Source organism: Engraulis encrasicolus, chromosome 18 (assembly GCF_034702125.1).
Source record: "Engraulis encrasicolus isolate BLACKSEA-1 chromosome 18, IST_EnEncr_1.0, whole genome shotgun sequence".
Classification (NCBI taxonomy): domain Eukaryota; kingdom Metazoa; phylum Chordata; class Actinopteri; order Clupeiformes; family Engraulidae; genus Engraulis; species Engraulis encrasicolus.
The window spans coordinates 38,092,779-38,234,782 of record NC_085874.1 but is presented as its reverse complement, the minus strand read 5'-3'; the positions used below and the strand labels follow the sequence as shown (position 1 = coordinate 38,234,782).

General features: G+C 43.6%; 3 protein-coding genes and 2 long non-coding RNA genes across 6 annotated transcripts; 3 read left to right on the top strand and 2 right to left on the bottom strand.

Annotated features, from left to right (window-relative positions):
- Positions 1–11,972: 11,972 nt before the first annotated feature.
- On the top strand, positions 11,973–19,087 carry nme6 (NME/NM23 nucleoside diphosphate kinase 6). Of its 2 annotated transcripts, XM_063222503.1 has the most exons (7): positions 11,973–12,010; positions 12,131–12,242; positions 12,463–12,571; positions 12,892–12,994; positions 13,490–13,529; positions 16,346–16,506; positions 18,317–19,087. In XM_063222503.1, exons 3-7 carry the CDS (start codon positions 12,476–12,478, stop codon positions 18,472–18,474), a joined length of 558 nt encoding a protein of 185 aa, XP_063078573.1. In that variant the 5' UTR covers positions 11,973–12,010; positions 12,131–12,242; positions 12,463–12,475; the 3' UTR covers positions 18,475–19,087. The 2 variants fall into 2 exon arrangements, with proteins under 2 accessions (XP_063078573.1, XP_063078572.1); XM_063222502.1 differs by having other exon boundaries at positions 11,980–12,242; positions 12,467–12,571.
- Positions 19,088–21,239: 2,152 nt separating this feature from the next.
- Positions 21,240–30,008, bottom strand: baalcb (BAALC binder of MAP3K1 and KLF4 b). The gene is made up of 3 exons (XM_063222501.1): positions 29,719–30,008; positions 25,983–26,206; positions 21,240–21,636 (listed from the first exon to the last, which is right to left on the bottom strand). Exons 1-3 carry the CDS (start codon positions 29,909–29,911, stop codon positions 21,463–21,465), a joined length of 591 nt encoding a protein of 196 aa, XP_063078571.1. The 5' UTR covers positions 29,912–30,008; the 3' UTR covers positions 21,240–21,462.
- A 31,470-nt stretch (positions 30,009–61,478) lies between these two features.
- Positions 61,479–64,977, top strand: LOC134468604 (uncharacterized). Its single transcript, XR_010038860.1, has 5 exons — positions 61,479–62,060; positions 62,247–62,291; positions 62,621–62,675; positions 64,008–64,030; positions 64,580–64,977. It is a non-coding gene; the product is annotated as an uncharacterized LOC134468604 (long non-coding RNA).
- Positions 64,978–75,059: 10,082 nt separating this feature from the next.
- On the top strand, positions 75,060–77,566 carry LOC134469377 (uncharacterized). Its single transcript, XR_010038975.1, has 4 exons — positions 75,060–75,161; positions 75,302–75,403; positions 76,241–76,313; positions 76,709–77,566. It is a non-coding gene; the product is annotated as an uncharacterized LOC134469377 (long non-coding RNA).
- A 13,831-nt stretch (positions 77,567–91,397) lies between these two features.
- On the bottom strand, positions 91,398–93,275 carry LOC134469365 (uncharacterized). The gene is made up of 5 exons (XM_063223584.1): positions 93,187–93,275; positions 92,690–92,742; positions 92,043–92,585; positions 91,540–91,790; positions 91,398–91,451 (listed from the first exon to the last, which is right to left on the bottom strand). Exons 1-4 carry the CDS (start codon positions 93,207–93,209, stop codon positions 91,540–91,542), a joined length of 870 nt encoding a protein of 289 aa, XP_063079654.1. The 5' UTR covers positions 93,210–93,275; the 3' UTR covers positions 91,398–91,451.
- Between the last annotated feature and the right edge of the window lie 48,729 nt (positions 93,276–142,004).

Sequence of the window (142,004 nt, the reverse complement as noted above, 5' to 3'; positions counted from 1 at the left end):
CAACAAACAAAACTATAGTCTCAGACACTGTACATGAAGCAAAATGGCTTTTAAGTCCTTTTAAAATGTGACTATACTTTCCTTTTTACTTACTGAAGCATTTTACAACCTGTTTACACTCTTTGCCAGGCTTATCCATGTACTGAGGGTTTTTTTTGTAGCCTCTTACTGCAGATGGGGTTGCCGGTGGGCCCATTCACTATTTGCTGAAAATACTGAACTACAGTATAACAACATGGCTATGATAGCAGCGAGAGCAGCACTATGGCTCTCTGTAATGTCACAGCAATGTTGTTATGATGTACAAAGTAGTACAAAGCATTTTCAGCAAGTGAATAGGGTCGCCGGCGACCAATGCTGCAGTAAGAGGTAAAAGATTAAGACATAACCATTACAATTTTGGTGACAGCAAGGTTAAAACATAGGCTCTGTGCTGAGGGGTTAAATGAGCCGCAGTGAATGAACATCAGCCACATCACATGTCTCCGCCTGGGTTGCCGGCGCCGTTTTCAGTCACAGAGCAGTAGCTGGTTGAAGGGGACCAAACCTCACAGAAACACCTGACTTGGTTCCGTTTGACCAGCCACAGCAAAGCGTGGAGCATCCCGAGCAAAGGGAGACAGAGAGGAGGAGGAGACAGGACAGAGAGGGGAAAGGGCTGCCTGCCAAACAAGAGCAGTTGGGGGGGTTGGGGAGGAAGATGGAATGTAATGGGTGGTGTGGTTGTTTCCTTTTTCTCAACATTCTGGCGGTCTTACCTGGAAAAGATTCAAAAAGGAATACAGATAAAAATAAGTAACAATAACAGAACAGAATTAAGTTATACCTATAAACAAGCAAAGTTCACCCAATGCCACACAACGACGATCCGTCCTTAGATAGGCTATGAAGTAAAATGCCAAGGGGAAAGGCTATCCTGTTCCCCATTGCTTTTTAGACAGGCAGCAGTGGGACAGCTGTGACCTGTCAATCTAGTCAGGCGCTACGGCACACAAGTGGAGGTCACTTAAACAGCATGGGGGACATGTGCCCGAGGCACGGCACTGCACTCAGCATAAACAACAGCATTATCACCTGTCTTTTCTGTGTGTGTGTGTGTGTGTGTGTGTGTGTGTGTGTGTGTGTGTGTGTGTGTGTGTGTGTGTGTGTGTGTGTGTGTGTGTGTGTGTGTGTGTGTGTGTCTGTTTGTGTGTGTGTGTGTTGGCCATATGTCCTTACAAGAGACAGTTGTGATGAGACATTAAGAGCAAACACTAAAAAGTAAAAAAACAAACAAAACAAAAAACATTTGTAAGACATCACAAATGCCATTTCTTTAATGTGAATGTGAACACACACACACACACACACACACACACACACACGCGTGCACACACACACACACACACACACACACACGCACGCACGCACACAGACACACACACACACGCACACATTCATTACGGTTGGGTGGGGGTGGGGGGCTGAGGGAGGGAGACAGGCGACAGGCGCGTGTGGATGGATGCAGTCACAGTCAGTGGCAGTGCTCATGTCCCCCTGAAACCACACACTTCCTTACATTCCATAACCAGAGAATTCATATGGCGATATAAGGAAGCATGTCTTCACAAGGGGCAACAACTGGATTGGGGGCTGCCACAGCTCAGCTCGGACGGACAATGTGGCCGTTCAGTTGGGACAACAATTGTGTCTGACAGTGATTCAACAGCAGTTTCGGGAGGTGGGGAGGGAGGGAGAGAGGGGTGGGGAGGGAGGTAGACATTTGAAAAAGACACATGGGAATCCGTCCAATAACATTCTCAGTCACAAGGAGGAAAACATAACCTTGAAGGAACACAATCAAATGGCCAATTTTGTGACCAACTATGCTAAAAGGGCTTCGAAAGGAATGTATACCCACAGGCTTGCAGTAATACATGCAATATCTTGTCTTGACACATTGCTCCATTCAACTGGTAGGAGCCCCCACATTGCATCAAATCTTTAATGTTGTATTCGTAATTCAACAAAAAATGTAGAAAAAACATACCTTAGCATCAGTCCAGAGTTGCATCTGTCACGATGGCCAGCTTTAGGGGTGTTTTTTCCCTCCAGGGAGAAGGGGAGAAGAAGGTGAGAAGATTCAACGAAAGCCCAGTTGGCCCTAGGCCCATCACATCACTGCAGGATCTCAAGGTGTGTGCGCAAGTCCTCCAGAACTCAAGTTTCCTCTCTGACATTGCCTCCTTCTCTGCCCTGTACGTAAAGCCTTGGTCTGAGACTGAAAAATTGGCCAAGGACCTATATGACCGACCACCATGGTTTACCACTGGAACTGTGGCCTTTTTCCCCCAACTGCACCCAACCAACGTGCCAGAGGTGTTTGTTCGTAAAAGAGGCCACTGAATCTTACAGTAGGATCAAAGACAGGTTGTCACACCTGATGTGAGAAATCACACACACACAGCCACCCACCACACACACACGCGCGCACACACACACACACGTCCTGTCACACACTTTGACATTTCCTTAGAGGCCCATAAATCTGTGAGTGTCAGATCCTGCTCTATTGTGCTTGTAAAATGGTAATCGAGTGTCAGCTTCCAGTATACCTGCTTTGCAATGGACAAATCTCCCCTGAACAAAATGCACAGGCTCTGCTCATAAAAACGCATCGTTTTGAACTACAGGTGTGCAATCTAAGTGAAAACTAGTCAAACAAATTCAATTCTTACCCTTTGTCATGACTCCTCCATGAGTCTGCACATGGCCTTCCAAGCTAACATGTCAACCTAGCAAACAACGTGAGGATCCACTGGAGTAAAACACACACTTTCCACATCTAAACGTATTTTCCTCCCGCTCCCGGCATCGAAAACCTTCCTAAAGACTTCCTTTGCGAGTTTCTCCTACGCTTCCGTTTCGTCTTCCCTGTGTTCTGTCTCTCTCTCTCTCTCTCTCTCTCTCTCTCTCTCTCTCTCTCTCTCTCTCGTCTCTCCTCATGCCCAGGCTAGGCTGCATGTCCCGTTTCTCCCTCCTCCTCTTCCCCTTCACCCGCTCCATAGTGGCTCCTTCCTTCCTCCGTGCTCCATGCTGCGTGCCGGCTAGTGAACTGTGCCCAGACGAGGGCCTCCACTCCTGGCCTTTTCTACTCCCTGGGGCTCCCCCCTTGCTGCTGGCAGCCACTCACCTGTCAGTGTCCCTCAGAAACCCCGGCCTGTCCTATTGCCTGCTGTCCGGCCCAATCAGAGGAGTGACAGGGGCCTGGTGTGGGGGGCCGGGGGGGCCAGGGGGCTGTTGGGCGAACAGCCTGTGCTGTGGTGGTGTTGGTGGTGGTGTTGGTGTTGGTGGTGTTGGTGTGAGGGGTGGGCCATAATGTCGGTGAAGGTAGGTGGCTGGTGTGTGGGAGTGGGTGCTTTTTTTTTCTTTTTTTTAGGAGGGACGTGGAGTGCGGTGTGTGTGTGTGTGTGTGTGTGTGTGTGTGTGTGTGTGTGTGTGTGTGTGTGTGTGTGTGTGTGTGTGCGTGCGTGCGTGGAGCATGGACAGGGGCTAAGGGGCTAAGGGGGAAAGGGAGCCTGTGAAATCACACTTCTCAGCTGTTCGCACTCGCCTCGAGACACCCTACACCCCCCTGGTCCCCTTTTTTTTACGCCGAATGTCAATGGCTCCTTTTGAAAGAAAAAAAAGAAAGGCAGAAAGCCATATAGGCCGGGGAAACAACTGTAAGCATTTTTATGTTTTAGTACAGTGTAGAGCAGGAGGAGGGGGGCGGGGAGTGGAGAGACAGAGAGAGAGAGAGAGAAAGAGAGAGAGAGAGAGAGAGACAGAGAGAGAGAGAGAGAGAGAGATCAGTAGTCTAGCAGTCTAATGGTATGTTGTTTGAGCCACTGATCTGTAATCACATATTTCCTCTGATTTCGGTCTTGTTAGCATCTGCCAACCTTCTGACTGCAGAGTTGCCTCACATCCATTTTATTCCTACAGACAAGAACTGCTCATATTTGGCTGAATCAGTTTTCAGATTTTAATTCAGAAAAGAAAAAAAATTAACATGCAACATCTATTCATGTTATACTCTTACCATTTGTACTAACAACAAAATGATTTGTAAAATCAAAGTTCCGGCACTGCCGTGGCCGACACTCGCCTACCATGCGGCTGACCCGGGTTTGATTCCCGGCCCGGGTCCTTTGCCGACCCGTCCCCGACTCTCTCCCAATTCGCTTCCTGTCCACCTCTCACGCTGTCCTATCAAAAATAAAGTAAAAAGACACACACACAAAAAAAATTCCACAGCTACAGTATCAGACACCTCAGAACTTTGCTTTAGTTCAAACAGTTGTTTGAACTGTTGTATGTCCGGGGACCACTGGCGGCCTGCGAGAGATCTCAACATCATTGTAAGGCTGTACATGTCTAAACATGTTATTTCACTACAGACAGCCCAGTTTTTTTTTCAAGACAGCCCAGTAGTAAAAAGCAATCTGCAAAATTCCCACACCAAAAATATGTTGCATAAATGACCCTATCTATTCGGTTGACAAAATTCACACAGAAAGCGCTCTAATTGGTGCCTGTTTGTGTGTGTGTGTGTGTGTGTGTGTGTGTGTGTGTGTGTGTGTGTGTGTGTGTGTGCATGTGTGCACTCGCGTGCCTGCGTTCGCGTGCGTGTGTGCGTGTGTGTGTGTGTGTGAGCGAGAGCAAGCATGCGCGCACTTTCAATCTAAAGTAATCTAGTAATCTCAAGTAATCTAAGCAATCCCCCCCATACACACCACCACCAATACATACAATGTAATGAAGTCAATCAGCTCCCCTGGGCCCGGGACAACGGACCCCTTTTTCCCCACTGTCTCTGCAGTACACAATGCTTTAACCTACTTTCTGACAGCATGCCGGGCCCCTTTGCAGCAAACATGGCCGCCGTGTCACCCACCACCCTCTCCCTCCATTGCCCCCCCCACCCCCCACCCTCAGGTCAACACCTGTGATCTAAAATCAGCCCGTGTGGGCAACAGGAGCTCGGTGCTCCATTCACAGAGAACTGGGGGGCTCCAGGAATGGCTTAGGACGAAACCCAATGCTCGGCAGGCTATTTTAGCTTAACACTCAATCCACAAATAGCAGCCCTTAGTTCCATCACATCCGTAGCCTCATTTCTCCTTGGCAATGGGGCTAGGCTAGCACTGTGCTTATCATTCATTCATTCATTCATTCATTCAGTAATTGTTATATTTTGTTATTGTTGTCATTCGTTTAGCAAAAGTTAACTCTGTGTAAACCTGATATACCATGATTGTGATTGATATTTATTACTCCACCACTTATTGTTACTGTGGTTATCACTGGTCCATCACTGTCACTCGCCAATGTTAAATGCCCAGTATTATTTATTACTTCAGTATTTTACTTCATTACATCACTTTACTGGTATTGGACAATCACAGTGACTTGTCCTGTCTTGCACTTTGATGTCAGTCTGTAAATGTCAGTCCTGTGTATGTCTATGTCCTTTTATAGAGAGAATTTCATTTTCCTTGTATGACCTGTGCATATGAAGAAACTGACAATAAAGGCTGACTTGACTTGACTTGATTATTTGTTGGAGTTGCCATCGGCAGGATGGGGAGTTGTGAAGCTAGTGAAACTCAGCAACATGTCTTGTCTCCATAAGTAGGGCAATACAGTATATACATAAAATATCCCTCTGAAACATGTCACAAGCACCTACAAAAGAAGTTGGATTGTACAGAGTACTTACTGTATGTAGTGCATACAGGGGCAGTCGTGGCCTAATGGTTTGGGAGGTGGTCTTAACCCCTTAGCACAGAGCATATGTTATAATCTGACTGTCACCAAAATTGTAATGACAATGTCTTAGTCTGTTACTTAAGGCTCTCTGTAGTACTGGCATAGCAATGTTGTTATGATGCAGTTGAACAAATAGCGAATAGGCCCGCCGGCGACCCCATCTGCAGTAAGAGGCGACGACCAGAGGGTTGCAAATGCGAATCCCACCCTTACCTCTCCCTACTACACCCACACCAACAGCTTAAGTGCCATTGAGCAAGGCAGCTAAACCTACAGCACTCCAAGGACTGTAACCAATACCCTGTGAATAATTGTAAGTCACTTTGGATAAATCGTTGTTCCTGACTACTGTGACTACAGGGGCTCTTGGCTGCTAGCAATAATGATTTCATGTTAAAGTTTTAAATGCATTCTCATGCAGTGCCATTGGCAGTTAACATTGACCTGAAGCTTTTTATAGGACCCCCCTGGCTTTAACAAGGCCTGTTGAAACCTATGCCAGGCCTATGTGTGGCGAACGTAAACTGTACAATGGACCAGGGCCGCTGACAGCTTTTGCTGGCCCGGGACAAAGTCTTCTGGAAGGCCCCCCTACCCAATACATTCAATGTAATGGGGACCAAATTCTGGGCAACCTATCTCCCTGGGCCCGGAACAACATATCTCTTTGTCCCCACCCGTCGGTGGGCCTGCAATGGACCACCATCCTGGTTTAAAGCATGAAAGGAAAACAAAACACAACACGTGAAAAAAAACACACACACATACACACACACACACACACACACACAAAGGTCTCTGATGACTGGCATGCCAGTTCCGATCTGTGTGAGGAGGAAGAGTTATTTTAAACCACCGGGGCCCTGAAATGGGGCACCGCCATGCTGATAATGTTGTCCGCCTCTGTCATGTTGATTTGTCACTTCATCACAGACGGCCAGATTCATTCGGCGTGTGATCTATTGTTTGTTTGTTTGTTTATTGTTGGTGATGAAGAATAATTACAACTGCCTATAGGGATGTGACATAGTTTTCCCCTGAGACAGCTAAACAGGGAATGTTGCCTCCATGTGGAGAATAGCAGGGGGGAGGGGGGGCAGCTTTGGCCCCGTGACAGCTGTCACAGTTAGAGAACTCCACAACCTGTCAGATCGAATGGTTTCCCTTCTTTAGAGAGAGAGAGAGAGAGAGAGAGAGAGAGAGAGAGAGAGAGAGAGAGAGAGAGAGAGAGAGAGAGAGAGAGAAAGAGTTAGTTCACTTTGCTTGGGGATGACAATTCCACTTCAGTTGTTCAACTTATTGTATTGATTTACGTATTTATCCTGTGTCAATCAGGGGAGACACATTGAGAAAGCGGTCTGTTCTGGCACATCCCTTTTATCGGTCTGCCAACCAGGACATTGCCTACAGCAGGGGTTCCCAACCTTTTTCAACTTGGGGTCCACTTGAAATGATCACAAATGTTCGGGGCCCACATCTGACCCAATTAAGAATAAAACTCAAATAAATCAACAGCAACACACACCAAAATATGATTATAATTTTTAGAAAAAGATTTCAAGGCCCACTTGGAATACCTTCACGGCCCACCAGTGGCCACCAGTGGCCCGGCCCATAGGTTGAAAATCACTGGCCTACAGCAAAAGGTTGGAGCAAGCTTTACCCAACAAGTTTTTCTTCCTTTTAGAGTGCTGACCAAAATATTGTAAAGCTGAAAAGTGAGAAAAGGTTGCACCAAGCATAGATTTTTGTATTATTATTACACAGACACGTTTCTGCGTTCTGAGGAAGGCAGAACACCGAAACGTGTTTGTGTAATAATAACAAAAAAAAATCTATGCAGGTGCGACCTACAGTAAAAACTTGCTGTGGTGAGGCTCTGGACTCCTGAAAGCAACCAACATACCAGGTGTCCGGTTCAGTAAAGTCTGCATTGAACTCAGGAAGAACTCAGATGCTTCAAAAGTAAAACTTTTTTTGGACAAGAAATGCCTCAATGCGGAGTCAGCACCAAAAAAGGCTTGGGTCAAAGTGACTACTTAGGCAGTTACGTACGCAGGCAGTGGGGGAGAGAGCATGCACCAGGTGACAGGCGTTAGGGACTAAACGCAACCAAGACTATTGGTATTCTCCTCAAGGCACAGACAGCACAGCACCAGCTACAGCTGACTCATACAGGCCTATACGACAGCGTCTTCACAGCAGGTGCACCACTCCCTATTTTTTTTATGTGATATTGGAGTGGTTAGTCATGCAAAAAATCCACTCTCGTTTGCATTTGTTGATAGTGAGGCAACAGGGGATGAGAGGAAGAGTGCACATGTGATGAACAACATGTGTTGGTTCTAAGGTTGCACTACGTGGGAACACATGCATGCCATTTGAACAGTCATAAGTCTCATAGGTAACTAACACCCAAAAGGAAATTATTACTAATAGGCTAGTATAATTTATAAAAAGCCATATGATTACTCAGTTTTGAATTGTGTTGTGCTTTATTACACAGCACTTTGACACTAACTTACATTGTGCGTGTGTGTGTGTGTGTGTGTGTATGCACGCACGCGCGTGTGTACGTTCGTGTGTGTGTGTGTGTGTGTGTGTGTGTGTGTGTGTGTGTGTGTGTGTGTGTGTGTGTGTGTGTGTGTGCACAGGCGCATGTGTGAACGTTCACGTGAGCGCGCGCGCGCGCGTGTGTGTGTGTGTGTGCGTGCTTATGTGTGCATGTGCATGTGCGTGTGCGTGTGCGTGTGCGTGTGCGTGTGCGTGTGCGTGTGCGTGTGCGTGTGCGTGTGCGTGTGCGTGTGCGTGCACTCATTAAATGCTGTGGGACTTGGAGGTGATGTCCTTCAAGTGGGGCACCAGTTGCTCCTGCCCGAGGTTGATACAGCTGTCCGCTGCAACCCACTCCCACGTTGAGAGAGGGACGCAAGGGGAAAGGTCAAAGGGCATCTGTGTTTAAGCTAAAAGTTCAAAACAGGTGGGAATCCCGTGGAAGATTGGGACGAAACAGTGTGCTCCTCACATGCGTCCGAGGACCATAATGAGAGGATGCAAAGGATACAAGCATGGCCGTAACTACCATTGAGGACACAGAAGTCATGTCCTCAGTATTATTTTTTTGCAGAAATGTCAAATTTATCTATGATGAAAATCGATCTATGGTCAACAATGATAAATTCAATCTGTATACGCCACTCCCATTTATCCTCAAGACAGTGACTAATGAAAACAAACTTAAGAGTTTGACTGAAGAGTTTGAAGCATTCTAAATGTACAGCATGCAGTACAGCGCGCAATATTTGACCTCAGTATTTGAAAATGTCTCGTTACGGATACAAGGAGTTCTATTTATGACAAGTATAGAAATACTATTGTAGCAGGGAGCAGGCTTCCCTAAGAGTTCCCGAATTACTTTGAGGGTGCTGGCCCAACTAAAAACGTCAAATTAAACAGAAAAGACCGCACCTGGTGCAAACGATAGAAATTAGAAACCATTTTTCGACAAGTAATTTAATCGACACATTTTGAATTTCCCAAATAAATGTTGAGAGTATATCCCTTTTACCTTAATTTGTAAAAAATATTATGGTTTCTTTTTTTAAACTTTTTTTGTGGCTAAAATGTATGGGACATTTTGGGGTTTGAGGTTTCGTGCACTGTGATACCAAATGGTCACCGCAGAGGAGAGGAAGTGCCCATCTGACCCCACCATCCACATTACTTTAGCAACACGACACATGAAACAAGCTGGGTGTCAAATTGGGATGACGTGTGCTCGCTTAATTGGTGTCAGCCAGTTGTAAAGGTTGTTCTGAGCTCTGAGGCGGCCAAGGGGGCAAGGGAGGGTGAGTGTGTGTGTGTGTGTGTGTGTGTGGGGGGGGGGTGTGGGGGTTGAGCTGATGTCTGACACCGCCAGGAGATACCTCCCCGAGTTCTGAGTTCACAGGGTCACCAGGGGGTACGTTTGCCATTCATGACAGTAGCTAGCAAGCGCTTGCAAAAACAGTTTAACAGCAACTTGATGTGAAACATTCTCACCTCATGTACAAATAGAGTTAACGTGATAGATATCGTAAAAACAACAACAAAGGGGTAAAACAAGATGAATGCACCCCCTTGTATGTTGTACTTAAACTGCTTGGGGAAACCAAGAGTGAAATATAATGACATGAAATGTCATTAGCAAAAAATATTGTAAATGTACTGTAAGGTATTCTGTGTGTGTGTGTGTGTGTGTGTGTGTGTGTGTGTGTGTGTGTGTGTGTGTGTGTGTGTGTGTGTGTGTGTGTGTGTGTGTGTGTGTGTGCGTGTGCGTGCGTGCATGCGTGTGCGTGTGCTGTGTCGTGTGGATAGGCTACTAGAATGTGTTCCTCATCAAAGGTTTAAAGTATTAAAATCCTCACAGCCGACATAGTGTGCATTTATTGTGTTGTTAAATCAAGCCATTTTTCAAATTCAACTTTCAAATTTCTTTATAAGAGGATAGCGTCTTGAGATTAAATCTCCTTTTCGAGAGGGTCCATTTATATCTGACACCATGGTATTGGTGAGCGGTTTCATGCTTTCCCTGCAGATAGTTTCCTACCTCTCATACATGCTGCATCCCTCCAGAAGTCATTTGAGGTCACTCGCTGAAGGTCACATGGTGGAAGCAGGTGGTAAGGTCATTCCCTATCTTAATGCCCTCTTTCTGTCACACAAACACACACACACGCGCGCGCCTGCACGCGCATTCGCTCGCTCGCACACACACACACACACACACACACACACACACACACACACACACACACACACACACACACACACACACACACACACACACACACACACACACACACACACACACACACAGTAAAAGACACAATACAAAGCTATCTTGAGACTCATCCCAACGAACATAATAATACAGTGCAAAATATGAATCTGATCTAATCAAAGCATAGACTATTCATCTATTCATTCAGCTTCAAAAATGTAAAGTGTGTAGATGTATCACTGCATCACAAAATCACATTTATAAAAAATTGTAAATACAATTAAAGTAGGCCCATAAATATTTGAGCACCAGACATTTTTTTAACCCATTTGGCTCTATAGGCTACCCCATCAATGGATATGAGATGGAAAGGATTTGCCACTAAAACTTTGATTTATAATTGTAAATTTGTCCAATTCAGACACCCCAACATACAAAAAAATATTTCAGGGAGGTGTTGTGGAGCGGGGAAGGCAACCCCCTGAAAAACAATTTGATAACACGAATGCTTGGACGATTTTACGTCCTGCATTATGAATTAACTCTGATCACAACAGATCTGCTGAGTAAAACCATCACTTGTAGGCCTACTATGTGCGATGCATAGGCCTACTAGCGTGCTTCATTCGATGTGAATCTTGCACGCTTGCACGCATAAGCATACTTTTGCTCGCACGGTCAACATTCAGGGAGATTTGATCCACTACTATCAATTTAGGGAGACTGCCGATTTAGGGATGTCTGCCATTAATTTAGGGTCCCTTTGAAATTGTGAGGTACAGTAGAATCTGATGTAGGCCTAGGCCTACAGTTCTGATAGGCGTAGGGCCAAGGCCTCAACCTCATTTTAAAGGGACACTGTGCAGGAAATGGTCAAAAAAGGTACTGCAACTATGCTGCTCATTGAAACTGGGCTGCCTATTGCCAAATTTGATCTTTACATGAAAGTTTACAAAGTAATAAACAAATATTTTCTAGTATGGTCCAAGTACAGTCATTTTTGCAGCTAAATTCAAAATGGCGGACCATGGAGAAGATCCCCCTTTTCATGTATGAAAAATGCATTTTTTTCAGTCATAATGAATACTTAGAATTTGATGGTGGTGGTAAGTATTCATGAAAAAGGTAACATTAGTGAATGGGCAGCATGAATTCTGAAAATAAACAACTAAAAATCTCACACAGTGTCCCTTTAAAGCTGAACGTCTGCAGTTAATATAATACACATTGTTTGTCTCATTTCCAATACATTGGGGTGGTAACACGAAAAAGGTGAAAATTGTGCTGATGTCCTAACTGCAGGCCTATTTATATGTGCAAGTAGGCCTACGTTTCACATTATATTCGTGCAGAAAATAAACATGGAACTAAAGTCGTAGTGGTTTTTGAAGGGGACACTAAATATCGACGGACCACAATTGACTGTTCATTTGAACTGTTACGTTCGTTTAACAGGTTATTACATTAATGTTTTAAGAAATTTAGACTTAACAAATACACTATACGACGAGTCTGTTTACGCCTTCAAATGACAGTTAATGACATAACACATGACAGTTTCTTACACTTTGTCAGCGGTGTGTACACAGGTTAGCTTAAAGAAGAAGTATCTGCATAGGTCTATCATACAATTCTGCGTAATAACGCAAACGCCATCTGAATGTAACTTCTGAAATCGGCTGAATTGGTAAGCTCATTCCTGCCCATCACCTTTTGCTGCTATCAATGCAATTCATTGATTTAATGCTGACCTTTCCGTGAAATAAAGTTTGTAGATCTGACGATGTTCAGTAGCACTTCCATGCATTGGCTATGGTCTGCTTAAAATGTGAACAAGATGAGTGTTTACTCAGTCTACTCTAGTTCTATTTCCTATCGTGTCTCAATTAATACCGTACATTGCAAAGACAGGGACGAAGCATGGGCTCGGTAGGACCTCTGCGATGTGCCAAAGCTCTTCAGCTCACCCTTGCGGTAATCAAACCAGATGCTGCGGCCCATCCTTTGATTGTGGAGGTGAGAACGCATCAAAGGATCCCTAAGGATGACATGTCTTTGTTTCCACTGTTTGCACTGACATGTCTTTGTTTCCACTGTCCAGTGCAATTAACATATTGGCGCGCCATCATCCCATGGTCTGCCTTTTACATGTATTTTCAAATGTATTCTATTCAAATGTATTATAAGAGTGTAGCAAATAATGTAGCATATTGTCTCATTTTGCACAATGTTGGAAGACCTAATAATAATTCAAGAAAGAGAGAATCATGGCTTTAGCTTAGATCACAATTAGGCTAAAGCCATTCTTTATTTACCTTGTGTTTTTCTATTTTCAGGCCCTCCATCAGAAAATATTGGACCACAAATTCATCATTGTAAAGTCGAGAGACCTAGTGTGGCGAAGACAAGATTCTGAGAAGTTTTATGCAGAGCATAAAGGTAGGATCTACTTCAGACCTACATATTGTATTATAACTCGTCTCATTTACTTATTATACATTACCGTAATTGTCATATGACTCATGGTGCATTCTGAAACAACTAGAACTCAACTGTGCAAAATCCGAAGAGAAGTAGGCTATGCCTTCATGATACAGGAAAATACTGTATATTCAGTATGCTATGACATGGACCTAGTGTTTTATGGCACATTCATCTTTGAAAAGAGCAAAATAAATGTTTCGAAGCTTGTAGTTCAAAAATCTCAGGCAAGTACTAATTTTTTTAGCCCAATTGGTGAACTCCAACTCCCATTGTCATTGTGACACAGCACACCACAGCACACAAGAAACAAAATTGCATTTATGCCTCACTCGTGCAAGAGGGCAGCCCCCAATGGCGCCCCAAGGGAGCAGTGCGGCGGGATGGTACCATGCTCAGGATACCTCAGTCATGTACTTTGTTTCAGATGATTACGTTTTCTCTCGTCTTCAGAGCGATTCTTCTATCAAAGGCTTGTGGAGTTCATGTCGAGGTAGGCTTTGCTTTTATTATATTTGCTTGTTTAAGTGTCAGCTTTATATGGTTAATATGTGTAAGGATGTGTGTAATGTCTAGTGTGTTATGTTCTCTGTATCTATGTGTGTATGTATGCTACTGGACACCTTACACTGTGTGCAGAATTATTAAGCAAACATGTTTTTTGACCATATTGTCTTTTTTATGCATATTTTCCAACAGGAATCTATATGAACATGAAAGCCTATTGGATATAAGCATTCCAGGCCATACATATTTGTATAAGAAGATGGTGGTGTGGTCGAAGGTGCCCAACACCTTATATCAGGTGTGCATAATTATTAGGCAACTTTGTATTCTTCTGGTAAAATAGGCCACAAAATAGATCTAACAAACTCTGAAAAGTCTATAAACAATTTTGAAGTCTTCTAGAGGGATGTGGCTGTCTTAAAATTGACAAGACGTTGGTCATGTTTGCACAGAACTATCAAATGCACCGTTACAATGTTATCAGTCTTATAAGAAATGTCACTGCCAAACATTGAGAAGAATTTAAAGTGAAACTACAAAAAAGTATTACCCAGCAATCCTATCATATTCCAGAACAGAAACCTACACCAAGTGTCCAGATGAACAGGGTATTGAGCACTCAGATACATGATCAAGGTAAGAAGGGATGACACCAGACAACCATTTAACAAGTTAATTAAGTCAAGACTCGGTCAAAAACACCTGGGGAAAGAGTTTTCAAAGGTATTATGGACTTGGGAAAGTGACTCTTGACAGACAGGGTGGATGAGCCCATGCTTGGATCTTTGAGAGGAAGAAATTAGCATCTTTTAAGAAGACAATGGTTTTTATGCAGTACTTTGTTGTCATTTGAGTGGAACTCAGGAACTCATCTGAGTGTGCACATTACTGATCTAGCCATAGGCTCATCTATCTGGCCCATTAACAGTCACTTTCACTAGTTCATAAAACCATTGAAAAAACGGTCTAAAGACATTTATTGACCCAGTCTTGACTTAAGTTTCTTGTTGAGCGGTCTTCAGTTTTCAGCCTGTTTTACCTTGGCCATGTCTCTGAGTGCTGAATACAATGTTCCTGTGGACACTCGATGTAGCTTTCAGTTCTGGAATATAACAGCACTGCAGGGTAATAGTTTTGTGGTAGTTTCATCTTCAATTCTTCTCAGTCTGGCAGGACTTTGTGGGCACATGTCATGTGACACTGATGGCTTTGTAACGATGCATTAGATGGATGTGACCAATATTTCAAGACAGCCACACCCCTCTGGAAGACTTCAACATTGTTTATAGTCTTTTCAGAGTTTGTTAGATCTCTTTTGTGGCCTATTTTCCCATAGGAAAGCAAAGTTGCCTAATAATTATGCACATTAATTATGGCCTGATATAGGGTATTGGGCTCCTCCGATCACACCATCTCTTATTATACAAATATGAATGACCTGGAATGCTTAAATACAATACATGTTCATGTCCATAAAGGGTGGTGGCTGACAATATGCGTAAAATGGACGATATGGTCAAAAAACTTGTTTGCGTAATAATTCTGCACACAGTGTAATTTCCGCCTGAGATTAATAAATTATACTCTACTCTACTCTACTCTACAGGTTTACTATCTCACTTTTTATTGAAGGCAAAAGTGAAAGCCCACCTGGGCAACTCCGACTCCCATTGTCTTTGACATAGCATTCCATGACAGCACACAAATGCACGCTGCACACAACGAAATTGCATTCATGTCTCAAATGCGATTCATTAGAATTTGTGTTATGTACTGTATGTAACAGAGGCGATTCTACGCTAGTTCACCTCTCAGGGTTTGAACCCGACACGTACTTATCAATTCTCCAGTTGGGTCATGGGAGGCACAGTACGATACCGCTGAGCTAAAGATCCAGACCAATAGCTCAACGCTACCGATACTGTATGAGGCTTCGGGAGGGAGGGAGGTTTTAATAACATTCTATGCCGATCTCTGCCAGTTGGCATCCTTTACATGTACAGTAAGGATAGACCGATATATATATCGGTATCGGTATCAGGCCGATATTTGCATATTTTAAGTGTATCGGTATCGGCCGATATGCGTGTGGTTTTGGCCGATACGCAATATTTATTATTTTATGTCATTCTGGGTTTTTTAAAAGCACCAAGACACTTCATTTTTTTATTACTTGATTGTTAGACATTACTTGATTGTTAGAGTGGATGTTACAAGTTCTACCTCAATTTGATAATGTTAAAGGAATGTTTATTTTTAACTTGAGACCTGGAATATTTGTCATTTTTTTACCTTTTTTTTTTTTTTAACCCATATCGGCCCTAAATATCGGGTATCGGAAATCGGGTATCGGCCAAGAGTGATGGAAAAAAAAAATCGGTATCGCATCGGCCATTAAAAAACCTGTATCGGTCGACCCCTAATGTACAGTACGTTGTCTACTTGAGGAATAAAGAGAGTTGTTGCGGGTCTATGAAAAAAGATTAAGAAGCTCTGCAAAAAAAAAAAAAAAACATGGAAATGTCGAACTGCATCCTTCATTCATCTCCCTAGGTGATGTGGTTACCATAGCACCCTGTCCTCAGGCTGCTGCCTGGTGCCTCATTGGTAAGGCTCTCTGTTTAAAAGGAGCCATGGCCACTTCGTCTTTGTTGTCCATGTTCTATGCTCTGCTGTTTTCAACTCTGTAGTTCCTGTATTTTGTAGTTAATTATATACATCAACAGCAAGTCCTGCAGATCACCATTATGAAATGGGGCTGATTTGGAAAACTTCACCTCATTTTTTTATTGTTATTTTCAGTGGGCCAATGAGAGCGTACATACTGGCCAGGGAGGACGGCATTGGCTACTGGCGTGAACTAATGGGTCCAACCAAAGTGTATCGGGCTCGATACTCCTCTCCAAGCACCATTCGAGCCCAGTATGGACTCACAGACACCAGAAACACCACTCACGGCTCAGGTGGGATGTGCTCTTGTAACCCATTGATGCCTATGAAAAAAAAATGTCTGCACACTTAAATCATTTGTTCCCGCTTTTTTAATGGCCAAGCTTTGGCTCTATGACCTACGTCCGGACTCAGTTGACCCATCGATGCCTAAAACACATTCAAACAATGCCCTTTGAATGCCTAAGCCATTTTTGGGGAGGGGCACTGTCAGTCAACCTATAAAATCCTAAATATCTCAGCCTCTGAAAAACATGAAAGGGCCCTCATCTTGCATTATCACACGTTCATTCAGCTTCAAACATATTTAATAAGACAGAAGATAATTTAATGAGCCTAAAGGGGCGTCATGCAGCTGGTGCTGTGGTCAATGTTGTGCTGTGCAGCATTCGGCATCAATGGCTTGAAGACAAGACCGTAAGTGAATGAAAGTCTATTATGCGGCACTGAGCAGTTTTGCCAACATCAAAATATTTCCAAAGGTTCTTCAATGGTTCATCAACATTGTTGAAAGGCATTTCTTTCAATTTCACATAAACCTTCTTGTCCATGTTTTTGAAAGAGAGACGAATTCTACTTCTGATCTGTGAGGTAACATCAGTAGAAAACTGCTTGTTTAGTGCAGTATTTATGTGTGAGCACACCCATGCCTCACAGATGCTTTGTGCACGTAGAACGTTGAAGTTGGCATCCTTTACTGACAGCTGCGGTCTTGACTAGCTTCAGACCAGAGAGGAATTGGCAAAGTGCACAAAATGTATACACTCAACACATTTGTTTCATGCCTTTTGAGAACTCAATCTGTTAGGGGAAAATTACATGTGTTTTTCACCGTGTGTGTTGTTGTCCAGCTATTTTCCCTCTTCCTTTGTTGGTAGGTAAACTGGGAATGGATTTGATTCATGCTGTGGATGTACATACATAATGTTTAACGGTGACTCATGTCAAGTACAAGGAGTGCTTTGTTCATGCAGGATAGACACATGCATTGCATGATTTGTAGTCAGCATGCAGGTGATTCATACTGTTTTTTTCTCTTAACCAAATCACACAGAAGGAGTAGCAGTTGCATCTACTATGAGTCAGAGAATCTGACTTTTCTCTCCCACACTTGTGCAAACTGCTGTTATGGTTTGCAATAGCTGGCCCTCTCCTACACAGTACATGTTGTAGCGTGAATTCAACATAACACCTTCTAGAGTGTATTTGGTCTCAGGAGTACTCTTTAAGTGTTGAATTAACCCATTTTAGCCTGATGACTTGTATATGTTGTCTGACCTTTGGTGCCTGGAGCGTACTGTAGGTGTGTTCAAAACAGGTCGAACCTCATTGGAGAATTCACGTGGCTTTTTTAAAATCATACTACTTCAACCAGTGACATGTATATACCCCGCCCCACGATTTTGATTGGACAGGCTGTGAAATATCTGATTCTGTTCGGGCTCGTCTAAGATTTGCCGACCCTCATGCAAGCTCACGAAGTTTAACGAAGATGCACAAAGCACAAAGGGTCTGCATGAGAGCCAGGCTAGCCTGGAGTGACATATCCGCTGCATTCAGGCTCTTGAGACTTTAGCTTTTTTAATAAAAATGTAAGTATGTTACAGCTGATTGAACACATTCTAACGCAAGATGAGTGTCTTAGGGTTTAAATGCCAAACTTATGTCATGTTTTTATGTGCTTCAGAGGCTGATATATTTAGGTTTTTATAGGCTGAGGGCAACTTCCCCAACAAGGGCTTAGGCATTCAGCAGGCATTTTTAAGTGCTTTAGGCATCAATGGGTTAACACTATATTTCCACCCTGTGTATCTCTACTTACAGACTCTGTAGAATCTGCACAAAGAGAGATCACATTCTTCTTCCCGGAATTCCGCATTCAAGAGTGGATGGAGAGGCTGGAGCCATCCTTCAGGGCTGGGCAGATGGCCTACGACCAGGAGAGGAAGATTCACACCTTGCAACAACAACTTCAAAGTTGACCACAGGCAGTAAAGCTGCCAAGGGGTGGGGCCGGTCAGAGGTGCATCTTGTCACAGGCAGACAGTTGATTGGGGCCCACAAGCCCCTAGATCAGGGGTGGGGAACCTTTTTCATTCAAGGGGCGACTTCAAATTCATCCGAGGGCCGCAAAAGTCCTCCGAGGGCCGTTCTATGAACACAAAACAGGATTTTCCCCTGAACTTTAGGCCTATATTGAGGGTAGCCACCTTTAAAACAGACTCCATCGACTCTATGTCCCCTGAATATAAGTTAATTGTCAAGGGGTGGGGGTGGGGGGTGGTGAGGAGGATACAAAGGGGTCAGTTGTCCTGGGCCCAGGGAGAGAGAGAGAGAGGGGGGGGGGTCCTGGATTAGGCCTTCGTTATTACATTGTATACTGGGTGGAGGGACAGACTTTTCTGATGACTGCCCAGAGCTAGCCAAAGTTGTCAGTGTGTCTGACCACAGGCCCTCATAAGTAATTGCTGCAGAGCTGAACTTACCATAATGGATTCTACTGCGCTGGAACTGCTGAACTGACTCTCATAAACTCTCATATTGAATACATTGTACTGCAACCTCAGAGATCTAAATACACCATGTGTTCATATATGGACTGCTACAGTTTCTCCATTAATTAGCTGACATTTTTTTCCCTAAATGACTGAGTTATTTTGTACAGTGTATTGGTTACTGTCCTGGAGCAGTGTGGGGTTAGGTGCCTTGCTGAAGGACACCTCAGCCATGCAGTGACCAAATCCCATTTCTAATTCCTACCCATACGCCTTCCCTTTGCCCCTCGTCCCTTCAAACGAAGCAGTAAAGCGTAGGGTTTGAAACGCAACCCCTACGAATAGAGACACCCCTTCAACAATCACGGCATGACATTCATAGCATTCATGACCTTTTTGTTTATGTTTGGTACTTTTTAATTGAGTGTGGTTGGTATGATCCGTTAAAAAGAATAAATAAAATACCATAGTGCTACCATAACAAACACAGAAGCTGGCAAGATTGTTGCTTTTTTTGATGCAGTTTTATAAAAGCGTTTCACTGAAAATGAAGTTTACGAGGTATGCCACTTCAGTGTGCTGCACACTGCAGTTCATTTGTGCAGGTAAACAAACTGAGACAGACATACAGACAAATCACTGTTTACCATGTTGGGTGGCACACCGCAAACACAACACAAAGAGGCAAAGGAATTAAAAGTAATCACTTCTTGCGAAGTTTAAACACAGTGGTGTACCGTAATTCAACGCACATAACTAATAATAAAATCTATAAAACAAACATTTGAACCTATCAGTTTCAGCTAATCTGTTCAGTTAAACATCTAAGACACATGTTGTGATAAAAAAAAATACTATTTCAGAGACTATAATGTGCTTCATTGTTAGGGACGTACACATTTTTTTTAACCTGGTCAACCTAATCATCCCTGGTCAACCTAATCATCCCATTCTTGACTAAAGGCATTTAAAGGCTCACTTATGTACACAACTGTCATCAACTGATTGTCGTTCTTCAAACATCAAGATTCTCAATGTCTCACAGATGTACAGATTTGTGTTAGTTTTCGCAGCATTCAGAGTACCTCTGCCATCAAGGTAAAACTCAACCAACAACAGTGGTGATGAAACAACAAAGTCTTTGGGAGGAAAGAAGATCACCAGAGCATCGTTGAGGTTATGTTGAAACATTAGTTTGGCACTGCTTTAACCCATTTTAGCCTGATGACTCAAATATGTTGTTTGACCTTTGGTGCCTTGAGACACATACGCTGCATTCAGGTTCTTGAGATTTTAGCTTTTTTAAATAAAAATGTGGGTATTTCAGCTGAATGAACACATTCTAATGCAAGATGAGGGTTGGAAATGCAAGTTATTCCATGTTTTTATGTGCATCAGAGGCTGAGATATTTAGGTTTTTTAGACTGAGGGCAACTTTCCCAACAAGGGCTTAGGCATTCAGCAGGTGTTTTTTGCAGGTGCTTCAGACATCAATGGGTTAAATAGAAGCAGAAAATAATCTTGCTAATCTGAGATGATCCGGTGATCATCTTTCCTCCATTGAACTCAGCCCTTGCCCCTGACGCACCAGATTCTGAGGAGCAGGAGCGCGGAGAAAACATTAAATTTCTACCTGACAACAAAGTCTTTCTCTTAAAAATGAAACGTCTCTTTGAACTGTCTCTTTCCACAGTGAACCAGTGCTTTAGAGAACCAAAAGAAACAAGGCCAGAATCCCCTTTGATAATTTACAGAGACATGAAAGAAAATACTAAGCATGGTTTTCATCCGTAAGCTAGCTTTGTTTTGGTCTTTGATACAGGGCTCTAAATTAACACCAGCGATCCGGCCAAATGCTAGTGAAAAATCAGTTTGGCTGGTAGAGAAGACCAGCTTACTAGCCCCTTAACAAGCATGTGTTTTGCTGGTAGGATAAACATATTCTAGCCATTTTGCCCGGTCATGGAAAAAGTTCATTTAGGGACCTGCTTGGCTACATTTTGGCATTTTTTAGTAGAAGATAAAGTGGTGGTGCAAGCACAGCTAATACCATAATTGTATTGAATAACATACATTTAAATAAATACACAAATAAATAAACACACGATGAATATGCTTTTCAGATAATTCAATTGAACTTATATGGCAGTGGCATTACCTGTGGTTGCACCACCGAAGTACAAACAGGCTAAGGACTAGGATTCATCAAAAAAAAAAAAATAATCATAACCTCTTCGACAGTGACTGACTTTCAATCATTGTTATCAATACCGATACATTTTTTGAAAACTTTTTCTTCACATCCACTGCATTCAACCATGTGTGTTAATGCACTTTTTCTTAAAAGAATGTGATATTTGTCATACGATTCTGTCCAGTCCAGTCCAGTCCTAATCCAGTCCATCATGAATCAACCTCAGACAGCCAACATGGAAAAAGATTGATGCATTGTGCTTTCTTAGCTGTGTTTGGGACTTATTTGACTGTGGAGTTTGCCATGCCGTCCTTGAGCCTTTCCACAGGGGTCATGACCTCGTAGGTGGTGTGGGACTTCTCCTTGATCTTCCCGCTCTTGTCCACCTGCCGGATGCTCTGGGTCACAGTGATGGTCACCTGCTTGGTAGACATCTTGTTGTCCTGCCATTTTGTCTGTGAAAAGAAGGGGAAACATGTTCTCAACTATATATATATATATATATATATATATATATTCAATTGAACTTATATAATATATATATATTAGTGGTGGGCCGTTATCGGCGTTAACGTGCTGCGACAATGTGAGACTCTTATCGCGCGATAAAGAAAATATCGCACGTTAATCTATACTCAAAATATGGGTTTGGAGTTTGGGTATGCACGTCACCATAGCGCTTGATTGACCGACGCTTTCAGACTGCGCTCCAGTCGCTTCTCCTCTCCACCTGTTGCTATCAGCAGACCTAAATATGAACAGGGTTTGCATGCTGAAAACATTAATCACTCTGCCGTGGTAGGTGTTGTTTGAGTGTTTTTTCATAAATGGTAGACTAAAGAGACGTTATTGTTTGAGGTGAAGCACACATTGTGTGAGTAGCCTACCAGCCCGACATAGCCTACATTTCCTCACGCATTGCATGGAACACATAAACATTGCATGGACCACATGAACAACTTCCAGAAATCTTGCCTGTGCCATAATTGCAAAACATTCCGTGTGATATGCATTTTGAAGATTGTCAAACTGAAACTGTCAATATCTACTCTCGCTGAATGTTTGTGTAATTGTGTAGCGATCACGCATTTGCGACTATTGAGATACAACAGACGGTAATAATAAACCTCGCGGTTGCCGCGCTTGAGTTTTTTTTTTTTTTTTGCAAACTGAATTCATTTCAAGTTGTTACTCCTCGAGAATTCTAACTCTGAGAACAACTATTGGGTCCCCAAAGGCCAGTGCTGTAGGTTCTAGAAATCCAGCCTGGAGCTGTGGGCTGCTGTGCGCAGAGCTCCTCCCTCTCTTAAAGGAGCGGCTGCTCTTTTTAACAGTCAGTGGCAGATTTTTTTTCTCTCTCTCTCTCTCTCTCTCTCTCTCTCTCTCTCTCTCTCTCTCTCTCTCTCTCTCTGCCCATTAGAAATGCTGAATTGTTGAGGTAATTTTGTTTAAATAGCCTAATTGTTTGATAGATTTATCTGTAGGGTCTATTCGCCTATACAACTTATAGCGCTGTTCATTCTGAAATTTCAGTATCTTATAACTGTAAATGCTTCCTAACATATTTGACACACTTTACAAATATTGCAGTGATTTGTTTCATCACCAAGTATCAACATGACCATTTTTTCAAGATGAGATGCATTTTGGAAAAAAGAGATGAGCTCTGATCTAATGTGCCATCTTTCTTAAGAAGCCCCAAGGTTTTTTTTCCGGCATTATTTCGCTAGCGTGCCTATTCTGAATGAGCCATTTTTATATAGATTAATCTAGATTAATCTAGATTAATTTCATAATTACAGTGAGATTAATCTAGATTAAAAAAATTAATCTATGCCCACCCCTAATATATATATATATATATATATATCTTCCCGGAAATCTCAAGAAGGAACAATCAGAGTCTGCTTTAACTAATTCCACACAAACATTTACATGTTATCATATTTTTATTGGCCATAAAACTATAACATTCACAGGACAGCAAGGCATAAGTAAGTACACCCTTGCATTAAATAGGTTTTAACCCTCAGTTAGTTGCAATATCCTCAACCAGACTTGTCCTGTAGTTGCAGATCAGATGTATCTTGTCTCCCTCTTCTTTAGAGAACTGCTTCTCGTCAGCAAGGTTTCTGGGATGTCTGGAGTGCATAGCTTTATTGACTTCATGCCATATAATCTCAATTGCTTTTAGTCAGGGCTTTGACTGGACTATTCCAGAATGTGTATTTCATTGTTATGAAGCCATTCTAATGTCGATTTGCTTCTAAAGTATGGATTGTTGTCACATTTCAGCACCCATCCTCTTATGTGCTTCAACTGTGTGACAGACTTCCTCACGTTTTTTTCTGTAAAATATCACAATAAACTTGAGTTCATTGCTCCACTGATAATAGCAAACTTTCAAAGGCCTGAGGCAGCAAGGTAGCCGCATATAATGATGCTCCCGCCACCATACTCAGAGGTGGAGATGTAACCAAGAATAACTAAAAATGGGGTTCATTCTGCCAATCTAAAATTAATGGGGTTTCTGTCCAAAAAAATATTGCTGCACCTTTGAGGTTTGCGAAAAAGCATGTATATGCTTCATAAAATTAGTGCTAAATATTCTGTAGACCAACGTTGAAACCAAAGTTGAATTTTTCAGGGGAACACAGTGTCATGTTTGGAGGAGAACTGGAGAACCACACCTTCACCAAAACATCATCTCCACATTTGAGTATGGTGGCGGGAGCATCATTATATGCGGCTACCTTGGTGCCTCAGGCCCTTGTCAGTTTGCTATTATCAGTGGAACAATGAACTCAGAAGTTTATTGAGATATTTTACAGAAAAAATGTGAGGTAGTCTGTCACACAGTTGAGGCACACAAGAGGATGGGTGCTGAAATGGGACAACAACCCATATTTTATAGGCAATTGACTTTTGAATTGCTTCATAACAATGAAATACACATTTTGGAATAGCCCAGTCAAAGCTCTGACAAAAAACATTTGAGATGATATGGCATGAAGTCAAGAAAGCTATTCACTCCAGATATCCCAGAAACCTTGCTGAAGAAGGGCAGTTTTCTAAAGAAGAGGGAGTCAAGATACATCCAGATTGTTTTGTTAATCTGATCTGCAACTACAGGAAACATCTGGTTGAGGTTATTGTGACAAACTTAGGGTTAAAACCTATTGAATGCAAGGGTGTACTTACTTATGCATTTCTGTCCTGTGAATGTTTACATCTTATGGCCAATGAAAATATGTAAACTTGTAAATGTTTGGGTTGAATTAGTTAAAGCAGACTCTGGTTGTTCCTTCTTGTGATTTCCGGGAAGATCAGACCATGCTTTATGACCAATTTTGACAGAAATGTAAGAAATTTCAAAAGGTGTACAAACTTTTTCCTGGGACTGTATATATTGCCACCTCATCAAATGGCATCCGAAAATTATGCCAGTGGTATGAGACGGCGCTGACCATACAGATACAGTATTCAGTTCTGAAGTAGAAGTTGAGCTACACTACACTAACGTACATTAATTATGGTTTCCAAAACCTAAATGTTTACTTTAACCCGTTAAAACGGGGCGTTATAAATTTGCTGTTACCAGAATGGCAATGACCGAGACGTAGTGCATTACTAAAAGCGCTGTGTTATTATGTCATAGTGTTGTAGTACTATGGCAACTTTTCAGTGACTATTACAGCATGCCACTGGATGTATGGCGTGCATTAAGGGGTTAAAGTTTTACTGGAGGCCTAAAGCAACAAAGAAAAGAAAAGTTACGAAAGTAAAGGGGACTTGGTCGTGGCTCAAACAGCAAAGGCGCCATACATTTAAGTAGGCCTCCACAGGGGACTTGGGTGCCATTCCCGATCTTACCCCATTTCTCTCTCCCAACCATTTCCTGTCCACTTCTTCAACTGTCCTGTCATAATGAAGGCCAAACGCCCAAAAGAGTCTTCAAAAAAGAAAAGTTCTTCTTAAAAAAAAAAAAGAATGTAAAAAAAGCTGTGCCACTCATTATTTCCTCTGTTCTTAAGACACCTGAGCAACACAGATGCAATTCCTTCGGGCTCTGATGAAGATGGTAGCCTAGGCCCTACATCCATCGAGACGCTATTCCCTATGTTGTGCACTTGATTAAAAGAGGGAAAGAATTGTGAAGCATGTGCGTTGCTCCGGTGTCTTCTCTCCAGTTAAAATTTCCTGTCCGTCTCCTGTCGATACACCAGATGAGAAAACAGAAGCCGTAGAAATTAGCCTGATTATCATCGACTTTCAAATCTTTTCGAGACTAGGCCAAGAGCATAACAATTAAAGGGGTATGCCACTATTTTGGGGCTTAATACAGTTAAAATCGTTGGCCAGGGTTTATAAAGGTGGTTAAGTGTCTTATTTTTCATGTAAGCCGTTGTCTTGCTTTAAGACAAGTTAAAAGTGGGAGCATGTCGCTAAGCTATGCTACACGGATCCATTGACTTTCACTAGCTTAGCTACATACTCCCTCTTTTAACTTGTCTTAAAGCAAGACAACGCTTAACATAAAAAATAAGACACTTTATCACCTTTATAAACCCCGGCCAACGATTTTAACTGTATTAAGCCCCAAAATAGTGGCATACCCCTTTAACATTTCCCAAACAGCATGGTTGACCCGCCTCCCTTGGTTTGCTACTGGTTGACTGGTTTCCGACAAAGTGGGAGGAGTTCCCGATTTTTCCGGAGCTCAGAAACAATATTTGTATTGCTCCTGGCCTGACTAGAAGCAACGCTGAAGGTGTAGAAATACCCCTTTGTTGGCACTCACTATTTCCTCTGTTCGTAAGACGCTCCTCTTCTCAACGGTGGTGGTGCCAGGGGAGGCAGCGGGGTCCTGAGGGCTAGGGGGATTGGGAGGGGGAATCGTGCCACCACCACCCCCCAGCTTGGCCTCTGCTTTGGGGTCGCCGCGGCTCAGAGCCACCTCAGACATGGAGGAGCACACCTTCAGGTATGCCTGGGCAGGGGCAGGGAGGCAGTCATCGAATAAATCTGGGGGAAAACAAGAATAGATGAGTTTTTTTCCGTTTATCAACACGGTTGTGAGGAGGTGCAAGACACTGGCAGCCAACAACGTGAGTTAATTTTTTGACCGACAGCGGTTTCCACCAATCAGAGGTTGAGTTGTGTGCAAGTAGTTTCCCGCAGTCAGGAAAAAACAAAAATGTAGAACCTATGTACAGCTCCAGGCCTTTTTATTAGAATACCATGAAAAAGTTGATTTATTTCCATAATTCCATCAATAATGTTAAACTGTCATGGATTGTAGATTCATGGCCCAGTTTTTTAACTATTCCAATCATTATTTTTTTTCTTTTTATATACGTTGGCCTTCCAGCTCAAAAAACCCATGAATTGGGGAATTCGCATTATTAGAATATTGTTATAAAATCACATTTTTCTTCATCAAAATTCGGGTCACATTAAATCAGTTGAAATTTGGTACTTTCTACATAACATGCAATGGTCAATACTTGGTTAGGACATTCTCTGTCTTCATAATGACCATGATGCGTTTAACATTGAAGTCAATGGCAAAAACAGTGCATGGGAGTTATGGAAGCCCAGATATCCTTGATGCTTTGCTGTCAGCTGTTCTTGTTTGTTGACCTGGTGCCCCACACTTCCCTCTTCAATATACCCGAAGATTTCCATGCCACGTTTTGGTGTTAACTCACCAGTTTAATTCTAACTCAACAGAAATTAAACCCCATTCATTTTCAATGGGGTTTCATTTCTGGTTATTTAGAATTAAACTGGTGAGTTAACACCAAAACGTGGCATGGAAATCTTCGGGTATATTGAAGAGGGAAGTGTGGGGCACCAGGTCAACAAACAAGAACAGCTGACAGCAAAGCATCAAGGATATCTGGGCTTCCATAACTCCCATGCACTGTTTTTGCCATTGACTTCAATGTTAAACGCATCATGGCCATTATGAAGACAGAGAATGTCCTAACCAAGTATTGACCATTGCATGTTATGTAGAAAGTACCAAATTTCAACTGATTTAATGTGACCCGAATTTTGATGAAGAAAAATGTGATTTTATAACAATATTCTAATAATGCGAATTCCCCAATTCATGGGTTTTTTGAGCTGGAAGGCCAGCGTATATAAAAAGAAAAAAAATAATGATTGGAATAGTTAAAAAACTGGGCCATGAATCTACAATCCATGACAGTTTAACATTATTGATGGAATTATGGACATAAATCAACTTTTTCATGGTATTCTAATAAAAAGGCCTGGAGCTGTATAAGAGATGGGCAACCAACTATACACTAGATGTAGAGCCCAGGTATAAGAGATGGGCAACCGACTATAGATGCAGAAGCTGTAATCCAGTGCCACATAGTATTCCAAATGGCCTGGTTTTACCTGTGAATTCAACAACCAGGTGATCGTCTATTTGGACAGGTAAAACCAGGTCATTTGGAATATCCGAGTCGCTGGATTGTAAATTCTGAATCCAGGTTGCCCAAAATCACTGATAAAGTTACCTTAATTTGCTCAGTATATAACACAGTTTATAGATTATCACCCCAGTTGTAGTGCAATTTGTGCTCTCTCACTATGTGTCATTATGTTGTCATAACACTGTTGTAATGCAGTAGCATACAAATATTCGAAGATTGGAATAACAACTCACAGGCCACCGACCACAACCTGTTAGCATCTGGTGTGATGGAGATGCACTGTTTTGACAGATGAAATGTGAATTTTTCAGCCCACACTACGTTTGAATGAATGCCAGTATACGTAATTCTTCCAAGTCTACTTGCAAAGCAATGTGTTGCCTAGAATGTTTACCGTTGATCTTTAAGCTGTTAAGACACAGCAGTATACCGTACATTTGCTATGACCAGAATTACCAAGTCGTAGTGCATTACTAAAGGTCCTGGGTTGCCAATGTGTAGTGTAATGCTATGGTAGTTAACTTTCCAATGACTATTACAGTGTGCCACTGGAGGTATGGTGTGCATTACGAGGTTAAGGTGTTTTTGGTATACCTTGTCCATAACCACAACCAAGATTATTGCAATCAGACATGAGGAATTGCTCCAGCCATTTAAAAAAAAAAAATCCAGCATTGGGCAGTGAATGAGTCTGTGCTCCATCCCTTAAAATCCTGTCTCAACATCTAGCAACTCAAACAATTGTGTGACAAAATAATGAAAAAATGAATAGACAGAATGATTCATCTAAAAAGCTGTCAGCTCCACATCTCAAAGCCCAGGGAGATGTCAAACTAATAGTAGTAGCTATAGTAGCCTTTATTGTCCCAAAGGGGAAATTCGTCAACACCACACAGGGTGCAGTCGCCAGAGAGCAGCACATATAAGAATGCCTATATAATTGCCTGGAAGAGCGCCTATAACTTAATTGCCTGTTAAATCAGCACACACAATGTATGTAACAAAAGAAATGGAGGATGCCCTTGCTGGCTCTTTATACTCTTTAAAAAAAAAAAAATACTATGCCGTTTTTGTCTCCTTTAGCAGGATAATGACAGTGCTGTTGAGTGACATGGTACATTCATAATCTAACCACCGTACAAGGGATATGCCTAATGATTATGGTCACTCTTTATTGGAGAGTACAGTGATTGCTACATACTGTTGCTACCAATCTCAAAGCAGACACTGACAAGAGGGGAAATCAGAAAAGCGAAAATCTGCTCTGTGTTCAGACATCTACAGTAACTTGTTTCTCATTGGATTTGGCCTTTGGTTTGGTTTTTGGTTTGGTTTCTCATTGATTTGGCCCGCCGCCTCACTTGCTCTACATAATTTTGCCCTTGGAGAAAAATAATTGGAGACCACTCCTATAGGCTATGTAGGCTACTCATTGAAGTGCATATAGCCTTGTGAAGGAGCACATATATGTATATTGAGGAGTATGTAGCCTATTGAAGAACATGTAATGAAGTGCATAGGGCCAAAAATCTGTAGGAGCTATTGTGTTTCAGTTCAATCAGGATTGGTTCTCATTTTCTCCTCGGTGACAGTCAGGACAGCATCCATGCTGGGTGGCTTCAGTCATCACCATGGCAACTGCAAGTCTACTGCGTGCGGTGCGCTTGTTCACCATGGGAGTCTGTTGGCTACTCTCAGCCCCCTTGCCTTGTATTTCTCTAACTTAGGACTCTTGATGTTCATGTGTGACATTTATTTTCGCAGCGCATCTCTAGAAGTTGGTGCCCATTCACAAATGTAATCTTTCTCATGACTACTAACACCCTCAGCTTCTAACTATTGATATTGATATGTAAGTGGGCAAGTGTGCTCACCATTATGGGCTCAGGGTTTGATTCTAGCCTGAGGCTGATACACGATCCTTGCCATTTCTCTCTATCTCTCTCTATCTATATCTCTGTGTCTCTCTCCCCACTCATTTCCTGTCTTTCTCACTGTCACCTGTGTGAATAAATGGGTGAACAAACAACAAACGCCCCCCCCCCCCCACACACACACACACAAAAGAGCAGTGTGGTCTCTCACCAATATTAGCTGTTTTGTCCGAGATGAACCCCATGTCTGAGGAGGAGCTTTCCGAGGGGATGCTCTGAATAGAGGAGAGGGGTACATCAGTGTCCGTGCTGGCCAGCCAAGTGGACTCAGTTTCTTTGGTCCAACTCTCCAGGTTGCGATTGCGAGGCTCCAGTGCATCCGTTCTGCTCCCTCCGCAACCCATTGCCCTCTCTGGGCTTGGCGCAGGGGGAGGGGGGCGAGGGTCCCCAATGCAGAACCAAGCCTCCTTGGGCCCTGGTTTTGCACACCACTGTGTGGTGTGATAAGTATAGCAAGGTAGGTGGATTGCCCTCAGGGATGGGGTGGGGTAGGGTTAGCCTGATTATCATCAACGGTCAGATCTCATCGAGACTTGGTCTTGGTCCAAGAGCATAACAATTAACATTTCCCAAACAGCATGGTTGACCCGCCTCCCTTGGTTTGCTTATGGTTGTTTGCTTACCGACAAAGTGGGAGGAGTTCCCGTATTTTGGGCAGTTCAGAAAGTACTTGCATTGCTCTTGACCTGACTAGTTGCAACGGTGAAAGTGTTGCGTCACTAGGAGGGCACAGCCTGGCTAGGGTGGGGTGGCTGGCAGGTGGTGTCTGTCTACCCAACCCACCACCCCTACTCTGTAGTGAGGCAGGTTGCTTAGAGTGTTGTCAGATTGGGCTGCTTGGGATGTCTGTCTGTGGGGAAAAAATGGAATTTATAGAAAATGTTTGGCCATAGAAATTAATAGAATTGGGCGGGATTTGGTGCTTTCAGGCGGGTTTTGAGCATTTTTTGGGCTGGAAATCATCCACCTCATCTGGCAACCCTGGTCGCTTACTCACACATCTGGCATGACTCCAGCAGGCCAACGGTCAGTATGAGATCAGTTCTTCTCTCCTTTGTGTGGCTCTGGTTTTCTCGGGTGCTTTTTGCTGAGTCTACATCCCTCCAGGCGTCCAGACGGAGATGTGTCCTCAATGTACAGTAAGTTAGTCTGTCATTGCTGATTGGTTGGAAATGGACACACAACCTGACACTGCTGGATAAAGCCTGCACATCCAACAAGTTGTGTCCTGAGAACAAAAGTGGCATACACACAAAAAGGAAAAAAGTATGAAATGTCAAGGTAAATAATAGTAATTATTCACAATCATACCATCAGGGAAGAGGTAAAGTAAGCCTTGTATTCCATGATATGCAGTACATCACGTTTTAGACATAGTTCAGTTACTTGATCATGCACCAACACTTGGTTACCTACTAATACAGCTAGCTTGGCCAATTTGTTCACAGTGTAAAACGCGTCAGAGATAGGCCAGCTGACTGTGAACAAATTGGCCAAGCTAGCTGTATTCTTGTCAAACCAATGCATTGAAAAATGTATTTGTTGCCATTTCTTGTTATGTATTGTAGGCCTATTGTTGTTGAGTTATATGGCAGCACCAGGCACGTGCACTCCAATACGGCAGGGGAGGCATGGCCTCACCAGCCCCAGATGATTATGATGAGATGCAGTAAATATGAATAATAGTTACAATAACAGCTATTGTTTTCGAGCATCTGCACCATAACTGCCATTTAAGCAGTGTTTAAACTGTTTCACTCGTTTTCAATCATTTTTGTGGCCAAAATCGTAATATTTGCCCATTTCATGTCAAATTCCTCCGAATACGCTGAATTTGGGGCAACTCTGAACTTGCCTCACCCCCGGATTGCGCAATCCCTCGTTAACAGGCTTGAGCGCATGCGCCATTTTGCTCGTTCTGTGAATGCAACCTGGTAATATTGTATTAAACGTTTTTATACATTTAATAGAAGTATGTATGGTGTGCCCTCATTTCCTGATAATTTTTTTTACTATTTTCTACGTGTGATTATCATTTCTTTACTCTGAACGCCCACTGAAATATACAGTGGTGAGGCCAGCTGTAGCCTGGCCGCAGACTCCTTCTGGCATTGAGTCTTGCTGGCCAGTTACGTCATAGCGAATCTGAAGTTCACAATACAGTCAGTCGGTGTTGTTGGCTAGCTTGTTCACTTTGACTGCTACAAGTGGATTTCATAACGAAACTAAGACCATTCTCAAAGTTGGATTTCCAAGGGGAAAGTATGTGATAAAGAATGGAGGACCGACAGAGCTGAAGGGTTTGCTGCAGGTGACCGGTCAACTACCCGATCATTTCAAAGTGAGCGGTACAACAGAAACTATTTTTTTTGTTTCCCCTGTGTCTTGTTTGCAACCGGCGAGAATGTGTGGAAGAACATTCGCATGGGATTTCACGACTTAACAATTTACTAAGGACTAAGGAGCCTCACGAAACAAATCCTCGCGGCTACTCATATTCATATTCAATGCCAAATTGCTTTGGACGTTTGGGGCGTCTCGAATAGATGTGGCTTTGGATGAACAGCGCCGGCTAAAGTAACGTTAGCGCAACGCCAAAAGTGAAGGAAAAGAGCGGCGCCTGGACCTGATGTACCAGTTAAAGGTAAGATCAGTGTTTCCTATGTGTGTGAAGCCTGTGTTTGTGAGACCCGTGGGGAGATAAAGAATCCGCCGTGATTCTCTCTGGTGTGGTGGTAGCTTTTGTGATCTGAACAGGATTCTCATGTGCCCTGTAACTGTTTGTAAAGTTGAGTAGCCTAATACAGGGCGTTGAGGTAAATCAAATATACCCGTGTAGCTTAACTACAAGACTCTGATCTAATTCCAAAGTGTAGGCATAACATAAATGACAGTCCCAAAATATTTGGTGACCATATCGAAGCTTGTGTAGTAATCTCTGTTTAAATGTTGACATTCGCTTCCTGCCACACCTTTGTCCCACATCATTTGCCGTAGCCTCGTACACGTAGATGTAGGCCTACATTTGCACGAGAATCCGGTGCTTATCACAAACGCTATCACACCAGTTTGTTCGCCGTGGTGCTCAGCGGTCTAGCCTATATGACACCATGTTTTGAATCCTGTGTGTGTGTGTGTGTGTGTCTTTCATTGAGCATCCGCCCTGATGTGGTTTATGTGAGACCACTGTTTGAATCCTGTGTGTGTGAGAGCAGTGGGCTGTGAAGGAGCTACACTCTTCACTACTCTCCCCTCCTCCTCTCCTCTCCTCTCCTCTCCTTTCCTTCCCTTTCCTTTCCTTTCCTCTCCTCTCCTCTCCTCTCCTCTCTTTTCCCATCTCCTCTCCTCTCCTCTCCTCTCCTCTCCTCTCTTTTCCCATCTCCTCTCCTCTCCTCTCCTCTCCTCTCCTCTCCTCTCCCCTCTCCTCCTCTCTCCTCTCCTCTCCTCTCCTCTCCTCTCCTTCCCTTTCCTCTCCTCTCCTCTCCTATCCTCTCCTCTCTTTTCCCATCTCCTCTCCTCTCCTCTCCTCTCTTCTCCTCTCTTCTCCTCTCTTTTCCCATCTCCTCTCCTCTCCTCTCCTCTCCTCTCCTCTCCTCTCCTCTCCTCTCTTTTCCCATCTCCTCTCCTCTCCTCTCCTCTTCTCTCTTCTCCTCTCTTCTCCTCTCCTCTCCTCTCCTCTCTTCTCCTCTCCTCTCCTCTCTTTTCCCATCTCCTCTCCTCTCCTCTCCTCTCCCCTCTCCTCCTCTCTCCTCTCCTCTCCTCTCCTCTCCTCTCCTCTCCTCTCCTCTCCACTACTCTCCTCTCCTCTCCTCTCCTCTCCTCTCCACTCCACTACTCTCCTCTCCTCTGCTCTGCTATCCAGCTCTCTCTGCCGTGATGCTTTTGTTTGTCCACATTGCTGCTGTGTGGTTTATGTGAGACCACTGTTTGAATCCTGTGTGTGTGTGTGTGTGTGTGTGTGTGTGTGTGTGTGTGTGGGTGTGTGTGTGTGTGTGTGTGTGTGTGAGAGAGAGAGAGTGAGAGATCTAATAACATTTTCTCTACGGAAATGCAGCATGTTTTATTTTGTAGGCCTACCTTATGTTAAGAAAGCTATGACATACGTATGAAACTTATCAGTAGGCCTATTTGGTAAATTTACTAAAATGTACTTATACTGTTGCTGTAGTATTATATATTTGAAAATCTGATATTGGAAAAGTCAGTGCCTCAACAGCCATAAAGTTGACCGCACGTTACTGGGCAGCACATGAATCAGGATGGCTGCAATAATATAAACTTGAATCTTAATGATTAGGCTAAATATTTTGGAATAACACACCGCGAACAGTTGTAGGCTTACTCTCAGTTGACAAATAGGCTTATAATTAATCACATGTTCAATATTATAAATAGTTGAAAGACGGGTGATATAAGGGGTGCCGAAGTGCCACCCTTTTAAAAAATAAAACAAGCCTAATTGAACATCAGACAGAAGCGGTGAACAAAATTGTTCATCAAACCAGCAGCGATGACTGTGATGTTCTCTTTGATATTTCCGTGGTCCTTTCTTTCAACACAAATAGGTTTGGTGTTTTTCTTTTAATGAGAAACAAATATCGTAGCCTACCGTTTTTCTAATAGGCCTACATGTTATCCTGTCCTGCCATGACAAGGTTGTAGCCTATGTCCTTGTGTTTATCTTCAGCGTAGCCAATGGGCTACTGAACGGAAACTACTATCATGTTTACGCACACCTATTCCAGACATGGAAGACAGGTAAGTTACACTGGAGAATATTAAGAGTATATTAAGGTTCTTCCTGGACCAAATGTCAATGTCATCTATTAATTAAGATATGGCTCAAACACATCCGTTTACCATTACACATGGTAGCCTATGCACAGCGCGTGCACGTAAATTGGTGACATTCTAAAATGCATGCCGCTGCTGCTTATTGCAGATGTTGATGAAAAATACGGTGGTGTCATGAAGGAGTACGATTCACCCTCTTTGCTTTACGAAGACAATAGAATAGGCATATTAGACAACGGACTCATCCTCGAAGAATGACTGAAACCCGATCAGCCTTCAATGTTTTAGGGCTACATCAAGCAATTAGGCTACCCGTTCGTAAAACTGGAGAAACCCCGACTACATCGCCGTCGAATCAAGCTTTGTTAAATCGATTCATGAAATAAGGTTTTACTTACTCGTCACATGTTGGCTATTCCCTTGTCTTCATAGCCAGATGTTGTGGAAAAGCTCAGCATTTGATTTTCGACTGACACCCTCGTTACCAAATACAGACACTCCCCCTCGCTTTCATTTCTTTAAGGATTGTGTTTTGGTTTGACAGATCAATAAAATGGGTGTGCCAAAAGAGGCTGCTTTCCCAGCGTGTCTCCCCCTGATTGACAGGATAAATGAGTAGATCAATAAAATAAGTTGAACTGAGGCGGAATTGTCATCACCAAGCACAGTGAACACACACGCGCGCGCGCAAACACACACACACCCTCTCTCTCTCTCTCTCTCTCTCTCTCTCTCTCTCTCTCTCTCTCTGCAAGTTTAGCAATGCACTATTTGGGGGCTGCCTCCTTGCACGGGTGAGGTACAAATGCAATTTCGTTGTGAGCACTGAGTGCTGTGGAGTGCTGTCACCATGGCCGCTGACTGCTTTGGCTGGGCCCAGGACAAAGTCATCTGAAAGGGCCCCCCACCCAATACACAATGTAATGAGAACCCAATTCTGGGCCCCCTCTGTTCCTGGGCCCGGGACAACTGTCCCCTTTGCGGCCAGCCAGATTGTTAAATCTGGCCCCAAACTTGTAGACGAAAAATAAACCAAGTATGTCAAAACTTACTGAAGGAATCTGAGAGTTCATGTTTCCAACACTTGAGAACAAATTTGTTTTATTTATTTTTTTTGCTCGCCATTTAGCCTACTATCAATGCCCCTGATATACTCACTGTCATCCACCTCAAACTCATCGAAGGTTATGATATACCAGGGGAGGGTGGAGCATAGGGCATGCAGCAGGCTAAAGACTGATGTTGAGGAGGAGGACAAAAAAAGAAGAAAAGAAGAAATGATGATGAGGGGTGGTGATTTTCATGACGATGATGGTCATGATGAGGATGATGATGACAATGGTGGTGGAGGAGGAGGATGATGAGGACAAAGACAATAATAATGATTATGATGGTGAGGAAGAGGAGGACAATGAGGGTGATGTCATGATGATGATGGTGATTGTGAAGAGGAGGAGGAAGAGGAGGAGGACGAGGGTGAGGATGAGTATGAGGATTGTAATGATGAGGATAATTATGATGAGGTAGTGGAGGGGTAGGATGATGATGATGATGATGATGATGATGATGATGATGATGATGATGATGAGGTAGTGGAGGGGTAGGAGGAAGAGGATGATGAGGATGAGGATGATGATGAGGTACTGGAGGGGTAGGAGGAAGAGGATGATGATGATGAGGTAGTGGAGGGGTAGGAGGAAGAGGAGGATGATGATGTGGAGGACGATGGTGATGACTGTGGCCATTATGATGATAATGATGCTAATGAATATGAGTAAGAGGAGGATGGTGATGATGATGATGAGGAAGATGATAAGGAAGAGGAGGAGAATGGTGATGAGGAGGAAGATGATAAGGAAGAGGAGGGTGAGAAAGGAAAGCAGCAAGAGGAGGAGGAAGATGATGAGGAAGAGGAGGATGATGATGAGGAGGAGAATGGTGATGATGAGGAGGAGGAAAATAATGATGATTAGTATGAGGAAGAGGATGACTGTGATGATGAAGAGAAGGAAGATGACCAGTGTGATGATGATGATGGCAGTGGTGAGGATGAGGAGGACGAGGGTGATGAAGAGGGTGATGATGAAGAAGTGGAACAGGAAGAAGAGGATGACTGTGATCATGAGGGCCATGATTATGGTCATGATAAGGATGATGATGAGGAAGAGGAGGAAGATAATGATGATGATGATGACAGAAATGCTTTTGATGAGGAAGAGGACGATGAGTTGACTAAAAACATTTTTTTTTTCATTGAACGGCGGCATCAAAGGGCCTCCTTCCACTTCCATGCTTGAGTGGTGTTATGTACGTATGAGGGAAGAGAATGAGGATGAGGGAGGCTAAGAATGCTAATTCAGTTTATATATTTACCAGCCCTACAAGAATACAAAGCTCAGTGATTTTGTTTAAGGCAGTGGCAGCCATTGATTGCAGCCATTGATTTTAATCAATATGTCGTCCTGACCTTCGCATAATGCTTTAAATGACTTTAGTGTTTAACTTTATATTTGCTACGTTTACATGACGGTCTGAATTAATAACTCAGAATTAAATAGTTCTCTTGAATTTACTTTCATTTTTCATTTAATTCCAAATTGTTTACATCTTGTTTTCAACGCAGAAATAAGCTTTATTCAGAATTAAAGTGAGTTAATTTTTTATTTTATTTTTTATTTTATTTTATTTATTTATTTTATTTTATTTTATTTTATTTTATATTTGCTACGTTTACATGACGGTCTGAATTAATAACTCAGAATTAAATAGTTCTCTTGAATTTACTTTCATTTTTCATTTAATTCCAAATTGTTTACATCTTGTTTTCAACGCAGAAATAAGCTTTATTCAGAATTAAAGTGAGTTAATTCTGAATTAAATGTCTCATGTAAACGTAGCAGATGTGATACTCTGCCCATTCTGATAACCTTACAGCATTTTTTAAATATGTATTTTTGGGGGCATTTTTGGCCTTTATTGCGATAGTGCAGTGAAGAGTTGGACAGGAAGTGAGTGGGGAGAGAGACAGGGAAGGGTCGGCAAAGGACCCGGTCCGGAATTGAACCCGGGTCAATCCCATAGAAGGCGAGTAGCCTACTGTTAGTGCCACGGTAGGGCCACCATTCAGCATTTTTAAATGCATAGATAGCACCCAGGGCTCCATTGTGAAATCTAAATGTGTCATTCAAACGGAATGACTCAGTGGAAAGAAATCCATGCCTCTCGATGATTTCCTCCACCATGTAGGCCTACTCTGCTGATTGCTTGTTAAACTGTGCTGTTGTGACCTCACCGAGAGAGAGGTGTCGCTTCTTCTTTAGAGATGTATATTTTTTGATAAGATGGTGAGGAGGTGAAAAACTGATGGAAATGTGACATATATATAAAAAAAACAACTCAAGGGTAAATTCACAACGACTTAATGCCAGTAACTGCTTTTACGGCTTTACTGCTTTATTGGGCCGTCATGGGTAAGGGCGTCAGACTTGTAGCACAAAGGTTGCCGGTTCAACTCCCAACCTGCCTGGTTGGTGGGGGCAGCAATTAACCGGTGCTCTCCCCCATCCACCTCCATTACTAAGGTACCCTGAGCATGGTACCGCCCTGCCACACTGCTCCCTTGGGGCGCCATTGGGGGCTGCCCCGTTGCACGGATGAGGCATAAATGCAATTTTGTTGTGTGCAGTGAACACTTGTGTGATGTGGAGTCCTGTGTCACAATGACAATGACAATGGAAGTGGGGATATTCCCATTTGGGCTTTCACTTTACAGTATTAACCTTTAAGAGTGTACCGTCACACCGGTGTGACGGGAATGTTCGGGCAGTGAAAGTTCTATAGAATTCTGGGCGTCATTCATTACAATTTGGAATTTTAGAATCTTGCATTGTTATAGAACACATTCTTTTTATAGAATGTTCAAAAACCCACAGTTAATCAGACAGAACAGGGAGAGAGACAGGAAGTGGGTGGGGAGAAGGATTCGGGACACGGCCTCGGGTCATGTCAGGTCAGAATCAAACCTCGGTCCCCCCGGTGTAATGGCACGGTGCCGAGCTCTAGCCTACTCATCCACACTGCCCCCTCCCCTTAATATTTGATATTGATTAATAGCCTGAGTGCATTCAGGTGAATTGGTGAATATTTCATATTTCATGAATGGTCATATTTCTGTAAAAACACATGCCATTTTTGTAGTTTTTAAAAGCAACGTTTAATCATATAGTAATTGAAGAAATAGGTTATCAAAATATGATTTTGTGTTTTTTTTAGTTCTATAGGCCTTAAAGGGTCAAAGCATTTTTGCCATCAAATCTGTCTTTGTGTTGTCACATCTTCAGCCTCTAGAGGGTGCTCCATGACTTCTGTAAATGGTACATGACTTTTGTGATGGCTGTGATGTGATGGCTGTACAGCAGTGGTCTCCAATAATTGTTGAAAGAAGAAGAATCGCACCGATGAAGGAGCCTTTGTGCTCTCATGCACCCTTGGCCTCTCGTTCATGTCAACAGAGTTTTAGAATGCCCATTTCAAAACTCTGGTTTTAAAAATATCCAATTCAGGGGCCTAAATCGCATTGGTGGAGTTTTTATTTTTATCCACATGTTGTGTTCATACATAAACAGATAAAAACATATTCACATTTATACACTTCAAAACACGTCTAACGAGCACTTCATTGTTGAACCATCTGGCCTAACCTTCAGCATGATCCGTGTACAGGAACGAGTCTGTCCTTTCTAACTGAGATGGGTGTACTGAATGGCTGGCCTTAAAGGGACACTGCGTGTGAGATTTTTAGATGTTTATTTCCAGAATTCATGCTGCCCATTCACTAATGTTACCTTTTTCATGAATACTTACCACCAGCATCAAATTCTAAGTATTCATTATGACTGGAAAAATCACACTTTTCATACATAAAAGGGGGATCTTCTCCATGGTCCTCCATTTTGAATTTCCAGAAATAGCCATTTTTAGCTGCAAAAAGGCCTGTACTTGGACCATACTAGGAAATATTTGTTAATTACTTAGTAAACTTTCATGTAAAGATCAAATTTGGCAATAGGCAGCCCAGTTTCAATGAGCAGCATAGTTGCAGTACCTTTTTTGGCCATTTCTGGCACAGTGTCCCTTTAAATCAGACTTAAGCAGAGGAAAAGATCCAGGGAGGCACATTCACAGTGTTTCAATGGAAGCCTCTCAAAGGGGCCGCAGCCCTGATCGACTAATCATTAGTCTATGGAGGACACATCCAATAGGAAACGTGTTGCTCCAAAGCTCAGACTTGCTCACAGATAATTGCTGAGGTCAAATAGACAAGACAGCGAAGAGGGATGGAGCTCAACAGGTTTTTCTCCATCAATAATACATTTTCAACAAAAAGTGTGTGTGTGTGTATGTGTGTGTGTGTGTGTGTGTGTGTGTGTGTGTGTGTGTGTGTGTGTGTGTGTGTGTGTGTCTGTGTCTGTGTCTGTGTCTGTGTGTGCATATGTAGGCCTAAGTGTGTGTGGAGACAGAGATTTGGAGACGAAAATGTCATATCTATCCATAGAGACTACTGGAATCTGCAATCTGCAGAATATATCCAATAGTGGATGGATCTGTAATCCTTTCCTGTGTGATGATCCAAATAAAAGTACTAAACTCTGTCTACTGTATGTGTGCTTCGATGTGTGTGAGAGAGAGACAGATAGACAGGGAGAGAGAGAGAGAGAGAGAGAGAGAGAGAGAGAGAGAGAGAGAGAGAGAGAGAGAGAGAGAGAGAGAGAGAGAGAGAATGCACGCGCGTGTGTGCGTGTGTGTTACTGTGCATGTGTGTGAGACAGAGGCAGCATAAGGTTATATGAAACCTGCATGATTCCTGACAGGGATGACACGGTATAGTAGCTATCTCCCCCCGTGATGCAGGCACCCCTGACAGTAGTAGCAAGGAAAGAGGGGGCAGAGTAGAGAGAGAGGAAGAGAGAGAGAGAGAGAGAGAGAGAGAGAGAGAGAGAGAGAGAGAGAGAGAGAGAGAGAGAGAGAGAGAGAGAGAAAGAGAGAGAGAGACGGGACTACACCACTGCACAATGAGTAAGTGAGAAAGTACAGCATGAGGAATGGGAAGGGAAGGGATGGTGGGGGGGGGGGGTGTAGTATGATGTGGGCAGAACAAGAGGAAAGACAGATAGGGAGAGGAAAAGAATACGGGGGAGGGGAGGGGAGGGGGGGATCCAAAGAAGAGAGAGTGATAGATGGAGTAATGGAAATGGACTGCAGAGAATAGATGGGGGGGGGGAGGCTAAGAGGTGGGGAGAACAAGATCAAAGAAAGATAGGGAAAGGAAAAGAAAGAGAAGGAGAGAGAGAGAGAGAGAGAGAGAGAGAGAGAGAGAGAGGTGCATGAAGATATAAGCATAGGGAAGGGACAGAGGATTTGTTAGCAGTGTGGTTGTCAGGCAGGGCCGGAATAAGATGGCTCGGGGCCCTAGGCCACAGATTGCTGTAGGCCCCTCCAGAGGGCAAATTTCGCAACAAATTCACATAGACAGTGTCATAATTACGAACCAAGAACTAAGGGACTGTTCGTAATTTACCGGGGGGGGGGGAGGGCTGGTGCGTAGGGGGGGGGATGGGCCATGATGAAAAAAAATGAGGTGGAGGGGAGGGCCATGGCAAAAAAAATCGGAGTTAGGGGGAGGGCCATGGGAAAAAACGAATTTATTTTATTTTATTTTTATTTTATTTTTTTAAACAATTATAAAACATGCTCTGAAACTTTGCGATGCAAGGTCCCGGTGCATAGCACTGAAGCGTGTATCTGTAGTCAAAAAACTATCAGGTGCAGCTACTGTAGATTGCCCGCGCTGACTCTCTTTCACTGTAGGATTGCTAGTGCTACGGAGGAACATTGAGCATCATAGGAAATGCCCGTGAGCAAATATCAAACTAGCTGAGGTGAACTATAACAGTTTGGGAAGTTTTGACAACGAATTGGATGGGCATTTCCAGAGGAATTTTGGAGAGGTGTTGTAGTCAACTGGTGGTCACAGCCTCTGGTAAGTCATGATTTTATTTATTGGCACCGCCGTGTGCTTTACATTTGTGTTCAAAGAACTTTTAGACCCCAACCAGACTGGAAAGAACAGTACCTAGGCCTAGACGTACTTTGGTAGAACGGCGCAGTGACGCGAGCTTGTTTTGTTTAGCTTGTGGTGTCAATGTAGTAATAAAAGTGGTATTAACCGCGATGTGTTGGCCATGCATCATAAGGTCTTGAAACCATTGGAGGAGCTAACTTGTTGTGAAGAGAAGTCACTTTGGTGAACAAAAACGGACCAACTAAGCAAGGAATTATGTAGGCTACATTTAAAGCGTGACGGGAGAAGGGAATGTCACCAAAGTTGTGCATCGTGTCAGGTAAGAAGTGACTTTTGTTTCTTGCTGTGGAGATTGGATTCGTAGAAGCGTGTGTTGGTATGCTAGGTCTTGCCTGTTGCTGGTGAAGTAGTCTAGCTTAGCCTCGGAGTTGGCTATGGGGTGAATCTGAAGGAGAGCACAGCCGATGGTGTGCCTGGCTTGTCTATCATCACAGTTGTCAAAGTTGAATTGCCGCGGTGTGTAATGGCTGTGCTATTGTTGGATGTTTTGGAATGTTGTACTGGTTCTGTTTTGGCAATTTGTTCCTTTTTGCCTCTTGCTGCTGATTTGACCACCATAGCACCACCTATTAATGCGTCTTAAATATGGCCTACGTTAAATGCAAACTAAAGGTGGCTTTCTCACTCTCCCTGTATCAATAGCCAGCAATGGCTCGAGCTGCTTTGGCGCTTAGCCTACTTCTTGCTCCGATCACATCCCGAACTCTTTGGCCGTCGGGAAGGTAGAGCTATGCCTGTGTGTGTGCGTGCGTGCTTTTATGCGCGGTCTGGGAGACGGGACAGGGGTCCTGATCGAGATGCACCTGATCCACAGTCGCAATTGCAAGAAAATCTAAATTATTTGAAAGCCCGGTCACCTCTCACGAGTGCATCGCATAGCCTAGTCAAAGCATTTCTTCTAATTTCACACATTGCACACTGCCCATGCTGAAGAGACAAACTGTCAAGGCAGCGCGATTTGCTCTTGAACACGCCCTCACCTCCACATCAGGTGCGCGTTTCACTTCCGCAAGAAGAACTTAATAATGTCAAAGTGAGATGTTAAAGAAAAAAAAAAAGTTAAATCTAGCCATCCTTGTTTAGGCTACATAAAACATGAGGAAGTTATTCAGATGTGATTCGCCATTCCTCACCCTAAAATTGATTAGAACGCAGGAAATTGCATCTAAAAAACAGATTTTTTTTCACAGCACCCCCTGGTCAAAACCAGTTCCTGCGTCCCAGGCTTCGCTACTGTACTTTGTGAAAGGCGCTGCTTGTCGAGCAGGGAAATATTGAAGCTGCGGTGGGGAAACTCTCTCCACTTTGTAGTTTACAGTAGTAACAACTCGGACATTGGTATTGAAATTGAAGTTTTTATTATCATTATTATTATTATTATTATTATTATTATTATTATTATTATTATTATTATTATTTTTACTTAACACCTAAAAAAATAGTGAAGGCAATTTGTCTTGGTGACAGTGGAGTTAAAAGGCATCCCATTCGGCCGCAGAGGTAGATTCTAGCGGCTTCTCATAGGTATCTACTGATATCGATAGCACATAATAGTGCAGACAACCGCCCTTGATGTAGGCTACTCTGACTGTTCTCATGATGGTTGTTCATCTACCAATTTTACATATTATTTTTTTTACCTGTAGGGGGAGGGCCATGGGAAAACAAAATTGAAGTGGGGGGAGGGCCATGGGTAAAAAAATTGAGGTGGAGGGGGGGGCCATGATTTTTTTTTTTGACCGGACTTCCAGCGCACCAGCCCTCCCCCCCCGGTAAATAACGTACAGTCCCTAAAGGTAACATCTCTGCCACCTGTACTCAACATGACGGATGAATTTTTCAATATTGCGTCTTGCCACAATTCTGCAATTTCCCACTTTTTGGCAGGTGGGGGCCCCTATCTGCAGCAATATATAGCCTGTGGTGGGGGGCCCTAGGCTGCAGCCATATCTAGCCTGTGTGTTAATCCGGCCCTGTTGGCAGGTGATGTCATGGGGGGCGGGGGACATATCTGCAGAGGCTCAAGTTTTTTTAGTGGTCAGCAGCCGTTCTTATTAAACTCCGCATGAACGATTGCACACCCCTGTCAGTGAAATAAATAAAGCAATTGTTAAACAGTCCTACGTGGACCATGGCCTGTTGAAATGTATTACACCGAAAATCAAGGTAGCTAATTTAGATGAGGCAGCGCAAATCGATAGAACTCCACTATCGAGTAAGGCTACCGGTCGCTCATCTCGACGAGGCAACTCATCTCGACAGAACACTGGCATGGGGAGACATAGGGGTCAGTTATCCTGTCCAGAATTCCGGGGGGTGGGAGATGGATTTCAGATGGTTTTGTCCCAGACCCAGCCAAAGCTGTCAGCAGCCTGGATGCATGTAACTTCTTTATATGCTGAAAAGCCTGATTCTCATTCTGGGGCAGCCGTGTCCTAATGTTTAGGGAGGTGGTCTTAATATCAGAAGGGTTGCAGATTTGAATCCCAGCCTTACCTCTCCCTACACCTCTCCATTCATGGCTGAAGTGCCCCTGAGAAATGCACCTGACCCCACATTGCTCGAGGGACTGTAACCAATATCCTGTAAATACAACTTTAAATCCCTTTGTATAAAAGCTTCAGCTAAGTGTAATGTAGTATAATATAATGAATCTGAAAGCCTACTAGTGGCCACACTTAAAACGCAGGATTTGAACACTAGCAACAAAACACAGACAGACCACTATGCCAAATCTTTTCTTTTATTACTTTTTTGTGTGACCCGTGTGTGTGTGTGTGTAGGTCAAGGTGAGGATGGAAGGTGGGCTGTTTGTGGGAGGGCGGCTGAATGGGGGAGTCAGGCCCTCCCTCCGCACATCAGTTACGACAGCTGTGCTCTGCACTTTGTCGGAGCCGGTGTGCCGAGCAAAGAAACTCAAGAGAAAGAACAATCTCTTGGCGGGGAATGCATTGGCCACGGTGTAGTACGGGGGCGTTGCCTGAGGACACGAGTGGATGGAAAATTAACTCCCTTGCGCATGGTCATTGGTCAGTGGGTGCGATGGATGCCATTTTCGTACTCCCTTGCACATGGTCAGTGGGGGCGACACCATGATGGATAATTTGTGGCCAAGTAACGGCAGCTGTTGGTCAGCAGTAATTGCTGGGGTTAATGAAGGACAGCTGACAGACATTCACGCTGTCCTATGACCTGTTCCACGGTGAATAACATTTCCGTACTCCCCTCGCCATCATTTCCTACTACGCTGTTATGACGTGAGTAAGCCCTCTTGTCTCAAGCCTCTTTGGTGCGGAGGCCCTTAGCCAGGGGTCCCCAGGTGGTATTTCAAATTGAAAAACATGTGAAGTATTCACTTCTTTTGCAAATCACTTGTAATGATGAACTATTTTGTGCTAGAAAATATGGCTATAATATCAGTCAGTGGCTTAGTATACAGCCCACATGATTGATCCCGGCCCCCTATCACAGTCAGGAACGATAATGTGGCCCCCAGAGAAAAAAGTTTGGGGACCCCTGCCCTTAGCCGTCGATTGGGGACGTGGCAGCATCATCTGGAGTCACTCACCTTAGTGTCATCACACGCAGCAGCATTGTTGTTGGGCCGTCGTTGTCATCGTAGGGCTGCCGCTACCAGGCTGCAGTGACAACCTGGTGTCCTCTCCAGGGACAGTAGAGATAGAATGGCTCACTTACGTCTTCAGAGCGTAGTATGGCATGGCCGCCAGGGGAGTCACTTGCTTCTTCTACGGTCAGCACTGGAGGCATGGAGTGCGTTACAATATGCGACCTTGCCTCCTCCACTTGTGCTTGTCTCCTCGCCCCACCTCCTGGCCCCTCCTCCCTGTAGAAACCGATAAAGTTTCCCAGCTGTCAGCCTAGCCACAACAACTTTTGAGGGACTGTTTTTCATTCACCATCCCAATTGCAAATGAGAAGAAAGCTTTACAATTGAGCTTTTGCAAGATATTGAAATATAATGCAGTGATGTCATCATGACATATTACTTCCTGGTACGAGGAGACAAGCACAAATGGAGGAGGCAAGGTTGCATATTGTAACGCACTCATGGTAAAGTGCTATGCCACTACTGCCAGGGTTGGAGTGTGGAACAGGTCATAGGACACCGTGAATTTTTGTCAGCTGTCCTTAATTATCCCTTGCGGGGGATCCATGTGACATCAGGTGAACGCCCCTTTCGGAGACCAGTGGAGGTTGAGAATAAATTGGATTTCCCTTAGTCCAGATGCCAGTAGCGTACATCTTATGCAAGCCGCCACCAAATGCCACAGAAAGAGATGACAAGGAGGGGACAACTACCCTTTAGGGGACCTAACTTGAGCACACGCCTTTGCATTGGGTGGTCATGGTTTGAATGAATTATTTTAATGTGTATGTACATGGGTACAATTTTGAGTTGTGGGGGGCATTGCTTCTCAAAGAGGGGGCTTTGAGAAAATAAGGTTGGGAACCACTGTCATACAGCATTCCAAAACAGAGAGTTGATTGTGTGACAGTATACACAGGACCATAGCAACGTTGAAAGTATCAGTATTCAAAGTTTGTGTTGTCTAAGTTATAATGCTACTTCAACCATGTCTCGAATGCAAGACAGATTTTGCTGGCAGCCACTATTTGCTCATGCATATAATTGATGAAATTGAATTGGATATGACTCAGCCATATGCTCAGGTTTTTAATTGAAAGTTTGTCATGGCCTAACATTTCCTTAAGGTGCAATGCATGTCGTGAAACATAGCCTACATACACTACTGTCTTTCTCTGTTCTTATAGTAAAATAATTTAAGACTACAGCAGCATGTTGCTCCTTATTCTCTGGTGTTGAAAAGATATATGATCTATGTTGAAAATGATCTACATTGCAGCATAAGTAGCTTAGTATGGAGTAAAAGTTAGACCCCACGCACACACCTTTAACACACACAAAAAAGTATTATTTCACATTGTTATTAATAAAATAAAAAGGCTCTATCTCACAAAACAGCTGGGATGTAAAAACTTTGATGCTCAATATCTCAGAACTACCCTAAACGGAGATAGAACCTTATAATTCTAAGCTCGCGATATGTTTATCTATGTTGAAAATTATGGCATATGTAGCTTAGTATGGAGTAAAAGTTATACCCCACGCAAACACCTTTAATATTGGATGTGGAGGATGTCAGAGATGTACTTCAGCTTTTGCCTATATTCATCCACAAAAGTCAGGTCAACACTGTTTTTGAATAATGTATTCACATTAAATGTGTGGTAGGTATCTCTGCCTGACACTGCAGTTACAGTATTTCTCAATTGGTTTTGTACATTTCTCGAATCTCTCTCGCAATTTGCAAAACATAATATTCATTCTCAAAACAGCTTTAACAAATGGCAAAACACGGTGGATAACCTGCAAAACCGAGTCTCTTGCTCAAAACCCTTATTTGTCTTTCAAAAACCAAGTTTTTGTTTCAATGAACGTATCAGCGCCAGCAGAATGGTTAGTCATTGTGTCATAGTGTATGGACAAGCTAGTCAAATCATTTTCTCGTGTTGTCAATTTAGTAGTACACTCTTGAGGATCTTTTCTGAAGTGAAATGTTGTTTAGATTGGATGGGAAATGTTGTAAATTCAGTTTTATATTACATTGATCAGATAAGATTGAGATAGTTTCATGCATTCAGTGACAAAGCTTTTTGAGTGATATGACAAAAGTAATTGATGATGTATGAAATCACTGAGAATTGAACAGAGCCATGGCATGGTGGACGAGAGCATTTGCTATATGCCGAAAACAATGAGAAACTGATTTGACCATGTGCACAGGTAACACCAGGAAGTCACAATTGAACAAAGACTTTTGAGAATCATTATTCTGTTGTGAGAAATGTACAAAACCAATTGAGAAAAACTGTAACAGGTGACCTCATAAAAACAGTGCAAAGCGATACAAAGTAGGTCTTAGCAGACTCTCACAGACGGCACACACCTTTTCCCCCTCAACATTTATGTCTGTTGTGTGTCTGTGTGCCTTGCAATGTTCATTATGCTGTATAATGTGTAAGCTGCTACTTGAGACCTTAACTTCCCCCTGGGGCACAATAAAGTAAGGCAACTAACTGCTCCTCTCTCCTTTACTTCAGCAGCTGGGTGGTGTTAGAGATGCTGCCACCAGGGGGCAATATAAGCATTGGTTTGCCCAGTGCCTTTGGCTGCTTGGCTGTTGATTACCTCCGCCAAGGAGGTTATGTTATCGGATGCGTTTGTCTGTCTGTCTGACTGCTTGTCAGCAGTGTAACTCAAAAGGTTATGAATGGCTTTTTATGACAATTTGAAGTTGTTGGAAATGACAAAAGGAACAAGCGATTACATTTTGGTGGTCATCCGAATCACGATCCAGATCCAGGAATTTCTTCACAATTTTTTCCAAGATTCTTCACCATTGCCGGGTAGGGTGAATTTTCTTGAAAAAACTTGAAAAAAAAGAGAAAGATCTAACATAGTAAAATGTTCTATCAAACAGCTTCCTTGGCGGAGGTCTGCGCTCTCTGAGTGCATTTCTAGTTCAGTTAACTGGATTGATATGCGCAAGAAGAATGTGTGACAATGGCATGATCTCCCTTTGAAGACCAGAAACATCTCATTCAGAGCAGAGCAGTCATTATTTGACGCTGATTTGTTTCACATATCATTAACACACAGGAGCCGCTCAGCAAGCCTTTTCTTCTAAAAAGGGACATTTTGCTACAGTGTTCAAAAGTGGCCATTATCTTTTCATATACATAGAACCAAAAGCCATTTGCTTTTTTCCCCTCTCTACAGTCCCTTCTGATAATAGTTTAATCATTTTCCTTTGTATCACTAATAGACTCAATTTTGTGTCATTTTATGTGCCATTGAATTTTATGGAAAAAAAAATATACACTGTATATCTTCCAGTCCATTCCACTTCCACCTGGGAAAAACCCATTGTCATTGTGACATAGTATTCCACAGTATTTACTGCACACAAAATCCTCACTTGTGCAAGGGGACATCCTAAAATGTCGCCCCAAGGGAACAGCGCGGCAGGACAGTACAGTGTTCAGGGAACCCTGAGGGATGAGGGAGAGCACTGCCCACCAACCTGGCAGGTCGGGAGTTTAACTTTTGGGCTACAAGCCTGACACCCAAACTGCTTGACTGCCCGTACCATGTGTTGTACCATGTTGCTAGTTTCCCATAAAACCGTTGAGGCCAAATGAGAACACATATGCATACCTGTAGTTATGCATTGATTCCCAGATGGATGCTCTCTGTCACACTTGTGATGAGCTTTCCTGGTACACAGCAGATATTCTGGTGTTAATTCAAAACTCACAGAGTCAAATATAACACCCATGGTGTTGATCTTACTCTCTAAGTGTTAAATTAACACTGCCAAATTCGCTGTAGGCCAACGATCAGGGTTGATGACTTCCCGTCCTCCATCTCACTGGTTCCGAGAATCTTTTGGCTGTGAGCCTTGTCGTGGGAGTCAGGAGATTGTCATTTACGGCTGTGGTGGTGAGGCCAGCCAACAGACAACGGGGTCAGTTGTCCTGGGCCCGGGAATGGGGGGGGGGATTACGAATCCATTGCATTGTATGCAGGGCTGCTGACAGCTTTGGCTGGGCCCAGGACAAAGCTGTCAGAGAGCCCCCCCACCCCCCCACCCAACTCAATACATTCAATGCAATGAAGACCTAATTCTGGGCCCCATTTCTCACTGGGCCCGGGACAATTGACCCCTTTGTTCCCCCCCTGTCAGTTTCCCTGATTGTATGTATTGAGAGGGAGGCCTGTTCAGATTATTCTGTCTCAGTCCTGGTCAAAGCTGTCAGCACAGCAGCCCTGGTGGTGATGGTGATGGTGATGGTGGTGTCTTGCCAATATGGACTCCTGTGCAGCCACGAGCAAGTGAGTGGCTCTTGTGGATGTCTGTTAGGTTGTGTTGTGTGTAGCCTTCGGGGCCTGTTTCCATCTCATCAATCATCCCAAAGGACTGACCTGATACCCTCTCTCTCCCCCCCCCCCTCCTCTCCTCTCCTCTTCTCTTCTCTTCTCTTCTCTTCTCTTCTCTTCTCTTCTCTCTTCATCTCTTCGATCCCTCTCTCTTCTCTTTTTTTGTTTACGAGGGAGATCAGATGTGGGCACAAACGCAGCAATAATTACAATCTCTCTCTCTCTCTCTCTCTCTCTCTCTCTCTCTCTCTCTCTCTCTCTCTCTCTCTCTCACACACACACACACACACAAATACGCACACACAAGAACACACACTTACAAGCGCTTATACAGAAAAAAGCACATATGAAACACACACCTTACACACAAAAGATAAACAGGGACTCATTAGGAAAAGGCAAACAAACACTCAAGCAGAAATGCACATGTACTGTATATAGGGTCACTGACAGCTTCAACCAGGCCTGAATGAGGACCCAATTCTGGGGCTCCCTCTCGCCCTGGGCCTGTGACAACTGACCCCTTTGTCCTCCTGTTGGCTTCCCCGCTCGTTTGCAAGCACACGTTTGCACAGAAATACGTATGTAAACACATACAGCTCAGGCAGAAAAGCTGAAAACTTTTTGTATCCCAAAGGAAAACAAACTCCACACATATGTACTACTAGCAACAACAAATACTGTAAATGGACACACACACACACACACACACACACACACACACACACACACACACACACACACACACACACACACACACACACACACACACACACACACACACACACACACACACACACACTACACTACACTGTGCGTCTAAAACAAAAATAGCAACACCTGTGCAGAGAGATAAGGCTGCAGACGAAGTTTCCTGTGCAGAGTCGAGCTGCCTCAGGGTTATTGTAACGCAGGAAACTAAAACTAAAAATCCCCACAGCTACACTCGACACTAAAAACATCTCCTTAAGAACAGGGGACGACTGTATTTACAGCAAAAACAAAAGAGTGGGGAAGCAGCTTCCAAGTGACGTCAAGCTTTGGAATCAACTTCAAGTTGATATACTCCCACTTGACAGATTTGATTTTTGATCCAGACTTATTACAAAGCGTTCCTCAGAAGCCTTTTTTAAATTATTAAATTATATTTATTGTAATTTGATTTTGATTTTAACTTCTGAAACGTTCACTCACTGTGGTTTCAAGTGTAATGAGTTTTCTTTTTTATGTTTATTGTTTTTCTCTAGTGTTATTCTTATATTATAAACTTGACTTGACTTGACTACCAGACCCAATCAAGAGAATGTGTCAGCCACAACAATAATTCGCAAATGTCAGGATATCAACCCATTGGCGTAACTCAAGTACCTCAGGCCCCACTGCAAGCTACCAAGAATGGGCCCCCTAACGAAAAAAGAGGGCCCAATATCATGTGGAGGGGGCCTGTTTCTTCAATCAAGGGCCCATGTGGGCCCCCCGCCTCGTATGGGCCCCCATGCCTCCCGGGGGCTGCGAGGGTATACTTTACGCCCCTGTATTAACCTTATAATAGTCACTGTCTTAACCAAAGAGAATTTTAAAAAATGAGCTGCCTGCGCCCTTTCCACAAGTCCTGTGATTCTGGCGTGGTAGTCAAGTAAAGCTTAGACTAATGTCAACAGGGACTCGCAGACAAAGTAACAAACGTGGGGAAAAAAACCCAGTTTGAGTTTGTTACTCTGTGTGCAAGGCAGTTCTGCCAATAGTCTTAACCAAAAGTGACCAAAGTTGAAGTCAGCATGTGGTTACCAAAGAACCTTCGGCTCTGGATTTAAGCTCTGGTTATTAACTCGTGACATTTAAATGTTTGATCATAGAGTGGCTGTAGTTTATCAACCTACGGCATTGGCAAATGTGTACGCTACTGTTTCTCAACAGGGGCTCTACAGGCCCTCCTCAGGGGGTGTTGACGAGGGGACTTATGATGAGGTCAAGGGGGCATTGGAAGGCTTGTTATTAACTCGTCAGGTGATATTTAAATGTTTGATCACAGAGGAGCTGTAGCTTATCAACCTACGAATTACCCATGAAGATAACCGAATATTAACTCTCAATGTGCTTCGCTGGTGGCGTATTTGTTGTGGTTACCCAATTCACGCATTCTCTATAGAGAAGTAATAACGTTTGTCGCACTGGTTGCTGTGGTCTGAGCACATCATTTGCACAGAAAAGGCACATATTGAAAGCAGCAGTGGTAGTTAACAGTCCAGCCCTTGCCATTCAAAGTGCAAGGAGAAAGAAAGACTTTCTTTTCATAATTTGGGTTTAGGGATCAATAAGATACCATTATATCCAGATGGAGCTGCTTTATGCAAGGCCCCAGATTCCTTTTTATTGCTGTATATTAAATGTGAAATCGGAGAGAGAGGAGATGAGAGCTGCCTGCCTCTATGGAAAGTGCTGACCCCATCGCTGACTAAGGATTTGGAGAGAATGAGAGAGAGTTGCCAGGGCTTTAAAAGTCCCACTTGACCAGAAGAGCTAATTCATATTATCAAGATAAAAGCAGCCACTCTTGACAGATTTATGTCAATTCCTTTTTTCTCTCGGTTTGTTAAGACGATTAAGCACCCTGGACAGACATCTTATTAGACTGTCTCTCCTGATTGACCTTTTTCTACATTTGTGCTTTTCAGTGTCTGTTTTTTTTGTTTTTTCTCTTTTCTATCTCATTTTTGTTTGTTTCTTGTGTATTCTTTTCCAAAGCATTCGAGCCCCATGAAAAATCCGCTTTTACAGTTTGTCTTTTTTCCCCCTCCCTGCTGTCTGCCTGCCTGCTTGGCTACTGCTCCATTCCTCCGTTGTGCGTTGTGTTTGCACTCACACTCACTCCCACAAACAAAGTAATCCTTTTTTCTCCAAAGCTGGTGCGGAGAAAGTTCCAAAAGGGGCATTAGTGACGGTTTATTGAACAGGCACGCAAGGGGGTGTACAGAGTTATAAGGAATTAGCATTCACACAAACCCCGTCTGGACGCCGGGTGCCAAGTTTGCTCGGGACACTCTTGGGTGAACAAACACATACATCATGCTGCTAACTTCCTGCGCAGCTGGCCTAAGTCTGTATGGATAATCAAGTCAATTCAAGTTGGCTTTATTGGCAGTTTCTTCGTAGGCCTATGCACAGCACAGGAGTCGGGACATACAAGGGAATTGAAATGGTGTTTCTCACTATCCTATTCAAAAACATAGTACATAGATTGAAGTGCAAGATAGGACCAATAACAGATTGTAACAAGTAAAATCATATCAAGCAACATTTTGAAACATTTAACATTTGAAACCTTTAACATTTAGAAACACTATCTAGGCTGAAAACAACAACAAGACCAGTGTATATGTTAGGCTCAAAGCTGAATACCCATGTAGGCCTATGTGGCACGGGTGCTCTGCACGGTCCCCCTCCATCACCTTCTTGTGTTGTGAATGACTCTCTGTTTGTCGGTGAACAGGTGAATTAGTGTGAGACAACTGATGTTTACTTACTACACGTGTGACATTTAAAGGGACACTGTGCAGGAAATGGTCAAAAAGGGTACAGCAACTATGCTGCTCATTGAAACTAGGCTCCATATTGCCAAATTTGATATTTACATGAAAGTTTACTAAGTAATAAACAAATATTTTCTAGTATGGTCCAAGTACAGTCATTTTTGCAGCTAAAAATGGCTATTTTTGGAAATTCAAAATGGCAGACCATGGAGAAGATCCCCCTTTTCATATATGAAAAGTGCAATTTTTCCAGTCATAATGAATACTTAGAATTGTATGGTGGTGGTAAGTATACATGAAAAAGGTAACATTAGTGAATGGGCAGCATGAATTCTGAAAATAAACAGCTAAAAATCTCACACAGTGTCCCATTAACATATTTTAAATTCATTGTGGACACACTATGCCTTTAAATAAATGGAACACTTGTACATGACACTTTGCGACTCACAGTTACTGTATTTACAGGGTATGGGTTTCAATCCCTGTAGCAGTGGGTTGTTAGGTGCCTGGCTCAAGGGCACTTCAGCCATGCGTGCAGGATGGGATGGGATGAAGCGTGGGATTTGAATGGTATAGGGTTGGTGCCGTGCACATTGCTGACTGTTCCCACTTCCGAAGACAAGACAGGTCGGGATGAACTCATCACAGGTCAGACAAGAACATACTTAATTGTTGAAAGACGATGGACTCTTCCTTTAAGACCCCCTCCTAACCATTACGCCACGGCTGCCCTATTTTACATTGCAACCACATAGCCTATCACCATGGAACACAAATTCCATAATATATGGTTACAGTATTTTGTGATCACACATATAGGCATATATGTGAGTGAATGTCGCAACATCCAATGTGTTACTGAATGAGGGCCTGTGTCAAATGTTGCTATAAAGTCAGTCTAGTCATCCATTTTCAGATGTTCCTTGTTGTCTGTTAGGGAAACAATGAAGAAGAAAACATCACGATTTTCAGGGACATTGATTATACAATTGGTTGTATGTCTGTAGTAGGTATTTGTCAAGGTATTTTTTTTTATCCTGTGTCTTAGAACGTTCCATCTATGGGATATTTGCCACATCAAGCTATGAATTTGGTGCAACATTCAGGCTAAGTATTGGCTACTTGAATTGCATGTAGTTTAACTCCAGCTGAACAATTAAAAAATGTGTCTGGTGCAATCTATTGTTTCTTTTTGTTCCTTTAATAGAATGAAAATATTGTAGTTTTTTAAATATAAAACAGTGAAAAGAAAAGTGATGAAACACATCCAAACACTTTGATAGACACGCTGACATGAATGTTTTACATGAGGCAAATCCAGAAGGAAACATGTAGTCCGGGTTTGGTGTTTTGAAATCAGCGGTACGGTAGCTTGTCCATCCTGCAATGTAAATGATGCCTGTGATGGCTGTGAGAGTGTATGAACTTGTCTCCTGCGCATTACTTAAAAGGGTACATCGACAGACACCAGCACAGCACCCTGTCTATTTGATGTGCAAGTCTGAACGGAACGATGTACAGGTACCTTTCTATGGGGATCAAGGTGAAACTCTTTCAAAGCAAGTCACCCCCACCCCCCTTCTTGCTTCTTAGAGTGGCGTCAGTGATTTCTGAGGGAAAGTTAGTTGGTTTTCTTGGTGCCGCGGCTCCCAAACTTTTTACACCTAATAACAGACAGCCATAACCCCCCCCCCACACACACACACCTCCTATATCGCACAAATGTGTAATGTTACTAACAATGTATGGAATGATTTTATTATATGAAAGCATATTCAAGGTTTTATGCCAACAGTCCCTTCTCTCTACAACGCCCCACTTGCCCCACTTAGGGGTCCAGACCCCCCAGTTTGGGAACCGCTGCCTTAGTTTTTATTTTCTTTTTTTTCCTCTTGGGTATTCCACCTAACACACAGTTTACACCAGGGCTATTCAATTGGCAGCCCAAGGGCCACATGCGGCACAGATGCAGTCCATATGCGGCCCAGACATGGCACTCAACTGTAGCAGTAGTCCTAACATTTCAGTTTTGATACTGCAGTACAATACATACTTTTCTTGTGAATCTACAGCTTCTTTTGTATATTCACATTAAATGTGGTTAAGCATGTTAAATAACGTGCAAATAGCACAATTAACCCGTGTGCCAAAAATCTCTCCTTTCTAAATTACAACAGGTCAGGCATTAATAATGGCATCCATTCACTGTCTCATTAGCCAGGACGGGAGAAAAAGGAAAACACAAGACTAATAGCTATCTACCAAGACGCTGTTTGCCTTTGTCTGAAAACTCATTTTTCCTTTTTAAACATGCATTGACTAAAAGGCCAATGATGCACGATTGCCATGAGTCTACTGTCTTGGTCTAAGTGGCAATTAGAGCCAACAATACTTTCATATGGATCCCATGATTAAACTTCTTGTGGGGGAAAGACACTGTTCTACAGTATAATGGACACATTCAAATGCACTGCATGGTGTTCTAGTATGCACACACTGAAACATCTTTTGTTTACCCTGTCCCACCTATTAAATCCATTGTTGTTTTTAATGGTTTTAATTTAATTTCTGTTTATTATTTGTCATGCTTCTCTTTTGCAACTTGGTCATGCTGGCAATGCATGGCAATAGTGGTTGTGTCCAGAAGTGCATCTTGTCACCAGGCAAGGCAGGCAGTCGCTTGGGGCCTCCAAGCCCCTAGATGGTGAATAACAGCTGACGCTAGTAGTGGCGATTTTGTCTCAAATGTTCATTCCTCTGTATTTTCGCATGGGGGAGCTGGCCATAGAATCGCCTCTGGTTGTGTCTTAACGGTAGGGACACATAGACGCGAATTTCGCCAAGCGAAGCCAACTCCGCCATTCATTATACGAGAGAGGCGAAGGCAGGCGAAGGCAAGCGAAAGCAAGCGAACAGGAGCGAAGCGAAATTATAAAAGAAAGTTTAATGTTATGCAAATGAGGAGCGAATTCGCCTGCCGCGGCCCAATCAAATCAACAACATAACTTTTCCATTCCATTTGATTCGCTGCAACGACCTGATGAGGTTGAATTTCGCCTCTCTTCGCTTCGCCCACTTCGCCTCCTATGTGTCCCTACCGTAAGGGGTTTTAAAATATACTGTACTGACTGGAGGCATGCATTGCAGATTGATGCTATATGTGCAATATGTCCACAGAACCCCAACGGGAGTACATCTCTCAACATTGATATTTCTGAAGGCTTGGCAGAATATGCTTGCTTAGTGAAGGCCCCCCCGTGCAGTTTAACAGTATGTGTGTATTAGAGAGAGAGAGAGAGCGAGAAGGCTATGCAATTATATGAAAGTGAGGGTCCCCCGTCCTGCATGTGCTAACAGCATGTGTATTTGACGGAACGTGACAAGGAGCCTCCCAGGTGCTGGGAGAGAGAGAGAGAGAGAGAGAGAGAGAGAGAGAGAGAGAGAGAGAGAGAGAGAGAGAGAGAGAGAGAGAGAGAAAAGCAAGTGAGAGAAAAGCAAGTGAGAGAGAGAGAGAGAGAGAGAGAGAGAGAAAAGCAAGTGAGAGAAAAGCAAGTGAGAGAGAGAGAGAGAGAGAGAGAGGACATACGAAGATGAAAACGCTGAGAGAAGAGAAGGAGGATTAGAGACACAGCATGCGCGGAGAGAGTGAGAGAGAGAGAGAGAGAGAGAGAGAGAGAGAGTGTGTGAGAGAGAGAGAGAGAGAGAGGGAGGAAGGGAGAGAGAGAAAGACAATGTCATGATTGGCATGTTCTTGCCTCCACTGTTGCGATGGTCCTTACCACTGCTGTGGGGAGAACCGCAGGAACAGCTTTTAGCAGCAGGTGTCTGGAGAGCTCATCTCTCCCCCAGCACACACCATCTTGCCAGCCAACACACACACACACACACACACACCACACACCACACACCACACACACACACACACACACACACACACACACACACACACACACACACAGGAATGCTGAGGCTTCTTGATGTTGTAGACCCTAGTCTCCTCCCAATTCATCAGTAAGCCTAAGGACGGCGCCTCGAGTCAATCTAAACCGAAAAATTATGTTGTCATCGTTATAATCCTCCGGTGGGTTATTCCAGTCCCTGAAAACTCTTTTCCGACTCACTGCTCTCTCCATCAATACAGCAAATCACACCTTTTGTGCCATCTCTCCCTTGTTGCTATTTTGGCATCTGTGGTACGCATACAAAAAATGGCTTGTGATTGGCTATTTAGCCATGTGAAGGATCCTGGCCTTGCTAGGACGAGTAATGCCCATTTTTACGTCATCGCGACTGGCCAAGTACTGTTCCAAAATGAAGCATGCTTCAAAACCTACCAAGTGCCACACTCTTGATTCGTAACATTTCCAAGGCTACAATCAGAGATTCTTTAAGTATATAACTAATATAATATATATATATATCTACTCTCTCTGCTACAATTGATGCATCCTTGCCCTGACAAAATGCCCAGAATGCCATCACATCTCCAAGCTCGTGCTAGGCTTTTTCTATTACAGGTGTGGAAAAGCCATGCATGTTTAAGCACAATATAGGCTATGGTATGTTTCCGGCATGTGAATAGCTTCAAATCACTCAACACAACTTGGTCATTGTTGTGCCCATTGCGTTTGTGTTTCACAGCTTTTGGCTACGGACAATTTGTGCACTGTTAGGAATTACTTCGTTTTGTTGTGCTTTTCAAAATAGACACAACAGAAATACAGCCAACCGATCAGGTTTATAGTTTAAAATCAGTTGAAGTGTTTAGTGGTCTAAATGGAACTGCTATGACGTTCACTTCCACACGTGTTCCATTCATAATCGTTTGAGAGGCTTTGAGCCTAGTCTTGTGAGTGTGCATCTTCAGGGCTTAAGGACTACCAAGGCAAGCACACACACATTGATAAACAGTGACTGTCTGGTTCTGTAAAATGGTAATATAGCTTACCCAGCTAGCTTAAAACAGCGAGTGATCAAATGGTAATGTTGAGTGACCCATTTGTGTCAGACGTTTATGGTGCATTTTTACAGATTCTGCATTTCTAGATGTTTTGGCTATGCAAGTGTCTGCCAAATGCAATATGCTTTTCCAAACAGCTGGGGGTGGAATTTCAACTGTTTCCCCACTTTGCAAGGCCCTACACACATTCTGAAGGGTTTGTCGATGCAACTTTTCAGATTACAGAGGAAATTGCAGAGTTTCTTTAAGGTTTGACCAATTTATTTATGGCTTGCTGACATTTTTTGGCACTAGAGCTTCAGAGGTTTCTGCCGGATTAAGGCGCCCCGTAAACTAGGAACTTTCAGTGTCGCAACATATTGTATACCAACCTGCATTCAATTGTGGTTGGCCCTGCAATTAGGCTAGTGACAATAGAGCCAAAAGGGCCTTAGTTTTCGAGATACCCCAACCGGAGGTAGAACCAGACCTAACAATGTTTTTCCTCATCTCAAAGGTCTCCCATACATGAAATGGATTCTTAGCCAAAATTATTTTACTGCTAAGCCTAAAAAATGTACACATTTTCATAAGCACCTCCAAACCAAAAAAGCACCAAAAATGTGACCTCTCCGTATGGGAGTAATGACATAAAACCCCATGTAGAAAATGAACAGAAAGTCTGAGAGCTTTGAAATTAGGTATGCGTGTCCCCAAGGGCCAGATGTATCTGGTAGAAGTGGTTGGATGTGGATATCTTGAAAAATGAAGTAGATATAGGCCTCTAATCACACACCTGAAATAGGCGGAAATTAGAAAAAAAAATATATCTATACAGAATGTAATAATTTACTTTGTAATTGCTTTGTCAGACAATGTCATATGCACACATATTATAGCTTGTTGGAAAGGGGAGATTGTACTGAATCTAGCAATACCAAATATGTATATATATTGTGAATATTGAAGATGGTATATCGCTCAATGTATGAGGTGTCCACAATGAAAGACATCTAAATGGAGATAGAGACCCTATTTCAATGCATTTTAGTGATGAGAGGAATGCTCACAACATCTTCAACAGTATATTACTTCAAATAAACTTATAATTGGTATGTGGTGCTCTAGATTATATTTCATGAATAATCAGATTAGGGTGAAAATATACACATATTTATCAAAATCTCTTGTATTGCTTGCACATCTGTAGGCTATTGTAAAGCTGGAAAATGCAGTGATGCCACCTAGTTCTAATGCCATGCAGCTAGCTCATCAGACTTACATCACTCGAAAACTCTGCATTTTAGGTAGAGAATATAGATTTAAGTAAACTTTATAGAATAAACACTATGCAGAGGGGTCACTTCGGATAGCTCTTGGGTGAAGTGATTTTCATTTCCAATATCCTATAATGGTGTTATCGAGTGGGTGTTCTTCAGTTTATTAAGAGATCTTTTATCTGCTTTTCTCACCAGCCAAAGTCCCCTAGCACCGACTACATTGTGTCCCCTCCCCAGCACACCACTGCACAGAAAAGGACATACACTGGCTTCCACAGTCTGATAGTTTGTTGCAGACATTGAAGGACCACAGCCTTCTAACTTCTTTTGTACACTATACACACAAAAAAATACTGGGTTATTTTTTTTACCCAAATACTGGTTTATGACAATTTTACTACTTATTGGGTTTTTTATACCCACACTGGGTAATTTGATAGAAACGTGCTGGGTTATATGTTTACCCAATTATTGGTGTGTGGTCGTTTGACCATATACTGGGTTATGCTAACCATTGATGAGTTATTATACCCAATCACTGGGTTTATCATAACATTTGAAATCAGAGCCAGCCAACGGACTTTTTCCTGGAAGTCAACTGAACTGAGGAAACCAACAAGGAAAGGTTTGTAATGAATTAAACTAATATGTGTGCTGTCTAAGTAGCCTAGTAAACTTGATATAAGGGTAAAAATGGACAAGGCGCCACCATTTAGACAGTGTTTCTCATTATCACAAGATTTTAACCACCACGGTCTCGAAGTGATTAGCACGTTCAAACACGCTACGTTGACCTAATAGGTAGCGTCAGATATTATTCGATTACTTCCTATCCTAGTTACATGTAGCCTAATTGCAGTAAACATCTGACTTCTCTTTTTCATTTATAAAACACGGTGGAAACGGTGGCCGAGCTGTGGGCGAGGCTAGCAGCAGCTTTCAAGCTTACAAAAAACTAGCTAGAATACAGTATCAGCAAGCTAGCTCTAGATATGAGTCTAGCTAGCATGCTCTAACTGTAGCAATTGAAGCAGAAAGTGAAGTATTTTATTCTTAACATCCCCTGCCGTTGTGTTGTACTTGTTAGATTTGTTTGCAGCCCGTGTCTGAATGAGAGACAACTAGGGGTGTCGGGTGATGGGACATTAATACTAGTAGCTATAACTAAACCGAAGCCTTTCATTTTGACGTTCGTAATAACATTCTGCTGCAACTTGACATTGTTTAGCGATTACGTGCAGCTGGCTGTCAGTTAGTTGCAGATAGCTTGGTTTAGTGCTGGTAGGAAACGCCAAACTTAGTGAGCTCACGGGGAGAGTGCCTCCGCAGTAAATTCTACAACTTGTCAAGGCACTTTGTAAAATGATTTCCCCTCGCGGCTTGTCTGCTCCTCTAGTCCGGCGACGTCTAGTGGGCTACCTCTAGCCGGTGAGTGGCACTGGCTAATCGTTTGTGGCTAGAGCGTAGGCAATTATTTTATCAAGGGCATCCTGATGTATGCTCTGCTCACTGGAGCTTTACGGATGTTTTCTTGTTGCTGCGCTGCCGCTGCTCTGTCACCCGCTGTGCGTCTGGGGTCGAGTTTGGGATGGGATATGTGACGTCGGTCTGGACCATCCCAGCATAGCCTACTGAGGCTATCCCTCTGAATATGTGTGTCTCGTTATTGCTTGTGCATGCTTTACTATGCTTTATGCTTCACCCGAACAGTTTTGAGTATGCACTAACTGTATTATTAATCACCAGGTTAACCAGAGACCGCACTGGCGTCCGGATCCTTTGTAAGCTGATCACGTTATGTCCGTCTGTGCTAAGGTATGTGCAAACATTGTATATTGTAGCATTATTCACCAGACGCTTCAGAGGATGCCATAATGCAATTGTTTTGAATTAGGCCTCTTTTAAAGCCACGTCAGTCACTCACTAACAGTTCCAGCACGAGACTTTCTGCATTATGTTTAATAGGGGAATAACTGTCCACATTGTCAGAAGCCCGAACAAATTAACTGCAGATAACTAGTTCTAATGCAGATATGCAATGGTCACCTCTCCACATCAACACTGACACTTTCAACTGGCTAAAGATATTTGTTTCTGTGTGATTTGATATATAGATGCTGCCAAACCAAGGCATTGCTTGGAAAGAAATTATTTCTTATGTGTTGCCTTTTTTGTCCTAGACTGGAAGTGACTGAAAGACAACACAGATGCATTCTTTAGGCAAGGTTAGTATTGCTGCTTCTCAATATGTGTAGCCTGCCATTATTGTAGCCATACCCCATAAAGCCAAAACAATGATCACATGCATGCATTTATTATGATTGTAGATTGGAACTTAACACCTCAATCTCTAGCTTCTTGCTATACATGGGTTCTGAGTGTTTATCAATATGATGTTATGAAGAGGGGCAAGACACTGGCAGCCAACCACGTGAGCTAAGTTTTTGACCGACAGCGCTTTCCAACAATCAGAGGTTGAGTTGTGCACAGTTAGCTTTGCGCAGTCAGGTTATAAACACATTTTAGAACCCATGTATAAAGAAGAGATTAAAGCACCAGCACAGTTGGGATACTGTATGATATTGATAAAGCATTTGCTTAGCCTTCAGACCCATGTAATTAATGCCTGTTTCCTTTATAGAACAGGAAGTAACATTCAGTAATACCTTGAGCAGCATTTGCTAACTCTCTCTCTCTCTCTCTCTCTCTCTCTCTCTCTCTCTCTCTCTCTCTCTCTCTCTCTCTCTCTCATGTACTTATTTCTAAGGTGACCAAAATCTGTTTCACTCTGCAGCACTTGTCCTGGAGGTTTTGTAGACAGAGTGAGTATCTGGATACTTCAATATACAGCCATGGAAAAAGACAATATTTTCTTTAGAAATTTGGAGAAAATGTATTTGCCAGTTTATAGAATGAAATAGCAATGTTTGTTTTACTCAAACACACACCTATCTATGACGAGGTGCTGCTTGGAAATTATTTCTAATGTGTTGCCTTTTTTGTCCTAGACTGGAAGTGACTGAAAGAAAACGGAGACTCATTCTTTCAGCAAGGTTAGTATTGCTGCTTCTCAATATGTGTTGCCTGCCATTAATGTAGCCATACCCCATAAAGCCAAAATAATGATCACATGCATGTATTTATTAGGAATGTAGATTGGAACTTAACAGAACACCTCCATCTCTAACTTCTTGCTATTAAGAAAATATTAAAGCACCAGCACAGTTGGGATACTGCATGATATTGATAAAGCATTTGCTTAGCCTTCAGGCCCATGTAATTAATGTCCGTTTCCTTTATAGAGCAGAAAGTAACATTCAGCAATACCTTGAGCAACACTCGCTAACTCTCTCTCTCTCTCTCATATTTCCTTATTTCTAAGGTGACCAAAATCTGTTTCGCTCTGCAGCACTTGTCCCGGAGGCTTTGTAGACAGAGTGAGTATCTGGATACTTCAATATACAGCCGTGGAAAAAATGACAATATTTTCTTTAGAAATTTGGAGAAAATGTATTTGCCAGTTCATAGAATGAAATAGCAATGTTTGTTTTACTCAAACACACACCTATCTATGACCGAGGTGTTCCTGCACGGTTCACTTTCCTCAGGCCGCGAACCGGCCACCTCATCAACGCATCTGGTTTGGCAATGGGAGGCACAATACAAGACTGCTGAGCTAAAGGACCGGTCAGCTACCCCACAGTTACCGCACTGTATTGAGGCTTTGGGAGAGAGGTTTTTACTAACGTTCCTGTAACGGAGGCTAACTAGCACAGAGTTGGCGTGGAACGTTGGTAAACCTCCCTCCGATAGCCTCATACAGTCTCGTGCCGTTGGGCCGAGAGACTAGTCTCTTGGCCCAGCGGTATCGTACTGTGTCTCCCATTGCCGAACCGTTGTAGTTGACTAGGATGCAGGTTCGATCCCCGAGGGGGGTGAACAGGTGCAAGATGACCTCCGTCACAGTGGTGCCGTGACCCGGATGGGAGTGAGGTTTAAGGGGGAGAGTGTAACGGAGGCTAACTAGCACAGAGTTGGCGTGGAGCATTGGTAAATCTCCCTCTGATAGCCTCATACAGTCTCGTGCCGTTGGGCCGAGAGACTAGTCTCTTGGCCCAGCGGTATCGTACTGTGTCTCCCACTGCCGAACCGTTGTAGTTGACGAGGGTGCAGGTTCGATCCCCGAGGGGGGTGAACAGGTGCAAGATGACCTCCGTCACATTCCACCTCACACTTTGATAGTTGGCCTCCTTTACATATACATAGTAAAATCAGAAAAACTGAACATTTTCAAGTGGTCTCAGATTTTTTCCACATATGTGTATACTATTTATTTACATGACTATGAATTAGTCATATTCTTTTAACATACAAGTATAGGGTCAGGGAAAAAGGTTTATTTCGTTCAGTGATAATCTCCCACATATGTTCATGAAAGGTTAATTTTTAGTTCATTAACTTGAATTGAAAACACAGTTCAGGGACACCAATAATCTCCATGTTTCTGGCAGTCATGGGTAAGTAATGGGGGGGATGAATAACAGCTATACTCCTCCATCTGCCTCCTGCCCGAACATGGTCCAAAAAAGAGGGTGTGCTTGGACATCTCAAGTTCATGTGCTGGATCAAAAACTTCAAAATTAACATAAATAACAAAGGTCTGAGCAGTGACGGACACTTGCATGTCAACAAGCATCTTTTATGAAAGATTCATCTAATGTATTTCAACATGAGTAATTTGTTTTTCTTACTTTTTTCTATGGTTGTAGGTGACTGAACGAAAACCTAAATGGTAAGCCTCTGTTTCTCTTTTGAATATGTGTACCATTCATGTTTCCTTAAAAAGCCAAAAGACAGTAGGTCTACAAGTTACTATATATTTTGTACAAAGGAAAAAGAATCTGGTGCCACACGGATGTCTATTTTCTGTTATTTATATTTTCAGTGCAGTAAGACTAACGTCTCGCCATGTGTCTTCAGAGGACGAAGACGCATGTCGAAACGTTAGTCTTACTGCACTGAAAAAATAAATAACAGAAAATAGAAATCCGTGTGGCACCAGATTCTTTTTCCTTTGTACTTATTATTTAGTCCTGCTCTGGTTGCACCGGAGTGTTAATTTAGAAGCACAGAGTGCGTATCTCCTTTGTTTTTACTACATATTTTGTCAGATTGGGTTGAACTGGAAACGTCATTTACATGTTTGTATTTTACACATTGCATGAATATTGGATTCACAACTCTTTTGAGTTTTATAGCTACCTGTGTCCTGCAATGTCTTCAGATTATAGCTTTTAATGTGTAACTGAATGCTACGTTGCCTGTCTTTCTTTTCATTCAGAGAAATAGGAACAACATGTTTAGAAGATGAAGTGTGGAAGCCTCGGCAGCTTCAGTATGCTGTGTACCTCATCTTGAACTCTTTCACATGGTGATTCCTACACATAATTGCACACTGTATGTGTTTAGCTATCCTGTCTTACAAAGACTTATGCCAGCACTGTATCTGCCTTTCCTCAATACAATGTAAAAAGTGCTGCATAGACCATTAGAGAAGCAATGTCTCGTGACTTTTACTGTATGTTTATTTTTGAGCAAGTGTCATTTGTTTTGTAAAATATCTTTGCAGATTTTCTTTTCATGCCTGGACACTTTTTTTTATTTCAAATATTGCTTTGAATTGATGCAAATTGAAGAACGTGAATCCCTGGTAATAAAGGAAGGTTGACCAGAAAATCATTTCTCTCTCCATTGATTCATTATGCTTTGATGTGTTTTCGTATAATGTCATTGAATTATCACATATGTTAACATGTATACAATAATGTATACAAATTATTTAAAACATTAATAGTGATCAGATTGGTTCTATTTGAGCAATGGTCAGCAGTGAGTATTTAAAATGGTCAAATGTGTTGCATATTGTTAAAGTGATATGTAACCATTTCTGGAAATAGGCAGATTTTTACACATCCCCTTGAGTAATTGAGCCTTACTTTTCTCCTGTTCTTTCAGCCATTTCCTGAGTTTGGCAATGCAACTTCTACCTCCAAGCAGGCAATTATCATTGACCAGTGGCATTCACTAGCTGCTGGCTGGTCCCATAAGATTCAATGATAGTTGCTTGCTTGGAACTCGACGATTGCCAATCAAAGGAAACAACTGAAAGAATTGGAGAAAAGTAAAAGGCAATTCCCAAATAACCCAGTTTCCACCCATGTTTAACCCAGTATTAAACCAGTTACTGAGTAACTATTGCACAGCACACATACTGGGTTATTTTTACCCATTGGATTGGGTTAGTATTTTAACCCAGTGAAATGGGTTAACTCAGCAACCCAGTGCAGGGTATTTCTGACCCTATGGCTGGGTTAATTTTACCCATTACTGGGCATGTTGTATTGACCCAATGCTGGGTTAAAAATACTAACCCAATCCACTGGGTAAAAATAACCCAATATGTGTGCTGTTCAATAGTTACTCAGTGACTGGGTATTAGAATACCCAATTTGGGTTATTTTTAACCCAGTATTTTTTAGTGTGCATCTGTGTTGGCTGACCAGTCCAATTTATTGTCTTGGTATATTCCAAAATACTTACAGTACATGTTCTTACAATTTCCACTTCATCACCCTCAATGGAGACTGTTTGTAGAGCTTACTAGAACCTCAAAAATTCCACCACCATCTCCTTGGCCTTAGAAGTGTTGAGTTGCAGGTGGTTGAGTTTACACCAATGCACAAAGCCACAAGACTCCTACACCCTTAAAAGAGATTGGTTAAAAAAACGACTAATCTTGTTGGTTGAGGCAATATTGGTCAAATTAACTGTGACATTGGTAACTATTAAACAAACAAATTGGTTATCTAACAACTAATATCATTGGTTAAGAACAAATTGGTTGATTTAACAAAGATATTGGTTAACTTTAATAACAGATTGGTTGAAAAATGACTAATATCATTGGTTAAGCAAATGTTAACCAAGAGATTGGTAACTGACGCCGGTCTGACGCTCAACGTCAAGTACGTAACTCTGCTTCTCAATTTTCTGACAAAGCCGCCATCTTGGTGCTGCAGGAAAGCCGTTTGAGATATTGATGAAATTCAAACACTTTGTGAGGTAAGTTCGTTTATTTTCAATGTTTCGTTAATAATTTCAAGACAATGCCAAATATACAGTGAATAACGAAACAGTTTCTTGTTCAGGATGGTAATTTGCAATGAATTTGTCTTCAGACCATACCTCCGCTAACAGGCCACTATTATAACGGGTACACCCCGCCATTCCGACGCACCGCCATTCCGACATTGAAGTCTTATTGTCGTAGTGGCGATGCGTTTGATCTTTATCAAAGGCACTGCCATGCCGACACATTTTTAAGCAGATTCGGATGAACAGCCTTCAGGGTACTTTTCAGCATTAGCCTATTCCACTGCATATTGCAGTGGAACATTCAATCGACTTCATAAAAAAAGTTTTGTCAGCTTTGTCAAAGTGCGTTCATTGTTATTAATAGCCTAATAATCAGCACATATATAGGCTCCACCAAACATGCACAGAACACCACGTCTAGGCATAGCCTAGTAGGCTATAACTAAATGCAAGTGGTAATGAGACGTGCTACATATTAATGTTTGTTTTTTTACTGTAAGTTGAATATTTGTCTTAAAAAAAGAATGGATTACCGAGGTCGGGACCATTGCGGCCAGTCTGGACACTCGAGTCCTTAGCCTAAATAAATAGCACACGCAGTGTAGTTGTCTTCCAATAATTCTGGTTTTATGTTAAGGCTATTCAATCCCTAAATTACTTTTTGGTGGATTACTGAAGTATACCTTGACAGATTCCCACCTCTTCCTGCGCGGCCGCCTGGAACAGACCTCTCCTCTCGATGGGAGGGACAGAGGAGACGCGTGACAAAGACAAACACACAAACAAGCAAAACAAACTAAGCACTTGTTGTCACTAAGTAGGGCCTAGTCTAAAGCGGCGGGACATCTCCAAGAAAAAAAGCATAAACATTTCCATCTAAGTCGGCAAGTTGGAGAGTGCATTTCTCATGCGCCATGCGCGTAGGGATACTCATTGCAATGCATGTAACGCTTTAAAAAGAAAGCATCACCTCTGATATTAGTGTTTGTGCGCTTATTTGGTTGCCTTCTCGTTGCCTTGGTCGAGCTATCTCGAAAATTATGAGGCCCGGACCTCATATAGCCAGTCAGTAGGCGCACGTCATCTGCTGAAGTGTCTTTCATGTTTGCTTTTATTAGTCTTATTCATAACCCACAGTGCAGTCGCGGACATGCCTTTTTACAGCCGTTAGGATCAGAATTCGACACGAATTGAATATCGTGAGCTGTTGGATGGATTTTGTGATTCCTGTCCTCGAGCAATGTGCCTGTTCCTGCTTTAAACTGCGCACTGGTTAAAGTGATCAAGGACTGGCCGCAGATCACTGTTAAGGGGGGTTTAGAGTCGCGCGTTCGCGGGGGTTCTGCACAGAGAATGAGCCACAGCGCCCCCCTGTGCAGCGACAAAACGACCCCTGGCTGCAGTACACGCATGTTTCTCCCAGGCTGAAATGTCCGTGAGCTGAGCTATGCTTGAAGACGGTGATTGGTCAATGCGCTTACGGCAGTCCGGGGGGAACTCAGCCCTGATAGGTCAGTTGTGTTCTATTCTTCTACCCTACCGCGGAGGTTTGAAGGAAAACGAAAAACACGATGCAGATGACTTGGCAGGAAATCACTGGAGTTTACTTGACAGGGAGAAGAGAAACTGTTTTTTATTTCAGTAGTACAACTTCCAAAAAATCAATTAGAAATATCCATAAAAGGCCATCATGGAAATGATATGTTTGAGGTGTGGTAGTAGCAAAGAAGCCTCTTTGTTCTTTTGTAGTGTGGCAGCTAGCTCATTAAAAAAGGGTTCGCTAATGTCCTGTAGAGTTTGAATGGGTTTGGCTGACAGTTGCTAAGCTAGCTGTTAATTAGATAGGCTATCTATTGTATTTAAAAATGGCTTTTGTTTCATTTAACCACCTCAACTGTAAAACATGAATAAAGAGAGACTCTTGTATGCTATCATCCATGTCGAATTACGCCACAACTTTTTAAATTAATAGCAAGAAGCCTCTTTGTTGATACAGTATATAGTACAAGTAGTGTGGCTAGCTAGCTTCTAAAACAGGGTTCGCTAATGTCCTGTAGAGTTTGAATGGGTTTGGCTGACAGTTGCTAAGCTAGCTGTTAATATGGCCATTAGATGTATTGTATTTAAAACGGCTTTTGTTTGGCATTTTAACCACCTGAACTGTAAAACATGAATAAAGAGAGAATCTTGTATGCTATCATTCATGTCTAATTACGCCACAACTTTTTAAATTAATAGCAAGAAGCCTCTTTGTTAGTGGTAGAATTACGTTTCAGGTGGCTAGTCAACTAGCTTTGAGTTTGTAATGACTGATTTAGCTGGCTAGCTACTACTAGGCCCCAGGTGTGAATGGCCATTCATGCTGTCTATTGTCTTTTAAAATGGCGTTTGTCTTGCATTTAATCTCATGTAGTACTTGACCAAAAATAAACTGATGTTGTACCATCTAATTATGCCCCAACTTTTAGAAGTAGGCTACTAGTGGAATATTACGTTTTACATAGCCAGCTGATTAGCTTTGTGATTCATTCTAGGGACTGGGCTCAACTGAATGAGTTAGTTCGCCCCCTGTTGTCACGGAGGTGAATTGACGTCATTAAATCTCCTCCTCCCTCCCCCCTTGCCCCACTCTTGAATTTTCGGCGGGAAAAAAAACACCACGCCCTTTCGCACGCATTCGCATGTAGGTCGACTATGAGGCAATACCCCCCGCTGACAGTACGTCTATGCTTTACCCCGCAATCGGCACCGCGTGACTATGCATCAGCCTTTAGTGTAGAACCGCTGGAGAACTTGCATCAGTACGTTTTTTTTTTTTCAAATGCCTGCAGCTATAACCGTGATGAACATCAGGTAATTATCTAGTTTTCTAATATCGAATTCCCAATATGGGGCAACGTGAAATAAGCATCCGATATATAAGGGACCAGATAGTCTGATAAAGCAGGGAAAAGGGACAAATTAAGGCCATTTGCACCGTGACAAAATGATACACTGATCGTAACTGTGCTGTCACTCTCTCTCCACTACTTTCCGCTCGTGTCTCAACATTGTTGCAAATGTCATTGGCATTAGAATGCTGTTCACGCGCCTAAGCACTTGCAACAATGTTTTAAATGATAGGAAGAGTGGTGTTTTTAAACAGAGCTCTCTATTAATTGTGGGCTTAGAGTCTGAAAAAAAACACTGGCTGCGAAGGACAAGGCAGAAAAAGAGCAGGGACATCAGAGGCTCGGAATGACATTAAAAAAAAAAATGTCGGAATGGCGGTGTGTCGGAATGGCGGTGTGTCGAAGTGGCGTTGTGTCGGAATGGCGATTGCCCCCCATTATAACTACCGGTATGCTAACTTAGCCCCTAGGTTGTTTTCACAACTTTGTTGGAAAGTTTGTGTTTTGTTAGAAACAAACTCTACGAAATTTACAATATAGATTTGCTCCGAAAGAGCTATAAAACTTGTCCAGTGGTGCCAAAACACCCATGTCAGAGTTAAGACCTAGCTAAATGTCCGCTAGCAACATAGCTATCAGTTGTTTCTGGAGGAGGGCCGAAGGGAGTGCTTCCCCGCCGGCCAGAGATTGTTTGCGCCGGCCTCTTCACCTGAAAGAGCTAGCGCTGCATGATGAGGTGGTTCGCTAGCAACAATTAGCTATAGTCTAACGGTTAAATCATGTTGCCTTTGTTGAGGGATGTTTGAAATAGCCCGATGTATTCATAACTGAATATTGGTTTCTTGTTAGAAACGAACACATTTTGAATATAATGTTGTTCTGAAGTTACAACATGCCAAGTTAGTGTTGTAAGCCTGTTGGCGCCAAAGTTAAGAACTAGCTAAATGTCCGCTAGCAACATTAGAGCTAGCCAAACTGAATAATGAATCTCTTGTCCGCTAGCAACATTAGCTAGCTAAAGTCTTTTTTTGTTAGAAACGAACTCCCTTTGAGTATAATTATGCTCTAAAGATATCCTGTTAATGTACTTGAGTCAAAGTAAAACACAAATACCAGAGAGAAGAGCTAGCTAGAAGTTTGTTAGCAACATCAGCTTATCTTTTAGCTGACTCAGAAGCTTGAAGTAGCCACAACTTATGCCTGATTTTTATTGTTAGAAACGAACTCATTTTGACTATACACTTGCTCTGAAGTATGTTTTAAGACATGTGCCTTTCCCTGTTCGTTGTGTAAAGGAAGTGAGTAAGTAAACTGATTCTGAACTTGTTATTGTGCACACAGTGTGCTGTTTTGTCCCATTCTGTTACTGCCAACTCTGTGGGCAGTTCTCTCTGTTCAGGGAGAAACCACTGTCAGCCATCAGATCGTGTTCTTTTCAATAAATAGGCATTACCTATTTGACAGATTTCTCCTGAAATAATGAGCCCAGAAACACCCAGATGTGTAGGGTGCTTAATTTTTGGCTTGATCAAAGATGCTTAATTTGTATGGTTACTGCAATAAATATTTAGATTTCTTTGCCCATCCTTTTTGGATCTACTAGTAGGCCTAGTGATTTTAGTCAAGTCAAGTCAAGTCAAGTCAAGTTTATTGTCAATTTCTTTACATGCACTGGTCATACAAAGAATTTGAAATTGCGTTTCTTGCTCTCCCATGCAGACATAGACTAATCTAGGTAAGGACATAGACAGTATAGACATAGACAGTACTCATACATGGACATAGACAGTATGGACGTAGACATTGCTCATACAGACATTTAAAGTGCAAGACTGGACAACAGAAGACTTGTAGAGAACATACATTAAGAGGAGGTATTTTGTTGTTCTTTTTTCTAAAAGTCCTTTATAGCGTTCTGACATAGTAATAGTAGCATTTGAAGAAATAAATAATTAAAAAAAGGTTTTTATTAAATACACCAGCAGCAGTATGTGTGTGTGTGTGTTTGTATGTGTTTTGTGTGCGTGTGTGCGTGTGTGTGTGTGTGTGTGTGTGTGTGTGTGTGTGTGTGTGTGTGTGTGTGTGTGTGTGTGTGTGTGTTTAGTGCAGGTAGAAAGTGCGGTGTGCGTCTGTGTGTGTGTACCTGTGTATGTGTGTGTGTGTGTGTGTGTGTGTGTGTGTGTATGTGTGTGAGTATGAGTTGTGTGTCAGTGTGTGTATGTTTGGGTTTAGTGCAGAAAGTGCAGTGTGCTTGTGTGTGTGTGTGTGTGTGTGTGTGTGTGTGTGTGTGTGTGTGTGTGTGTGTGTGTGTGTGTGTGTGTGTGTATGTTTTGAGTTAGTGCAGGTTGAAAGTTCAGTCACAGATGTAGTAGTGCAGGTGGAATGTTCAGTCGCAGATATGGTGGTGGGGATGAGGGGGGGGAGCGTTGTCAGTGGCCTGGCTGGCTAGAGGCTGACAGTGAAGGGAGAGTGGGTTGAGTGTTCAGTATCTTGATTGCTTGATGCATCGTGCTGCTTGCAAGCCTGGTGGTACGGGAACGGAGGCGCCTGTACCTCTTTCCAGAGGGCAGGAGGCTGAACAGTTTGTGTGCAGGGTGGCTTGTGTCTTTGATGATCATCAGTGCTTTTCGGGTGAGGCGTGCGGTGTAAATGTCCTGCAGGGAGGGGAGTGGTACTCCAATGATCTTCTTCGCTGTGTTCACAACACGCTGGAGTGTCTTCCTGTTTTTCTCCGTGCAGCTTCCTCCCCACACTGTGATGCAGCTGGACACGACGCTCTCTATGGTTCCTCTGTAGAATGTTGTCATGATGGAGGGTGTAGCACTTGCCTTCTTTAGTTTGCGCAAGAAGTAGAGACGCTGATGGGCCTTCTTCGCCAGTGATGTAGTGTTGGTGGTCCAAGAGAGGTCGTCGCTGATGTGCACTCCAAGGAACTTGGTGCTGCTCACTCTCTCCACAGCATCACCGTCGATGGTCAGTGGTGGCAGTTGTTTTTGGACCCTCTGAAAGTTGACAACAATCTCCTTGGTCTTGTTGACATTCAGCAGGAGGTTGTTGTCTTTGCACCATCTGGCCAGCAGGTTTACTTCTTCTCTGTAGTGGGTCTCATCGCCCTTAGTGATGAGGCCCACCAGTGTTGTATCATCCGCAAACTTCACTAGATGGTTAGTGCTGTGGGTCGTTGTGCAGTCATGTGTCAGCAGCGTGAACAGCAGGGGGCTGAGAACACAACCTTGCGGAGCCCCCGTGCTCAGGGTCAGGGTGCTTGAGGTGTTATTCCCTACCCGTACTGCTTGTGGTCTCTGCATCAGGAAGTCCAGCAGCCAGTTGCAGAGGGAGGTGCTGAAACCTAGTTTGTCCAGTTTTCTGATGAGTTGTTGTGGTATTATGGTATTGAATGCTGAGCTGAAGTCAATGAACAGCATTCTCACATATGAGTCTTTATTGTCCAAGTGGGTGAGGGCTGGATGGAGGGCAGAGCAGATTGCATCCTCCGTGGATCGCTTGGCTCGGTATGCGAACTGGTAGGGGTCCAGGGTGGGGGGTAGGGTGGCTTTGATGTGTGACAGGACTAGCCGTTCGAAGCACTTCATGATTATGGGCGTCAGTGCTACAGGACGGTAGTCATTGAAGCATGATGGTGATGATTTCTTCGGCACGGGTATGATGGTAGCAGCTTTGAAAAGTGATGGGATGACTGCTTGCTCCAGAGAGATGTTAAAGATGTCTGTGAAGACATCCTTCAGCTCTTCTGCACAATCCTTCAACACTCGGCCAGGTATGTTGTCTGGGCCAGCTGCTTTGCGTGGGTTGATGGTGGCCAGTGTCCTCTTCACACTGGCAGAGGACAGGTACAGGGGTTGATCATGGGGGGGAGGGGGAGTTTTCTGTGGATGAGTGTCATTTTGTGCTTCAAAACGGGCCAAAGAAACTGTTCAGGTCGTTTAGCAGAGAGGTGTTGTTGTCACAGCTTCGTGGTGCGGGCTTATAGTCCGTGATGGCCTGTATGCCCTGCCACAGGCTCTGTGCATCTCTGCTGTCTTTGAAGTGTGTTGTTATTTTGTCCGAGTATTCCTTTTTTGCTTTCCTGATGCCCTGGGACAGGTTTGCTCTTGCTGCTTTTAGGCCAGCTACGTCTCCTGCTCTGAAGGCTTTGTCTCTGGCCCTCAGCAGTCTGTGAACGTCTCCTGTGAACCATGGCTTCTGGTTGGCTCTGGTGGTGATGCGTTTTATTTCTGTAACATCATCAATGCATTTTGTGATGTAGGAGGTCACAGTGTCTGTGTACTCCTCAATGTCAATGTGGTTGCTGTGGGTGGCAGCTGTTTTGAACATGTCCCAATCTGTGGTTTCAAAGCAGTCTTGTAGTCGTGACACGGATCCCTCTGGCCATTTTCTCACCTCCTTCAGAGCTGGTTTGGTGAGTTTTACCTTTTGTCTGTAGGCTGGCAGTAGCAGAATCGTTAGGTGGTCTGATAGGCCGATGTGGGGGATGGGCTTTGCCTTGTATGCTCCTTGTTTTGGGGTATAAACAAAGTCCAGGGTGTTTTTGTCCTCTTGTTGGAAAGTTAACATGTTGGTGAAATTTTGGAAGAACTGTTTTGAGATTTCCGTGGTTGAAATCTCCCATGACCACTGTGAAGGCATCTGGGTGTGCATCTTGTTGTTCACTGATTCCCCGATGCAGCTCGTTCAGTGCCTCGCTTCTGGCGCTGGTGGTATTGCTAGGAGCGAGGTAAACTGCGACCAGTAGAATGGCGGATATTTCTCTTGGTAGATAGAAGGGTCGGCACTTGATGATCATGAACTCCACTAGTGGAGAGCAGTGTCTCTGTACCACCGTAGCATTTTTGCACCAAGCATCATGTGTGTAAACACATATTCCTCCCCCTCGTTTTTTCTCTGCAAGGGCTCTGTCCGCTCGGTGGCACGTAAGTTGCTCCAGTTGTAAAGCCGAGTCCGGTATGCCGTCGTTCAGCCATGATTCTGTAAACACGGTTACACAGCAGTTCCTCACAGTTTTGTTCGCTGATCTTAGTAGCCGTATGTCATCCATCTTATTGTCCATAGATCTTACGTTTGCCAAGAGAATTGATGGTATTGCTGGACGAGTTGGGTTGGCTGCAAGCCGTGTTTCGACGCCACCTCGTTTGCCTCTCTTCCTAATTCTGGAGCACCTCTTTCGCCGTCGCCATGTAGGCGAAGCAGACGGGTCCGATGTATGCCGCCGTAGTATCCCAAGTTCTTCCAGTGTCTCTATTGGTATATCCAATACATCGCTTGAGTTGTCCATTCTTATCTGCAACAGCTGTTGCCGACTGTACATGCGTTCCGACATAGTTTCCGACGATAGACATTTCGAATGACACATTATAACACAAATAAACACTGCGAGTTGGGAGAGTAAGGAGTCGCTGCAGCTACGTGCGCCACATCCGGGCATCCGGGGATTTTAGAGGTCTTAACAAGTGGGCTATGCATCACATTTCATTTCAAGTGATGAGTAAAATATCCAGAAAGATATATAATCTGTTCTTTTTGCCCTCTAGCTTAGCACACTGAATTCTTTGAGCCATCTGGTGTCAATCCGTGTGGGAAAATGATCAATGAAAACAATTTAAGGAATGCATCTTATAGATGTTTCATATTGTAGGTCTATTCAGCCTATTTTGTCATGGTGGTGTTATCATTTTTCAAACTTTATTTTTGTGTAATAATTAGGCATATTGATACATAATCATGTTCATGTTTTGTGCTGTCCTGCTTTGCAGATGACTGAGAATATTACTGAAGGATCCTACATGGAAGCTGTCTGATTACACTGAGTGATTCCTCTGGTGTGGTGTACCTCAGAGAAAATAAACACTGTTGCAAGAGGTGAGTTTAAGTTCATGAATTCACACAAAATCAATCCATGTATTTTATAAAAGTCAAAGTGCTAAACATGCTATGTATTTCATGCTGTCAATATGAGATGCAAATTAATGTTGTGTGTTGTGTGTTAATGTTGTGTGCAGCTGAGAAGATATCCTTATTGCTGGATGGTTGCTCTCTGGTCGTACTTGAGCCCCCTGGACCATGTCTGCAAATGCTTCTGAACATTGACAGAATTTCTAAAGGTTAGCAACCATTCACAAATGTACACCACATGTATGTGTGTTTCAAATGTCTTAACAGTTTGAACCACACACTGTTAATCAGAGATGCATCCTGTTCATCTTGTGTGTTATTTTGAGAGGATAGGTCGCCAGCGACCCTATTCACTTGCTGAAAATGCTTAAATACATCATAACAACATTGCTATGACATTACATAGAGCCATAACGCTGCACTACAGGGTTAAGGATGGCAGCTGCCTGGTTACAGTACATTGATCCCCTTTGTAGCACCATGTCTAAAAATACTGGAAAAAAAACCAGTTTCTAAATGTACCAGTAAGCAAATTTTAATAAATCTGCACCAAATGTGTGTTTCAAATGTCTACTATCTAACAGTCTGAATAACACACTAGTACACAGTGGTGGACAAAGTAAAAGTACTTTGGTGGTGTAATTACAACAGTAGCACATGATATTACATAGCTGTTACACCGTTTGTTCCAGTATACCTACCTATTGAGATGGACTTTGTTATTACTGAAAAACAAAATAAACCCTCCACAAATTCAATCCAACCTGTGCAGAATCAATCAGCTTACCGTAAGACAAGTACATTGGTCTGCTTTTTACTCAGATAAGTTACCTGTGTTGGAAAGAAACTGTTTAAAAAAAAAAAAAAAACCTTCTACTTTTACTTTGTCCACCACTGCTCAGACATTACCAATTGTTGTGTGCTCAGAGCGGCAGTTTACAAACGCACCCTTGGTGCCTTCTGCTGTTAGGCCTATGACGCTGAGCCCACCGTTTCATTGATTGGAGTATTTGGGTTACATTTTCTCAATTTGTTGTATTTTTCAGGATCGCTGAGGACTCCCCCTCCATGCGTGACCTCTTTGAGAAATTTCCACGCTTTCTGGAGATGCCAAGTTTGGTACGTCTGCCAGACATTTTTTTAACCTTTATTTTAGAAAGAACAAGTCACAATATAGTTGTGTGCATTGTTGATTTTGGCTATACTTGGTGTTAATTAAGCTTCCTGATACTGCATGATTTATACCGTTCACTCAGTAGAGTAAAGCTTTCTATATAACCTGTTAAAACAGGGCGTTATAAATTTTGTGGTTACCAGAATGGCAATTACTGAGTCGCAGTGCATTACTAAAGGCCCTATGTTATGTCATAGTAGAGTAGTACTGGCAATTAACCTTTCAATGACTATTACAGCATGTTTCAGATGGTATGGCGTGCATTATGGGGCTAAGCACCATTGATGTATCTCTCTCTCTCTCTTTCTCTCTCTCTCTCAAATCTTAAAAATTCTTTCAGACTGGAACCAACTTTGCATCCCTCGGCACTAACACTGAGAAGGTTTCAAGGACCCCACTACTAGGAAGCGAGAGTTTGGCACGGCAGTGTCATCACTGCCATGGATGACAACGTAACCATTCCTGTTGCTGATTGCCTGACTTGCGCAGTGACAAGCTTTTCATGCTCTACCGGGTGTGTAACTTGGCATATCCACCACAGTTTAACTCTGTTTTTGCCTCTTTTGAATATGTGTACGATATAACCATCTCAACCAACAAGTGGGCCAAGGTACTGGAACATTTCTCACTTCAAGTTGCTCTGTAGTCACTGGACATTTTTTTAAACATCTACGCAGACACCACCACTCCACACCATGTGTATTTTAATTACTTCTGATTCCACTGACATGCAGACTACATCCTATGCAAATTCAGGTAATTTACCTGGTACTGGAGAAACAGCATTGTATGCCATTCTAAGTGATACTTGCCTCCTTGTTTTGCAAAAATGTACTGTTCTTTGAATATAACTTAAAGTAAGATCATGTTGACTCTGGGGTTTTCTCCGGTTGTCAAGCACAACCTTAACATTTTGTAAGTAAGTAATAGTCACAGGATATGCATGCATTTGTAATTTGAATTTTCGTTGAAAACGGCTCACCAAGCATAAAATGTTACCTCTGCTTTTGATTTTTCTTTTTTTTTAAATGTCCCTTAATACCAGCCTGTCTTTTTGTTGTGTCCACACAACTTTACCATCATCAGTGTTGGGAAGGAACAGATTGCTGTAAGTTACTGTATCCCCATCCTTTCAGATCAGTGCTTTAAAGCCTTTTGAAATTAAATTGTTAATAAACTTTGTGAAAACAAACTCAAATCTTGGTTATTGGTTATGATTGATATAGCTTTGAAACTGTTAATTTGGAGTGAAGTAATTGCAGTGTCCATCTAACCAAGCAAATCGGTTAAAATTTTAACCAATATCTGTGTCGGACACATATTAATCGAACAAATTGGTCAAAACAACCATTGGGGGATTGGTACATTTTTGACTTATAAAGATTGGTTAAACATGACCAATCTATTGGTCAAAACAACCGATTTGGAATTGGTTAGTTTTTTAACCGATCTAGATTGGTTGAAATTTTAACTAAAGTCTAATCGGTTATTTTGACTAATATTTTTCTCGGACACATATTAATCGAACAGATCGGTTAAAAACTACTAATTTTTTGTTTATTTTAACCAATCTTTTTTAAGAGTGTATACTTCCCCTCCTGCCCCTCCTTAATACAGCCTACAACCTTTGTCTCCAAACAAAGGCCTGCGGGCCAAATCCAGCCCGGGCATGGCAAACATTTGGCCCGCCTTGGAGTCAGAACAAATGAAAACATATATGTGTGTGATTTTCGATCACTAAAACTTCAGTGAGTCATATCTCTCCAAAGCATTCACAGAAAATTAGATTTTATGCTAACAGTCTCATAACAGACATTGACAAGAAGGGAAAAGTTGAAAGCGCTGGAAAAGTCAAGGACCATGACTCTACATGTCCTGTGCAGCACGTCTGTGATGGCATCATCCACTCCAATCTTCTCTTGGTATGCAAACTGTACTAGGTCCAGTGCATGGCTTACCTGGGGTCTGAGTGTATGTACGGAAGCAACATTCTCTTCATTATGTGTGAAGTGAGGGCTTTTTTTGATGTGGCATTTTGGGAACATGCATGATGTTTTCCATAGTTGGTGCCTTATAAGATGTACACTCAGGTTCAATACATTTTCCAGTAGCTCATCCAATTCAGTACATGTCTTTGGTGATGTCATCCGCTTAATGGGTTTTAGTCCTGCTCTAACCTGGTCTGCTGTAATTATAGAGGGCACGATATGTGTTTGCATATTTGATATGTGATTGTGTCTGACTGTAGCAAGCAAAAGCTTTTCAAATATAGTGTAGCTTCAGGATTTTATGTCATGAGCCAACTGTAATAAACAGGGATGAGGAATAGCAAACATATCGAATGAATGGCTTCATAGTTTTACTGACCCACTTTCTGCCATTAAATGTTAGTAAAGTTATACATATATATAGCCTACTGGTGAGATTCCACCTAATGACTAATGCCTATGGCTGTACTGTATTGACCAAGAACTAGGATGTCTCACGGTTTCCTTCATCTGGTCTCAGATAACACTTTTTTTTTTTTTTTAAGAATACAATTTTGGCAAGTCATTATTGGTAAATTGGATGAGAGGTATGGATATGGCCTGTTCATGAAAATAAGGGACTTACAACAAATGACACTGTCAAATACATTATTGTCCTTATGAATTGATGGTGAACTACATTTCAACAGTCACTAAGCCTGCCTCTGCCTCCACTCAATTTAACTCCAATTCAATCCAGCTGCTACATCATGTACTGCAGCTAAACAAAGAGTTTGGCTGGACCAGGGAGAAACAGGTGAACCACATGAAGATAGAAAATGTCAGATTTCCATCACTCTTCTTTTTATCTTGGTCTCTGGTTTAGCAATTACATATGTGCGGAGGTCGTCTTGCACAGTCCGTCCCCCTTGGGGACGCGAACCTGTCACCTCGTCAACTACAACGGCTCGGAAATGGTAGGCACAGTAGGGTAACGCTGGACTAAAGGACCGGTCCCCCAGCCCAACGGCATCAACACTGTGATGAGGCTATTGGGAGGGAGGTTTACTAACGTTCCACGCCAACTCTGCTACTTAGCCTCTGTTACACATACATGACAGATTATGTTCTCTCTAGTGCATTGCTTTCAATAAAACCATTTGCTAAATGTACAATTTATTGTGAATAAGGCTTATGAGAGCAAAAGGGACAGGCCACCTAACTCTGCATTTACTCTACTCTACTTCAATACAGTTAGTCAAAGCACACTCCATACTAAACTCTTAAACATGGGCATCAGGTGCAGACCGCTGTAAGTTAAAATCCTTCAACACTGGGCATTCCTTTAGTATGATAACTGTCCTCAACTCAAATCCCCTCGGGGGTGTCAAGATATTCTGTGCAGGTCCCTCCTCTCTTTGCCATTTATACTGTATATTATCTCACTGGGTGATGTTATACTCCCCTTGCTTCTCGTATGCCTGCTATGCAGACAATAAACAGTTGTCTTGACCTGTTCACATGGATGGAGCAGAGCCGGTTCTGACCTCCATGGGGCCCTAGGCAAAAATATGCCAAGGGGCCCCCATAGAGCGCACCCCCCCCCCCCCCAACCACCACCACAACGAGAACCACAGACACAAAATGTGACTCAAATCAAGCTTAATTAAAAAGTCTCCCTTTCTGCGCTCTTGAGACAAAAACATCAATAATGTCATAACAGATTGTGAACAGGTAGACAATGGTGGCTGTACTGAACATGCGACTACCTCATCAGCTGCAGGTGTACCTGGCTCATCTGTGTACTACCTGAACATTGTGCTGGCCCTCCACTGGCTGACTGACTGGAGTCTGATTTGGTCAGAAACTTAAGCATAGCGCCTGTAAAATATAACTAAGGCTTCAATTAATTTAGCTCCATCAAATTGTTTGCATTTAAAATTACCATATTTTATAGCCTGCCCCCTAGTAGCTTGCCTTTAGTAATCTGGTCTAAAACGTTTTTTTTTTTTTTAAATAAATGAATAGGCCTATGATAAGAAACTCATATGTAAAATAAATTATTTAGCTATATAACATGTGTTATTATGAATGTTATCACACATTATTGTGAATAATGTTGTGTTCACTATTTATTGGGATTCACCTTCGTCACAAGTTTCAGTCATTCACCAAAGGTCTGGATTTATTAGTCTATCCAAGCAAGCCGCGCCCCCTTGCTGTTATCACACACACACACACACACACACACACACACACACACACACACGGCATTCCTTCTCTCACTCACTCCCTCCTCCTCCGTTGCTTAGACTGCACGGACGTCTTATCAAAAATCTTAACCGCCTGTCAAAACCAAAACCAATGTCTGTGTATGTTGATATTTGTTTCTAAATGATCAAGAGACAGCCACTCATACAACAGCGCGCCCGCAAACTCACACACACACACCAGACACACACACCACACACACACAGAAAGGGCACCGCTTCTCTTTCACATTCCCTCCTTCGTTGCTTCGACTGCACTGACGTTCTTTTTCTAACTTCGCTCGGTGTTTCACTATGGGATACGCTTCGGGCGTGACCATCTACGGAAGCTCCAATGACAATACGTCTGTCAAAGACAGACAGGTCGACGCGGTCGGGCTCCGCCCCTCAGGGTGTATACCCCGGCGACCTCCTGTGATCCATCATTCTCGCTTTCTTCCTGACTAAGAAGAGCGGAGCTCCCGAACAAACCAGCACTAGGTAAGGCTGTTCTCGCTTAACCGTTCGCCGACGGACCGCCAAGGACCCCGCCACCGAACGCGAATTCGGCCCGATAGTGCTATATTGTGTGCCTTCGCCTAAAAGTGCACAGAGAGTTGGCAGTTCACCCTGCTTACTTTCAAATTCTGCTAAAGTTCCGTGTCGTGACGAACTTGACCAGGGTAGCGTGGTCGGCTACTCGCCCACCTAGCTAACCTAGCTGCAGCATTAACTTGTTTCAGCTTACTCCCCACCGGCCACCAGCCGACGGGAAATTTGTACGGTAACCAAACCGTTTAATACAGTGAGTCGCCTAAACTTGCGTGTATTTTTAAATTTAATTAGACTTGCTTACCGGACCTCACCCCGCTGGGCGGTAAGGGTGCTAGCAAGCAAGTGCAGTTAGCAGCACGTGTTGGCTAATCTGCTAGCAGGTGTTAGCTAGAACCACGCACGTGTCGCGACGAGTGGTTCCACTAACATTTTCCCCTCTGATATTTTCTCAGGAATATGTCAACTACCTCCTCCCCCACCAAGGGGTCAGAAGGGAAAGGGCTGAACCAACAGCCTCCTTCCCGCCCATGCCCGGCCAAGTGTGGATCCTCCATCTCCGGCAGAGATCGTCACATCATGTGCGTCTTCTGCACCGGCGTGGAGCATGCGCGGCTGGCGGTATCCAACCCCCAAGTATGCCCCCACTGCGCAGAGATGCCTCAGAAACTCCTGGACCGACGCCTGACCAGGGCCACCGGCAACAACAGGGGTCCCAACCAGGGAGTCAGCCCGAAACCCTTCTGGGCCGATGAAGTGGAGAGCGAGTATCCACTTGAAGACGAGCCCAGCGTCGACTACCCCCGTTCCCAGGGAACAGAGGAGGACCAGGGCGCTATGGAGTGCGACGACCTGTACCTAACGGGCGACACCGACGAGGAGGGTGACCAAACCCTCCTCCTACACTCCAGACCCCCCAGCTCCAGCGACCGCACTGGACCTGCGGACACTAACTTCTTTGAGGTCTGCAAGAGGGCAGCCGCCAGCCTGTCCCTGCAGTGGCCCGCCGCCCAGGACGCCGTGGGACAGGAGAGGGACCTCTACGACGGCCGTCGTCTCCCCCCCCAGACTGCGCACACCAGGCAGCTACTCCCTGCAGTACCTGACTGTATGAAGGAGGTCAGGAAGCACTGGGACAGCCCGTTCCGGTCCAAGTTGCCCTCCAGAGGCTACACGACACTGGAGGTCGACAACATGGCCAACCTAGGCCTCGGCGCCCCCCCACCAGTGGAGACGTCTCTGGCTTTCCACCTGCACCCTAACAGGCGTTCGATGCCCGCCACCGCCACCGTTGCCCTGCCCGCCAAAGCAGACCGCCTCACGTCATCCATCCTGCAGAGGATGTATAAGTGTGCGGGCCGCTCTGTGTCTTCCCTGAACGCCGTGACCTTGCTGGCAGCCTACCAAGGCAACCTACTTGAAGACATGGGGCGGCAAATTGATGTAGACAGCCCAGATCTCAAGCTGTGGGACGAGATCTGCGTCGTCAACGACCTCCTTCTCCGCACCGCCAGGGGAGCTGTCCAAGCGAGCGGCCGGACCATGGGCCTCGCTATCGCCGGAGAGAGAGCACTGTGGCTGAACCTATCAGGCCTAGGTGACGCCCAGAAAGCGGAAGTCATGGACGCGCCATACGACCCCACCAAGGGACTCTTCGGCCCAGCCCTGACGAAGATGAGGGAGGCGTCCTCCCAGCGAAAGCAGGAGGACGAAGCGTTCAGCCTGTGCCTCCCGAGAAAGCCAACTCCCCGCCCCCAGCCACCCCAGCCGGCCTACGCCACGCCGGGGAGGGGCAGAGCTCAGATGGGCAGAGGCCAGCGTCCCCCACCCAAGGCTCAAGGAAGCCAGAGCAGGGGCAGGAGCCCTAACCCGGGCCAGTGGCCTAAACCCTCCTTCGCCGCCGCGGCATCGAGGAACCGCCATCAGCCGGCCCAGAACAAGGGCCAGAAGCCCTGACGACGAGGGCCCACTCTCTCCCACCTCTCCCCCTGGTTCGAAGAGGAGGAGAATGGAAGACATGTCTCAGGGGACCCCCCCGTTCCCCCCCTTGGTTCAGTGTCAACAAGCACAGTGTCACCAAACACATGTTCCATGTTCAATAATAAATGTTCTAACTTCGCACCCAGGCCAAGGGCCAAGGGCGAATGTTCCATTTACAAAAATAAATGTTCAAACTTCGCACCCAGGCCAAGGGCCAAGGGCGAATGTTCCCCCCAAAACAAAGAATCCGCCTCAAAAGAGACACTCGGTGTCCACAGTGGCAAAAAAGAAACAAATACAAAAAAATGGGTGCCTCCCCCTCATAACCCCGCTAGGGGGAGACAACATACCAGTAGCAGTGAGCCCAGGCTCCAGTATGCGCATGACGTCATCACCACGCGCACATGTAGAGCCAGCCACGTCATCAAACAGAGACGCACTGGGCTCCTTCACAACACAGAAGAGCCAGTGGCTGTCAGTTACGACTCACCCATGGGTTTTAGCTACTGTTACGCGGGGCTACAGGCTACAATTCGACAAGAAACCACCGAGGTTCAGTGGAATACTAATGTCGATAGCCAACGGGGATTCTGCTCGAGTTTTAAACGAAGAGATAGAGTCTCTTTTACAGAAACGAGCGATCAGAAGATTACCGGAGGCAGAGAGCAACCAGGGCTTCTACTCCCGATATTTCCTCATCCCAAAGAGAGGCAGCAACGCACTTCGTCCCATCTTGGACCTACGTATACTGAACAGGTACCTTCGCAAATACACGTTCAGAATGCTAACACACAAGGTGCTGTGTCAATCCATTCGCCCCAACGATTGGTTTGTTACGATAGATGCGGCAGACGCATTTTATCACATAGAGGTATTCCCGGCGCACAGGAAGTTCCTGAGGTTTGCGTTCCAGGGCATAGCCTACGAATTCATAACTCTGCCCTTCGGGTTAGCTTTAGCGCCTCGCTGCTTCAGCAAGTGTGTGGAGGCAGCTCTAGCTCCCCTAAGATACACCGGGATCAGAATACTGTCTTATCTCGACGATTTCCTCCTATGTTCCCACTCGAGGGAGCAAGCCCTTCTAGATTCTGCGACAACACTGTCACACCTACAGAATCTAGGGTTCAAGATAAACCGAGAAAAGAGTCAGCTAGAGCCCGCGCAGTTCACGAACTATCTGGGACTACACATAGACTCCCTCTCGTATCGTGTGAGGCTGTCCGATGCAAGAGTAACATCCTTCACACAGGGTCTGGACCTATTCCAGCCTCAGAGAGCAGTGTCGTTCAGACAGTGTCTAAGCCTACTGGGTTTGATGGCATCGGCCATATCAGTGGTGAGATGGGGTCTTCTCATGATGAGAGATTTCCAACGCTGGGTGAGCGCACTACGCCTTTGTTCCCGTCGTCACCTAAACCGCAGAGTCAGGGTGAATACGACATGCATGATAGCCCTACGCTACTGGAGGGACCCAGCGGTGCTGACCACTGGGGTGCCTCTAGGGGGTGTGGCATCGAGAATGATGCTAACGACAGATGCGTCCCTACAGGGATGGGGCGCTACACTCGGGGGCAGAACAGTGAATGGTGTCTGGCCAGACAGACTGAAGTCAGAACACATAAATTATCTAGAGTTGCTTGCAGTGTTCTGGGCACTGAAACACTTCCAGGACATATTGAGAAACAATCATGTGTTGGTGAAGTCAGACAACTCAACAGTGGTAGCTTACATCAACCGCCAGGGCGGCACTCGATCCCTAAAACTACACAAGTTGGCGAAGGAACTGTTGCTCTGGTGCGGGGCTCAGTTCCTGTCGGTACGAGCAACACATGTGCCGGGGGTACTGAACAGGGGTGCAGATCTCCTGTCCAGGGGGAACCCCTTATACGGGGATTGGACCCTCCACCCACAAGTAATAACACAGGTGTGGCAGAGGTTCGGGCAGGCAACCGTAGATCTCTTCGCCTCGAGAGAAAACGCACAATGCCCTCTCTATTTCTCCCTAGCAGACGAAAATGCACCACTGGGTGTGGATGCACTAGCTCACCAGTGGCCAAACGCCAAGCTGTACGCATTTCCACCAGTCAGCATGATATCCCCCACTCTAGCCAGAGTCAGGGCACAGCGCCTGTCACTAATCTTGATAGCCCCGTATTGGCCATCCAAACACTGGGTAGCAGAGATAGTACAGATGTTGGAGAGCCCCCCGTGGCCCCTCCCCATACGGAGAGACTTAGTCTCTCAGGCGAGAGGAGAGATCTACCACCCACACCCAGAGAGGTTGGCTCTATGGGCCTGGCCCGTGAGAGGTGGAATCTAGATGCAGTAGGCCTGCCCCCAGCAGTCATCGAGACGATCCAGGGGGCTAGAGCTTCCTCCACACAGAACCTATATAGCTGTAAGTGGCGTGTGTTCGAGGCCTGGTGCTCACAGAAAGAGATAATATCCTTTCAGTGCTCAGTAGTACAGCTGCTAAACTTCCTACAAGACCTTTTAGATAAGGGAAAGGCCTTTTCCACAATAAAGGTGTACTTAGCTGCAATCTCAGCCTGCCACGTGGGCTTTGGAGATAAGACAGCAGGACAACATCCCCTGGTGTGCCGCTTTATGAGAGGCGCGAGACGCAAGCGCCCCATCTCTAGACCGCTAGTCCCTCTTTGGGACTTAGCTCTGGTGCTGAGTGCTCTCAGTGCCCATCCCTTTGAACCACTAGAGCACGTGAGTTTGAAGTTCCTCTCGATCAAGACTGCTCTGCTCGTAGCCTTGACCACAGCGAAACGTGTGAGTGAACTACAGGCCTTCTCAGTGAAGCCCTCATGTTTACAATTCGGTACTGATTTCAAGAAGGTTCGCCTTCGCCCCAATCCAGGGTTTGTGCCTAAGGTAATGGACTCAGCATACAGGTGTCAGACGGTAGAGTTGGAGGCTTTTCATCCTCCTCCATTCATCTCGGAGGAGAGTCAGGTGCTCAACTGCCTCTGCCCTGTCAGAGCCCTCAGGATTTACATACAGAGAACAGCTGAGTTTAGGAGACATGATCAGCTGTTTGTTGCATGGGCCACTCACCACAGGGGACTACCTCTGTCTCGCCAGAGGTTGTCTCATTGGATCCTTGAAGCCATATCAGCGGCTTATCAGAGTAAGGGCTCTCTACCGCCAGAGGGCATGAGAGCCCATTCAACCAGAGGCATGGCCACTTCCTGGGCCCTGTTCAGGGGTGTGTCAATAGGAGAACTGTGTAATGCGGCGAACTGGGCCTCAGGGAACACGTTCGCTCGCTTTTACAGATTAGATGTATCAGGCCCATCTTTAGCTCACGCAGTACTGGGGGTAGGCTCCTCTGCAGTGGTCTAGATGTCACAGCACCTCAGCTAGAGTACCTTGGACCACGTCTAGTGTGCAATACGGGAGTGGGCTATATCTCCCATAGTGAAACACCGAGCGAAGTTAGAAAAAGAACGTTAGGTTATGGCTATAACCCTCGGTTCTTTGATAACAGAGTGAGGTGTTTCACCTATCTTTCCCTCCTTGCACCAGGCAGGGAAGAAACCGTTAAGAATGATGGATCACAGGAGGTCGCCGGGGTATACACCCTGAGGGGCGGAGCCCGACCGCGTCGACCTGTCTGTCTTTGACAGACGTATTGTCATTGGAGCTTCCGTAGATGGTCACGCCCGAAGCGTATCCCATAGTGAAACACCTCACTCTGTTATCAAAGAACCGAGGGTTATAGCCATAACCTAACGTTTCATCAGCTAAACGAACGGCTCGTCAGATTATGATTCAACGTACACCTTTCGAAACAACAGTAAAACGTTGACAACACCACCCTTTCCTCTCACATTCTCTCTACTAGCCTAGGCTACCTGTTGATTCAGTTGAACTAATTGCACAAGCTAAACGAAACGCTACTCAGTTCTCAACAACCTCTAAGCTTACCTTTTAAAACAGCAGTAAAACGTTAATCCCCCTTTTTGCAACATGTCACTGTACCGAAGACCTGGGCACTTTTTAAGCCGGCATTGTTGTGCAATACAAAAGCCCATTGACACTTCTGCTCCATACGAAATTAGCCACAGAAGAAGGATCACAATGAGTGGAAGCCATTTACTGTCAATGGTGGAAGCATAACCGTACCTGACTGCTGTTCTCGTCGCTCATTGTCATGAATTTTCTTTTTCTTTTTGTTGTTTCCGCAGGGAAAATGTCGTTTCATATTGGACGTTTCACGTTTTGTGTGACGGAATCAATAATTAATTTGGTAGAAGAAGGTACCGCACACTCTTGTCCATCGTGCTGCAATTTATTGACAAACAACGTTTCGGCCCGTATGGCCTTTCTCAAGTTTTACAAAAGCAAAGTGAAGACACCCCTTATAAATTGTCCTCTGGTTTGTGATTGGCTGACAACAGCCGGTTAATCAGTTCAGTGACACCTGCCAGACAAGATGAAATCTCATCTTGATTACAGTTTGTTTTCTTTACACATTGGCAGTAATGTCAAAAAGAGGTAAGACAATTTATAAAAATTAAAAAAAAAATTAAGAAACACATAGTGATACACCAGCCCCTGTGAGTGCAAGAGAGACAAGTTAGTAAACTCTGATCTTCCACCATTGATTGTGCCCTCCAAGTCGGTTCTAACCCCTATTCCGGATGGTAACCGTAAATGTGGCTCCTGCGCGCAATGCAGTTATACTTATAAATGCACTACATTCAAACACCCCCACACTGGTAAAAGTATTCCCATTAAGGGCATTATCACATGTAACACAAAGTCTGTTATTTATCTGATTACGTGCCCATGTGGAAAGTCATATGTTGGAAAAACTAGTAGGGAGTTAAAAGTACGCATTGCAGAGCATCGCAGCACTATTCGTTGTAAAAACCTTAACTATCCAGTAGCTGCGCATTTTGTGGAAGCTGGCCATTCGGTCTCTGCACTAAGATACATAGGGATTGAGAAGGTATCTCTGCCTAGACGGGGGGGTAACCTAGAACGTTTACTATCTCAGAGAGAAAATTATTATATCCACTCTCTTAAGACATTGGTTCCCTTTGGTCTAAATGTGGAATTTGAATTAAAATGTTTTCTCTAGGTAGACTCAATCTTATTGTGCAGATCATCTGGCCTTTGGTGATGGGTGTCAAGATGAGACAATACTTTTCATGACGGCCTCTAGTGGCCTGATCTTAAAATTGCAAGTGTTGCTCTCACTTTACCTTCCCATCACGTAATTATGTATATAGTTTACTTGGTATTTGGATCTCTTGCACTCACAGGGGCTGATGTATCACTATGTTTTTTTTAATTTTTTTTTTAATTTTTATAAATTGTCTTACCTCTTTTTGACATTACTGCCAATGTGTAAAGAAAACAAACTGTAATCAAGATGAGATTTCATCTTGTCTGGCAGGTGTCACTGAACTGATTAACCGGCTGCTGTCAGCCAATCACAAACCAGAGGACAATTTATAAGGGGTGTCTTCACTTTGCTTTTGTAAAACTTGAGAAAGGCCATACGGGCCGAAACGTTGTTTGTCAATAAATTGCAGCACGATGGACAAGAGTGTGCGGTACCTTCTTCTACCAAATTGATCCTGCACCTCGAAACCTCTGGTGTGCGTTGGTTTCCTCCTTCAAAATACGGAATCAATAATAAACATGAAATCACAGTTCGCGGTTTTTTTTTTTTTTTTTAACTGTCAACGTAAGTGACGTAACGGGTCGCGCGAGGCCTTACGCTAAGAGCGTAGTGAGCGTATTGGGCGCGCCGGCTCTGGGATGGAGGACCACCATCATCATCTGCCATTATATCAATCTGTACACAAGGTTGACCACTGTTACCACAGAAACGGTTGCAATAAACCTTGGTGGTATTATTGATGACTGCGTATAATTTTCTGAATACATCACCTCATTTACTTAGTACTGTTTTACAGAAAATCAGACAGTACCTGACCCAATATGCAACTCAGGTTCTATGACATGCCACAATTTTGCTCAATGACTAGCGCAGTGATTCCCAACCTATGGGCTGGGGCCCACTGGTGGGCCCTGAAGGTATTCCAAGTGGGCCTACAAATTATAATCATATTTTGGTGTGTTGTTGTTGATTTATTTGAGTTTTATTCTTAATTGGGTCAGAGGTGGGCCCCGAACATTTTTGACAATTTCGAGTGGGCCCCAAGTTGAAAAAGGTTGGGAAGCCCTGGACTAGCGCAATTATCCCCTGGAAGGAACTGTTAAAATGTAGGCTAATGTTGCTTCATGATACTGAAACACAAACGGTCTGGCCTTGCCTTCTAATAGAAGGTAACTTAATCCCCAATAGTCGGAAAAGTTACCAGCTGACACAAGCGTTTGGTCATCCCTCTGAACTTACAGTATGCCTGTGCTCTGTATTTTCCCGACACCCTGTTTCTTTGTTGCCGTTTATTATATGTTTTGTAAGTAACTTTAGATAAAACTGTCAGGAAAATGTAATGCAATGTTTAAAACATTCAATTGGATGGGTCTCAGCTATCTAATGCAGTAACAACTACTTGTTGTTGGTACCAAGTATCAAATTGTGCTGTTAAGCTTTTGACGCACCTTCTAGATAGTAGGCCGAGGTAAACAAATCCATGTCAAGGGCAAACCCTCTAAAATCTTTCCATAGTTGTAGTTAAATTCAGACAAAGCTGTTCTCAATGTTTTGTTTTAAGGACTGTAGCATATCCTCTCCTTTTATCCTTGTAATTTGAATGTGTTTGTTTTCTCTGTTTTCATTTTTGTGAAGGACAGAAATGCCTGTGTTCAAAAAATGTAGTATATAATTCTATCTCTGGCTCCTTTCCTGACTGTCCAAATGTAAGCCATGTTGTCACTAATAATTATGTGAATGATTGACAGTGAAATGTAGCCAATGTCAAAGGCTGACCAGAAAATGGCCTTTTAGAATAGGTGCTTTGGGCTTATCAATTCCACACAGTAGTGCAATGTTACGGTACAGTGTATCTATGGTGGTACACTATATTATTGTAAGGAAAATTGAAGAACAAACATCCTTATACCATAGAAGTTCCCTCACTGTGTTGTATTTAAATGACACTCTCTATTTGGTAATATTATAGGCCTACTGAAATACACTATGCTACACTACAGCACCATGAAGGTGTATTAATTACTTACCTTTAAACTTGTATATCTACATGGACAGGTTCATTTTATTTATTTTTTTAGACACCATACATTGACTGATATGTTGTCGAGGTTGTGAGCATTCCTATCATCACTAAAATGCATTGAAATAAGCTCTCTATATCTCCATTTAGATTTCTTTCATTCTGGACACCTCATACATTGAGCGATATACCATCTTCAATAGGCCTATTCACAATGATGTAAGTCTGATGAGCTAGCTGCATGGCATTAGAACTAGGTGGCATCACTGCATTTTCCAGCTTTACAATAGCCTACAGATGTGCAAGCAATACAAGAGATTTTGATAAATATGTGTATATTTTCACCCTAATCTGATTATTCATGAAATATAATCTAGAGCACCACATACCAATTATAAGTTTATTTGAAGTAATATACTGTTGAAGATGTTGTGAGCATTCCTCTCATCACTAAAATGCATTGAAATAGGGTCTCTATCTCCATTTAGATGTCTTTCATTGTGGACACCTCATACATTGAGCGATATACCATCTTCAATATTCACAATATAGATACATATTTGGTATTGCTAGATTCAGTTCAATCTCCCCTTTCCAACAAGCTATAATATGTGTGCATATGACATTGTCTGACAAAGCAATTACAAAGTAAATTATTACATTCTGTATAGCTATCATTTTTTTCTAATTTCCGCCTATTTCAGGTGTGTGATTAGAGGCCTATATCTACTTCATTTTTCCAGATATCCACATCCATCCTCTTCTACCAGATACATCTGGCCCTTGGGGACAAGCATACCTAATTTCAAAGTTCTCAGACTTTCTGTTCATTTTCTACATGGGTTTTTATGTCAATACTCCCATACAGAGAGGTCACATTTTTGGTGCTTTTTTGGTTTGGAGGTGCTTATGAAAATGTGTAAATTTTTTAGGCTTAGCAGTAAAATCATTTTGGCTAAGAATCAATTTTATGTATGGGAGACCTTAGAGATGAGGAAAAATGTACGCACCACTAACCTACTGACCCTGCAATGTTACGGCTTGGCGGAGGCAAACGCTTCTATTCTACGTGTGACCTCTACAGTAGATGAACACAACATCAATGCACACAAGAATTAAGTTTCATCCTTTTATTGACAAATGATTGAAAATCACTGAAAAGCCTGGCTCTGGGGAGAAGAAAAAAAAATGGTTAGAAACACAAAACTACCCCAGATACTGTACATAATTAGCTAAGAATTATTGAGCATAGCTTACCTAGCTCTTTTTTGCCAGAGATTTCATGGGAGCAGTCTTGGAGTTGCTTGGGGCAACTGGGGTCCTGCTTGCTGGTCTTGACGGAGGAATCCTCTCGTATCCAATAGTTCCCCAGCCATTCCTCCCACGCTCATAGGAGGAACTTGTGTGAGTTACAGTACCAGGAGGAAGTTGGCCAGTGATGAACATGTGGAAGAACTGGTCATCTAGCTCGAGGTCTTCTCCAATAGGCTCGATCACAGGTGAGGTGGCTGCAGGGTCACATTACATTATGCAGACGCTTTAAAACCAAAGCAACTTTCAAAAGAGGACATAATCATAGCCAACACAAAGTGCACAGGAAATATACAGAACAAGTGCAGATGCAAAGGAGGGTTAGTTAGGGTTTATTTTTTTTTAATTAGAGTACACACACACACGTTAAGAGTCTGGTCTGGGGCTAGGGCCGCTCAATCATTAGTCTAGTAGATAGTCACGAAAGAGGAGAGTCTTTACTTGCTCACCAGTCTCAGCAGCCAGTGGGACACGAGGAGGACCCCGCAGCAAGTCTCCACTGTCATGGAACTCATGCATATCAAGGCCAAATTCATTTGTAGCCATGTTGCGGATCACCGTTCCTGGTACATACTGCTTGGGTGCCGGTGGAACTGGAGGGAATGGTGGACTATCATCAAATCTGGGCTCTTCAAGCACAAGGGCCTCAGCAAACGCAGCAGGTAGAGACTCGTCTACTGGACTGGATTGGGGCGCTCCATACACAGGTGCAGAGGATTCCAACTGGCCTTTGGCTGGCTGTGGTAACTTGGCAACCATCTGGGGTTCTTGGGATCCAGAACTAGTTTGAGGCATGGAGGAGCCCTTTACTGTAACTGGGGACGTCATCTGAGGAGCATTTTGGCTGGATTGCGCAGCAGGGGCCTGAGGGACATCTGCAGAGGTAGCTGCTGGTGCAAGTGAGTGATAATATTGCTGCAGCAAGGTAATGTAACGTGGATCAAAAACAGGACTTTGGCCTCCTGATGCAGGCTGTTGTTGACCAGTTGAAGCTGAAATTAAAGGTTTGAAGCTAATTAGGCTAAATCACTTTTTCTAAAGTTCCAAAAAATAACACAATCATGTAAATTGAAGTGTTGAATTCCAAATCCATTACCTTTAGTTGGAAAACAACAAGCATTCCATACTGTGGCACAAAGGATAAGGACCCTAAAAGACAGAAGTTGCAATATGCAATTCGGTGAACTCTGTGCAGGAAATGGTCAAAAAGGGTACTGCAACTATGCTGCTCATTGAAACTGGGCTGCCAATTGCCAAATTTGAGCTTTACATGAAAGTTTTCTAAGCAATAAACAAATATTTTCTAGTATGGTCCAAGTAGAGTCATTTTTGCAGCTAAAAATGGCTCATTTTGGAAATTCAAAATGACGGACCATGGAGAAGATCCCCTTTTCATGTATGTAATTTTCCCAGTCATAATGAATACTTAGAATTTGATGGTGGTGGTAAGTATTCATGTAAAAGGTAACATTAGTGAATGGGCAGCATGAATTCTGGAAATAAACAACTAAAAATCTCACACAGTGTCCCTTTAATGTATATTATCAGTGTAGGACAATAAAGTAACATGCATAAACATAATTAACCACTCACCTTAAACCTGCTCCACTTCCCATTTCAGCAACCAGCAGACAACCCCAAAGAAACAATTTTGCAGTCTGCACATGGAGAAGATATAGGGAGATCTCTGAGGACACCAACCAATGAAAATCAGGTATTAATTAGTGGTGAGCTGAAACACAATGAGGTTCACCTGCCCTCTCAACCAATCAATGTGTGCGCTCATTTTATTCAGGTGTCCATGAAAAAGTGTTTAGTAGTTGCCTTTTAAAAAAAGGGTTGGTCATTGCTGTGTATCATACACTAAGTGCTGCACCCACATTTGCTGTGTTTCAAACCAAAATGTCAAATTCAGTGAAAATGCATTTGGTTTACACCACCGGTCTACCACCAGTTTTGGATGCATCCTTAGGGCACTTCTCAAAACTCTAATGTGTGCACCTCCAAGTGTATCAGCATAATTAGGCACGCCCAGTGATTGAATACTCTTTGGTGAACTCTGCGGAGTATCCAATTAATGGGCGTGACTAATAAAGAGTATCCAATCACTGGGCATGACTAATTAGTTGGAGTTGGAGTTTCCAATGGCCTTTCATTAGGCTGATACACTTGGAAGTGCGCACTAGAGTTTTGAGAAATACACTTATGGTGCCTTCACGATCTCGGGACCTCTCGAGACAGCTGACGACACTGCTCATGTGACAACCGAGTTCTGGACTTTGGCGCATGAACGCCACTGATCCCGGAACAATCTGGAATCATGCGTGCTTTGTTTTGGTTCTCTTTTCTTTTTTTCACCTCCACTTGAGTCTCCACACCCACGACATATCATTTTAGCTGAAGTAAGCTAAATTAAACAATCAGAGATCAGCATTGCTGTCATATGTGCATCTGCAATTGAATGACATTAACTGGTGTTGTTGATAGTGATTACAAGACGATATTTTAGCATTTATGATACTGTTTACATGTCAGTTGCATGCATGGGCACCATGTTGATGATGCGTGTGTCGTCACACAAAACACAAGCTCGGGAACTCGTTGTTCTATACTTTCGCCTGAGATCAACCTCGATAATTATCGATCTGACATTGCGTCACCAAATGTTCACTCCCACTTTCCCGAGGTTTTAGGTCGGCTTTCTTGGGATTCTCGACTTTTTGAACGAGCTATTAGTCTGGGGGTCCTCATAAAAAAAATCCTGTCTTCCGTTGTGTTTGTGGCCTTGTGATGCCAAATGTCATTGATGATTGACATTTAATTCAATATCTCACAAAAGTGCAATTAACACATTCACTCCCAAGTCACGTAAAAATATGTTATTGCCTCCCATATGACACACAGTATTTGAGTTTTTTATAGCGAATCAAACCACTTCCTTATCACGTCACGTCACGTCTGAAGTTACTTCCTAGAGAATCAAATCATGTCCTGTCAGTGCCTTGCTAGCTAGCCTATTACTAAACATATGATGGAAGGATAAGGAGTTTTGCTGCCATCAAGATAGGTGTAAAATGGAAGGTTGTAATGATTCAACACAGCAGGCAGTAACCTAATAGAGAAATCACTTTTTCAGTGTGAAGTAACTAACCCCCTATTAATTCCATTTTTGAAACGGGGTTTGTATCTGGTTTAGGTTCATGGTGGGGGTATTGTGAATATTTCATACCATTGTGCCTGGTATCACTGGAAAGGGGAGATTTTAAGCTTTCATCTCATGCCAAAAAAACATTGATAGCATTTCTGCCCCCAGATAACGAAACCCCCCCGCCCCCCGCCTCCCCGCCTCGCCTCATGGACTCTATGTTTATACTGGCAGACAGGTTGAGCAGTGGTGCTTGCCATTAGGCTCATTTGACTTTGAGGTCGTCGATCGATGTTGACAAAGTAGGCCTATGTGAGCGAGAACTTGTCGACACAATGTGGGTGGCATTAATAGGCACACATACATCAGGTGAAAAAACTCAAATAGCAAACCGGTTTCCGACAGACCGACGAACATAACAGCATGAAGAGTAGTTGCATGTAGCTATGAAATTGGGAAAGTAGCCAGAATGACAATGGTGGCCAATATATAATGCGATGATGTAGAATGTTGTAGAATTGTTGTAACATCCCAAACTTGGCCTCAGGCCGGCGATATGCTTACTGCAGGACACACGTGTGAGGGCACATTTCCTGCACGAACACGTTGCCATGTGAATTTTACGTCAATTTTAAACTGCGGAAGAACCCCTCACACATGGTAGGCAGATGCGTGTGGACGGAACTTGTTGAGTTGTTATATGTTGAGTTTACGGTACAGTCAAACAATGGTGGAAAACATTAATGAGAGCCCTGTTGGCTATCTGCCCCCTAGGTGACACCTCCATCATTGTGCAAAGTGCTCCAGTTGTCCTGAAGCAAGTATGTGCACTCTGTCGCATGCACAATTTGAGGCACACATCAAGCATATCACCAGCCTTATGGATCCTAAGCATAGTCGTCCATGGTAGCAGTGATACAGAAAAAAAAAGGATTTTAGAGGAATTAGTGTAAGAAAAAAACCTTGATTTTTCTGATTAAGATATCAGCCGCCTAATAATGCAGAATAAGTAGAAAATTAACACTGCTGCAGGTTTCTAAATTAAGAAATATCTTAGACTTATAAGCACTTAGATGTTTGATCTAAGAAAAAAAAAGTGCAAGTGGGTTGGTGTCAGCTTTTTATGTAATTAAAAAGCACCCTTTTTGGTGTGTGATTATAGAGCAGGCCTGAGATGTAGCCTACTGTATATAGCCTACTTTATGTGGGTTAAAGAGAAAAGCACACACACCCAGAAGCTGAATTCCCAAGCAAGGCTTATTGTGCTTCACTTTTATTTTTTCACATTCATGCTAATTTGACTATACAAAACATGGACTGAAAAGCCTCCTTTCTGCACAGATTAGAAGTTTATATAAAACTGCAAGTATTTTCCTCAATGTTTACATTACATTACATTGCATTTGGCAGACGCTTTATAACCAAAGCGACTTTCAAAAGAGGACATAATCATAGCCAACTACTAGTAGATACAAAGTGCACAGGAAATATAGGCCTACAGAACAACAAGTGCAGATGCAAAGAAGGTTTTTTTTATTTCATTTGTTTAAGTAGAGTACATACACACACACACACACACACACACACACACACACACACACACACACACACACACACACACACACACACACACACACACACACACACACACACAACAAACACACACACATACATCATGTCAAGAGTGCCTGGGACTAGGACGGTTCAAACATTAGTCCAGTAGATCGTCACGAAAGAGGAGAGTCTTTACTTGCTTCTTGAAGGTTTGAAGGTTGCCATCTCGGAAATGGTCACACAGTGTGAGCTTAAACGAAGTTGGAAGACAAACCTGCAGATGTTAAGGTACTGTATTTACCGGTAACAAAGTCAGGATTGTTTGTGTTTTGTGCTGAGCTGTTGCATTGGTGCGACGTGAAGGTAACAATGTGTGCAGCCCAGTTGCATTGTGATGAATGCTGCCAGAAACTAGAAGGGACAAGTGTGATGACAGCGGGGCATTGGCGCCCGGCTAAACTGTATAGCACTGCTTACTGCATGCTTTGTGGAACAGCCCATTTCAACTTTAATGCTGTCAACACACACGCACGCACACACGCGTACACACACGCACACACACGCAACATGCATGTGCTGCTGCCTCCTTTTATAAACAGTACACACAGTACACACACACACACATGTACACACGTACACACACACACACACACACACACACACACACACTGCTGTTACTCCTCACATGCAGCCAAACACCTTAATGCAATTGGGTAGGCAGCAAATATGCCGATGTCTAAGAAATGCTTTAGGATCCCTATTCGACCTTGACCATCCAGCCAAAAGCCCTATTAAATGGATGGGGGAGAGAAACATGTGTTTGCGACAAGGTCAAGGAGAAGGAAAGAGGAAAAACCTGATGGCATGAAAGGATAAAACCATTTTTTTGACATTTGGCCCTAAATTTCACATTATAACATCATGTTCCACTCATCCCTGTAACGTGTGTGCCATTCGGAGCTCTCCCAAAGATATTCAGTTTGGTTATACACGACTTCCTATGGGCTCTTTTTTGAAGGCACAACATATGTTGTTTTTAATTTATTCATTGCGGTACACTACCACTGGTAATGCATAGGTGGATTGCTTGTTTGGAAATGCTAGTCTTTCAAAAAATGTATAACCCGCGAAAACCAAGAAGTTTCTAAATAAGCAATCCACCTACGCTTTATGAGTGGTAGCGCAACGTAATGAATAGCCTACATTAAAAACAACATGGCTTGTGCCTGCAAAAAATTGCCCATAGGAAGACGTTTCATGGCCGAATATCTTCGTCAGAGCTCCAAATGACACACAACCTACAGGGGTGAGTAGAACATGAAGTTATAATGTAAAAATCAAGGGAACGATGTCAAGACAATGGCCGTTTACGTGACCATTGAGGCCTGTATAGAAAACTGTATAACATGCTTTGAAGGAAGGGATGAATGAATCTTTATTATCCACAAGTCTGGAACCTTATCCTCAGTTTCACCGTTTAACCCATTGATGCCTGATGTTGCGTTATGCAACATTGGCCCTGGCGCCTGGAGCTGCATTACGCAACATTCAGGCTCATGAGATTTGAGACAACTTTATTAAGAATCTCTGTTTGTTTGAGATGAATGAACACATTCTAATGAAAGATGAGGGTCTTAGCGTTTAAATGCAACTCAGAAACTGAGATATTTAGGTTTTTATAGGCTGAGGGCAGCTTTTCTTAAAAAGGCCTCAGGCATTCAGCACCCTTTTTTGCAGGTGCCTTAGGCATCAATGGGTTAAAAAGATGCATAGAACAGGCGAGACATTACACATTTACACATTAAAGACAAAAACACTCACTGTTTCATGTAAAAAATAATTGGGAATACTAGGCTACTCTAATAAATATGTGAATAATTAATTGAACATCTAAGAGTGTTACAGTAAATGTACATAGTCAGACAGTGACCTTCTAAATTGCTTATTGTCATTACAATCAAGTCTGCAATTGAACACCTTGATATCAATAACAAAATAAGAGAACGGCATGTGAAAGCGTGTGATCAGTACCCATGTGTTTGTGTGTGTGTGTGTGTGTGTGTGTGTGTGTGTGTGTGTGTGTGTGTGTGTGTGTGTGTGTGTGTGTGAGTGAGTGAGTGAGTGAGTGAGTGAGTGAGTGAGTGAGTGAGTGAGTGAGTGAGTGAGAGAGAGAGAGAGAGAGAGAGAGAGAGAGAGAGAGAGAGAGAGAGAGAGAGAGAGAGAGAGAGAGAGAGAGAGAGATTTAGCCCCTCAGTTCTAACTGGGTGGATGACAGACAGACAGATAGATGAGAGGGCAAGCAGACAGACAGACAGACAGACAGACACACACACACACACACACACACACACACACACACACACACACACACACACACACACACACACACACACACACACACACACACACACAGGGAGGAGATGGACAGTGGCAGTGGTGGTGAGCGACCCTGGGCTGGCCGTGCTCCTCCTCCCCCACACTACACAGCTGCCAGGCTGAGCTGAGAGAGATGATCTACAGTACAGGCCCCTCAGTGAGATGCCGTCAGACCCCTGAATCATCAGCATCAGCAGCCAGCGCCTGGAGTGGGATCGAAAAAACGGCCCGGGCCTTTCTGGTGAGGACCAGCCCCCCACAAAGCCCCCACATGTTTTTCTATACGGAATGATTGATCCAGCCCATTGTCTATATTAACCCATTTTGTCCTAAGCCCTTTTTGGGAAAGGGTGCACTCTTCCTAGCCTGGTGAACCAGCGCCACCCACTGGACGGCAAAATGTTTTGTCTAAATTAGACATCCACATTTAGTCTGGTTTATCAGGCTACACTCTTCCTATTAAATCCTAAATATCTCTGAAGCACATACAAACATGAAATGAGTTACATTGAAAAGCCAAGACCCTCCCCTTGCATTGTAATGTGTTCATTCAGCTCTAACATACCCACATAGTTAATAAAACAGCTAAAATCTCAAAATCCAAAAAAAACCCGTATATGTGTCTCCAGGACACAATGGGTTAAAGATGGACCAATGGGCTACCTCATCTAAATGGTGGGCCGGTGTGGGAAACACAAACAAACAATAACACCAAAAACATTGACCGGCATCAGCCCCTGAGGACTGTCAGCCCACCTTCACCGTGAAAATGCCCTGTATGCCAGATGACCAATCCTCCAGCCCTGACAGCAGCCCTCTGTCTCCCCTCACACCCCCTCCCCTCCGCTCCCCTCCCCTCCCCTCCCCTCACACCCTCTCCCCTCCGCTCCCCTCCCCTCCCCTCCCCTTCCCCTCCCCTCACACCCCTCCCCTCCCCTCCACTCCCCTCCCCTCACCCCCTCTCCCCTCCGCTCCCCTCCCCTCCCCTCACACCCTCTCCTCTCCCCTCCCCTCCACTCTTCATCATGCCAACACTGGGGGCATTAGGGTAACCCCCCCCCCCCCCCAACCTCCCTTAGCCCTATATCATGATGCCAGTATTGTGGAGGATAGGGTGTGTCCACCCCCAACCCCACCCCCACGCACACAGAGAGACAGACAGACAGACAGACAGACAGACAGACAGACAGACAGATACACACACACACACACACACACACACACACACACACACACACACACACACACTCACACACACACACACACACACACACTTGCTCGCCCTTGCCCTATATCATTCCAGCACTCTGGGCTTTAGGCTGAGGCTCTGAGAGGCATGCTGATTTACACTGCTGCTGCAACACTACACTGCCCCGCTAGCCTGCTGTGATGGTCCGGTCCAGTGAACCCCGTTGGTGTCCGTCCACAGCAGAGCTGAACTGTCCATCTGGCATATAGGGCATTTGCAGATAGGCAGACAGTCCTCAGTAGTGATAGGATTTTCGGCTCTTCTTTGAGATGCGCTTCTATTTGGCTCTTCTTACTATGGAGAGCCGGCTCTTTTGGCTCCCAAACGGCTCCCTGTACATATGTTTACATAATTAGTAAATTAAAAGTTTTCATTTTATTTTACGACATTTTGTTTCATTATTGACATTGTGAAGCACATTGGGCAGTGTATAGTGTGTAAATGCCTTTATGAACAACATTTTTATCATAATTAGTCGTTAATAATGACCCAACATACCCAAATACAAAGTAAATTAAAAAGGTATTAATACATACTATGCATTTCTGATCGCTGTGAGTGTGTCTGTAACACCTGCTCTATCCACTGGCACTTTTAGAGGATACACACAATGAGAGGGAGGGGGAGAGAAGGACAAAAAAAAAGAAAAAGAAAAACGGCTCCCAAAAAAAAATCCCAAAACGGCTCCCATTGCGCAGCCGGTTCCTGTCGTTCACTTCAAAGAGCCGGCTCTTAGAGCCGAACGGTTCGTGACCGACACATCACTAGTCCTCAGGGATTGATGTTTTAATTTGTTGCTGTTGTTGTTGTTGTTATTGGCAGCCCACACTTCAGGGGTTGTGTTTCTCGACAACATCATTGCTAACTAAGTTAGCAACTTACTTCGTTGCAATGCAATTTCCCATTGGATACCCAGTAAGTTGATAACTGGTTAGCAATGATGCTATGGAGAAACAGGGGTCCAGATTGGCCGGAGCATAGGTCCACCTTTAGTATAGACAGTGGACCGTGTCCAATTGCCCATAATAAAATAGAATAGCCGGGGTGGTGGGGGCTGGTCTAGGCCAAAAAAGCCTGGGTTGTTTTTTGGTACCAGTCCAACTATGACTGGTCAGAGAAACAGAGACAGAGACAAAGAGACAGTCAGCCTGTCTTTTGTAATACTTCATTAAATTACTAGACATTCATTAGTCTTATACAAGGTATCTATTCCTGCTATGTCTACATCTGCTGTACAACTTACAACATAATTTTCTCCTCCTCCAATCATTGTTGGCCTTTTGCACATATTTTCTTTTCCTTTCTTTTTTTTTTAAACTATGTGTCTGTACATACAGTATACTGTATATAGGCCTACAGAATTACACAGTGTGTGTGTGGGCACGCATGTGTGCGTGCATGTGTGCCTGTCTGTGTGTGTCTGTGTGTTTGTGCACACATAATGTGAGTGTATGTATAGTACCACAACCATGGTGGACACTTGTAGATCATTCCTTTCACATTTCCATTAAGGAGGAGTGAAAACTGAATTGCTTTAGACTCTCTCTCTCTCTCTCTGTATATCAGTATCTCTCACCCCCCTCTCTGTATATCAGTATCTCTCTCTCTCTCTCTCTCTCTCTCTCTCTCTCTCTCTCTCTCTCTCTCTCTCTCTCTCTCTCTCTCTCTCTCTCTCTCTCTCTCTCTCTCTCTCTCTCTCTCTCTCTCTCTCTCTCTCTGCACTGAATTCCAGATTAGTGCTTTGCATGCTAGCCCATGCAGCCCTCAGGACCTCCGGGGCCCTTACATTATGTAGGGGGGATGTGCTCGAAAATTGAATGCCATTTTCTTTCATCTTGGAGAGGCCAAACGAACAGAACTAATGCGGTCAAGGAGCTCAAAACTGATGGAATTCTGCGGCAGTGTGTTTAAACTGCCTCCTGGCAAATTAACTCATTTCAAAGTTCAGCATAGAAAAATATTAAGGTCTTCAAGGGTGCGAACCCCCCCCCTCCCCCAAAACAACCCCCTTTTTCAAGGAACTTACAATATGCTTCTGATTCAAACACAATCGAAGATGTTACTCTTTCTTGAATAATGAATGAATGCCCTCCACAAATAGTTCTTCATAAAAGTAAGAGTATGCACATCCCACCTCTCTGAGGCCAGGTGCAGGACAAAGGCGCGTCTAATAGTGGAAAAGAGTAGAAGTCCGCACACTGTGGCTCCGCTTTGAAAATGTATTCAGGTCATACAACGTTTCGACCCATCAGGGTCTTCATCAGGCATTCCTCCACCCCAAATAGTTCCCATGAGGTTCTTTCTCTCTCTTGCTTTCACCAAGGTTGTGGGCAGTGTTGACAGATTTGTCTGACCAAATACCACCAAAAAGTTTCTCAAAAAACGTCAAAATGCGCTAAATTCCGCCCAAAATCAACAAATTACATTGACTTCAATGGGCCCAAAACGGCTGAAAAAAACGCCGTTTTTACCCGCAGACGCTCATCTCAAGTAGCCCAATTGGGCGGCACCCGCCAAATCTGGAAACAATGGTTGTGGGCCTCAGATATACGTATGTAGCCTGCGTTAGTTCTGCCAGGAAGACTCAAGTCAGGCGTGCATTTGCGCAGAGCCAATCAGCGGCTGCCATTTCCTTTATAGTGACGTATTTAACTCTCCTTTCTTGCTGGCCTAGGCATGGCTGGTCCGAAATCTCCTCCTCCATCCCCACCACCACCAGTTGGGTCCAGTCTTCCTGTCCGGAGGGTTAAAGGTCCAGTTCCTGCTGCACGGCTACGGTAGGCTCTTCTGGATCCGCTGGCGCAAGACCCGGGTTGATGATTGGACCTACGCCAAATACTGTCTACTATGTTAGCATTAAATCGTTAAAAACGAATTCCTCTCTCTGAGTCTTAATGGCTGAAATTGATGATATCCCATTTACATATTTGTGTGATGCATTTGATTAATTAGATTTTGGTGCAGACGTCACCAACGTGGTGCCCACGGGCGCCAGGTAGGCCTAGCCCTCCTGGTGCTTCTGATATGCCCACCAAGGATGTTAGTAAACAGTGACGACTACAAGATTGTTCATGTTTTTCTTAATCTAAATATGAGATAATTTCTTCATAACCTACAAGCAAATTATCATTCAATCATAGTGTGACTTGGGAATGATGTCAAGACATCAGTAGAGGATTTTGAATAAACAAGTAGCCCTCAGGTAGCTCTCAGTATCCCTCGAGTAGCCCTTGGTTAGCCAGGATGCACCCCCCTGACGCAACACCTTCTGCGGCGTTGCCTCGAGAATCGAGATTTGAAAGTCTATGATAATCAGACTTGTCCTTGGTAGCCCTCGAGTATGGGCGGCCGTGGCCAAGTGGATGAGGAGATGGACTTAGGATCAGAGGAGGAGGGTTGAGAGTGGAGGAGGGGTGGAGGGGTGCTGGTGGAGGAGGGGGGTTGGGTTGGGGTGTAGGTGGAGGGGGGCTGAGGGTGGAGGAGGGGGGTTGGAGTTGAAGGTGGAGGAGGGGGGTTGGGGTGGAGGTGGAGGGGGGTGGAGGGTGGAGGAGGGGGGTTGGGGTTGGGGATGGTGGTGGAGGATTAGGGTGGTGGTGCAGGGTAATTTTTAATCCTACCATGTGTCATGACGATGAGATATGAAGTGAGCATTTCCACCAGATGACAGCGGTGACACTTGGCTGATTCATGATCCTTAGTCCCCCCCGCCCCCCTCTCTCTCTCTCTCTCTCTCCTTTCAAGCTCTCTCACTAACCTTGGCTTGTACACTCAATCTCTCACAATCTCTTTCTTCCTTGCTCCTGTTACTTCACTCACGGGTGTTACTCCACTCACCAATACCTACATCATCCCTCTCTTTTTTCCTCTTTCTACATCCCTTTCCTCTCCTGTTTCCTCTCACTTACCTCTGTCCTGCATCTCTCTCTCTCTCTCTCTCTCTCTCTCTCTCTCTCTCTCTCTCTCTCTCTCTCTCTCTCTCTCTCTCTCTCTCTCTCTCTCTCTTTCCCCCACTGCAGCAGCGCTCACAAACCACGCCTATTTTCAAAGTTCTCCATCTGAGTTTGCCACATTATGTTATCTTACGCAGCTAGCTTGAAATCTCGAGGGATGAAATGTTAATGTGGAAGAATCTATTTGAGTTCAATCATTTCATGGTGCCTTTGTGCACTCATCCGTGATGGCCACAATGTTTATACACCCAAATGTTTAGCACCCCGCAACTGGGGAAATTAGGACCCTTTTTTAAAAAGAAAAGGGTTCTATGTTCCTCGCTGCTTCCAAGTAGACTGCTGCAGCATGGCAAAGCGCAGGTTGTTGTTGCACCTCTGACAGGATAGGTTTAGGGATAGTTTTGGTTGGGGCACAATTTGACAACTCGGAAACATGCAATGCGGGGAACATAGAACCCTTTTTTTTTCTAGAAAAAGGGTCCTATGTTCCCCAGTCCCATACAAAGACCGGGGAACATAGAACCTGGGGAACAAAGGACCCGAGGAGGTACTCTACCCACCGCACATACAGCTAACCACCACCACATCATAGAGCTTATCATTGCTGCCACAACATTACAAGCAGCTAATGGTCATGTCGATTAGAACACTGGGTCGAAGGGCAGCAGTCCCAAAGCTGAGAAGAAAAGCCTGCTGAGAAAATCAGGAGATTGATTAGCAAGCGGTCCGAGCGTAAAGCACTGATTGGCATGAGTCACTTGTGTGTGTCCAGAGAGGCAAAGGTGCAAAATGAGAAAAGCCCTTATCTCCCCATCCAGCCGAAACCATGGCAACCTCACAAAAGGAACGAGGTAAACAGACCAGGCTGCTGTCGGTGTCCGTGTCCGTGTCAGTGTCGTGACGGTGACGGAACATGTCGCCAGGCCTGCCGACAGGGAGGGACAAAGGGGTATGTTGTCCAGGGAGATAGGGGGCTCAGAATTGGGTCCCCATTACAGTGTATGCATTGGGTATGGGGGCCCCTTCAGATGATTTTGTCCTGGGCCCAACAAATGCTGTCAGCGGCCCTGCATGTCACTTTTGTTGCTCTCGTTCCGAGAAGTCACCGATACGATCGATTGTCAAGATTTCATCTGAGAGCACAGACAAAATAAAGGCCTGCTTGAGTAAAGCCCTGCATTTGGTGTTCATCTTAAGTCTCACTGGGCGACGGATGATAGAGGGCGAGATGGAGATAATAGGCCTACCTGTACATCAAACCAAACTACTCAGGAAAATCCAAAGCATGATTAGGTGTGAAAGGATTGAAAAAAATGTATTTATGTGTGTGTGTGTGTGTGTGTGTGTGTGTGTGTGTGTGTGTGTGTGTGTGTGTGTGTGTGTGTGTGTGTGTGTGTGTGTGTGTGTGTGTGTGTGTGTGTGTGTGAGTGCGTGCGTGCGTGCGTGCGTGTGTGTGGGATAAGATTGTGTGCTGCTTGCTATTAGACAGACAAGCCGATTTACTGACTGGCTGCCCAGCCCAGTGCCTGTTTCTCCATAGCATCATTGCTAACCAGTTATCAACTTACTGGGTATCCAATGGGAAATTGCATTGCAACGAAGTAAGTTGCTAACTTAGTTAGCAATGATGTTGTCGAGAAACACAACCCCTGAAGTGTGGGCTGCCAATAACAACAACAACAACAGCAACAAATTAAAACATCAATCCCTGAGGACTGTCTGCCTATCTGCAAATGCCCTATATGCCAGATGGACAGTTCAGCTCTGCTGTGGACGGACACCAACGGGGTTCACTGGACCGGACCATCACAGCAGGCTAGCGGGGCAGTGTAGTGTTGCAGCAGCAGTGTAAATCAGCATGCCTCTCAGAGCCTCAGCCTAAAGCCCAGAGTGCTGGAATGATATAGGGCAAGGGCGAGCAAGTGTGTGTGTGTGTGTGTGTGTGTGTGTGTGTGTGTGTGTGTGTGTGTGTGTGTGTGTGTGTGTGTGTGTGTGTGTGTGTGCACTTACCTTTAAATTTTACATTGCAAATTGTGGTTATCCAGTTTTAGGCCTATTCAGTCTGAACTAAAAAAAAAGCAGGCATAAATTAATCTACAGAATACGTTTTGTTTTGGAATACCAAACCGTTAAACAATAGCATACAACTTTATTTCCCTAGTATTGCTAAAATTACATTTAAATGTCGTATGCCGGGAATGTGAAATGTTATATTGGTAGTTTGCACTGAAGTGTTATCAGGATTCCCTCATCATCATGACTGACAGCCCACTCCCCACCGCAATGCCCTATTTCTCTCCACACCAAAATCTCCATCCCCTGCACATGTGCATGATTTGAAACAGACTCTCTGACATCCCCACATTTCTGACAAGCTACAACAAACAGGCTGCAAGTACACCCAGGGCTGTAGGTGATATACAGAGGTGGCCAAAGTAAAAACAGAAGTACTAAATCTATGGTGTAAGTCCAACACTAGCACATGATATTATGAAGAAAACCCCCAGATTTGATCGCCGAATCAGGTGCATTGCTCTGTAGTAACACCAGTTACTCTTGTGTGAAGTAAGTTACTTGTGTTGGAAGGAAACTATGACAGGTTTTAAAAAAGAGGAAAAGGAGAGAGCTGCGTTGGGTCAATTGTTAGTAAAAGAATCAGGTGCTCTTCAGAAAGGACATGATAAGTAATTGGCTTGTGACTATTTCCAAAATGTGAAGGTCCAAAAAGAAGGTTCCTTGTTGAAAGTGGTAGTCAGAATGATCCGAGGCACACTGATCTTAGTGAAAAAAGTTAAAAATCCTTTATTTTAATGGATAATGCCTACGCGTTTCGACTACAATCAGTCTTCATTAGGGCAAACCAATGACAGGCAACCTATGACAGGTTTTGTTTTTCACTTTGGCCACCTCTGGTAACACCTGATGAATCTGTGACCTTTTGAACGTGTTCACCTCTAGAAAACAGAAAATTCAGCTCTGAAAATTTCTCTTGGGAAAAAAGACATAAAGCTAGCCCTTTAAAAGAAAAAAATGTATGCTTTTAGACAAACCAAAAACTGTTGACTGAAGTACTGAGTAGCTTCCTCAAGAAATCAACATGCAGAAGATCACAAAAAACCCTCAGTTTTGCTCATTCTCAGTTTTACTCTGAGAGGCATGTGACCTGTCTTCTTGTGGTTAGTCACATTTTGCTCAAGCATATACTGTATGACAGAATAATCGAACGGACTCTGCTTTATTATTTTTGATCCGAAGAATCCTACCAAGGATCAAAGGTTACTTGGACAACTGCCGACACAAAGCCCTTGGGTCGGCGAGACATCCATCACAGACAAACTCAATCAATACTCCGAGCCCAAGATGACATTCCATCAAATGGAGTATAAAAGAAGAGGAAGAGGAGGGGGGCTGGAAGTGCATGCTTTAAACAATGTCAGTGCCACACACACACACACACACACACACACACACACACACACACACACACACACACACACACACACACACACACACACACACACACACACACACACACACACACACACACACACACACACACACACACATACACACACCTACTGGATAGCAACAGAGGTTCATTTGGATGACAAAGTGCATTATAACTGAGAGAGAGAGAGAGAGAGAGAGAGAGAGAGAGAGAGAGAGAGAGAGAGAGAGAGAGAGAGAGAGAGAGAGAGAGAGAGAGAGAGAGAGCGGTGTTCTTGTAAGCTACTTGAGCGCTCTATGCTGGCCCGGGCCGAGGTGTCGGTTTCTTTTTCTCAATCTCTTAAAAAGTGTTACATCACATCTGTCTTACTCGAAAGTCTTCTTTCATTTCATCATCATTTGTTCCATCAAATATTGACTTGGCCACATGACAGAAACCTAAAACATTCCCCCTGAAGTTATATGATCATAAAAAATGGAATATGAGCCATGGTAAAGACAAGGGAGTAGAATGTGGGTCTGGCAGGCAGCAATCCTGTGCTTACACTGACAGAATACAGTATATCTCAGGGAGCGAATGATGTAATTGAATTAAATAAGGGGGAAAAGGGAAAATAAAGAAGACAGGAAACGTAAATAACTTTGGTGTGATTGATTTGAAAAGTAGATGTGAACTTTGATCAAAAGAGAAGAGGAGGACTTTTTCTAATCTTGGCAACCATCAAGTCCGTCCATGTTTGTTAAGACTGTTTAAAAAATATTGTCAGCATAAGAAAGGCTGCCACAAAGTAACAACTTGTCATGTCAAGTCAAGTCAGCTTTTATTGTCAGTTTCTTCATATGCACAGGTCATACAAGGAAATTGAAATTACGTTTTCTCTCTATACCATGAAAGGACATAGACATACACAGGACTGACATTGACAGACTGACGTCAAAGTGCAAGACAGGACAAACAACAGTGATGGTCCAATCACTGTTACTTGGACAGTGATTGGACCATCACTGTTACTTGTCCTGTCTTAACTAAATGCAAGAAGTGGCAGAGGGTTAGCTAAATTTTATTTATATAGACCTTGGCCCCCATCCCGGGATGAAGCCATCGATCATCAGTGTTCAAGGTGACATGGCCTGGAGGAAGGGAACATGTCATGGAGGACCATGGAATCTGGAAGCAGGGTTGCCAGATGAGGCTGATGATTTCCAGTCCAAAAAATGCTCAAAACCCGCCTAGAAGCACAAAATCCCGCCCAATTCTATTGATTTCTATGGCAAAAATTGGGCGGGTTTTTCTGCTAAATGCCATTTTTACCCGCACACAGTCATCCTAAGCCGGCCAATTGGGCAGGAAACAGCCCAATCTGGAAACACTGTCTGGAAGAATGGACTGTCTCTGCAAGGTGATATACAGTATATAGTAGGCCTAGTACAGCAGACGTGGGAAAACTCTGGCCCGGGGGCCACGTGCAGCCCGCTGTGACATTTCATCTGGCCTGCAAAGGTGTTACAAGACCGATCATTTTTTAAATCCAATATCATGCTCTGACCCAACATTCTTAAAATTGCCACCCAAGGGTCTTGCAGGTTTGAGATTAACCATGCACGTATAGGCTACTGTATTCATCTGCCTAAATGAATTTCAATATAATGTGCAGGATTTCACATTATGTCAACAAGTTATGCAAGTGTATGTTCTATGATTAACACCGGTAAGTTGCCTGTGATATCCAGCCGTTCAGTCAACATTCTAAACCCATAGTGTGACTTGGGGCAAACTAATTGCCCGTCCCTGTAGTACAGAGTACAGTCACACCTATGTATATTAAACAAAAAGGTGGCATTGGCCCCAAAAAAGCACCCCAGGCATTTTCGGCTTAAACTGGCTTCTCACTGATTCTTGAGAATGTGGCAAAACATGTTTTAATTTTGAAAGACAAAAAGTGGTTAAAATCCAAAATATAGCTGTAAAATTAATAATACTGTAGAAATAATTCAATTAGATGCCTTTTGTGAAAAGGTATGATAGATTCAGTGGATTAGCAGTTTACAATTAAATCTTAGTAGCCTATGAGATCTGATATTAGTCCAAGTTGATGAAACCCCTTTTCTTTCCCTTGTGCTATTAGTACTGCACAGCATGTTGTGGAAAAAAAAAACGACACCTGTAAAAAATAAATTTGAGCTTCAATGTGATATTGCAATCAACATTTTTTTGCTGGCTATTTCATCATCAATGTTTTCCCTTCTGGACAGTGAGATTACCAAGGGCACCAAGATCAGTGAAATACAGATCGATTCTCTTCTGGGAAATACCTGTCATCATGCGCATGTTAATCAGTTGGTTGAGACAGGCTTCAGAGAATTCACATGTCTTCATCTCACAACCCCCCCCCCCCTTTATTTTTAGGCTGTTTGGGTCTTTGGAGCAGGGGTGGGAAACCTTTTTCATTTGAATGGCCACTTCAAGGTTTAGAAAGTCCTCCAAGGGCTGTACTATAAGCACAAACCAGGATTTCCCCTGGCACTTCAGGCCTATATTTCCAAAAGACCCCACCTTCAGTAGGTTCCCTGAAAATATAGCCTAACTTAATTGTATTGCAAATGCAATTTCTAAAAATTTCATTACAAAACATGTCATATTTCATGTGAAACTGCATAACATTAAAATTATGTTTCAGGCCGGATACAATTAGGCTTCATCCCCCCCTGTCAGCACCCCTGGGTGCCACCACCTTACCTTGACTACTAATTAATTCAACCTCCATCTTACTCTCTCATCCTGCTCGTTTCGACAGTTTGCCATTTGCTTTTGCTATTCACCAGCCAGTGCCAATACACAGTGGAGGAGCAGAGGAATAAAAGAACAAGGTCGAGCTCGAGTAAATCCCAAAGATATAAATGCCTAAGCCTGATTACTCATCTCTTGACCTTCTCCATTTTAATTAACCTCTGGCTTTTGTTTCATATGCTCAAGTCTAATATTCTTTTCTCTTTTAATTCAATAACCATAAAATATTATTAATAATGGACATACTGTACGTCACCACAGGGTTCCTTGTCCCTGAGCCACCTCTGTTTTATTTTGGTCAGCCCTCTGTAACTGTCCACATTCAAGTCCTCCTTCCCAAACATGGGTAGTCATGGGTAAGAGGTTAGGGTGTCAGACTTGTAGCCCAAAGGTTGCCGGTTCGACTCCCAACCTGCCAGCTTGGTGGGAGGAGTAATAAACTAGTGCTCTCCCCCATCCTCCTCCATGACTGAGGTACCCTGAGCATGGTACCGTCCCGCAGCACTGCTCCCTTTTGGGCTACATTGGGGGCTGCCCCCTTGCTCGGGTGAGGCATAAATGCAATTTTGTGGAATATAGTGTCACAGTGACATAAAGGGCATGTACTTATGACTCAAGTGAGGACATGGCAGGGAGTGAAAAGAGTGCTTCCAACATGGTAGAAGTCCTGAACCAGAGGCGGACTTTGAATTAGGCAAACCTAGGCAATTGTCTAGGGGCCACCCCAAATCTGCCCTCCTTAGGGGCCCCTAACTGTCACAACAGTCGCAATAAAAGCACAAAAACGTAGGTCTGATCTTAATTTGTCACATATCTCATCGACGATGTGAGACAAAATCCTAAAATTGCACCCTCGCTCCTTCCATGACAATTGGTGACCCTTAGTTTGTGTACGTGTTGAAAGAACGTCTTCTAAGGGCCCCATGATTCTATCGCAGAGGGCCCCAAAGTAGCTAGATCCGCCCCTGCCCTCAACAATCCCCTTTACAAACAGTGGGACCACCCAAAAACAGTATAGGTAGCCAAGTAAGCCAATCTGTTTGGTAGAGTAGCTCCGTAATGGCATTCACTTGAGTGCTCAGCATTTCTGTAATACTATATACTTTAGACTCCACCACTTATTCCACTTTGCCAGGCTGTTTCAAACCCACTTTCTCCTCCTGCCAGCATCCATTACAGGCCTCCTGTTGGCAGCCCTTTTGGTGATTAATTGGGAACTGGTGTATTTAGCTCAGGCGTTCGTTCGCGAGGTCAGCTTTTATTGTTAAAAGCAGCTGTGTGCCCACAATGCCTCAGCACCACCCGTTAATGGCTTCGACCGACATGACCGGCCAGGCGGGCTGACGGACAGACTGACGGCCAGACCTGACCAGACGAGACCCAGACAAAGTGACCGCGGTAATGAAACCTCATGGGCTCCTCTGTGCAGACTGACTGACTGATTCACTGGCAGAGGGAGAGAGAGAGAGAGAGAGAGAGAGAGAGAGAGAGATGTGTGTGTGTGTGTGTGTGTGTGTGTGTGTGTGTGTGTGTGTGTGTGTGTGTGTGTGTGTGTGTGTGTGTGTGTGTGTGTGTGTGTGTGTGTGTGCGTGCGCGTGTGCGTGCGCGTGTGCGTGTGAGTGCGTGTGTGTGGGATAAGAGTGTGTGCTGCTTGCTATTAGACAGACAGGCCGATTGACTGTCTGGCTGCCCAGCCCATTGCAGGTGTGTGGTCCTCCTTGGCTAAGTAAAGGCAACTCAAATCCCAGGAGTGCTGCTCTCATTTGTGTGACTTCCCAATTATATCTCCCTGCATAATATTTACTGACAGACAATTGGCCGGTATATGTACGGTACGGTACAGTACGGTACGGTAGGAAGGGGCTGAATCAGACTCATTTACACTCTCCAAAACCAAGAGGGGCTGGAATGGCCATCTGGCATAGCGGGCATTTACCGGTGGTCCCCACACCCTCGTGGGCCCCTATTTTCAGAAATATATTATTTTACATTTCTGAAACTAGGGGCCAACGAGGATACGGGGTCCACCGGTGAGTCACTTCTGTGCCGCTAATTATCAGGGGCCCCTTAAAGCCAGAAGTGGCCCTATTTCTCCCCCAGTCTAGCCCTGCTGTTGATAGTGACACAAGAGGGACACAGGTGGTAATCCTCTCTGTGAGCTCATTTGCATTCGAACATAAATCAAAATGGGATTGTGACCAAGCAGAAGCTGCAATGCCTCAATGCCGAGTTAGAAAAAAAACTTGCTTTTAAAAATACTGTATACTTAAACAGCATTCTACTCAGTTCATTCTACTGGGTCCACCCTGTCCCACTTGTAGTAAGTTATTACGCAACACCTATTCAATAGGGCAGATGCTTACGTGAACTATTCAAGAGGAAATGAAATTGTCGAGTTGAGTCTGTATTATGAAAGCGAGTGCCACCCATGTAGTTACCTTGGGAGGTTTAGAAAAACACATCTCAAACAGGTGGCATTGTTTGAAAAAGAACAAACCCAATTTTGCTCAAAAGAACAAAACCTGTGTGTGTGTGTGCGTGCGTGCGTATGTACGCGTTTGTTCGTGTGTTCGTGCGTGCGTGCGTTCATGTGTGTGTGTGCGTATGGTGTGTCTGTGTGTGTCAGTTCCATTATCCAAATATGAATAGGATAAAAGGATGCAGGAATCATTCAGTCTCCAGTAAAACATCATATTCTTTCTGTAGCCTATTATGCAACAGGAAATAGACTCAACACTTGAGCCTTCAGCACTTCAACACAAAATGCGGCATTGTGAATTTTGTACATTCTTCTTCTTTTTCTCTTTTTTTTTCATTGTCAGTGCATAAGCACATAACAGCTTCTTTGAACACCCCCAAACACCCACAAGTGTGTATATTCTATAGAATTCTTCATTCATCAGCAAAGTAAAAAATCTCACTTAGCAGAGCCAAGTACACCTTCAGCAAAGTAATATTCTAAGATAAAATTGTACTGACATTCATCATCAACCAGCCAAGTTCCAAGATTCTAAGTTCCACATGGTATCACTAAACTGCATGAAGTGAAATATAGAATCTTACGATTTCTGGTGAGAAATGAAGAGTTCAGATGCAAAACCCCCTAACTCCATTTCTGAAGACCTGCACTTCTATATTTTTAGAGAACCCCGTTGTTGGTTTGGTTTACATTCATGTACTTCATAATACATATAAATAGTTATATTACATAAATAAAATACAAAAATATGCCATTTTGATAGCTTTGTATTAAATAAAAATGAAATAAGATTATTTTCTGAAAAGGCACTTAGGGGGTTTTGCATCTGAACTCTTCAAATATTGTTATATAGAACTGCTCAAGAAGTGGTGGAGATGGGCTCACACTATCGCCAGAGAGAGTGAGAGAGGTTCCATTGGCCCATTGTTTCCTGGTTCTATTATGGCCCCCCTTAGGCAGACCTAGGCAGACCTAAGGACTGTTCTATTCATTGTAGGAGCATTATGACACGCCCCTTTAGGCAGACCGGAACCTGGTCGCGTTAGGTGCCCATAGAAACCTATTATGTTGGCATATCTCTATAGAATATCTCTGCTATCGGCTAATGTTTCTCACAATTTTTAACTGGGTGCTGAATCCCACATAATCCATAAATGAATGAAGGAAGCGAAGGACAACACTCTTCAGATTATTATTTTTTGCACACACACACATGCACATGCACACATGCACACACGCATGCACGCATGCACGCATGCACGCATGCACATACACGCACGCACGCAAGCACGCACGCATGCACACACACACACACACACACACACACACACACACACACACACACACACACACACACACACACACACACACACACACACACACACACAGATAAAAGACAAGTGATACAAAACTATCTACAGTCTGAAGAATGCTACAGATACAGTCATAGCACACGCATGCACACACATACAGGCACACGCGCGTGCACACATACACACACACACACACACACACACACACACACACACACACACACACACACACACACACACACACACACACACACACACACACACACACACACACACACACACACACACACACACAAAGACACACACACACACACACACACAGAGCTTCCTTCTAGCCCTCTTGGCAGTTAACCTTGGCACCCTAAGAGGTAGGCAATTATAGCCAATCAAATCAGCACTGGAGGGCTTCCCATGTCCACTTCAAAAAAAAGTTGTCTTCTTTTCCACTGAAAACTTTGAGGAACCTTTGATCGTTGTTTGATATTTGGATTTGAACAGACACCTAACGAGCAGCAATGCCCTCCTTTATGTTTCTTATTTCTTTGGCGAGAAAAAAACACTTTGTGCATACCCTAAAGCATGTCAGAAAATGATTACTGTGATATCTATCTATCCCTTCATGTGATATCTATTCATCTCCGCTTTCAATACTGTATATTGTGTGTATTGAAAGGGAAGCCTTTTCCCGACCCGAGTTTGAATCCGGCTCGGGTCCTTTGCCAGCCCTTACCCGTCTCTCTCTCCCAACTTGCTTCCTGTCATTACTTCACTGTGCTATCGAAATAAAGGCAAAAAAAAGAAAAAGAAAAAAAGAGAGGGAAGCTCTTTCAGATAACTTTTTCTTGGGCCAGGCCAAAGCTGTCAGTGGCCCTGGTGTCAGAGTCCTTATGTGAGCCATAATTTAGTAAGACACTCCACACGATTTAGACTTCTTATTGTCATTTTACAATTCCCTCTACCATGAATCTAGAGACCCTGTCAATGTCGTGCCAGACTACAAGTCACATGGATGGTGGTCCTCTAAAGGCCAAACCATTAGCTACTCAAAGATCAGAAACAGGGCCGCTGCTAAGGTTTTGGAGGCGCTAAGCATAACTGGTCAGGAGGCCCCCCTCATAAATAAATAATAATTGTTAGGGCTGCAACGATATTGTATTGAACCGAGAAATCATGATACACAGAGTCACGGTACTGTTTCATGATACAAGCAGGCAGTATCTTGATACGCCCTTTTAACATTTTGATACCCATCAGCCCAGAAAACAACCACATGATATGAAGGGAATTAATCACAACTTATGAGGCCCCAATTTCGGGGAAAGGTGGTTGAGGCCCTAAGCGCTCTGCTTACTCTGCGTAGCCTATGTCTAGCGGTGGCCCTGATCGGGGACCCCAGGAGCACCAGGCCTTACCAATGCCACTTAAGGACAGCCCTGCATTTTGTTGCAGTCACAAACCTTTCCTTTGAGGCAGGGACACTGAGATGCTGTCTTTCTGTGTGAGGACATGGAAGACATTTTTGGGTGCATTTTTGATTTCTAATTGCAATTTTCTTTCTTTGGGTTTTAGTAAACGCACACCGTTTGAGGTGCGTACGGCAGACAATAGACTCAACTTGAAAAAGAATGGTCGTCGCACACTCAGAACTTCATGCAGTTACATTTAATTCGACCAACGTTTCGGCTTACGCCTTCATGAAGGCGTAAGCCGAAACGTTGGTCGAATTAAATGTAACTGCATGAAGTTCTGAGTGTGCGACGACCATTCTTTTTTAATTGCAATTTTCTACCATTTTATGGTGCACACACCTTTTTTTGTTATAATGAATATTTAATAAATAATAAGCTAATATTTACTGGTCTGAGCAAAGTGCAAGAAGCTTTTTGGGTATTTCAAAATAACAGACATTGAGAAGATTCTCTTTTTTATGTATGAAAAGTGTACATGTAAGTAGTGTACTCTGTCCATGACCATTTTAAGTGTATAGTTTGCACTTCACTACTGGCAAGCTATGAAGAGAGCAATGTGGTAAGTATGTCCATAAGGGCTTCCAGGATTTGAAGAACTTTTTCCAGGATTTCTATATAGACGGGAAAGTACTGTAAATACAGGTGAAACACTTTCATTAACTCAGGTTTCTTTTTTTCTTTTTTTGGGCTTTTTATTGCCTTTATCTGACAGGATAGTGAAGGTAGTGACAGGCAGTGAGTGGGCACAGAGAGATGGGGAAGGGTTGGCAAAGGACACGGGCCGGGAGTCGAACCCGGGTCGGCCGCATAGCAAACGAATGCCCTACCATTTGCGTCACGGTAGGGTAACTCAGGTTTCATAGTCCATTCAGGCTACCGTAGGCTATATCAGATATCAGTCATATGATGCGCTGATCTGTCTCGAGATTCAAACATTAAGTTGTGGTTTATGTAAGGAATCAATTTCCAAGATCATCAAGATGATCATGCTAGCTCTTGACCTTTTCTTGGGACGATTTTGTTGCTTGTCTTTTTCTTTTTTTCCCTTTCCTCCATATTCCTGTTCTGTAAAGGTCAGCTTCAGACACAGAGCTGCCCCCACATAAAGTGTATTTCAAATGCCACAAGATTTAAATGTCATAACAAACTCCACTGAGGAACCAAACATCTCAGTTTGCCTTTGAAATTATGCAGATGTACTCATGCTTCCATTGACATAGCCTATAGCAGTGGTTCCCAACTTATGGGTCAAGACCCAACTTATGGGTCGCCATAAATCCACAGAGGGTCGTGGAGCTCTCTTGATTTTAAGGGGTTTCATTTTAAATATATATAGTATGTTGAATAAATGAAAAAGCATTTAACTAATATATGCATAGAAGCAACAAAAGGTGCTCCATTAAACATTTATTCTATATTGACCAAAGACGAATTGAGGAATAAAATAACTAAAATGAGTTTTCACAGGAAACAGAGGGCATCTTGTGACTCTGTCTTGTGCGGGCACTCGTAAGGTTGGGTCACCCTGAAGAAAAAGTTTGGGAACCACTGGCCTATAGTATATACAGTACATGCTGGGTGTCTAGAAGGAAGTTTATTACCGTGCCGGAAAAATAGTATTTGCGGACTGGATTGCTTTATGTACACAGTCAAGGTGAACTTAACAAAATGCCAGACCAGAGGTTGGTCCCAGAGTACTCTGGGAGTGTTGAATTAACACTTGGGTTATTCACACAGAACCATTTGAACTTGAGACATTGCCTATAGATTCTAAATCAGAAATAAAGCATCAGGCACTTCTACCCATAGCAATGTGTCTGTCAATTCGAGCACATTTTTTTTTTTGGTCTTGCACCATAGGCGTGTCTTGCCAGTGGAGTAAATAAGTGTAGGACCGCCACTGCAGTTTCTCATGGCGGATCTACAAGTGGTGGGTTTGTGCCGCATTCTCCTGACTGGTACTTAATTTCCTTAATGCACTAACTGTATTCATTTTATTGTGTATACTGTCGCAAAAATTATGTATTCATAAATTCAGCATTAAGTTCAAGGGTTTTTTTTTGTTTCTGGTCAGACTCTTGTACCATAAACATGTCTTGATAGGGGAGTAAATAAGTGCAGGACTGCCACTGCAGTTTCTCATGGAGGAGCTACAAGTGGTGGGTTTGTGCTGCATTCTCCTGACAGGGACTTCATTTCCTTAATGCACGCACCAACTGTATTTTATTGTGTATACTGTGCGCAAAAATGATGTGACAAATTTGTTATTTGTCAAGTTTGTCTGTAAGCTAGTAATGTCGCAATTGTGTAGTAAACAGCGAGTGAGAAGTGAGAAGTCCACACACTTGAAGACCTCAAAAGTCGAAATGTAGTTCTGCCATGCAATATCACACTTAAAAGGGATTTCAAGGATTTCACTCACAAGACTTGACTACTCACTCACTCACTCGCTCACTCACAGGCCTTGAATAGTGGAATTCCACACATTTCACTTGCACGGTAAAAAGCCTGTAATTTAACTGGCTGCTGCCAAGCTTTGAACAACCTCTCACCAGAATTGCAGACTGGGCTGCATGGCCTACGTCCTCAAGTGAAGTACATCGCCTCTGGTGTTTACTGTCTCGATAAGGAAACCTGTCCAAACGGCCATCCATTATCCTGGCTAGGAAACGTCTCCGTCTTTAATGTCGGGAGATTAATGGGCGCTGCAGATCCTGGCATGGAGCGGAGGCCTGCACTTTGGGATTTGGCTCTCAAACTGGAACGGACTCTGAGGGGGCATAAATCACGTTGGTCGGACCTGTTGGTTAGATTGTCGTCGAGCCAGATCCCCTTTTCTCAGTCATGGGAGAGAGGTAGAGGGGGGGTGGGGGTGGTGGTGGTGGTGGTGGTGGTGGTGGCGATGATGGTTGGTGTGGAGCTTGTTGGAAAAGGCAGACAGAGACAGTGAGAAGAGTACAGGGAGAGAGAGAGAGAGAGAGAGAGAGAGAGAGAGAGAGAGAGAGAGAGAGAGAGAGAGAGAGAGAGAGAGAGAGAGAGAGAGAGAGTGTGTGTATTGGTCCTGTTGGTTAGATTGTCGTTGAGCCAGACCCCTTCCTTTTCTCAATCATGGGAGAGAGATAGAGGGGGTGGTGATGATGGTTAGTGTGGAGCTGGTTGGAAAAGGCAGAGAAAGTGACAGAGAAAGTGAGAAGAGTACAGGGAGTGTGTGTGTGTGCGTGTGTGCGTGCGGCGGCCGGCAAAGAGGTGGTTCTGTGTTTTGTTTGTTTTCTTTTCCTTGCCAAAATATGTCATGTTTGGCCAGCCCTACATTTTGCTGCTCGAAGCTGACTGTGCCACAACGGGTGACCGAAGACACCATTTCTTATGCCAGAATGATTCTCAGCGCCTATTTCTCACCAGACTCACTCTGTTTAATAGATAAAGAGTTGTAAATTCAGTGCTTTCAACTTAAGGCATTTGGGTCTGCACTTCTGTGAATTCAGTGCTTTCAACTTGGGGCATTAGGGTCTGCACTTCTGAGCTCTGTGAATATACTAACAGATATACCAGAGTCAGTGGATTCTTTGGGAGTGGAAATATAGCTGTGTGAATTGGTGCTCACAGGCAGTTTAATTGCTGGCTAATGTTGAGTTGTTGTAGAGCAGGATTAAATGTAGCGATAGGCGTCTTCATTGGCACAACAGCAGCAGAGAGCAGAAAAAAACAACAAAACTGTTGAGCGTAGTTAACTGGGATTTTGGTATAGGCTACTGTAGTTAGTTTGTTTAAGCTTATTTGATAGGAATAGATACATAACATGTAGGTTGATGTTGGAGCTACACTATTCTGTTTAAGTAATGCTAAAGTTAATGGTTAATTTGTTTATTGTTTTTATGATTAGTTATTCGTATTTTAGTAATGTGGTAATTTTAATAATAAATGATAATTCTAGTTACTTGTTTAGTTAATTGCTTTGCTTTATAGCTTTAGTCATTTTTCTTTTATCTAATTACTGATATATCATTTGAACACTTGGGGGCGATAGAGGGCACAGGTACACCCACAGACATCATATATGAAGACTAGATACGTCATCGCGTATTTCAAGGGCGTCCGCACAGGTCGGCCATATTAGCGCAGCCTAAACTCTCCACAGACCCCCGTTACACCTGAAGTAAACTGAAGAATTGAAACGTCGAGATACTTAAAAATGTATAGGGCCTACTGTTGCTTCGCTGAAATATTGACACCTGTATATAAATGGTAGGGCTCCTTAAAACTTAAATGTAGACTGGGGTAAAACGCCCAAGAGACGAATCCCACTTAGCCTATTGTCCAAACATTTAGATAGACCTACAGCAAATACACATTTTAACCATTGCAGTGCATTACGTTGACGGCATGGATATATTCATTGCACCAAATTAAAGACGACAGAGATGACGTACGGGAAGAGAGATGTACAGCGCAACAAGTTCATTCTATCTGGATGGCTTTAGCGTCACGACTAATTTTGAACACAAGGTGGAGCTGTCGAAACCAAAGCATATTGTGGTATATGCAATATGTTATACTCAACCTTGCCACTAGGTGGAGCCTGTTCCTATAAAATGATGAGTTGACTACTGTATCATCACAGTAGAAGTACAGTACTTAGAGTGAAGCCACGCTCCTGTATGCTCTCATACTTACCTTACTAATGTTTTAATAAAAGTACATTTATTATACATTCGTGTGTTTATTACGACACAACATATTGGCGACGAGGATGACGACTCTACAGCTGTGCCAGCCGACGCCTTTTCTACAAAATCCGGGCGATCCAGTGATTCCCTTCAAAGCGTGGATCCGCTCCTTCGAGAACTTTCTGCTAGCAATGTCGGAGGGTGAGCTAACCGATGCTAGGAAACGTGCATTACTGATTCACTGCTTGGGCGCTGAAGGTCAAAGACTTTTCTACACGTTTACAGTTAATGGAAATACATACGCGAATGCTTTAAAAGCTCTGGAGGACTTTTTCATACCCAAAGTCAATGTCGTGGCCGAACGCTACCGCTTCAGACAGCGTGGTCAGCGGGCGGGAGAATCGACAGACCAGTTCCATGCTGCGTTAAAGGAGCTGGTTACGACATGCAACTTTGGTCGATTGGAGGACGAGATGCTGCGCGACCAGATCGTTGAGAAGACCAATTCATCACGCATCAGGGAAAAGTTGCTACTGGAGGAAAAGTTAACGCTAGCCAAAACGTTGATGATTGCGCGCCAAGTTGAGACCGCCATTTCGGAGGCTAAAGCCATGAGCATGACCGCCGAGGGTGCATCGGTGCAAGCGGTGCACGCCACAGGATCGCATCAACAAGGCAACTACCAGAGAGGGGAATCTACACCGCCTCATACTTCGGCTGCACCATGGAAAACATGCTACAGGTGTGGATCAGCTTCACACAAGGCGGATTACATAGACTGTCCTGCTAAAGATGCCCAATGCAATACCTGCAGAAAGAAAGGACACTTCGCCAAAGTCTGCAGAGGCAGCAAGCAAGTCCACGAGATCGCCGTACCAGAGGTAACAATCCTGAATGTTAACGCAGGTCATGGCAGTAACATAATGTGTACAGTTAAAGTGAGTGCAGGGGGAAACACAGAGCCATGATGTCGAACTAATGCTAGACACAGGCTCAGCAGTGTCAATTTTACCAGAGACTGTTTATGCAAAGTGCTTCCCTGCTACAACTGCGCTCACCAAGCCTAGCTGCCGACTGAAAGACTGGGGGGGAAATGAGATACCCGTGCTGGGGTGCTTGAATACAACCGTGACATTTGGTGACTGTAATACTGCCACATACCTTTACATTGCAAAGCAAGGGTCTGCAATCCTAGACAGAGACCTGTTCACTGCACTACAAATGCAATTGATCAATGGCCAAGTTGCAGCACCCCCTGCTGCCACATCTACACACCAGGTGAAAGTACTTACCTCTACACTGCCTGCTGTCACCGATGCCGAGTTCAAGGCTGCGTGCATTTTCTGTCCTGTGCAAACTGAGCTGCGACAACTACTTACCTCCAGATGGCCTGCGTGCGCCGAACAGCTCAGCTCAGACCTACAACCCTTCTTCGAGCTCCGAAACGAACTCTCTCTACAAGGTGACTGTGTCGCACGTGGTTCTCACAGACTGCTGGTGCCAGGCAGTCTACAGGCGAAGTTCATCGCACTCGTCCACGACACACACCCAGGCATCGTGAATGCAAAGCAGAGACTGAGAGAAGAATACTGGTGGCCTGGCATGGACGCCCAGGTTGACACTGCACTCGGATCCTGCACTACATGCCGAGAATACGACAAATCAGCTGTCACACACACACCACCACTACAGCCCGTGCCTCACCCTGAAGAGGCCTGGGACAAGGTGGCGATAGACCTGGTGGGGCCTTTCGAAAGAGCGCCCACGGGCTGTCGCTTTGCTCTTACACTGGTAGATTACCACAGCCAGTGGCCAGAGGTAGCTTTTCTTCCTAATGTTACCTCACAGGCAATTGTTGAGTTTCTGTGTTCTGTTTTCAGCAGAGAGGGCAACCCCAAAGAACTGGTGTCTTACAGCCCTCAATTCGTGTCACGTGAGCTTGAGGCTTTCCTTCAGGACAGAGGGATAGTGCACACAAAGTCATCGGTCAGGGCGAACGGTGAGATCGAGCTCTTCAATCGCAGCTTGAGAGACAGCCTGCAGAATGCACTCCTCGAAGGACGGCCCTGGAAGGAGTTTACACGTGAGTTCCTGCAAGTCTACCGTGCTACACCTCACTCCACTACACAGTGCTCGCCTGCAGAACTGCTGCATGGCCGGCCTATGCGCACCAAGCTTCATGTGGCTGGACGTCCACTGCAGCAACAGCAAAGACTGCCCAAACAGAAACAAACAAAACACACTGATCGCAAAAGAGTGGCCAAACACATGTCCTTCAAATGTGGCTCTTACGTCCATGCGAAAAAGCCTGCTTCCAACCTTGCTCCAGTTACCCTACAGGGGAAAGATCGTGAGACTGATGGTGATGGAGAACCATTACCGGTGGACACTGAACCTGCAACACCACGACCTGATGGTGTACCACCACCTGGCAGACCGACCAGGTGCCACAGGGTGCCAGAATGGACTCAGGACTTTGCTGAAATGAACTGATGAGGATGCAGTATGGTGAATGTATAAATGTAAATATGCGTGATTTTCAAGGTGAAGTGATTCAAGGTTTAAGATTTACAGGTTCAAGTCTTTGATCTTTAAACTACATGGTCCGAATTTAGTTATACATAAGTTATACAAAACTGTGTAAAATGAAATGTGATCCTTTTGGAAATGAATATTTACCTGGGTGGCAAAATGCAATTCTAGTTAACTTTAAACATAATGTGATTCTGCTACGAACTAATACTTACCTGAACGTAAAATGAAAATGATAAATATGTTTTACTGATGCACTCTATTAAGAATACTGGGTACTGTTAAACTATGCTTCTCTTCCAGTTATTGTGTTTTCTTATTAGGGGGGATATGTGGTATATGCAATATGTTATACTCAACCTTGCCACTAGGTGGAGTCTGTTCCTATAAAATGATGAGTTGACTACTGTATCATCAGAGTAGAAGTACAGTACTTAGAGTGAAGCCACGCTCCTGTATGCTCTCATACTTACCTTACTAATGTTTTAATAAAAGTACATTTATTATACATTCGTGTGTTTATTACGACACAACACATATACTACAAGTGAACGTTTATTTGTTATTTTACTGAAAATATAAAAGATTACGTTGTGCATTTGTTTATGGGATCTATTTAATTACATGAATAAGCCTACTGAACTATATTATATATGATTTTAGACCTATGCACATAATAATATAATGTAATATAATATAATAATATTGTGAATATTCATCATGCAGTATCAACATATACTTTCGTTTGGAATTTTTTATACTGTATAAAAAACAACCCTTTCGAAAATCGAAATGAGGGGATTATGGCCATCTGAAGAGTATACAACACCCAAAACTCACTGCAACTGGTTGAGCCAGAAGGCTGCTTTAACATGGCCGCCATGCGCGGACGTTCGACTTGCATGACGGGAACGCGGACGACGCATCTAGTCTTCATATATGATGTCTGTGGGTCCACCGGTATATAGGTAGGAAGTAGGTGGTGATCTGTGTAGGCACCTGGGTGATGGGCATATGGTTTTTTACCAGAGCGAGAGATGCCATGTGTTTGCTCAACTGGAATAAAAAATAAACCACCATCAACTCAAGAACTTTGCCTGGAAATTGGACTTTGTCTTGCCTGCGTACATTACCTGCCCATGGTGCCTGAAGTGTTCCGTTTGATTTAAGTTTAATTTGATTTTGTTTGACAAACGGCCACTACAGTTGCATAACAACCAAACAGCAAGCATCATAGCATTTACAGCCAAAAGCTAATTTCTAATGCCCGTCCCTAGAAGGGCTTTTAAAACAATTCACTAAGCAATAACAATAAAACAATATTATCATAAAAAATGAATTGAAATTGAAATCTATCAATCATATTTAAAATTGGTGTTTATTCATCCATCCATCTCATGCAATCGCTAAACATCATATTCCCTTTTCCTACCAATCGTATACACCTGTCCTGTACAGGCACAGGTCAGGTAAGAAAAAAAAATAAAATAAAAAAAAACCAAACAAACAAAAAAACAAAAAAGTTTATTTATTATTTAAATGAACTTATTTGGTCCCACTCAAAAACAGTGGTTATTTCACTTATTGATCAGGTGACTTGACTTGACTTGTAACATTTTCAGTTAATTCAACATTATTATACCAATCAACACTGTGTTAATATGTAGAGTTCAAATTTCACTAGCCACTGCTTTGTTTACACCAATAAATATGAGTTTTGCTACTTAGTAAATTGTTTGTGAATAGTCAGCATACATTTCGAAAATGAACAACTAAAACGGTATACTCAACCTTTAAATGGGCTTTTTGGTGGCTCCAAACTTCATCCGTAAGCCACAGGGCAAGCTGGGGTGTAAGGTTAACATCACAAGAGCACTTACATTACATTAGGGAGGGATTAAAAAAAAAAACACAAGCCAGACCTTTGGGAGCAAGAAAAATTGATGACAAAGTCAGAGATGCGTTTCCCGACAGGAAACAATACATGCATTCAAAACAACAACAACAAAAACAACAACAACAACAACGGCAGCAGCAGCAACATATTTCACATAATTAAAGGGGCACAATGTAGGATGTCGTCGTTTGCGTGGTGTCTGTGGCATGCCTGTCTCAAAATCTACACAGTCATGAAAAATTGCTTGAAAAAAGAATGTCTTTCATCACGGAATGCCAGCAGTTAATACAAATCTGAATACGGTATGTAAAGCTGACCGTGGAAGTGGTCGCGAGAGGCATCGTTCATTTACAAATGACTCAAATAAGCATCGGCTGACTCAGTCAGGACAGTGATTAATTAAACTTTTAATCCTACCATACCTAGAACCCCTTTAACTTCATTAAGTTGTCCACCTTCTCACATTGCACCATGTACTCTAAATTCACCATGGAGGAGGGCAAATGAAAGGAAAGTCAGAGTGTCATGAAAAGTACAAGAATTACTCAGAAAGTTCGAAGTCAAATTTCTCTGGATTACACAATTGAATTGCCTTGAAGTTCATGCACAGTTCAGCGTTCAAATTTTCCCCAACCACATGAGGCAAAGTCAGGTGTGTGGACAACGTACTTGAACTTTCTTTGACTGTGCCTTCTAAAGCCGTACACACACGCACGCTGCACGCACACGCACGGACATGCACGGATATGCACAGTCACGCACACACACACACACACATGCACACACGCACTCACGCACACACACGCACGCACATGCAGGGACACACGCACATACACACACTCACATAGGGACACACGCACACACACTTTCTCTCTCTCTCTCTCTCGCCACTCTTTCTGTCATGAAATTGGCTGCCTCCAAATGGCTTTGTGTGTGTGTGTGTGTGTGTGTGTGTGTGTGTGTGTGTGTGTGTGTGTGTGTGTGTGTGCGTGAGTGCACAGAGTGCTTTGATTTACACCTCCTTATTAGCCACAGAGTAAATCACAGTAATCCGCTGGCCGGCCCCATAACTCATGGCCCTGTGTATTATAATTCAACAGTTTTGAAATGAAACACGGATAGGATAGGTATTTCAGGGACAGGGGACAGAGGAAGATGATGGGCAGACCGCAGACGGACGACGAGCCAAACACGCTAACAGCTGCCCCTTTGTCATTAACACCACCAGACACACACACACACATGCACACACACACGCGAACACACGCACGCACGCGAACACGCACGCACACACGCACACACATATATTTCTCCATGTCTTTCTGTTTCTCTCTCCCTCTTGCTCACTGTCTACATTGGGGTTTTCAACTTTTTACAGGGTTCAGCTAAAGCGCATGCTACCTAAATGTGCTGTCTGGATAACATGACATCATAGCCCATTACCCCATAAACGTGTGACATGCATGCCAATAGGTCAAGAAAGTCTACAACAGGTAAGTCACCTGCAATTCATTGGCTGTCTTTCATTGTGCTGCATGTCCAAATGTTATAAGTATACAATATATACTGAATCTTTTGGGGGAGTAGCACAGTGAAACAGAAAAGAGCAGAAAAATAAGCATTTCAAAACGATATTTCTGTTTTGAACCCCCCTCAAAAAGCCTGAGGTGGTTTCAAAGGTGAGAGTTGAGGGGAAGTTTAACACTGAAGCTTGAAGTTTTTTTTTATGAGCAATGAAACTTTACAAAGACAAATGGCTATACGTCTATACGGCACATCCATCTGGAATTTGGAAAGGAGCTGAAGTCAGACACACCAATAAAAAGTTTATGCTCGGTAAGTTCTGGGAAAGGGCTCTCTCTCTCTCTCCTTCCCTAGCTGTAAAACCACTTTCCAACCGATGAAAATGCAATCTCCGATCCATTCACTCATGTACAGCGGAAGGCAGATCGCTGTCTTGTTAGAACCTTCTGCCAGATGCTTACTCAACACATGCAGCGGTCCGACAAGGAAAAAATAACCCATAAAAATAAAAAATAACCCATCACCACGTATTCCTGTACAGTGTACGTTCTTCAAAATAAACAAAGCCACAGGCACTCCAATAAAAACCATCAGCCGAAAAACAACTATGACAACTGCATATGGTTCTGAGAAAAACACACCTGAAAAATATTCATAATGCCAACTTGAAGGTCACCGGAAGGTTTTTTTTTGTTGAGTTTTTTTACTTCTGCTTGGGTAAAAGAAATTGCCTTGCAGAAACTGAGGATGATCTTCTTGTCTGTTCCTTGGCAGGGGGTTGTGTAAGCTCGCCGTGCTGCAATGATTGCAGGCCTTCTTAGCCATTCCAACCTGTGATTAAGCTCCTGATTAGGGGCCACTTTACCGTGACTCTGGGGACACAGTTAGTTACCCATGGTGCCCGCAGAGTCTCAGGGGCCAATCAGTGTCATGTAATTACAGCTTGATAAGATCTCTGCCACTTCACTTTATTACGTGCTGGCTGCCGAGGTTGAGGTTTTATTTTTTTGGAGGGGAGAGTCTGAATATCCTCGAACCTGTTGTGGTATGCTGTAAATTGTAAACATATCTATCTGTGCTCAGGTGGTGAAGAATCATGTGGCACACTGTATTTCAGTGCAAAAAAGGAAGAGCAAGTCACTGTGAGACTAAGACTTGAATTATAGGAGGTAAAATTGATTCCCTGTGCTATGAAATGTATGGTGGTGGGGTGGTGCTTAAAAAAATGGCTAAATGGCTAAACTGACAAGAGTCTCTGTCATACAAGTGAGAGGGAGAAAGGCACAACATGCCGCGAAGGTTATCCATATAATAGACTGTTCGATTTAGATTTGTGACTTTTAAAGCCACTGATTTTCTGACACAGATGATCATACTCTGGCTCCTAATTCCTGGCCTTGACAGCATGTACAGATACGTACCGGTAATTCTCGCATCACCATCCTCATCTTCATCCGTTGCCGTGGGACGCACAATGATGCTCCATCATCATCGGTGACCTCTGGAAGGCAAAGGCCTACTCTATAAATTTCTTGCCGCTAAATTGCCAAGGCTCCGTTGCCGACACAGTGCCGCATGCATCAAAGCTAATGTCGGTCGGTGCAAAACCTGCTGACAGAAACACGTCGCTTGAGGGAGAGGAAGAGAAAAGAAGAAAAGGGAGGAAAAAAGAAAAGAAGGCCTCCACTTTGGTGGTGTTTACAGATTTGTCTCTCATCAGTTGGAAAACTAGTACTGCTAGCTTGGCAGATCTCTGTAAGTGTTCTAGCTGGCCATTTGCAGGGCTCTGCATTTCTGGTCTGCTGCCGAAAACTCTCCCTTGCAACTTCACAACAAACTTTTTAAACCTTTTAAACTGTTAGTATTTGGTCAGCAGTAGGGCCACTGCACTGGCCAGTTTGGATGGGCCCAGGACAAAGTCCCCTGAAAGGCCCCTCTCTCCAATACAATGTAATGAGGGCCCAATTTTAGGCTCCTGTCTCCATGGGCCCAGGACTGTCTCCCCCTTAATTGGCATCCCTGGTTGGCTTTTACCCTGGACACTTTTACAACCTCAAATATGACTCGATGGAGGTGATCCTACAGGCTATGGAAGGCAACACCTACTCTGGCCACCATCCTACACAGTGCACCTTTAAGAGAGTACTCTCAGACCAAATATAATCTATCTTTTTTTTTTTTTTTTTTACTGTGCAGGGAGTGCTGACTGGCCTGGCGGATCCACATAATTTACTTGTGCACCAGATCCAGAGCTTCATCCAATAGGCCTACTCTTGGCTTGGCTGCCTGCACTCACTCCATATTTGCCAGTGGAAGCACAAAACTGACTGAGTATTGCCTCTGTGGAATGCTTTTCACCTGCTGGACTCTCCATCCCAAACAGGTCAATTTGTGCGGTTATTGATCATGGTAAGGTGCACTAATTTACCTGCTGCCTCGATGGTTGGATTCCAGTCGATTGCTCTGTCGACTGGTCTGTGCACATACCGCACTATGTATGTGCAGTGTGAAATGAAATGACCTTATACTACCTTGGCCAGTTCTTGTTTACTTAGGGCAGCCCATGAGGAACTATCAGTAATTGGCATGCCAGGCCTAGGACAAAGGACCTTGCTTCAAGCAGGAAACAGCGTCTTACTTTTTGGAAGTCACGTTAGATATTTCTGTCCATGTGGGTTGCAGTGAATTTATCCGCAACCTATATCTACAACCTACCAAATCTCATCTGTACTGCCTAGCAATCAACTTCATCAAGAACAAGTCTATTGGGATCAGACACATGTTCTCTGATGCACAACAGTGGGTGTGTTTCACAGAAATGTTGCCAAACGCATTAGCCGCAAATCGTGAAACCAATGGCATATGACAGTGTGCGTCAGCAGTAGCAGTTAGGAATGCTGCCCAAAGGGCCGCTGACAGCTTTCGCTGCATGGGCCCAGGACAAAGTCATCTGAAATGGCCCCCTACCCAATACATACAATGTAATGGGGATCCAATTCTGGGCCCCCTATCTACCTGGGTCCGGGACAACATACCCGTTTGTCTCCCCCTGTCTGCGGACCTGGCTGCCTATACAGTAGAGGGGGCTTGCATCAGGTGTTGGCTAAAGTCTGGGTGAGGATGTATCCATCATCCCACGATGCAGCGCTCCTCGCAGAGCTTAATTAGATTGGCCGAGGCGAGGAGTGAGGGCTGGACTGGCCTAGGGGAGAACTAAGGCCTGGGCACTTTTGGCTTAAAGGGGCCCCTCATGGGCGAGAAATAGGACCCACTTTTGACTGAAAGGGGCCCCTCATAATTAACGGCGCGGAACTGACTCACCGGTGGGCCCTGCTCCCTCGTGGGCCCCTAATTTCAGAAATGTAATTTTTTTAAATATATATACAGTATGTGTGTGTATATATACTATATATATATATATATATATATATATATATACTATATATATATATATATATATATATATATCTGAAAATAGGTGCCCACGAGGGTGCAGGGCCCACCGGGAAATGCCCAGTATGCCAGATGGCCAGTCCAGAACCTGCCGAGGTGAGAGTCTGATAAATGGCGGGAGACTCTTGGCTATTTTACTCCCGTGGCAGGTCAATGAAATCAATGCAAAGAGTAATGCTGTGGGATGGCATGCAGCAGGACCGATGCCTTTGAACGTGTCCGCCTATTAATAGCCGGCTACAATGGGTATCCCTGGCTGAGGAAAACAAAATAAGTCACATTGAGCCGGCCCGACACTTATAGGAGATTCATGGATGCATGCGGGAGCTTTTACGATAGATTGTTCAAAAAAACTTGTAACTGACAAAACTCAAGGTAGCTGTGATTGTACAGATAATCAAAATTAAAATGTAAAAAGTTCAAACTAACTTGGGGCTTATCTGTCTGTCTCTCACAGGAAATGAAATACTGATGTAATCAGGAAAAAAGTGGCATAACATCTTGTTCTGCTGTTTCAACAGGGGGGGGGGGGGGATGACTAAAATGTTCTCCCAACACTTGAACCCAAAAACAAAATGTTTCAACAGCCTCTAATGTTGCCAGACGCCATTACAAAGCAGCCGGCTACATGGTTCGATTAAATTAGTCCCCAAGCTCTACGATTGCACAGTTAGTGTTATTAATCTCTCAGTTTGCATCCTCTAAAGTACCCAAAATGGCCGCCACGGCTGACACAAATGACCCCAGTCATCAAGCCTCGTCTGTTCTGTTGCCATGCCATTAGCACTAACCATCATCCATCTCCACCTTCGAAGAGGTAGAGCTTGACTGTTTCTTGTTCCTGACTCACCTGTTAGTGCTTTGACATTCATGAAAGAAAGAAACGAGTGTTTTGAACAACACCTAGACGTGAACGATGGGAACTGGATTACACAAAATTTGTTTTGAGCATGCGACCTTCACACGAGTACTTCAATTTAAGAAAAGCACAAGTGTCTCTGCCTCAGTGTCAGGAACATTCTTTAGAAGGATAGCCAGTTGTTCAGTCAAAAATCGCCAGTGGTGGATTCTTAAATGCTATCTTCTCAACACTAAATAAAAAATACTGCATGGGCCTACATATGTAAATCAAAACATTCAAATGAGCCAGCTTTTTGTGCGGCTCTTTGAAAGGAACAAACTACTATGATCTGGATTCCATCAAAGAACCAAAAACCTCATGTCTATCACCTATAGATGTGCCTCCTTCAGGGCCGGATCAATGCACAGGCTAGACATGGCTGCAGCCTAGGGCCCCCACCTACCAGGGGGCCCCTGATTGGCCAAAAGTGGAAAAAATGCAGATTACATGCAGATTCCTTACTGTATAAGTCATCTGTTGTTGAGTAGAGCTCATAAAAAGTATATCATTCATTCCTAGCTCAAAAGGATGACACTGTCTATGTAAATTCGTTGTGAAATTTGCTTTCCAGGACACACGCACACACACACACACACACACACGCACGCACGCACGCACGCACGCACGCACGCACGCACGCACGCACGCACGCACGCACGCATGCACACACACACACACACAGATTACTCTCAAACACTTACAAGGAAGGATGGTATGGCTGAGAATGTAAATAATGTAAATTCATGTATCAGTATGTTAGTTTTTAACCCCTTAAGGCGCGGCTTTATAAATTCATTGTTACCAGTATGGTAATGACCAAGTCGTGGTGCATTACTAAAGGGCCTGTGTTGTGTCATAGTATTGTAGTGCTATGGTAGTTACATTTCAATGTCTATTACAGCGTGCCTCAGGAGGTACGGCGCGCATTAAGGGGCTACATGTGTGTGTGTGTGTGTGTGTGTGTGTGTGTGTGTGTGTGTGTGTGTGTGTGTGTGTGTGTGTGTGTGTGTGTGTGTGTGTCTGTCTGTCTGTGTGTGCGTGTGTGTGGTTACTGTCAATGTCTTGCATACTTATTTGTTTAGTTTAATTGTACATTGGAGACTTGTCAAACGCAATTTCAAACTGCTAATCCTGTTACATAGGTTTTTGACAATAAAGTACACTTGACTGTCTCCAGGATTTCCCGTTTCGACCGGGTGTTCAACAGCGTCAACAGATGTAAGCGGTGTTGCAGGAAGATGGTGTTTATTGGGAACACAGTCTGGCAGAGTCAATGCATGTTGACATTTAGTTAAAGGAAAGACAAACAAACAAACAAACAAAATGCCGCATATTTTCTGCAAGCAGGCTGGACAAAGGGGACAGTTGTCCCGGGCCCAGGGAGAGCTGAGTGGGAGCAGAATTGGGTCCTCATTACATTGTATCTATTGGGCTGGGGGGCCCTTTCAGATTACTTTGTCCTGGGCCCGGCTAAAGCTGCCAGCGGCCCTGCTTGCAAGTCATCTGCACACACACACACAATGCTTCTATTTTGTCGTTACTTACAGAACAGTACACATGTCCGAAACGAAAAGCTAAATGAGGACAAGATCAAAATAAAAGTGTTGTCACAGGCAGAAGGTAAAGCATGTGTTGTAGAAACAGCATTGACCTTGCTGACTAAAACTTAAAGTTTCAATCCCATTCAGTGTCACTGTATTTAGGAGTGAAAAAGTCATGGTGAGCAGTTGTTTTTTTCTATTCCACCACTCAAAACTTGAATCCATAACAGAACAAAATAAACATGAATTCCAAGTACAAGATTTAGCCTTGCAGAAAAGCGTGTTCTTCAAGGAGACTGCTCTTGTTAGAGCTGAAAAGACATTGCATAGACTGAAGGCTACGGGCTGAGTGGTATGTTTGGCCATTAGCCTTCAAGTTTCTTCCACAGAAAGACAGACTTTGACTATTGAAATACTCTCACTTCCTTTTCTATCTCCCGTTCCCTTTTTGATCAGTTGAATTGTCCTTGAGGACATGCTTGGTGGCCAATGGCCGTAGACATTGTGTATGGCAGGGGTATTCAATTAAATGTCAACAAGGGCCAGTTTTTTCGAATTCCTGCAAATAAAGGGGCGGAACTATAGATACTGTATGTACTAATATGTATTATGGTTGCTGAATGTCAATGAAAGAAATACGGGATACTTCATAGAGGTGGGGGGTCTGGGGGTCCTCCCACAGAAAGTTTTGCATTTCTTAAGTGTAATTTCTTGCATTTTAACGTCCCATGTCCCGTTTCAGCCCGACACAGAACCCATCATTTTATCTCTAAATTCCGAAAAATGATTCTGTATTTCAAGGAGCTTGTAGGGGGCCAGAACCTTGCCGTCCAAGGGCTACATCTGGCCCCAGGGCCGCCATTTGAATAGCCCTGGTGTATGGCATCATGACTACCACCTTTTGAAGGAGGAAACCAACGCACACCAGAGGTTTCGAGGTGCAGGTAGCGGGTGCAAGATCAATTTTGTAGAAGAAGATACCGCACACTCTTGTCCATCGTGCTGCAATTTATTAACAAAACAACGTTCTGGCCCGTATGGCCTTTCTCAAGTTTTGATTGCAGCACGATGGACAAGAGTGTGCGGTATCTTCTTCAACACAAGTGATCATTACTACCACCACCAGAGGCGTATCTTGCCACCTGGACCAGGCTATGGGCAGCCGCTTCGGGCCCCCAAGCCCCTAGATCAGTGTTTCCCAACCTTTTTTGTGTCATGTACCCCCTAAACCTTTTCGTTGTACCATGAGTACCCCCTAACTCATGTTTTACATCACTTTTTCTATTGCAGTGTGACTATGCTACATGCATTTGTTAAAATTATATTTTTCCAAGTACCCCCTGCAGTGTGCTCGTGTACCCCTAGTGGTACACGTACCCCTGGTTGGGAAACACTGCCCTAGATGGCAAATAACAGCCCAGACGGTAAGGGTCATTTTGTTTCAAATGTTCATTTTTTTCTATTTTCGCTTGGGGCCCCTGCTGACCCTGCAATCGCCTCTGACCGCCACCTACAATAGTTACTATTCAGTTATTTCACTGACTTGTGACTGCTGCCCCTTTTGGTGTGTGTGTGTGTGTGCGTGCGTGCCTGCATGGGTGCCGCGAGGGGGGGAAAGGTGTTACAGATTCTAAGGGCCCGGCAGCACTGATAGGGCCCCTGGAAGGTTGCTGATAGCATAATTTGTCATTTAGGGGGCCCAAATTTGGAATCTTTTATGGGGCCCAGAATTTTTAGCGGCACCCCTGCGTGCGTGTGTGTGTGCACGCGCGTGTGCGTGGGAGCGCATGTGTGTGTGTGTGTGTGTGTGTGTGTATATTCATCATTTGCAATGTCTGTTTTTTCCCCCTATCTATTCCACTCTCATCCTCAGGGACGACTACTGATTAAATCGACAGAATATTTCTCCCCCAAATGAATCAACACTTTTCATTTCACTTTGAATTATTCATTCGTGTCACTTGGCCTAATGACTGATAAGTCATTTGATTAATAATTGACAGATTTTGGGCTGCTGTCTACTAAACCACGAGAAGTCAAAAAAAAAAAGAAATAAAAAAAAAGTGTCTGACTGAGAAACAATTTCCATGTTACCATGCAACTCATACGTTTCACTGAACATCACTGATTAACTTTCAGGTGAAGTCAATAATAAAACATAATAAATGTATGTATTCAGAAATCTATTATTATGCTTGTAGAATGACTGGAAATTTGTACTAGTGGGTAAAGATGTAAAGACTTCTCTTTCTACATATCCCACCAGAATTAATGTCAGGTTTTTGTGCTAAGACAATGCTTTTCTGTCTGTTTGAGCAGTTACTCAAGACATTTGCTACCAAATATCTGGTTAACCCTTTATAGGGCACACAAATGTCTACTCCCAAGTGAAAAAAAAGTTTGACAGGCTCCAGGCCACTGCCGATTGGTCAAATGTCAAAAAAATGTCTGAAAGCCTAATTTCTCCTGACTAAATTGATATAACCCACTTGGGTGTACACCCTTGTAGAGAGGCATGGCAGGGGCATTTGTGATAGGTGTGCAAGTAATCGGAAGTGATCAAATATAGTCACTTGCCCTGTAAAGGGTTAAAGCTGTTATCTGCAGGGTGTAAGAAGGACATAAAATACTCAAAACAACTTTTGAAACATGCTGTAAATTGTGGGAATTTTCAGATTCAGTTCATGGATGAAAAATGTCAATTGCCAATTACTGACAATCATTAACATTTCGTTCAGCTTTCAGAGCATGTCTTCATTCTTACTTTTCTATACAAAATGTAATATTGAATTGTTGTCACACACACACGCATGCATGCGTAGGGCTGCTGACAGCTTTCTCTGGGCCCAGGACAAAGTAATCTGAAAGGGTCTCCTACCCAATGCATACACAGTAATGGAGACGCAATTCTGAGCCCACTATCTCCCTGGGCCCGGGACAACATACCCCTTTGACCCCCCAACACCCCCCACCCCCGTCAGCGGGCCAGCGCACGTGCACATACACATACATACACACGCACGCACGCACGCACGCACGCACGCACACACACACACACAAAACAGATAATGTTGTCCATTGATGAAAGACAGCTCATCATGTTGCGCCAGTGTATCTATTTCCTGTCTGATTGGCTCTCTAAATCCAGCCATGCCCCTGCATACAAATGCCCCATCTCACCAACAACTACTGCATTCCGGATGACGCCGACAACCAGGGAAGTCGACAGGGCAGGGGGACAAAGGGGTCATTTGTCCCGGGCCCAGGGAGAGAGGGGGCCCAAAATTGGGTTTTCAGTAGTGTTGCACCGATACCGATACCAGTATCGGTGGATCAGTGGATCGGCATTAAATGTTGGTATCGGTACCAACAAATAGGGCACCAATACCATTTACAGGTGCTTGTATGACACTTAAACAGCCTTGAAATTAGTTATTTCATAGAGGTATTATAAAAGTATAAAAAGTTTTGCTGGATTCACTTTGTATTAGCCTTTTTCCTGTTTCACAAAGGTAGGCAGCAGCCTGACAAAGCCATGCAGTGATTTTACATCCAAGTAGTATGCACTACAGCCCTTTATATATATATAAATACATTTCAAATAAAGTGGTATCGGTATCGGTATCGTATCGGCCGATACTGCATAGCCAGGTATCGGGTATCGGGTATCGGTATCAGGGCCAAAAAATGGTATCGCTGCAATATAGTTTTCAGTACATTGTATGCATAGGGGGGGCAGGGGGGCTTTCAGATGACTTTGTCCTGGGCCTAGCAAAAGCTGTCAGAGGCCCTGGCTACAACAACAGCCTGTCTGTAGTGATTTCTAATTCAGCTCTGTACTACATTACATTACATTACATTACACTACATTAACTGCGCAAAGTACGCACGGTATAAAATATTCACAAATTTAACACTTAGAGAGTCACCTGGGACCCAATGAAATCTAGGAGATGTTAAAATTGACTCTGTAAGTGTTGAATCAACACTGTGTTTTTTTTCCTGTGTGCTCTCCATCCATGAGGTCATGTAGAAATACCTGGATGAATGGCAGACAGTGTCCTTAACGGTGCACCATGTAATATTTTTTGTAGTTTATTTCCAGAATTCATGCTGCCCATTCACAAATGCTAAAAAGGGGCATCTTCTCCATGGTCCGCCATTTAGAATTTCCAAGAATAGACATTTTTAGCTGCAAAACGTTACTGTTCTTTGGTTATACTAGTCAATATTTGTTTATTATTCAGTAAATATTCATGAAAAGATCAAATTTGGCAATAGGCAGCACCGTTTTAATGAGCAGCATAGTTGCAGTACCCATTCTGGCCACATTCTGCACAGTGCACCTTTAACGAAATGCTATGTGATGGTGTGTAAAAAACATGACGCTATGATGAGGCTAATCTCTTCACGTTATCACCTAATCCATTGCGTAAAGATAAATTGAAACACCAGTCAGCAACCCAACTCAACACAACCCACAATGAGCGCGCCATTGTGTTTCTGTCATGTCGTGTGTTGTTTTTACTCTTTTAAGTCAATACCCATTGACTGCTCACTCCTCCAGTTGCTGAAAATGAGCAAATGCCATATAGCACACATAGTTTACTTTATGGCACACAGACTGCTCTCTCATTCTCACTCTCACTTCACATGACAGAACCTCGAGCCTCGCGTCAATAACATAGCCTTGTAAGATGCACTGTTCTGCCAATGGAATGTTGTAGGATTACTCCTGGCAAACCATCACTACATAGCGCTACATCACTTTACACAGCCTTTAGTAATACATTATGAATAAAATGAAATTGGTCATTGCCATTGGTAACAGCAAATTTAAAGGTGCACAGGATGGTGGCCAGAGTAGGTATTACATTGAAACTGTGCTGCCAATTCGATGAATATTGACTGAATAATAAACTAACTAACATTTACTAGTATGACCAAAGTACATTATGTTTTGCAGCTAAAAATGTCTACTTCTGGAAATTCAAAATGGCGGACATGGAGAAGATCCATTTGGTGGTGCTGGTAAGTATTGAATGATTGATAAAGGCGACATTTGTGAATGGACAGCTTGAATTCTGGAAACAACCTGCAGAAAATATTACACAGTCCACCTTTAAAGGCCAAACATGTCATGTGTTCTTGTCTCTTGTGTAGCCCCATAATGCTCGTCCCACTCTGCCTGTGTAACGCTGTTCTAGTCTGTTGAAAATACCTTACTACAGTACTACACTACTGCTACACTCCACAGTCTTTCGTAATGCATTACGACTTGGTCATTGCTGCCATTGTACTGTAGTTACAGCATTTAACAAAGAAGCCTTCCATATTCTATAGTCCCCACTATCTTGTCCAACCACAGCAGAAGCTGTCTTATCTGGAAAATAACACGCAGGCTTTTTTCCCGTGTGTGTCTGTGTGTGAGTGTGTGTGTGTGTGTGTGTGTGTGTGTGTGTGTGTGTGTGTGTGTGTGTGTGTGTGTGTGTGTGTGTGTGTGTGTGTGTGTGTGTGTGTGTGTGTGTAAATATTAGCTAGCCATGCCCTCTATCGTGTGCCACGTTAACAAATGCCATGCTGAGAACTCCCGATGTGCACTGCCAGCGTGGCTTTGAAGTGGCGTAATCCCCATTGAAGAGACTACAGCGAGGAAAAGGAGAGGACGGGAAGCAGGAGGGGAGTGTTGTGGAGTGGATAAGGGGGTGGAGGAGGTGGTGGTGAGGGGCAGTAGGGAAGTCGACAGGGGGGACAAAGGGGTCACTTGTCCCGGGCCCAGGCAGAGAGGGGGGGCAGAATTGGGTCCTCATTACATTGTATTGATTGGGTTTGGGGCCCTTTCAGATGTCTTTGTCCCGGGCCCAGCCAAAGCTGTCAGCGGCCCCGGCGGGCAGTGTAAATGTTTGCTTGGGCCGTGGTTCCATAATGTCATTCCCTCACCATGGAACTAACTGCCTGACTGGACAGTTTTGATTTGGCGACACGCAAGTGAGACATCTAATTCTTCAGCGGGGGGCCATTGCTAAAGCTGCCAACGCTGAAGGGGCTTGCGGATTACACAGATCTCACAGGCTTCCCTTCTGATATAAAAATGCTATCTATCTCTTGGTCTTGCCTTTTTTGTGTGTGATTATTTTCTGTTGGTTATTCAGGAAGCTGTTTGTAGGGGAATTGCTGGTAGAATTTGTATTGAAGGGGGTGGGGGGGTAGAAATGCCTGCCGACCAACACTGGCTCCATAACACCCCCCCCCCCCTCTCTCCACAAGCACACACACACGCACGCACGCACGCACGCACGCACGCACGCACGCACGCACGCACGCACGCACGCACGCACGCACCACATGCACGCACGCACTCACGCACGCACACACACACACACACACACACACACACACACACACACACACACACACGCATGCACGCACATGGCGAGTTTCAGGCATTGAGTCCTTGACTCACATCCCAAGAGTGAATACGGATGACGGCATGATGGTCTCTATACTTCCCGGGCAGATTTGAGGACAGTGCAAGGATGTCTGTACACATTGTGATATGCACTTGGCAACAAAACCAGCTGAACATTTCACCACAAAAAAACCTAAAACATTAGCCTCAAAACTTAGCTGTGGACTACACGGATGCAGAGAAGAGCAAACGTAATGCAATTACAGTGAAACTACATGTTTATTAATGGAAATCCGTGTCCTTGAAAGCCATTTAAAAACAACCTTGACAAAGTTTGCTGTGATCCATACTAAAATGCATACGTATTTGGATAACTCCCAGAAATGTCTGTCTGTCTGCCTCCTCATAGAAAAGAGTGAGGAAGAGGAGGAAATGAATATACAGTGCATATTGATTGATGCCACTCTGTCTCAGGTATCTAACCTTTTTTCATCCAGGAGATTGCCCAATTGAGACTATACAGCTACCTTCAGAATGCAGTAGCTCAGCTTACTGATAAACTGAGAAAAAAAGGTTTTAAAGTTTCCTTTCTGTCCGCACAACTTGTAGGTAAAGTGGTGGTGACACTTCCATGTAATACTTTTTTAGGATGGAAATGTATGCACACACACAAATAAACTGAGAAAAAAACAGCATTCATGCGCCTTTTCACCACAAAACTCGAGTTACTAGCACTACCATCCATTTTTGTCATTTTTGCGTACATTTTTTTGGAGACAAGACAAAAGTATTTTAAATCCCATTTCTTGGTTTAACTTAATACTGCGTTCTGAAATTGTGCAGCAGTATAGGCGTCTCCTCCAACAAGGAGTCCAGGTCAAAGTGGCCGCCAAACAAGTTGCAGATACAGGCACATGTTTAAGAAGAAAAATAATGAATTTACACTGGAGCAAAAAGTTGTGTGAAATATCTCTAAAAGCAATTCCATTCCACAGTGTAGACATGTGTTATGGAGCCCTGCCTGTGTGGAATGATGCATTTATTCATTTAAACCCTGACCATCAATCTACTACTCCTTATGGGAGGATATGTCTTGAGGTACTTGCACTGGATTTTTTTTTGCACGCATTAGTGCATGTGTGCGTGCGTGCATGTGTGTGTGCATACATCTGTGTGAGTGCATGTGCATGTGTGTGTGTGTGTATGTCGGTGTGTGTACATGTGCGTGTGTGTGTGTGTGTATGTCGATGTGCGTACATGTGTGTGTGTGTGTGTGTGTGTGTGTGTTAGAACTGATTTATCAGGCCAAGTGCATGCAGAGATCTGACCTTGAGATGGAGATTGGTCTGGTGTGGAGAGACTGTCAGATTCAGTCTGAGTTCATGTTCACCCTCTTTGCTCGCTCATGGTCACGTTAAGCTTCTAAACTTTTCTTCCCAAACTGGTTCAAACCAGAACACTCAGTAACGAAACAAATACAGGCTATTGCAAACTGCCCTGGCCCTCAAAATAAATTAATAAGAATATATTTTTGCACTTGTTGCTCTGTATATTTCCTGTGCCCTTTGCATTTGCTAGTGATGTTGGCTATGATTATGTCCTCGTTTGAAAGTCGCTTTGGTTATAAAGCCTCTGCCAAATGCAATGCAATGTGTAATGTAATATTTTGTGGTTTCATTTCACATAATGGTGCTGCTTGGATAACAGTAGCAGTAATTATAATAGTGCTTAGTAAAATACAATTGATTTGATGCGGTTCCATTGTTGGCTATGTAGTAGCAGCAGAATATATGCATGATGATTAATATCTGCATCACTGTGGTGCAAATGACTTTATGCTCTATTTACACACAAATATATGAGGTGCAGGCACGGGCCATACATTACACGCCTAATGCATGTATGCCCAAAATACCAGCATTCGCAACCCCTCCCCTTGATCTATGATGTCAGCACACAAACACGCACCCATGCACATACACACACGCACGCTCACCCTCACACTCACACACGCACACACGCACACACGCACAAACACACACACACACACACACACACACACACACACACACACACACACACACACACACACACACACACACACACACACACACACACACACACACACACACACACACACACACACACACACACACAGCATTCCCTCCTCCTTATTGCACCGCTGGATAAATGAGATGGCGGCACATGCAGGGTCTACTGGCTTCATATTTCCTCTTCCTGACACACTACTTCCTCTTCCTCTTCCTCTTCCTCTTCCTGACACACTACTTCCTCTTCCTCTTCCTCTTCCAATACTGTGGAGGTAATGAATACGCTAATGGCTAAAGAGCTGCAAGACTGACTACAGAATAATCAATTTAAATGACTTGGCCCTAAACATGTAGTGTAATGTAATGCAATGTGCTTTGTAATGTAATATGGCCTATACAATAAGTCCTTATTCAATTTAATTCCCTACGTATGTTCATCAGATACAAGAGCATGGTCCATACTACAGTACAGGCAAAACGAGTGGGGATAAGCATAAATATGGATAAAATGGTTAAAACTATGTGGAAACTCAGGTTAAACTGGGCAAAAGAAGCCCATATGGAAGGTATTGTTTTACACTTTTCACTGCTAGGCCTTGTGATAACTATGTAAATTTCAGACCACATATGCAGTGATCCAGAGAGACCACATAGCCTGCTTTTAAGTTTGCATGCTTTTAAGTTCACATTTGAGGGAACACATGCTCAGATGCTCATGTTCAAAGAGTCAGTTCAGTTGTTCAGTGGAGCATTACCTCATTAAAAGGCCACACTCAAGGTCTTATTGAAAAAATAATAATTGCTCATTGCAAGAATTCAAGAGACAATTTCCGAACGATACTTTTAAGCTTTGAATTTCCTGTTAGCAAACTTGTCACGTTTGCTTGTGAAACTGACCTCAGAGAGCTCTTGATTACATTGTTTATAGAAACATAAACAATGCCTTGGCAGCCATGTTTAATGACTTCCTGCACTTGCCAAATATTCATTCAAACATTTCCCCTGATGATGTTAGGCCTAATTTATCGATGTAAATAATTGGTTCCTTTATTGAAATGCACTTGAACTACACTCCAGGCTCTCCAACACACCAAATGATAGATTATATCAAGTAAACAGAAACTGATATGATATAGGAAGACTAAAGGCTTTTCAAGGCTTCGTTTGATCCCCACAAAATGGTGCCGTGGGTGCTTGCCCTCTTCTCCTGTGCCAATCACTGTAACACTGAAAGTTGCCCTGCTGCCGTGTGTTCGTTACTCAAGTTAAGTTAACTAACAAACTTAAGGCAGCCAGGTGATGTACCTTTATACATCTAACTTGGTTGCAATGTTTTACAGTGTACACAAGAAATACTGAAGTAGTGCTACTTGAATACAAAGAGTTGAAATTAACCCTCAGCTGTTGATCATACCCTGAGTGGAGCACCAACAGTTTAAGAAGGTAGGTCTGCACACTGCAGAGTAAGCTCCAAGAAAAAAAAAAGTTTTACAATTTAAAATAGAAACATTTCAATCACCCTGGAGTGTCAGTGATGCCTGATGAAGATCCAGGGTGAAACAGCATTTCAATTTCATAAAGTTTATTTTTTGGAGCTTGTTCCGCAATGTGCAGACCTACCTTATTAAACTGTCTGTCATTTTTGTCTGACACCTGCAACAATTGA

Bases quoted from the DNA above. Each gene is read 5' to 3' on its own strand.
- nme6 (XM_063222503.1), top strand. From the start codon at position 12,476: ATGGGCTCGGTAGGACCTCTGCGATGTGCCAAAGCTCTTCAGCTCACC. The intron at 12,572-12,891 runs GTGAGAACGCAT...TTCTATTTTCAG, and splicing joins CCCATCCTTTGATTGTGGAG to GCCCTCCATCAGAAAATATT. The intron at 12,995-13,489 runs GTAGGATCTACT...TCTCGTCTTCAG, and splicing joins GTTTTATGCAGAGCATAAAG to AGCGATTCTTCTATCAAAGG.
- baalcb (XM_063222501.1), bottom strand. From the start codon at position 29,911: ATGGGTTGCGGAGGGAGCAGAACGGATGCACTGGAGCCTCGCAATCGC. The intron at 26,207-29,718 runs GTGAGAGACCAC...GTTTTCCCCCAG, and splicing joins GGACAAAACAGCTAATATTG to ATTTATTCGATGACTGCCTC. The intron at 21,637-25,982 runs GTGAGTGCCAAC...TTCTTTTCACAG, and splicing joins TCTTACGAACAGAGGAAATA to ACAAAATGGCAGGACAACAA.
- LOC134469365 (XM_063223584.1), bottom strand. From the start codon at position 93,209: ATGGGAAGTGGAGCAGGTTTAAG. The intron at 92,743-93,186 runs GTGAGTGGTTAA...TCTGTCTTTTAG, and splicing joins GGAAGTGGAGCAGGTTTAAG to GGTCCTTATCCTTTGTGCCA. The intron at 92,586-92,689 runs GTAATGGATTTG...CTTTAATTTCAG, and splicing joins TTGTTGTTTTCCAACTAAAG to CTTCAACTGGTCAACAACAG.